This window comes from Schistocerca piceifrons, chromosome 7, assembly GCF_021461385.2.
Source record: "Schistocerca piceifrons isolate TAMUIC-IGC-003096 chromosome 7, iqSchPice1.1, whole genome shotgun sequence".
NCBI lineage: Eukaryota > Metazoa > Arthropoda > Insecta > Orthoptera > Acrididae > Schistocerca > Schistocerca piceifrons.
Window position 1 is genome coordinate 77,488,081 of NC_060144.1, and position 144,179 is coordinate 77,632,259.

Sequence of the window (144,179 nt, forward strand, 5' to 3'; positions counted from 1 at the left end):
TTTATTTTCCACGGCTCAGGTGACTTAACAAGTCCCCAGCCAATAAGAGTTCACTAGCTGGAAATGGCCAAAATTTTCTCAATTATAACCGAGCATGTTCTTCAAGACTAGGTGTTTGAATTTAAAAGGTTGACGATACTGTTGCTGAATACACTACATTGGAAATACATGCAAAAAAAATGAGACTGAACTGTAAGTGGCACAAGAAAAGGTGGTGGCTGGGCCCCCTTCATCACATACTGGCTCGGTTTGGAACTCTTTGTGTCGACTGTCTTGTTTTTCCATTATTACTGCAACCTAACAGTAGATGTATCATAATTGCTTGGTGAAGCTAAATGTTGCAAGTTGTGTTGGCAACACTGATCATGGATTACATCAGCATTTCCTCTCTTACACCTCCATTCTCCAGAACGGCCTAAAATATTCCCTTAATTCTGCCACCACGTGTGGTGTGAACCATCTGTCTTGTGAGCTACTTATAAGTTGTTCAGTCACATTAAGTGTCAATGTCGAGTAAGAACTTAGAATCAAGGTAAACCTTACTGGGAAGAAATGTAAAATTGGGGAATTTTTAGCATTAATCTTATGGGTTTTTCACAGGGAATTGGTGTGGAATTGCAAAAAAACATAAAATTGGAGAATGTAAAATTGAGGTTCCACTGTATACACTCCATTTAACAGTAAACAAGAGCTCACTCATGACTTGAGTCCAAAAACAGAGTGAGAACAAACAACTTTGAAGAACATAGCCTCTTGGGAAGCAATAAGAAGTTTAATGTATGCTCAACTAAAAACCAGGGTGGACCTAGCTTACTCATTAGGAAATGTCAGCCAGCTCTCTAATAAACCAAGCATACCCTACTGGCAGTCAATTGAAAGGTTCTTTAGGTATCTAAGAAGTACTTGGGATATGAAGCTACTGTTCATACCCCCCCCCCCCCCCCCCCCAAAGTGGAGGATCAATTTAAAGTTTTGTTTTAAGCTTGGCAAAACACCAAAAGAAATGATGCAATGCTGTTATGTGTTTATGGGGATCAAGCACTGTCTGTGAAGTGTGTGTACGAGTGGTTCACCCATTTTCAAGGAGGCCGGGAAATTGTTTCTGACAATCCTCATAGCAGATGACAGGCTACCACCATCAGTGGCAAAAACATTGAGAAAGTGAGGACATTAATCACGAGCGACCATCGATTAACTGTGCACATGATAGCATATGAACTGCAGATCAACCATGAATCTGTGTTACGGAGCCTTATCCAAGAGTTAGGGAAGGGGAAAATGTCATCTTGTGTCACATCACTTGTCTGACAATCAGAAGCAGGCACGTTTAGAGGCATCATAGGGTTTTGTCGAAATGGTGGATGCGACACCCAATTCCTTGAACTGTATTGTCACTGAGGATGAAACCTGGTGTCTCCAGTACAACCCTGGAATGAAACAGCAAAGCATGGAATGGCATTCTCTGATATCACCTCATCAGAAAAAGGTCCGAGCCAAACAAATCATGCATCAAATCGATGCTCATCACCTTTTTTGATAGGAATTTCTACCAGAGGAAACGATGTTGAACGCTGCACGGTACATTGAAATTTTGACCTGTTTCATGCAATGTCTATGCAGGATACGACCCCAGTACACACAAGATTCCTGGTTTTTTGTTCTCAACAGTGCTCACCCACACAAAGCCAATATCGTCAAAGAGTTCCTAGCAAAAAAGGGGGTGGTGCAACTTGAACATCCACCATACTCGCCAGATCTCAGTCCTCCAGACTTCTTCCTATTCCCTCGACTCAATCTTGCATTGAAAGGAAAGAGATTTGACAATATTCCTGACATCCAACAAAACGTGACATGGTTTTTGAACACCGTCCCCAAAGGAAGACTTCGTGCAAAGTTTCCGGGACATGTATCACAGAATTCAGTGGTGCATAGTTATGGGAAGTGACTATTTTAAAGTACAGTAAGGTAACTGTAGTTCATAGTTCATCTATGTAAATGTTATAGGACTATTGACTGATCTTTATTGTCAGAGGTTGTATGTATTTTTCTACTTGTTTTAGTTGTTCTTTGTACTCTGGTAATCATTGTTGCCACAACCATATCATGGTCACTGATACCAGTTTCTATGTGGACATCCACAAAGAGGTCAGGTCTGTTTGTTGCTGTTAATCCAAAATTCCTCCATCAAGGGTGGGGTTCCTAACAATCTGTTATAGGTAGTTTTCAGAGAAGGCATATAGTACTGTTTTACAGGATGTCTTATCATTCCCACAACTAACATAACTGTAATTTTCCCAATGAATTGTTGAATGGTTAAAGTCTCCACCAATGATTACAGCATGATTGGGGAAGTTATGTAAAAGTGAACTGTATTTATCTATTTACTTATTTTTTTAATTTTTGGTTACATCAGGAGATGAGACTGGTGACTGACAGAAGGATCTAATTATAACCATTTTATGCCAACTCCTGCTACTGAGTCTTGGTCAAACAATCTCGCATGCAGCTACAATTACCATACTGGTCTATCTGAGTTTCTTGTCTCTTGCGACAAATACACAACCTCCATTTTCCATTTGCCTATCCTTTCAATATACACTTAAATTTTCCCCAAAAATCTCACTGCTATCAACTTTAGATTACAACCAGCTTTCTGTGCCTAGTATTACGTGAGCTTCACTGCTTTTTGTGAGTGCTTCAAATTCTGGCTCTTTGTTGTGAATGCTTCTGCAGTTAACAATCAGGATTTTAATACTTTCACCTGTGAGCGGCATTTCTTTTGGTCTAACACTGTTACTCATGGGTTTCCTACAGTTATTGTATCTGAATTGTACAGAGAGCTGCCTAATCTAAAAAAAACCTTGTGTGCATCCCACACAGCCAGCTACCCGAGCAGCTGCCTCTAACTTGTAGTGCACACCTGACTTATTTATGAGGGCCCTACAGTTCTCAACACTATTGTGTGTGGCACCATAGTGAGACAAAATAACAGAAAAACCTAAGGCCCACCCACAAACAGGGAAAAAACCTAATGAATAACAAGAAAAAATAACCTTACTCAAACTCAATAAGAAAAATAATAATGCAAATAATGAAAGAACATTAAACTCCATTAGTAACAGAACCATCAATCAGTATCTATATTTTGAAGAAAAACTTAACCAATTGCAAAACAATTAGTAACAGAGTAAAATTAGAAAAATAAAAACCAATCACAAAACCCATATTTTAGTAAAAGCAACCTCTGAATTGCTTGAAATAATAAATGCAGAATCAGATATTATAGACATAACAGTTATTAGATGAAATACAATAGATATTTCTTTAATTTTATTAAAATGTACAAATAATACTTTTCATTGCTTTAGAAACCTTCCTGATTGGATTAATAATGGGAACAATACTACAAGAAATTGTATCAACAATTCTGAGTGGTACATTAGTTTTGATACTTCAAGTTTTCTCAGCATGCTTAATTAATGATGTGTTTTTGGGTGTTCTGCAAAGTTATTGTTTCCATTAGACGCACAATATTTTGATGAGTGACCCAGCCATATTCTTCTGGAGCTGTAAGTATTTGTGTTGCGTGTTCTCACTGCAAGGACTGCAATGAGACTGAACTATTGTTGGTCTCATGCCGCTATTTGTAGCCAGTTATTGACACTCCCTATACCCACTGGCACTCTTATTTCTCAGAGCTCATATTGGAAACTCAAGGTAGGAATATCAAAAATGTAGGAAAATATAGATTTTTACTTACTGTAAAGAAGACACATCAAGAGGCAGACAAGCACAATTAAAAGACACTCACATATACCTTCGGCCACAGCCTTCTTCAGTACAGCAGTAAACACACACACACACACACACACACACACACACACACACACACGTGTGTGTGTGTGTGTGTGTGTGTGTGTGTGTGTGTGTGTGTGTGTGTGTGTCCATGGAGCTCAAACACTTTCAGGCAAGGGTAGCCTCTTCTAAGGAAATGCAACACACACAAATAGTGCCTTGAAGAAACTGGTACACAGATAGTCAAACTGAATGGGCAATGCAGTCAATATGGAGAATGCTTGAGAAACAGGCTGAAACTGAGACGGAGGAAGAGAGGTCCAAAATCGCTTATCTGCCTTGTACTGGCCCAATATCGAAAATGATTGGTAGACTCCTATGGAAACATGGCATCCAGTATATTTCCTCCATTCAGCTTTGTAATGTTAAAGATGCCATAGGCCTCTGGAAGTCAGATCTGTGCCACATTCTGTGCAAATGTGGCATTTCTTAGGTATGGCAGTTTATTAGAACAGTCAATGAGAGATACAAATAACATCAGCAACAGACCCAACTACAACAACCAAACAGATCAGTTCTTACTAGCACTCCCTGAATATAGTTGAAAAATAAAATTAATTAGAGCAGTGTTATAGTTTAAATACCAGATCCTTGTACAGCATAATTATGGGGTCTATGGAAATAAAAATGTCTGAAAAACTAATAAACAGGAGCAGAGGTGTCAACTCTTATAATACTCAGTGTTCTTCACTCAATTTATTAAAATCTCACTGGCCATCACATTCACAATAGCAGGAAAATGTTGAGAGAATTTGCGCGTTTCATGGAATATCAGTGTGAGCTCTCAAGGCAAAAAGGATCACAGGATGTAGGGAGCATCAGGAATAGAACTCTATTAAAATAGTTCACATTCTGATTGAATTTAGGTGGTGAGCACACCTAATAACAAAGCTTATACACTTGAGAAGGTGGTTGTGTGAGTCATCAAAGTATCTATGACGCATATGGCCCTTGTGAGGCATTTCTTAATGCCGTACGCCAGCATTAAAGGACGCATGTTGGCTCACCGCTTTACAGCTTATGTTAATCTGAAGATGCTCCACAAATGCGAATTGCGTCACTGTCATTAAATAGATAAAAACAATTTGCAAGCAAGACTGTCTTATTTTAAGAAATTCATAAACGGTTGCTTTACCAGGCGCCCAACATGGAGTGGAACTAATTTTACGTGAATACTTGTCTTGGGAACTTTTTGTTTTTCACACTGTTCACGAGAAATTATGCTAAGTTCTTGTTGCAGTGGTAGTTTCGGCGCTATTCTGCAGTCAAGATGGATGCGAACCTTTACAGAACAATGCTGAAGTAGTGTCACCAATCTTATCTGTAAGTATTTCTCGCACAGCTCTTTTTTGAGCAGCAGAACGAGCCAATACAATATACTGGACTGTTGATTCGAGGAGTACATAAATGCGGTAGCAGTATACGTACCTATCATCCATCCCCAGTTACATCAAAAAATCCCCCGGGTCAAGGGAAGTGTCCGATTTCTGCAGACTTTTTTTTTGGTGTAGCGGAATGTTGTAATGTTTTTGTTTCTTTTTTAATTCGTCTTTTTGTGCGTTTTGGGATTGTGTGTGTGTGTGTGTGTGTGTGTGTGTGTTGTTTTACTGTTATATTTAGACAAAATTTTTGAAATACGCTGCCCTCAGTCGCGAACACAATTAGTTTGTGACCTAGGTTTCGGTGTCACAAGGGGCACCTTCTTCGGACAAAATTAAAACGAAGTGTTACAGGATAACGTACCAAAAAATACGAGAGCTGCAGTCATGCCTCACAGCGTCAGATAGTCAGAATTAAAATAAATGCAACAGAGGTGCAAGCCACTAGGGGCTTTCCCTCCCATTTGTGTTGATTGTAGCAGAGGACACATGGCAGCCCCTAGTGGCTTGCACCTCTGTTGCATTTATTTTAATTCTATCTGACGCTGTTAGATATGACCCCAGCTCTCGTATTTTTTGGTACGTTATGCTGTAGCATTTAGTTTTACTTTTGTCCGAAGAAGGTGTCCCTTGTAACACCGAAAGGTAGGTCACAAATTAATTGTGTTCGCGACTGAGGACTGTTTTCTTTCAAAAATTTTGTATTATACAACATTCGCTGATTGACAGCCATGTTAAAAACCTTGTTATATTTAGCTTGTTCCTGCCCTAAAAACCCCCAATTTCCCACAGTTGTCCCGTTACTTTGATTGTATTTTTGGAGGGAGATGTTAATGTCTTGTTGTTGTTGTGGTCTTCAGTCCTGAGACCGGTTTGATGCAGCTCTCCATGCTACACTATCCTGCGCAAGCTTCTTCATCTCCCAGTACCTACTGCAACCTACATCCTTCTGAATCTGCTTAGTGTATTCATCTCTTGGTCTCCCTCTACGATTTTTACCCTCCACGCTGCCCTCCAATACTAAATTGGTGATCCCTTGATGGCTCAGAACATGTCCTACAAACCGATCCCTTCTTCTAGTCAAGTTGTGCCACAAACTTCTCTTCTCCCCAATCCTATCCAACACCTCTTCATTAGTTATGTGATCTACCCATCTAATCTTCAGCATTCTTCTGTAGCACCACATATCGAAAGCTTGTATTCTCTTCTTGTCTAAACTACTTATCGTCCATGTTTCACTTCCATACATGGCTACACTCCATACAAATACTTTCAGAAACGACTTCCTGGCACTTAAATCTATACTCGATGTTAACAAATTTCTCTTCTTCAGAAATGCTTTCCCTCCCATTGCCAGTCTACATTTTATACCTTCTCTACTTCGACCATCATCAGTTATATTGCTCCCCAAATAGCAAAACTCCTTTACTACTTTAAGTGCCTCATTTCCTAATCTAATACCCTCAACATCACCCGACTTAATTCGACTACATTCCATTATCCTCGTTTTGCTTTTGTTGATGTTCATCTTAAATCCTCCCTTCAAGACACTATCCATACCGTTGTCATTGTCTTATTTATATGTATTTTCATGTTAGTTGCCGTGTGTGTGTGTGTGTGTGTGTGTGTGTGTGTGTGTGTAGTGACGTCATAGATGCCATATTAAAGACGCTTTGAATAGCCATTTCCACCATATTGATGACGTTACGGGTCGAAACAGAAGAGGGTGGAATCGGACACTTGCTGCACAATTGAGTTTCAATTGTAGTTTACCGTTTGTGGACAAAGAAGACCCTTGTTTGCTTGCAAATTGAACTCTGAAGAATACAGCCGTCTGTAGTTTGTCTAAGAGTCCAAACACTTCAGTCGAAACAGGAAATACTATTTTAAGCGCTACAGAAGGGGAAAGAAAGGAAACTTTCAAGGTTTAGAAGATGTCGTTCTCTCCAGGATTAGAAAACTCAACTCTGTACGATCCAACACAACGCCAGATGCAGTCACAAAAGCTACGAATTATGCAGTCCATTTGGGCTCATTTCACAACAGTTTGACAACCTATAGACGCGAGAAGTGGCTTGAATGTGAATCAGTCCAAGGCCGTCAGATATCGATTCTACCGGCCACTTTCGACGTGCCCTTGAAAGATTTCTCACGTTCATAGAGTCGGATACGTGCCTCGCTTACATCTCACGTTCCGTAGACAGAAAGGTAGGTTTGAAAACACACTTTGCATAATTTTAGTTACGCGAGACAATATAGAACGAATTAAATAGCACGAAAGTGGTGCAATGAATCCATTGTCGTGTTCAGATGTGTTTTGTAAGCAACGAAAGTATTTTAGATCAAATCTATTAAGACTTTTTCAAAGTTCACAGCCTCTCCTCCACATCGAGAAGTATTAATGTCAATTATTTTTGTTGGTATTCAACTGGATTTTCTTATTCGTACTGACTTTTACCTGCATCAGATTCTTAATTTTCTCGTCCTATCACGTTTTGGAGCAATATATTTTTTGTGTTAAGATCCAAGATTTATTTCATAACTCGTTGGGTATGCTGGATTTAATCACATGAGAATGAAATTTTTGACTGTTGAATCAAAAAGGTAGCATCCACATTCCTATTAATAAAGTAAAAGATGTATTTTGCATATACGTTTGAATAAGCTTACTGCTAAAATATCAAAATAATTTAAAGTAAAAATATTAATTTGATAACTATCAATCACTTGAGGTACTATAAGTTCTGTGTACTTCTTGTCAAATACTTTCCCTTGGGCACCGAATCAGTTACATAAATATGGCAATTTCTAAACGTTTCCTTCCCTTGGAAACATTTCTGCGGACACTCATGCTTAATATTTGTTCCTTTTATTGAACGTAATTATTTTGTTTTGCTTTAGTATGTGTGCATTTTTACTGATTGATTGAGCAGCTCTATGGCATCTTTTACACTAGAAAGTCTTCTCTGTAATTACCGTTGTTATTGTATTTATTTCTAACGGTTACATTCCCACTTTAATTAATCGCACTCGATAGAGGCCAACCTGTCCGTTTATCTCTCTCGTCGACCGGCCCTCTCTGCACTGTAGGTTCTTGCGACAGGCGGTCGCGCAGCTGTCAGCGCGCGATCAGCTGATCGCTTAGTATGCGTCAGTTGAGTTCGCGCGCTGTCCGCTAGGAGCGCTGACATGTGATTACCCCTTGCTGCGGCGCACTGACGTTCCGTGGTTCTCGAATCTTATATTCTAAATTATTCACTACTTAACTGAGACGCTTGCTCTCAGCATGTTTAAATGAATTCTTCCTTCCAGATATGTTAATTCTGTTTCACTGTTTCTTGTGGTTCCTATACTTTGGAAGCACTCTAACTACGGAAATAAAGTGCGTTGAAGTTCAAAGTGGTTCAAATGGCTCTGAGCACTATGGGACTTAACAGCTGAGGTCATCAGTCCCCTAGAACTTAGAACTACCTAAACCTAACTAACCCAAGGACATCACACACATCCATGCCCGAGGCAGGATTCGAACCTGCGACCGTAGCGGTCTCGCAGTTCCAGACTGAAGCGCCTAGAACCGCTCGGTCACAACGGCCGGCTAAGATGCGTTGAGGTGCATGAATGATACACCTGAACGTAATTCTTCCACAATAAGGAGATAATACACGCATCAAAAAAGTTTGGCATTACCCCGGTTCCCGGAACTCCTGAAGATAGACGTTGACTTTGGATATTGTATCACAGACATAGTCCCTTTGACTGTTCTGAGATGTCACTAAATCCGCCCAAAGATGTAAACAACCATGCATGAGCAGCGTCTATTAGATGGAGGGGTCCGACAGCTGATCATTTCCAGTCATTCCACCAGGAAGGAGGTACACGGCTCGTGTTGTCTGTAGTTCAACTATGCCTAGACGGTCAATACTGCGGTTCGATCGCATCCGCTTTGTTACTTTGTGCCAGGAAGCGCTCTCAACAAGAGAAGTGTGCAGGCGTCTCGGAGTGAACCAAACTGATGATGTTCGGACATGGAAGAGATACAGAGAGACAGGAATTGTCGATGACATGCCTCGCTCAGGCCGCCCAAGGGCTAATACTGCAGTGGATGACCGCTGCCTACGGATTATTGCTCGGAGAAATCCTGACAGCAACGCCATCATGTTGAATAATGCTTTTCGTGCAGCCACAGGACGTCGTGTTACGACTCAAACTGTGCGCAATAGGCTGCATGATGCGCAACTTCACTCCCGACGTCCATGGCGAGTTCCATCTTTGCAGCCACGACACCATGCAGCACGGTACAGATGGGCCCAACAACATGCCGAATGGACTGCTCACAATTGCCATCACGCTCTCTTCATCGAAGAGTATTGCACATGCGTTCAACCAGGCAATCGTTGGAGACGTGTTTGGAGGAAACTCGGTCAAGCTGAACGCCTTAGACACACTGTCCAGCGAGTGAAGCAAGGTCGAGGTTCCCTGCTGTTTTGGGGTGGCATTATGTGGGGCTGACGTGCGCCGCAGGTGATCATGGAAGGCGCCATAATGGCTGTACGGTACGTGAATGCCATACTCCGACCGATAGTGCAGCATATTAGCGAGGCATTCGTCTTCATAGACGACAATTCGCGTCCCCAACCGTGCACTTCTTGTTAATGACTTCCCTCGGAATAACGACATCGCTCGACTAGAGTGGCCAGTATGTTCTCCAGACATGAACCCTATCGAACATGTCTGGGATAGATTGAAAAGGGGTGTTTACGGACGACATGACCCATCAACCACTCTGAGGGATCTACGCCGAATCGCCGTTGAGGAGTGGGGCAATCTGGACCAACAGTGCCTCGATGAACTTTTGGATAGTATGCCACGACCAATACAGGCATGGATCAGTGCAAGAGGACGTGGTATTAGAGATACCAGTGTGTACAGCATTCTGGAGGACCACCTCTGAAGATCTCGCTGTATGATGGTACAACATGCAATGTGTGGTTTTCATGAGCAATAAAAAGGGCGGAAATGATGTTTATGTTGATCTCTGTTCCAATTTTCTGTACAGGTTCCGGAACTCTCGGAACCGAGGTGATGTAAAACTTTTTTTGAAGTGTTTATTAAGCAGGAGGTCTCGTGCATAGCAAGACTTGCGATAGTTTACACCACCAAGGTGAAACTCAGACTACCGACAACACGATCTTGAAGGTGGAGGGAGGGGGGAGAAAGGAAAGGAAAACAACGGATCTACTGACGTCAGTTGCATCGGGACTTTATGCGTAACCAGCGGCGACGAGTGAAAATGTGTGCCGGACCAGGATCACCTGCTTACTAGGCTGTAGGGTTAAGCGCTGCATCACCTGGACATTGTGTTTATTGCAATTGCGCGGACTCTCTCTGGTCGCTTCTCTGTCGACCCATAATCCCACCCAGCCCCACCTATCCGCGGTACCTGTCCATGTCCTTTCCACACTTTCACCTCTAGCCAGCCCATGTTCTTCCGAACATGTCCGGAATAACAGACACCACGCATTCACATAACTGATTCGCCTCGATGGGCAATGAACCTACCACCATCAGTGCGGATCGAATTTCGGTCTAACTCCTGCGAGAATCTCAAAGCAGCGAGCGTGGAGGACATGTTCGGGGAGTGTGGATAGGTAGCGCTGGGTGGCAAGGTGGGTCGGCCGAGATAGTCCGCGCAATTGCAATAAACACTGTGTCCTGGTGGCGCAGCGGTTAACCCAACTTCCAAGTACTGTCCGTGCAGGATACGGTGGCCCATGTGCAGACCAGTTTTCGGAAGGGGAGGCCCATAAGTGTTTGCCCCGTTTCGGTTGGTCGGCGACTGAAGACTCGAGGTGCATGCACTGCAGTCTATCTCAAACGATTTCACAGAAACTATTCGGTAAACAAATTTCATTTTTGCGTTGATTATAGCTTTATATATCAGCTTCGTATTGACGAGTTTATCATCTCGTTAATGGTCATAGATACTGCGATATTTGCTTGGAAGTAAGACACTGCATGAGATTAGAAAAAGTTTGCAATGAAAAATAGGGTTCGCTATGACTTTTCGTCTGATGCATATTACAAATGTTGATCTGTATGATTTCGCTAACATACTGATTTTTTTTTACATTTGGGCGGAGGCCCCTGTCACTAATATCGCGAAAATTGATCTGATGTAACACACTCATTTTCGATCGCGCGCCTAGCAGTAAAGTCAGAATGAAATATCCACAACATTCTTCATATTTCAAAAACGGTTTCAGATACTGAAATGATAGCACACAAAGAGGAGAATATTTTAACATATGGTTATAGTGTAAAACTTTATTATCTGCCGTGTTATTCCACTAACTACATACGTTGTCGATGAAAAAATATAGTTTTTAAGGGCCATCGATAGCTGGTGAAATGAGAAATTACTCGTTTATTTTTGTACTGAGTATATGCTTTTTCTTAAGCTATTGACCTTACCTTTCCTCAGTTGCTCACTTAACAAACCAGTTTCAGGATTCTCTCGCAGTTGCGTCTGCACGACATATTAGTGAGGTGATATTGTGTAAATTCTGCTGTGTTTTGGCAAAAGAAGCAAATTTTAACATGGCAACAAGAGAAATGTAGGTTTTACCCAAAATTCGCCACTCACTTTACTTCTCTGAAAGCTACAAATGGAAAAAAACCTAGGCGAAAATAAGTCTCTGCTTTTGTCACATTTTCAGCAGAATCCTTTCTAGATGCTAACCAAAGCATAGGTGACAGTAGATCTTTTTGATTGGTCACCACCATCCAAGTGTTGGCGCAGGGGGTCCGCTTAATATTTACAAAAAATGAGAGTGTAGGCTTCAGGTTAGAACGGAATTTCTCTTAGAGCCCCTGGCCAAAACCCCCACTACTACCACTTCTCACGCGTGCCCTGTCGTCTGCGCATCTACCAGACACGTTATTCTGCGTGCACTCTAAGCAGATGATCACAGGTTCGAATCGCGGTCTGGCTCACGTTTTCACTCGTCGCCGCTGATTCCGCATAAAGTTCTGATGCAGCTGACATCAACAGATCCGTTCCTTCCCTTTCCTTTCTCTCTCTCCCCCTCCCCTCTCAATCTTCGCTGTACGTAATATGTATCAAAATGCGGATTCCACGTGATGTCTGTTATTTCAGACATGCCTAAAAGAACAGACACCACGCAATCCTGATTAAGACTTCCTGTGTGTATTACACTCTGAATGGCATTGTAAATATAATACTTGTATTCTTCTTGATTTCTGCCCTTAACTGTAATATTTGAAGTAAATGATACGATATTTGTTTCTGTTCCATGTAACATAGACATTGGTTTAATGGCATTTATTTTTGTTACTGATTGCAATGCACGTGTGAAATGTTCCATTTAGCTGTATTGTAAGTATTTTGCTTTTATTCCACTTCAATTTTGTTTGCATCCGTTTTCTGTACTTCTCGCGTTAAATGGAGTATCGGTACTCTGTTAGCAACTTCTGACAGAATTGTTATTCAACTTTATTACGTCTTGTCATGGAATGCGTATGAGATTCTGCTTTGAGCGTTGTTGCCTCTTGCCACTGCCGTGCATTTCACAGTGATTTGCAGAGTACAGATGTGGATATAGACGAGTATGGTTTGCAGTCTTAGTGACTGGAGCATTTTAGCCCGCAAATGCTAAAAATACTACTGTTTTCACGCAAATATGTTCACATGTTATTAACAGGAACCACACACAATACATTTAGCAGATATCAGTGTACTAGAATCATCTTCTCCCTACAGTGTAAATGTAAGAGCCCTCCATCAAATGCGAGGAAGTACGGAAAACGGATGTGAACAAAAATAACGTACAATATGATCAATATACAGTACTTACAATGCATTTAAAACGAAGAGTTCACACATGATTTCGTAAACACTAACAAATGGACACGAGTCCACAAAATATCATGCAACGAAACCGGTTTCCGTTTTCTATGAAACAAAAATGTCGAATCATTTACCCTACCAAGTGCTGTATTATAGTTGTAAGCAAAAATTAACCAAAATACGAGAAACATATTTACAATGCAATTCAAAGAGTGCAGATCATAGTCAGGAACGTAATACGATGAAACCAGTTTCTGTGTCATGTCAGATGACTTTTAGATTTTGATAATTGCTAAAGTGAAATTATTTTCACTTGATATGTTCACATGGTCGATTTTGCGATATTAGGTTTAACAAATAAATAATTTTACAGTCAAAAGGTGACCACAGTGACATTTACGAAATGTTACATGACTGAACACCAGCTACGAGACATTATTATTATCATTATTATTATTATAAATTGAGATTTCTGGGATACCTTTCTTTGCAAAGTCACAAAAACGTTTCAAGTACACACTTTACCACCAGACTACGAGGCACACCAATAAAGTGTAACTGAAAAATATTATCTAATATAGTACCTATTGAGCAACTGTTATATAACTAGATTTCTTAAAGTGTATTATTGGCACAACTCTGTAGGGATCTGTTATGAAGCCAGCTGTCAGTGTGAATTGCATATTGTTTATACGAGTATGCTGCAATAGCTGTCATCCTAATTTTGGTTTTGTTTAACTGTAGGTAATATGGTGTTTTGAGGGAAACCAGCCGCGACGACAGCAATGTGTATGAACACAAATAAGAATGCCATGATAAATGTGTAGTGGTTTCTTATTACTATTGACAAGAATCAGGTGTGAGGCGCATATCTCTCTTCTTTTTTAAAAAAATATGGAGTTCATTGTAGCAACTGTAATGTTCCAACAACCCTGTGGGGAGTAAAACAATTCGCTGTGAGACCTAAAGAAATTGTTTGCACAAATCGGTAAGTTTAATCGCTGGGTTTCAACCACACAGTAGATCTGAAAACCGATTTCGTCCGTCTTTCGACTGATAACGAACAAGACCTGTATTGTTTGAACAAAGCTCGAATGCGATGAATTAAAATACACGCAAATTGAGACTAAATATTTATAGGCTATTCTGTAATTTAGTTTATATACGAATCTGGTACCGAATGCGTTAACTAAAACTTGATGAGTGAAGCATTAAAAATCAACTTGCAAATTAAATCATTTAGAATACAGACGCTGTGCCTATTTATAATTGCAGAACTACCGTGATTACGATGAAAGTGTTCCGTTTCCTTTAAAGAAAGCAGAACGGGTATTGGAACACAAGAAGTTAAGGTTCACGGTGACTGACGTAAAGTCTGTTGCGGCCTGTAATTGCGCGGCAGCAAGGACAATAGAGTATAAATATTATTGTATACTCCATGGAGCAATCAAGCTGCACGCCGCTGTGTCGGCTCTTTTGTCGCGTGGCTGCAGACGCAGGGTTGTATCAGCAGCCCTTTGGGGTTGCTGGTTGTACTTAGTCACATTTATTGGGGAGCGCGTGCGGAGGGGTCAGGCGGAGCTGATCTGGCAACAGCGCTCTGTGACGTCAAACCAAGGTCGAAGCAGCTGCAGGCTTCGTGGCGCAGACCGCAGAAGCTCCGTAGCAGCGAGACCGCGAATACCGCTATTAGTTCGAAGGTAAGGTGGCTGATGTGTGACCTATTCTCGAGATTCTGGCAGCTAAGACTGTCTTACGTTGTCGTGTTTGTGATTTGTTGTTAGCTTCTATCACAGGAACGTTGAAGTGCTGTTACTAGATTACAAATTAAGAGTAGGATCGTTACGAAAAGCATATAAGATTGCTTGTCAAGCGTTTAATAATTCATTAGTTAGTCATCACGCTGATATTATGTATTTAACGCTGAAAATGTAAGGAAGGTAAATAAATATGGAAAGAACGGAAAATGGCGCTGTGTTTAGTTGCGAAACATTCAAAACAGTAGGCGTTTCGTTCTTTCTCAAAATCGCAAATACAGGTTTTCTTAATATGTTCAATGGACCACTGCGTTGAAACGTATTTTCGTAGGGCACAACTTTACGAAAATGACTATTTCATAAACTTATTTCGTTAAAAATAAATTTCGAAATTAACACATAAGTTATTATAATAATTCAAATTAACATGAATAGGACTTTACGTAAGAATGAGAAAGGCAACCATTAACATGTAGCGGACTTTATGGTGTGGAGCATAGAAACACGTAACGGGAAACAGTATTCACACAAGCTTCAGAGCTTTTCCTCGTTCTCTATATAGTAAAAGTATGTGCATGAACCCAAATACATACTGACTGGCCGCAGGGGTGTAAGTGTGTGTGTGTGTGTGTGTGTGTGTGTGTGTGTGTGTGTGTTTTTACTTTTACTAGAAAAAAGATCAGTGTTAACCCACTTCGATATTTAATTTGTTCATGTAGAAAGTAATGACTGAACGGTACGTTCAAATTTTTGTGGTGCTGAGTAGTGTATACATACCTCCATTCCAGCCTCCTCCGCCTTCTAAAATAACTTGTAATGTGAGTAAGCAATAAAGCTCATTTGAATGCATGCAAATTGTCCCGTATGCTCTCTTCCTTGAAAGCAAGAATTTTTTCGTGTCCAATAAATATTTGATTGCTTTAAAGGTTTAACATTAGTAAAAATATTGCTTAAATAGGTAATAGCCAATGTCTGTCACCGTTGTTTTCAGTTCGAAATTATTCTAAGAAGAAAGCACGCGCCTCTTCCCTCACATCGGTGATACACTAATTTTCATGAGATAATCCCGTAACATAGTGAGTTAAAAATGTGTGTGCACTTAGTCATGTCCTCGCATGTCTCTTTGACTCTTGAATAAACTATTTAGTGGGCGAAGTTTTATGTATGTGATTGTGATGTCATTAAGAGCATTTTTATAACTTGGCAATAATTTTTTGCAGCAAATGCCATCAGTCAGTGGCTACTAGAACACTTCCTTTAAATATTTTTGTGTACAGCCCAATTATGTCACTCATGACCTTATATTGGTACAGGTGTCAATGCAGGTGTCACATTGAATTTTATCTTCTAGAAAACAATTTAGGGGACAAAATATTTCAAAGCAGACACTTTACAAAAAAAAAAGCATAAAAGATCCTCCACCGTTTTTCTTCTACCGAACTATTGCACTTACAAGGGAACCTCTCCATCGCACCCCCCTCAGATTTAGTTATAAGTTGGCACAGTGGATAGGCCTTGAAAAACTGAACACAGATCAATTGAGAAAACAGGAAGAAGTTGTGTGGAACTATGAAAAAATAAGCAAAATATACAAACTGGGTAGTTCATGGGATGACAGGCAACATCTAGGACACTGGGAACGCAGGAGCGCCGTGGTCTCGTGGTAAAGTGAGCAGCTGCGGAACGAAAGGTCCTTGGTTCGAATCTTCCATCGAGTGAAAAGTTTAATTTTTTATTTTCAGTTTATGTGACAAACTCTTATGTTTTCATCACTTTTTGGGGAGTGATTATCACATCCACAAGAAAACCTAAATCGGGCAAGGTAGAAGAATCTTTTTACCCATTCGCCAAGTGTACAAGTTAGGTGGGTCGACAACATATTCCTGTCACGTGACGCACATGCCGTCACCAGTGTCGTACAGAATAGATCAGATGTGTTTTCCTGTGGAGGAATCGGTTGACCTATGACATTGCGATCAAATGTTTTCGGTTTCTATTGGAGAGGCACGTCCTTTCGTCTACTAATCGCACGGTTTTGCGATGCGGTCGCAAAACACACACTAAGCTTATTACAGTGAACAGAGACGTCAATGAACGAACGGACAGATAACTATGGAAAAATAAAGGAAGTAAAATTTTCACTCGGGGAAGACTTGAACCAAGGGAGGTCCTTGGTTCAACAGCTACTCAAGCTACCACGGGACCACAGCACTCCTGAGCTCACGTTCTCCTTGATGTTGCCTATGTAGCCCATGGACTACTCAGTTTGTATATTTTGCTTATTTTTTCGCAGTTCCACACAACTTCTTCCTGTTTTCTCAATTGATCTGTGTTCAGTTTATGAAGGCCTATCCACTGTGCCTAGTTATAACTAAATCTGAGGGGGGTGCGATGGGGAGGTTCCCTTGTTAGAGTCCAGCTTCATTGTTATATTCATCCATTCGTAATGAAAATTTGCATGATTTGAAACTAAAAGATTATTCTTTATATTCCTTAAACAAGAGGTATGTTGATTCGAAAGTGGGATCTTACGTATTTCTTTTGCTGTCTGGTCTGCGATAAATGCAGCTGTACTCATTATGTGCCTCAATCGTACAAACGATCAGATTATCGAAAGTCAGGGTCAGCTGTTCAGTTTTTCGATAGAAGCGTCAGTTTTAACGTTTCTAAATTTCGAAAAAAGGCATGTAAGTTTGAAGAAACCCGTGCATGATCTCAGCGGAGCACAGGCAGTTTAAGAAACATTGTTTTATCCTTGCACCACATTTTCCATGATGTGTAATACCAAGGGAGTTCCATATATCCCACAAAAAATTAAGAAAAAGAAATTTAAATTGTCGTTGACTTTTATTCACAACATCCATAAAAAAAAGATATTGCGTGTGTGTGTGTTTACGCGCGCGCGGTGCTGTCACTGACATGATCGAAGATAGTGCATTGACGATATTGATAACCCCACATATCACAAACAACTGGTGCGATATCAACCATACTTGTACTCGTACCCTGTTCTGTCGTGCAACAATCGCCGAGGTGGTAAGAACCACCTACCTAACATCCATCGGGAGCTAAGTCATAAACATTGAGATGCGTGAATATTTTCCGCATCTGACATGAAGTTTTAACACACACGCACACACTTTTTCTACTGAGGCACAAAACAGTCGAATCAGCTTACGGAAATTCTTTACTGCTAGAAGCGGTTTTGACAGCTTTCAGCTGCGAAGCACAAACGGCTGTAAATAAAAAAAACAGCCGTCTATATGCTATGATGAGACATTACCATAGACTTTAACAAAATAGGGTTTTAGACAGGCGAAGCAGCTGCGAATACTTACATTCATCGCTGACTTAACATTTTTGGGCTAATTTTTACTGTAAAAATTGAGTTACGGGATCTATTGTAAGAAATCATTAAAAACAAGTGTGTTCGAATTTTTAAAGTGCACACCGACAGAAAAATCAAGAGACCGAAAATAATGTAATGAAATTTCGGGAATATATTTGTTTATGCAACATATTTAAGTGATTAACATTGCAAAATCAGAAGTTAATGAAAGAACGAGATAAGCCATTGCAAATGTGAAATTCTGGTACATTAGTAACCGGTGTAACCGCAAGAATGTTGAATACAAGCATGCAAAAGTGCAGGCACTGTGTTGTAGAGGTGCCGGATGTCAGTTTGTGGGCTGGAGTTCCATGCCTATTGCACTTGGTCCATCAATAAACGTACGGTCAGTGCTGTGTGGATGACGCTGGAGTTGTCATCTGATGATGTTCCATTGGAGACAGATCTGGTGATAGAGCAGGCCAAGGCCACATGCCGACGCGCTCTAGAGCAAGTTGAGTTACGACAATCGTATGAGGACGGGCGTTATCCTGTTGGAAAACACCCACTACAGTGCTGTTCACGAATAATAGCAAAACAGGTCGAACCACCACATTGATGTATAAATTTGTATGCTGGGTGCATAGGCTAACAGAGTGTGTGTGCTCTTGCTGTCACACGAAATCGCACCCCAGGCCATAACTCCAACGGTAGGTCCAGTTTGTCTAGCACACAGACAGGTTGGTTGCAGACCCTCAACTGGCCTACTTGTAACCAAGGCACGGCCATCACTGGCACCGAGGCAGAACCAGCTTTCGTCAGAAAACGTCAGATCCCCACAGTACCCTCTAATGGGCTCTCGCACCATCAAAGTCTCAGATGGCGGTGGTTTGGGGTCAGTGGAATGCTAGCAACAGGGCGTCTTGCTCGGAGCTCTGTTTCAAGGAACAGATTATTAACATTTCGTTGTCACTGTGGTGCCAACTGCTGCCGTAGATGCAGTACGATGCGTCAGAGCCATGCGCCGAAACGGTGGTCTTCCGTGTCGGTAATTCTAACTGGCCGTCGGGAGTCCAGTCGTCTTGCGATCGTACATTCTCGTGACCACAGTTCCGTTGTCGGGTACAATGGCTGCATTCCCGCCGAGTGTTTCTGCGATATTGTAGGAGCATCGAGCTTCTCGTAGCCATATTATATGACCGTGTTCAAAGTAAGATGTTGATAATGGCGTCTCATTATCCTTAAAGGCACTCTTGACTAACATCGGCTCGCCACGTCCAATCTCAAGCCTAACTGTTATTTATTTATTTACACGTCAAGTTCCGTAGGACCAAATTGAGGAGCAAATCTCCCAGGTCATGGAACGTGTCAGGACATGAAATTACAACATGAAAGTAACAACAGATAAAAATAAGTTTATGAACCAGAAAAAAAGTGAAGCCACGAGTTTAAGTAAGCGCAGTCAACAATGCAACAAGAAAAAGCTTAATTTTTCAAGGAACTCCTCGACAGAATAGGAGTGAGCCATTAGGAAATTCTTCAGTTTAGATTTGAAATCGCGTGGATTACTGCTAAGATTTTTGAAATCTTGTGGTAGCTTATTGAGTATGGATGCAGCAGTATACTGCACACGTTTCTGCACTTGTCAAGGAAATCCGAGCGAAATGCAGGTTTAATTTCTGCCGAGTAATAATTGAGTGAAAGCTGCTTATTCTTGGAATAAGCTAATGTTGTTAACAGTTGACAGTAAGGAATATATATGTTGAGAGGCTAATGTCAGAAAACCCAGACTCGCGGACAGTGATCGACAAGAGGTTCGTGAACTTACACCACTCATTGCGCGAACCGCCCGTTTCTGAACAAAAAATATCTATAAATGTACCCTTTTAGAATGGGAAGAGTTACTCAAAGATCTAATACCTTACGACATAAGCGAATGAAAATAAACAAAGTAGACTTAATTTTCGTGTCGATCACTTACATCAGAGGCCGTTCGAATAGTAAAGATGGCAACATTAAGTCTGAACAAGATCCTGAACATGGACTTTCCACGACAGTTTACTAGCTGAACACCTAGAAATTTGAACTGTTCGGTTTCACTAATCATGTGGCGATTCTGTGAAATTAAAATGTCTTTTTTTAAAAATTGTGTGTTAGAAACTGTAAAAACTAAGTCATACTGCGATTTAGCGTTAGTTTATTTTCTAAAAGCCCTGAACTTATGTCATGAACTGCACTATTTGAAACAGAGCCAATGTTGCACAAAACATGGTTTGCTATCAAGCTAGTGTCATCAGAGAACAGAAATATTTTAGTGTTACCTGTAAGACTTGAGGGCATATCATTTATATAAACAAGGAACAGGAGTGACCCCCAACGCTGACCCTCGGGCACCCTTCATTTGACCATACCCCCCTCAGACCTCACATCACAGCCATTCTCAACACTGTGACTAATAACCTTTTGTTGTGAGGTGAACCGATTGTCAGCTACTCCCCGTATTCCGCAATGGTCCAACTTCTGGAGCAATATTTTGTGATTAACACAATCAAACGCCTTAGTTAAATCAAAAAATATGCCTAGCGTTCGACCTTTTGTTTAACCCATCCAGTACCTCACAGAGAGAAATATTTTCAGTTGTTAGAAGACTTCTAAAGCCGAACTGTACATTTGATAGCAAATCGTGTGATATACAGTGGTCATTTACCCTGACCACCTTTTCAGTAACTTTAGCAAACTCTGATGGCATAGATATAACTCTAAAATTGTCTACATTACCCATTTCTCCATTTTTATAAAACGGCTTTACTACTGAGTACTTTAATCGTTCAGGAAACTGACCATTCCTAAAGAAAGAATTAAAACGCCTTGGTGTTATTTTTTGCCGTCAGTGTGTAAAGTACACGACTAGATTACAATAGTTTCAAAAGGTGACCATGAAGTACTCCCCCTTTCCCTTGGTATTGCGATGTTAGGAAAATTGTAACTATATGGCGTTTTTGGATTGTTTTTATCAACCAATCACAACACAGGGCACATGACATGCGAACGATTTTGTGATAGAGAAACTGAACACCGACCTTACTCCATTTTTCAGTTTTCTGTAATTAAGTTTGTAGCAGCAATTTAGTACCTGTTAGACCAAGAGTGATTTCATACGTCTGTCATGGCATTCGTGCAGCATGACATAAATTCTTCAGTGTGTCTTGTGGTGATGTCGTGTGCCCCGTATTGGGATGGGCTGATGAAGAGCTGGTGTGCTGGACGCAAATTACGTGAGCACAACAGCTCCACAAATGGCACAATAAAATCAATTCAAGAAAGTGGCACTTGCGTCCAGATCATTTAGTATTTGGTCGCAATCCTTTTGATAGTCGAGTTTCCCCGAATACGGATAAATTCTACATGACCTACGAAACAAACTGCACCCAATAGTTAGGAATAACCACGAGATTCGTCGCATTTCTATCTTCAGACTGCTTGATCATTACGATCAATCAGCGACAGATCGCTCCGATCTGAGATTTGCGCCATATCACACGACATGGCGACGGATTCCTGTGACCCATCGCACGTGTTGAGACCTCACGAGAAACCTGTCTGACATTCATACATTGTGTGGTGGTGCACTCGTACTACCTATTTTTAAGTAAGTCACAATATCGGCATCTTCAGAAGAGATAGATCGAAACTAAAACAGAAACGCGATTAGCGCGGTCTGTTGAACGCTTTATAGAACCTAGCAGATCACAACTTAATCGCAAAGTTTGACTGTTCGGCGTATGCACCGGGCGAAAATAGAAACATTGTTTCGAGTTTTACAATTATGAGGCTAAATATACCGTTGCCAATGTGCAAGAGGTAGTTAGTAAAATTGATGTTCACAATTTGTGACGTATTAGTAAAATTGATGTTCACAATTTGTGACGTATTAGTAAAATTGACGTTCACAATTTATGACGTATTAGTAAAATTGACGTTCACAATTTGTGACGTAAACAGTAGCAGTTATTTTCGTAAACCACCTGGAATGTGAATTTTTAACAAGTTTGTATCAGGTCGCTATCTTGTCTGTCTGTTCGATACAAATTTTACAATTGGTTTCAAACTCTTTTTCCCGATGAAAGGCGCCACACTTTCAGCATAGCTCAGAACTGGGTTACCGTGCAATGTGAACTTTCTTGTCCGGTGTGTCGCGGAGGGTACTTTGTGTGTCACTACTTGTATCTCTTCCTGTTCCAGTCGCGAATGTTTCGCGGTAAGCCTACGTTCGAGCTCGACTTCCTTCACTAAGAAGCACTTCTCCTAGATCCACAGAGATCTGTGAACGTGTAAGATAGTCGTGAAAATTTGTACTGGTATATATGGTAGTAATGTCTAGGCTAGCTAGATATGTCACTAGTAATAACAACCACATGTAAGTGGCCTATGAGTTCATAGCTTTTTTTTTTACGGTGTAGGTAGCAGGAAATTGGTAATGTTTGCAGAGAAAACGGTTCAATTCGTTAGCTAGCAATAATCCAGGGAGCCAGTGGTGGTAATTACCGCTCGTAGAGAAGAATTTGGTTTATGCACCTTAAGGGGATACGGAATCGGATTTTGGGTTAAAAAATCGAATTTTTTTTTATTGGCGTATTATATTCTGCCATGTTTCCTCTTTAAAATGACGTATCATACATAGCTCTACTACAATTATAAGTATTTTATTTTTATATATTTGTGAGATCGGGTATTGCGCTTTAGTTATACACGTCTCTCGTGGCTGACCATGAACTTTTTGGCAGTACCTTTAAAGTGACATGAATTCAAATATCCCGGTTTCCAACGACTATTTATACACTAGTTGCCCGAAAATGTTTCTCTCTGGTTTCCTCAACTTACTCTTTGACTTTGTGGCGGGACTGTTTTGTAAACAGTGTGCTATAAGAAAGTAGTTGTTGTTGAGTTATTTCGTATTTAGTGCTTCATTTTTCGCAGTGAAAATGCCTAGAGCTAAAGCAAAAGTATTTAAAAAGCGTGTGAACTGGCAAAAGAAAAGAAATAATGATTCATTAGCAAAGCAAAGCAGTTCATCATCATCACTGTTGGAAAATGTGAATCCACTTATTACTGATTTGCCGAACGAACTTACACCAAATGAAAACAGTGCTTCTCATAAAAAACTAAGAGATTTGGAAGAGAAATATAATTTACTTGATAGAGGGAATGAAGTTTTTGAACTCATTGATACGAATATATTGTGTGAAGCTCTTGAAAACAGTTTGTGCTGCAAAAAATGTCATGGAAACGTTTCTCTGAAAGTAGAATCCCATGTTGGCCTGGCTGCCCAGTTTAATTTAATATGCAGTGTTTGTAAATACAGCTGTAAGTTTCCAAGTTCGGTTTCAGTAACTGTAAATAATGGATACAAGAAAACTGAACTTTATAGTGTAAATATTAGGTTAGTTTATGGATTGCGAGCAATTGGTAAGGGCAAAGCAGCTGGTGATATGCTATGTGGTGGTCTAAATCTTCCAAGTGCACCTTCAAAGTTTGAAGCTTACAATTATGTACTAGGATCTGCAGTTGAAGATGTAGCACAGAAGTCAATGCAGGTTGCTGTGGAAGAAGCAGTGGAAGAAAATGACGGCAGTCGTGACCTCACAGTGGCGTTTGATGGCACGTGGCAGAAAAGGGGCCACACCTCCAACAATGGTGTTGTAACAGCAACTAGTGTTGATACTGGCAAGGTTATTGATGTTGCAATAATGTCTAAATACTGTAGGTGCACAGGCAGGCTGAAAAATGAACACAGTGATGACTGTATTGCTAATTATTATGGTAGTAGTGGTGGCATGGAGGTTGCTGGGGTGAAGAAAATTTTTCATCGCTCTTCACAGTGGTATAATGTTCGCTATGTCAAATATCTGGGAGATGGTGACTCTAAAGCATTCAAAGAAGTTTTGGAAAGCAAACCATATGGGAACAGTGTAAATATAAGCAAACTTGAATGTATAGGACATGTGCAGAAGAGAATGGGTGCCAGGCTGAGAAGGTTAAAATCAGTTATGAAAGGGAAAAAACTAGATGATGGGAAAACCTTGGATGGCAGAGGAAGATTGACTGATTCCATAATAGACCACATTCAGAACTGCTATGGCCTTGCAATCAGGCAAAATACAGGCAATCTTGAAGAAATGAGGAGAGCTATATGGGCTTTATATTTCCACACCGCATCCACGGATGAGCATCCACAACATGGTTTGTGCCCCAAAGGTGAAAACAGCTGGTGTAAATACAATAGGGGACTAACAACAGGAGAGAAATACATTCACCACCACAGTCTACCATCAGCCATCATGGCAGAAATAAAGCCCATTTTCAGAGATCTGGCTGACAGAAGTCTTCTGATGAAATGTCTTCACGGAAAAACGCAGAACCCCAACGAGTGCTTGAATAGTGTGATATGGCATCGTCTCCCAAAAACAGTGTTTGTCGGAATTAATACACTACATTTTGGTGTGTATGATGCTGTGGCAACCTTCAATCTTGGAAATATAACTAAATGCCAGGTCCTTCAAAAGTTGGGTATGTGTGTTGGTTCCCGTACGGTACGTGCTATGTTCTTTTTAGATCAGCACAGACTAAGGCATGCTGATAATATAATCAAGACATTAGTGAAAAAAGCAAGACAGGTGCAGAGGGGTGCCAAAAGAAGACTTGAAGATGATTATGAAGACTGTGAAGGGGGTATTAGCTACGGATCAGGAATGTTTTAATCTTCTTTCTCCGTTTCCTGTAAGTTTACTTTTTACTTCATCTAGGAACATTATCTCAGGTACTGGTCAACCTAGAAGTCTGAAATTTTTATGACGTAGTGACATAGGTCCCTATTACATACTGAAACAACGATTTTTTAATTACTTGATTTACAAAAGACTTAGGGGTGATAGTCTAGTAAAAAGCGATGGAAAAAATTTACTTAAAAATAAATGTACAATATCTCTGTAAGAAAATACTTTGACAATAAACTGTTGTTTCAGTATTGTTGTAACATATGAATGCACATACAGTAAAATTTTTACCTCTCTGTCTCCAGTAGTTTGTGAGAAAATGTTCCCTATAGTAGGCATATATTAACATTGCGGGGATAGGTGATTCCGTATCCCCTTAAGGGAACCTCTTAGCGTCCGAATTTTCTGATTCATTGCTGTGAACATTCTCTAAATGGTGAAAACGTTATGTATATTACTGAATGTCAGCTTCAAATTAAAGGGGCACGCTAATACAGTATCCCCACAAAGAAACTCGTGGGCTTTCTGTGTGTAACAGGTCTCTTACTGTCAGGTGTGTCCTTTATCAGCCAGTATGATAAGAGTCTGGTTATCTTTGAGTTTCTTATTGACGTTCCGTACTATCTGTTGGTCTTTTGTGCGAGCGTGTGGACTTTCTCAGTTACCACGAAACTGTGTGTCCTATTTAGAAAATTCCGTTTCTGGCCGTGCTTAAAGGTAACGTAATTTTTGTTGGAAGCATCAAGTTTAGATAGGTCAAGGGCAGTAGTAGTTTAAGCCGGTAGTGTAATTGGAGTTTTATAATCAAAAGTGGAGTGCGTATTGTAAGACACGCCCTAACTCAGCTGGTCTATTTCGTCACAACGGAGATAAATATTGGTATGGTTGTCCATCTTATTATAAAAAGTGGGAATTACTAGTAGGCGCATCAAACGATTGTGGTCTGTCAGTTCTCCGGCCCAGTTTTCTAAACTTCCACTCATATGTAGCATTATATTTCTTCTCCTTTCTCCTCTGTATGTTAGTTTTGTACATCTAAAGATGGGATTTTAATATTTCTAAACCGGTCGTGGTTTGAATAAATATTTAGTAAAACGGAAGTGGATCTCTCTAAATTCATTAACCATGCCTCCCAGTTGCGAATGCCCTACATGCCAGATCTTGGGCAAAACTAAATGCAGCTCCGGATCTTAAACAGTTTGTATACGGGAACATAGAAAGTTCAATAATTTTCATTGCGGTAGGGTCTGCAGCTGGCAGATTTTCTGAATATGTCGTGGTGCCAAGCTGCCATTCTCTTCAGTTCATGCACGCCAAATAAAGAAAATGGCAACTGAAGGCATCACCAAATCAACAAAAAACAGATTAAATTTTTTGTTCGTATAATGCCAAGTTGAAGGTGCGTGCTTTAATTTCCTCCTTGACTGACTATGTATACAACGGATTCCAATCAGAATTAAGACTGTAAAAGTATTTGCACTGACAAGGATAGGTACCGTTTATAGAATATAGTTTTTGTTGGATAATAAGTTTGTTCATTTGATGAAAGAACAGCGAAACTGGAGTTACTGTAATAGGTGAAAAATATATTTCCGTTATTTGATCGCAGAATTCTACATGTGATGTTTACAGTTAAAATCACCCGCTTCTTAAATAAATGGCTCTGAGCATCAGTCCCCTAGGACTTAGAACTACTTAAACCTAACTAACCTAACACACACACACACACACACACACACACACACACACACACACACACACACACACATGTCCGAGGCAGGATTCGAACCTGCGACCGTGGCGGTCGCGCGGTTCCAGACTGTAGCGCCTAGAACCGCACGGTCACAGCGGCCGGCTCACCCGCTGCTGTGTTCCTCCCAGGACACGAGTGACATCAGGCGGTAGAAACTGTTTCTTTGGGCGGCTGGTTCAGAGACCCTGAGAAGTTGGTACCTTGATTGTTGCTTGTATGTTAACTGTCCGCTGCGAGAGAATTTCGCATTGCCACAGCTTTTGCCGGAGCGCGAATTTCCCCGTTGAATTTTAAGGGTTAGCGAATCTTCGCGAGATTCTGTGTGCATATGTTGCCTTCCTGAAGGAAGAGAGGTGACCTGGTGTGACAAGCCAGAATGGATGTGCCTTGTTCGGCGCTGAGAGCTGTTTGTGACCTCTAAGTGATGACTTGGCTGTGCTAGGAGTGTTGAGTGTATTTGCTGGTTTACGACACAGGTTTTGCATGACGTGGCATGGCATCATAGAGCTGAAGTATCTCAGAGGTGAGCACTCAGATGCGCAGAATGGATTCTGTGGTCTGAAACAGACTGAGGTTGCAGAAGTGTTCAGACGGCGGTAGTGTCGTGCACGCAGGGTATAAAAGGACAGTGCATTGGCGAGCTGTCATTTATAATCAGGTGACTGATGTGAAAAGCGAGTTTAGTAATAGTCAACAATTGCCGTATTTATTTTAGGCGACAAGTTTCGAACCTTACAGGGTCGTTTCTCAGGCGTGGCCTACTGCGGCTGCACTGACAGTGCCTGATCTTAATAGTAAACATCGAAGTGACGACACATGCTTTAGACGTAATTGCAGAATGCCACAATTCATACGTGCCTCTTACCAAGTCAAAATCAAACTCAACAGGCAAGGCTTGAAAATGAACCGTAAGGTTCGAAAACTAGTCGCCTAATAAATGCTGAAACTGTTCACAGAATTATGAATAAACGCATTAAGGAATGTGGAAAAGTTGTTCGTTCCATTTCGACAAAATGTTGGGACTGATGTCACACGAAAACGTTTCCGGCGTGATTATGCCCGCATGGCGGCAATTAACACTTTAAACGCGGAGTGAGACGTATTGGACATCACATTTCGAAAATCGTCAGTGAAGTGAATATTACGAAATCCAGTGTGTCGAGATTGTGCCGAGAACACCAAATTACATGCATTATGTCACCACGGACAACGCAGTGGGCGAGAACAGTGGCGTCTGCGTAGAGTTGTCAGTGCTAACAAACAAGCAACTCTGCATGAAATAAAAGCAGAAATCAGTGTGGGACTTAGGACGAATGTATCCGTAAGGACAGTGTGCCGAAATTTGGCTTTGATGGGCCATGGCAATAGACGAACGACGCGAATATGTAATAACACATCGCCTGCAGCGACTCTCCTGGCCATATCGTTTGGACCCTAAGACGAATGGAAAACTGTAGCTTGGTCAGATGAGTCGCAATTTCAGTTGGTAGGAGTTGATGGTAGTGTTGGTGTGGCGTAGACTCTACGAATGGATCCAGGCCGTCAACAGCGTGCTGCGGAAGCAGGTGGTGGCTCCACAATGGTGCGGGCTGTGGTTACATGAATGGACTACTTCCTCTGGTCCAGTTAAACCAATAATTGACTTGAAGTGGTTGTCTTTGGCTTCTTGGAGACCAATTGCATCTATTCATAAACTTCACGTTCCCTAACAACGATGTCATGTCACTGGATCACAATTGTTCGCGATTGGTTTGATAAACAATCTGTAAAATTCGAACAAATGATACGGCCGCTCTAATCGCCGGAAGTAATAGAGAGGTTAGTTCGTTGGCAACATCCTTCACCACAACACTTCCACAACAGTGGGTAGCTATAGAGGCGGCATGGCTCAATACTTCTGCAGGGGACTTCCAGCGACTTGGTGAGTGCATGTCCCGTCGAGTTTCTGCATTACGCCGGGCAAAAGGAAGGACGACACGATATTAGGAGGTATCACATGACTTTTCTCACCTCGCCTCACCTCATCGTTCCATTGCCACCGTATGGTCACGTGATCTCGGGACGCCGTAGATTTCTCTGTAATGCGTCCTGTAAATTTTCAATGTTGTTTCATAGCTAGTACAGGTTCCCTTCGAAGATGCTGCGGATTTAGTATAGGGGTTTTGTAGACACCATAGCGATTCGCATGTGATACCTGGAATAAACTGGGAATAAACTGATTTACATTTTTTGACATGTCACAGCTCAGATATCTCAAATTTTTAGTTTCTGGGACATTCACAGCTATTTTTGTGTATATACGGAACTTTATCGTATTTCGGAGTCTGTTTGAATATATTTTTTGTGGTGACGTTGCAAAACGCCTTAATAGTGAGGCAGTGCTTTTGAAAGTATACCGAAAAACGGCGAATTTACCGCACAGTGGCGATGATATATCGTGCTTAATTACTTTTTCTGTATTTTGGTCTTACTCTCAGGCTAGCGCACGCGCGAAACCCCCTTTTTCTTCTTTATTGTACAAAACATTATTTTAGACGAGAGTGAAACATTTCACAAACATTTTTGCATAAATAACAAAACTGTCTCTTCATGTATATTTCGGTTTCATACTGGCCATACGTTACGCAGATCTGAACTATCGGAAATGTATATAGAGGAGAAAAGTCTACTTCCTACACAGGACATTTTTTCAAGAGATAGATATAAATTGCCTTTCCTGGGTGGGAACACTAAGATGGAATTTGCTATTAACAGCAGATGGCTAAAGACTTTCCTCAACAAATCTGCACATTTTGCACGCACAGGATTTAAAACGTTCATTCAAAATGCAACCGAAACAGCACAGTACCTCATAGTATTCACACAAGTTTTTCTTCTTTCATGTATTTCTCTTTGCTTCTGTACCAACAGTAGTAATTCATCATTGCTGTTACCAATAAAAAAAAATGTTAAAAACGCAACAAATACGTCTAATACTACACTGTCCAGTCACATTGTGACTGTCAAAAGCATGAAATAACGACATTCCGCAGTGCGAACCGCTGCAAGACGTGCAGGAACAGTCAGGTTCTGCAAAGTACCGTGCCATGCCGGACTCAGGTAGCACCGGATTTCCCATATTAACGCAATGACCACATTCGGCACATTTAGCTGAAACTTTCGTTCAAATACAAAGCGTTGGTATTTTGTTTCTTTCTGAGAACTTACTTTGCCTTCTTCTGCCGTCAGTACTACACTGCCGGGGAAAAAAATTAGTACACCAGGAAAGACGTAGATTTTGATTCGATGACGGCATACGCTACGTGGGGAATAGTAGACGTACTGATAATGGTTTCAACGTCGTCCGCCAACAGATAACGTAGTGGCATATAGATACCCGAGCCCCATCTGGTTCTACCCTTAAATAGGGAATGCTCGCGACCAGGCGTCTAATTGTGGTGAAAACTTGTGAAGCCAACAGGTAACCGTGCCACAGAGATGCATTCGTGCTTCCTGCAGGCAACTGACAGATTTGGAAAGGGGTCAAATTGTGGCCTTCAGAGGGGCGGGATGGTCCTCCTTTCGGAGAACTGCCACACAAGTTGGACGTGCTGCGTTAGTTGTACAACGATGCTGGTCTCGGCGAGCATTCTCGCACCCGTAGGAGAGGTTCTGGACGTCCACGCAGCACTGAAACTCGCCAAGATTGTCGTATTATTATGGCAGCAGTGGCACATACCACAGCACAGAGGGTTTGTGAGCCAAGGCGTTTCAACACGAACTGTTGCTAACCGGTTTATTAGCAGTGGGGCTACAGGGACTTACACCTCTAACCCGTCGTCCACTCACGCCACAGCATCAGCGTGCACATCTCGATCAGAGGATCGCCTGGAAGATGGAATGGCGTGCCGTGGTCTTCAGCGATGGAATCTGTTTCTGCCTGCAATCAAGTCACGGTAGTTTACGCGTACGAGGTATGCTTGGTGAGCGCCATTTCGTTGACAGCATTCGTCAAAGACACACTGGCCGCCCCCAGGGCTTATGGTCTGGGGTACGATAACATGCAACTCCTGTTAACGTTTAGTGTTTCTGGAGGGGGCGCTAACCGGCGTTCGTTCGGTACGTGCAGAATGTCGTTAGACCCATTCTTCAACCGTTCTTGCAACAGGTGATGTATTCCAACAGGATAATGCTCGTGTTATGACGACGAACGAGTCGTCGCCAATGTCGACTGATGGCCAATGCTAAATAGAAACACACAAATGACAATAGGTTTGTCAGTAACGTCGATAAGGTGCGGGCTGCATGGTCTGGATCTACAACGACAAAAACAATTAGAAGTCGTTGGTAAAAAAAATAATAACATGTTGTACTTACCTGGTTGTACAGGACTCGTCTTGGCTGCATACACACAAACAGATAGCTATTGAGGTCTCACTTACGTCATGCGTAGTAGTGTCAGTGTCGTCCTAACTGCCGCCTGCTTCACGTCTGCTGTGCAGCGAGCTACGTTAATTTAAGTATTAACTGTATTTTTCTTACTTGTCACTTCTTCTTACGTGTGTTTTTGCTTTTAGGAAGCTTTAATTGTCGAGTGCTAGTAATAGTGTTCCATAGATTTCGTGTTTGTTTTGAATACAGTCAGATGGAGTCCCTTTAGTCATCTACAGTGCCAGTAGTGCTAGTGTTTGTTTTGAATACAGTCCAGAGACAGGTAGTGCTATTTTCATTTTTTTCTACAAGAAGTTGCTAGCAACCACAGTTCACTCAACAATCAGCCGCCTTTAGTGAATTAGCAGTCTAGTTAAAAGTTGATTAACACTCTACAGTAAATTGATTTCTTAGGATGAATAGGATGCGTGACTGCTGTGTACGGACGCAGGAGGAGCCGGCCACTGTTCGCGAACAGCTGAGCGTGTTGATGGCCGCGGTCAGCCGTCTTCAGGCTGCTGCCTCGGAGTGTAGCGGCAGTGGGGTGTGTGGTGCGTCGCATTGTACACCCCAGGTGTTACATGCTTCACCCACGGTCCCTGCTGTCGAGACATCTTCGCGGGTACCGGGCGCGGTTGGGCCACCCTCTCCCCAAGAGGAGCGGCGGGTTCAGCGGCGTTCGCGGCGCACGAGGCGGAGGGTCAATGTGGAGGCCTGTGAGTGGACATGTGGCCGCTCCTTCAGCAAGGTCCGAGCAGGCACACGGGGGGAGGGGGAGGGGTTTACTAGTTATTGGGAGCTCCAACGTTAGGCGGGTGATGGAGCCCCTTAGGAAAATAGCAGAAAGATCGGGGAAGAAGGCCAGTGTTCACTCTGTCTGCTTGCTGGGGGGGTCTCATCCGAGATGTGGAGGAGGCCCTGCAGGTGGTGATAGAGAGCACTGGGTGCTCCCGACTGCAAATTGTTGCTCATGTCGGCACCAATGACTCCTGCCGTCTGGGTTCAGAGGTCATCCTCAGTTCGTACAGGCGGTTGGCGGAATTGGTGAAGACGGAAAGCCTCGCTCGCGGGGTGGAATCAGGGCTAACTATTGGTAGTATCGTTCCCCAGAACCGATAGCGGTCCTCTGGTTTGGAACCGAGTGGAAGGCTTAAACCAGAGGCTCAGACGATTCTGCGGAGATCTGGGGTGAAAATTTCTCGACCTCCGTTATCGGGTGGAGACATGTAGGGTCCCCCTGAATAGGTCAGGCGTGCACTACACGCCGGAAGCGGCTACAAGGGTAGCGGAGTACGTGTGGAGTGCACATGGGGTTTTTTTAGGTTAGAGAATTCCCTTCCTAGGCCCGACAAGATGCCTCCTGAGACGCGGCAATGTAGGAGTAGGCAAAATGCAACAGGGAATAACAATATTAATGTGCTAATAGTAAACTGCAGGAGCGTCTATAGAAAGGTCCCAGAACTGCTCTCATTAATAAACGGTCACAACGCCCATATAGTACTAGGGACAGAAAGTTGGCTGAAACCAGACGTAAACAGTAATGAAATCCTAAACTCAGATTGGAATGTATACCGCAGAGACAGGCTGGACAGTGAAGGGGGAGGCGTGTTTATAGCGATAAGAAGTGCAATAGTATCGAAGGAAATTGACGGAGATCCGAAATGTGAAATAATTTGGGTGAAGGTCACGGTTAAAACAGGCTCAGGCATGGTAGTTGGATGTCTCTATAGGCCCCTGGCTCAGCAGCTGTTGTGGTTGGATTGATGAGTTCCTAGACAACAGAACGCAGCATGTCATTCTCAATGGAGAGAAGTCATCGGAAGTAAGAGTGGTTTCAGGCGTGCCGCAGGGGAGTGTCATAGGACCGTTGCTATTCAGAATATACATAAATGACCTTGTGGATGACATCGGAAGTTCACTGAGGCTTTTTGCAGATGATGCCTGTGGTGTATCGAGAGGTTGTAACAATGGAAAATTGTACTGAAATGCGGGAGGATCTGCAGCGAATTGACGCATGGTGCAGGGATTGGCAATTCAATCTCAATGTAGACAAGTCTAATGTGCTGCGAATACATAGAAAGATAGATCCCTTATCATTTAGCTACAAAATAGCAGGTCAGCAACTGGAAGCAGTTAATTCCATAAATTATCTGGGAGTACGCATTAGGAGTGATTTATAATGGAATGATCATATAAAGTTGATCGTCGGTAAAGCAGATGCCAGACTGAGATTCATTGGAAGAATCCTAAGGAAATGCAATCCGAAAACAAAGGAAGTAGGTTACAGTATGATTGTTCGCCCACTGCTTGAATACTGCTCAGCAGTGTGGGATCCGTACCAGATAGGGTTGATAGAAGAGATAGAGAAGATCCAACGGAGAGCAGCGCGCTTCGTTACAGGATCATTTAGTAATCGCGAAAGCGTTACGGAGATGATAAACTCCAGTGGAAGACTCTGCAGGAGAGACGCTCAGTAGCTCGGTACGGGCTTTTGTTAAGGTTTCGACAACATACCTTCACCGAAGAGTCAAGCAGTATATTGCTCCCTCCTACGTATATCTCGCGAAGAGACAATGAGGATAAAATCAGAGAGATTAGAGCCCACACAAAAGCATACCGACAATCTTTCTTTCCACGAACAATACGAGACTGGAATAGAAGGGAGAACTGATAGAGGTACTCAGGGTACCCTCCGCCACTCACCGTCAGGTGGCTTGCGGAGTATGGATGTAGATGTAAATGTAGATGCGTTACTAAGCGCCTTGTTAGAGGTTGCTTCCTATCAGCTGAAGGCTATTCTATTTTACTACTTGCCATCCCCGAGCAAGAGTAGACGAGAGCTCGCTAGATACTTGATAAAAGCCGCGGAGCGGCGCTGGTCGCGACTCGCTGGTCCAACGATACTAATACGGACCGCGGTCGATAACTGCAACCCCCACCAAGTGTGGTATCGAACGTTGATACCACAACTCGCCCACACACTGCCCGTGAAACTCAACTGCTCTCAAAGACGTGGAGCAACTTCCTTCACCAGTATGATCTCCAGTCGAGAAAGCGTGGGAAATGGAGCGACAAACAGGTCAAGCAGGCGTGGCATAACGTAGGAGAGAATTCAGCATCGGAACGATCGATTGGATGGCAGTCAGCGCCTGCACTGCCGCACGTTGGAAGTTACACCACGTACTGATACGGGTGTTTCAGCGTGGGACGATACCTGGTACATCAAAACCGCCTGTGCTGCTGATCTGTACATGTAATCATTTGACTCATTGTTGCAACAATGAAACTTGAGTGAATTGGGAGCCTTAAGAGTGTACTATTTTTCCGGCAGTTTATGTAACTTAGAAGACGACATACTTCAAATCAGAATTAACTCACAAACTTGTTTCAGACCGTGGAAATATGAAGGCAGTGCTACACAGACTGAAATATTTCGAATCCAGATATTGCGTACATGTTGTTGTTGTTGTGGTCTTCAGTCCTGAGACTGGTTTGATGCAGCTCTCCAAGCTACTCTATCATGTGCAAGCTTTTTCATCTCCCAGTACCTACTGCAACCTACATCCTTCTGAATCTGCTTAGTGTATTCATCTCTTGGTCTCCCTCTACGATTTTTACCCTCCACGCTGCCCTCCAATACTAAATTGGTGATCCCTTGATGCCTCAGAACATGTCCTACCAACCGATCTCTTCTTCTGGTCAAGTTGTGCCACAAACTTCTCCTCTCCCCAATCCTATTCAATACTTCCTCATTAGTTATGTGATCTACCCATCTAATCTTCAGCATTCTTCTGTAGCACCACATTTCGAAAGCTTCTATTCTCTTCTTGTCCAAACTATTTATCGTCCATGTTTCACTTCCATACATGGCTACACTCCATACGAATACTTTCAGAAATGACTTCCTGACACTTAAATCAATACTGGATGTTAACAAATTTCTCTTCTTCAGAAACGCCTTCCTTGCCATTGCCAGCCTACATTTTATATCCTCTCTACTTCGACCATCATCAGTTATTTTGCTCCCCAAATAGCAAAACTCCTTTACTACTTGAAGTGCCTCATTTCCTAATCTAATTCCCTCAGCATCACCCGACTTAGACTACATTCCATTATCCTTGTTTTGCTTTTGTTGATGTTCATCTTATATCCTCGCTTCAAGACACTGTCCATTCCATTCAACTGCTCTTCCAAGTCCTTTGCTGTCTCTGACAGAATTACAATGTCATCGGCGAACCTCAAAGTTTTTATTTCTTCTCCATGAATTTTAATACCTACTCCGAATTTTTCTTTTGTTTCCTTTACTGCTTGCTCAATATACAGATTGAACAACATCGGGGAGAGGCTACAACCCTGTCTTACTCCCTTCCCAACCACTGCTTCCCTTTCATGTCCCTCGACTCTTATAACTGCCATCTGGTTTCTGTACAAATTGTAAATAGCCTTTCGCTCCCTGTATTTTACCCCTGCCACCTTTAGAATTTGAAAGAGAGTATTCCAGTCAACATTGTCAAAAGCTTTCTCTAAGTCTACAAATGCTAGAAACGTAGGTTTTCCTTTCCTTAATCTTTCTTCTAAGATAAGTCGTAAGGTCAGTATTGCCTCACGTGTTCCAGTGTTTCTACGGAATCCAAACTGATCTTCCCCGAGGTTGGCTTCTACTAGTTTTTCCATTCGTCTGTAAAGAATTCGTGTTAGTATTTTGCAGCTGTGACTTATTAAGCTGATAGTTCGGTAATTTTCACATCTGTCAACACCTGCTTTCTTTGGGATTGGAATTATTATATTCTTCTTGAAGTCTGAGGGTATTTCGCCTGTTTCATACATCTTGCTCACCAGATGGTAGAGTTTTGTCAGGACTGGCTCTCCCACGGCCGTCAGTAGTTCCAATGGAATATTGTCTACTCCGGGGGCCTTGTTTCGACTCAGGTCTTTCAGTGCTCTGTCAAACTCTTCACGCAGTATCGTATCTCCCATTTCATCTTCATCTACATCCTCTTCCATTTCCAATATTGTCCTCAAGTACATCGCCCTTGTATAGACCCTCTATATACTCCTTCCACCTTTCTGCTTTCCCTTCTTTGCTTAGAACTGGGTTTCCATCTGAGCTCTTGATATTCATACAAGTCGTTCTCTTATCTCCAAAGGTCTCTTTAATTTTCCTGTAGGCGGTATCTATCTTACCGCTAGTGAGATAGGCCTCTACATCCTTACATTTGTCCTCTAGCCATCCCTGCTTAGCCATTTTGCACTTCCTGTCGATCTCATTTTTGAGACGTTTGTATTCCTTTTTGCCTGTTTCACTTACTGCATTTGTATATTTTCTCCTTTCATCAATTAAATTCAATATTTCTTCTGTTACCCAAGGATTTCTACTAGCCCTCGTCTTTTTACCTACTTGATCCTCTGCTGCCTTCACTACTTCATCCCTCAAAGCTACCCATTCTTCTTCTATTGTATTTATTTCCCCCATTCCTGTCAATTGCTCCCTTATGCTCTCCCTGAATCTCTGTACAACCTCTGGTTCTTTTAGTTTATCCAGGTCCCATCTCCTTAAATTCCCACCTTTTTGCAGTTTCTTCAGTTTTAATCTACAGGTCATAACCAATAGATTGTGGTCAGAGTCCACATCTGCCCCTGGAAATGTCTTACAATTTAAAACCTGGTTCCTAAATCTCTGTCTTACCATTATATAATCTATCTGATACCTTTTAGTATCTCCAGGGTTCTTCCATGTATACAACCTTCTTTCATGATTCTTAAACCAAGTGTTAGTTATGATTATGTTGTGCTCTGTGCAAAATTCGACCAGGCGGCTTCCTCTTTCATTTCTGTCCCCCAATCCATATTCACCTACTATGTTTCCTTCTCTCCCTTTTCCTACACTCGAATTCGTCACCCATGACTATTAAATTTTCGTCTCCCTTCACAATCTGAATAATTTTTTATTTCATCATACATTTCTTCAATTTCTTCGTCATCTGCAGAGCTAGTTGGCTTATAAACTTGTACTACTGTAGTAGGCGTGGGCTTCGTATCTATCTTGGCCACAATAATGCGTTCACTATGCTGTTTGTAGTAGCTTACCTGCATTCCTATTTTCCTATTCGTTATTAAACCTACTCCTGCATTACCCCTATTTGATTTTGTGTTTATAACCCTGTAGTCACCTGATCAGAAGTCTTGTTCCTCCTGCCACCGAACTTCACTAATTCCCACTATATCTAACTTCAACCAATCCATTTCCCTTTTTAAATTTTCTAACCTAACTGCCCGATTAAGGGATCTGACATTCCACGCTCCGATCCGTAGAACGCCAGTTTTCTTTCTCCTGATAACGACATCCTCTTGAGTAGTCCCCGCCCGGAGATCCGAATGGGGGACTATTTTACCTCCGGAATATTTTACCCAAGAGGACGCCATCATCATGTAATCATACAGTAAAGCTGCATGCCCTCGGGAAAAATTACGGCTGTAGTTTGCCCTTGCTTTCAACCGTTCGCAGTACCAGCACAGCAAGGCCGTTTTGGTTATTGTTACAAGGCCAGATCAGTCAATCATCCAGACTGTTGCCCTTGCAACTACTGAAAAGGCTGCTGCCCCTCTTCAGGAACCACACGTTTGTCTGGCCTCTCAACAGATACCCCTCCGTTGTGGTTGCACCTACGGTACGGCTATCTGTATCGCTGAGGCACGCAAGCCTCCCCACCAACGGCAAGGTCCATGGTTCATGGGGGGAGTACACACACTATGAAAATACCTCGAACCGACATGTCGTGTACGTCTGCTACAAATGCAACGTTTCTCAGACAATTACGCCATTGTTAGTAGTTCTTGTGAAAAAATATACACAACTCTGTGCAGCTTACACTTCCATCAAGTTATGCTACACTGAAATTCGTCAACTTGTGTTGGCAAAAAAACAGTACATTTTCTAAAAAACAAATTCCGGCCGGACATTATAAAAAGCATCGAAAAGCCGGACGGTTAGTAACAATAGTTATAGTCAAATCGAAAGACTGGGACGCATCTGGGTTCCTGATGTTAGGTGTTTTTGAGTGCACGTTACACAATGCAATATTGCGGTAAATGATAAAATTTTTGACAGCTGTGACAAATGTAAGGATTATGTTACTTACATGTATCTGTCCGCTCTGTAGCGTTACCGCCTACCACGCAAGGGGGCCCGGGTTCGATTCCCGGCAGGGGACTGGGTGTTATGTGTCCTTCACCATTTTCATCATCATTGACACGCAAGTCGCTGAAGTGTGTCAACTAAAAAGACTTGCAATACAGCGGCCGAACCCCGAAGGAGACATCTCGGCCAATAAATGCCATACGATAATTTCCTTTCATTTGTATGTATCTGCAGTTACAGTCGAAATGTGATAAACTATTGCCGGCAGTATGTGTGCAACTTTTGCGCTGCGTGTTAATACGTATCACTAAATAAGCGACCCGCCACGACTTCGCGGGTATTACAGAGTTTTCACGGCCGGATGACTTACCTGGTACGGTAGTGGTAATAAATTATATATACAGACGTTCCTCGTTAGACTGTCAGCGAAAACCATATTATAATTCCGACAGTAATTCTTCAGATCAGCCTTTTAATTTCTTATATGTATAGATGCAAAGGATATGATCGTTTGTCATATCGCGAGCGCATTTGTACTAGAGAACATATGTCCTAGATTTTTTAAGCATATCCTCTGTGGTTGTGATTGGTAGGACACGTACGATTAATTTCGGTGGTTTATTAGTATAACTAAATTCGTATGGAATTCGGCATGGTTCTCTTCCAAGCAACCAAAAAATTTTCTGTAATCGTTAAGGGTCTCTGTCGGAATGCTTACCGCATCACGTTGTGATCTAACCAAATACGGATGAGAAAGTATGCCATCGGTTTCCCAAACCGGGAAGTGAACAGGTGCCCCGCGAAAAACTATTAATAACATGGCTGCTTTTCGGCATATTTCTTTTTAAAAAATTATGATTTGTGTTAGCTGCGATTTAAAATTGAAGGAATCACTCCATAAAAATTTTTGATTTTTTAAATTCTATTGTTTGATAACTTTCAAAATAAAGGCAGGCTATCAAAATACCAGGATTCTCAAAGCGTTATGTCAGGCGAAAAGTTTGGGAATCCCTGCTCTAGAGGAGGGCTCGGCAAGTAGGAGAAAGGGCGGGCGTGTGTGCTCTCGAAGAGGCTGGCAGTGCCAGCCCACGACTCCGCCTCCCCCCCCCCCCCCCCCCACACACACACCTACCTACCTACCTTCACCCCTCCTCTGACAGCTGCAGATGCCCCCTCCGGCACCCGTACCCTCCCCTCCAACCACCACCCTTCCAAAACACACACACACGCGCAGCAGTGCGGCCCGTTGACTTCGAGACGCTGAAATTGTCTACTGTTAAGATATCGTTTGTAGTGATAAGACATACGTAGTGAAAATAAAATAAAAGAGCGACGACCCTTAAAACGAAAATCTACTAAACCCTACGGCCACATGTGCTGTTTTTGCAGCGATTACGAGCTGGAAAAATGCGCCACGAACAGCAGCCGAACCCAACATTTCTGAGTGTAATAGATGTTGGGTAGCAAGCCCTCTCAATCCCCCCTCCCCCTGTCCCTCAACAGTATCCCAGCGTCCATCATCACAGTCATAAAAGAAAAACCATGTTCTTTGAACACATTTGTAAAATGCCCGAAAGATGAATATTTAGTTTCTGTAGTGCCTCACGAAACCACGAACTAAAGAGTCAATGAGACAACTGGTATTATTTCTAAAAACTCTTTTCTTACGGAATTATGCCGTAATTCTCAGTGCATCTCGAGTACCACCTAAAACTCCTGGGGAAAAAAAGCTATCCACACTGAGGGCAGACACTTGCAACAAAACATCACTTCTCTCCATAGCGACATGTTTCGTCCGCATCCTGCACCGCATTTAAAACCAACCAAATTAAAATGTGGTGCGCAATAGTTAGGCCTACTGCCCGTAAATCACTTGACTGCACTCCTTACTTCTGAAATGGCAGAAACTGGAAAATCTCTGGCCGTCAGTGTATTGTTTGACCACTGGTAATAATAATGATACGGAAACAGTGATAATAGTACAGATCTATTATAAATCTACAGATCTATTATAAATAACTATGATAAATAACATATAGGTTAACCTTTCTATTTCTACCTCTGAAGCAACCACTGGATTACAGTGGGGGAATGACTGCCGGGCGTTGGCAATCAGACGAGTTTGTGACACTTGTACGGAGAAAGAATGTGTTGACATTTGTACGGAGCCCGGAACATTGTTGGTAGTGGACAGGGTGTTCCAGAAGTAGGATGCACCGGCATGTCCGCCGCTGCTTGCAACGTATTTTGGGCAAGGCCAAAGCTAATTTCCTGGGCAAAGTTCCCTGTCCCAGCACCAGTCCGTAGTGTGCGTGGCTTTATCTCAGAGTTTAGGACTGCAGTTGACCTGTGACTGGCAAGTAGAGTACTATGCCTTAGTGTCGAGTTAATGTTCACAAAGACCACCAAAGGGAAGCCTTTAGTGATTTACAACGGACACCAGTATATGGTGGAGTATGCAACCAAACAAGAAGTGACTTCCAGAATGAGATTTTCACTCTGAAGCGGAGTGTGCGCTGATATGAAACTTCCTGGAAGATTAAAACTGTGTGCCCGACGGAGACTCGAACTCGGGACCTTTGCCTTTCGCGGGCAAGCGCTCTACCAACTGAGCTACCGAAGCACGACCCACGCCCAGTACTCACAGCTTTACTTCTGCCAGTACCTCGTCTCCTACCTTTCAAACTTTACAGAAGCTCTCCTGCGAAGGTTCGCAGAATAGTGAACTCACTTTGATGTCTTGGCGACCAAATTCGCCTGATGTAAATACTGTGGAACCCATCTGGGTCGCTGTCGGGTGCCATTACCACGTACGCAAATCAGCGGCCCGTTATTTACGCGAATTAGGTGACCTGTGCGTAGAAATCTAATGCCACATACCTCCACGGACCCTACCAGCAAACTGTCGGACCTGTAATACGCAGAATCTGAAGTATTTCGTTCCAAAGACAGACAATTTGTTAAGCAGGTGGTCGGGATGTTTCGGTCCATCAGCGTACGGTGCAGTGCTTCAGCGGAGACACCAACCAAAAATTCAATTTTTCTTCTACTTTGCCAGTAGCAACCAAGTTTTAAAATCGCGTCTATTATGTAAAGCTGCTGCAGTACCCAGGTTTTGAAGTCCGTAATTTTATTGATTTTGGAGTTTTTAATATTACTTAAAATGGTATTCGTGAAAGCCAAAATTTTCACACGCCAGTCTTTGTAGGTACGGTACATTCACAAGACATAGTTCAACGGTTCTGTGCATTCATTTTATGAGGCATTTAATAATTTATCAGTGTTTATTTCAATTTTTAGCCTTAAATTTTCTTTAATTATCGATACAAAATGTGATGATAAAATAGACCAATTACATTTTCGCTAACGTTAGCGCATAGAAGTATGCAAACATATCACTTCCTATAAAAAATTCATTAGGACTGGTTAATATTTTTCATATAATTGGCACACAGCTAAGAAAAACTTACGGTAAAAAGGATTTTAACGTTCTATCAAAAAATGAATGTTACTACAAGACATATACTGGTTAAAATTCACCAGCACCATAACGTTTTCCCTTCCTGCTTCTATGAGGCTGCTGCTTGTTATTTCGAGATCAGGGTAACCTTTTCTTCAATTTTCTGAAAAAAAATCTGCTGTCTTCTTGAGGAGGTGCAGGATTAGGATTACGCTGTCGGTATTTGAAACATTTCTTAGACGTACTTTTAATTCGAATACAGCCATATCGTTTTGGAATCTAAGAGTAAATACTCCAAAGATGTAAAATAGCCATTAATTTCTTTTTGAAAAATTCAAGTTTTAGGGTGGCGTCTGTCCTTAAAATGGAGGTTAGCTGTTTTTAAAGGTGTGAAAAGTAGCACGGTGCTCGAGTTAGGAACTTCAGGCAGTCAGATACATAGGTTTACTGTAGGCAACGGTGTCTTCGTACGTTTAGTGTTTTATTAACGTGCTCCAAAACTTTGAACACAAAGAAAAAATTCAGTTTACAGCAACATTACAATCGTCTCCATGCAAAGCATATTGGACACCTGGAAGGCGAACAATGAGAAGCTGATGTTTTTTTTTGGGGGGGGGGGGAGGGTGGAAAGCAACGCCTTTAAGCTATATGACTGAAGAAAGTATTCATCATATGGGATAGAGAAATAAATATCTCAATAATTCTCTAGCACACCTTCGCATTCGGTTAATTTCCAAGAATGTTTGCCTATCGAAGCCGCGGGTTGCAAACGATAGGTATCGAACGTGCGATTGTAAATCGATCACGCGACTATGGCGGCGGGCGTTACGAGCATGTTTAAAGTGGTCACTACAGCAACGACAAAACAAGAGCTTTACTGAAGTACTTGTAATTACAAAGGAAACGTCTTACACTACTCGTCGTCACGAGAAAGTCCATTTGATGTGTACGATACGGGAAGCATTCCCTTCTTGCTGTAACCTGGGGTAAACTCTGCCAATGGCACCCAAAAATACGGGTAGAGTCTCACATGCATCAACTTTCCCTTGCAAACGCAAGTTACGGAAATTGAGGGTACTGAAACAAGTAGAGTTCGCTTCTTTCTCCTGGACCCCTTCTCTTTTAATGGAAGACTTCACAGATTTCCACAGCCGCTCGACGTTCTGCGTGTGCACACTGGTGTCATCCGAAGACACGAATTCTACTGAGTGGTTGACGAACTCGTGGTCGAATCCTTCTGCTTTCAGTGTCGTGTAGGACTTAAAGCCGTCTGTAATGACTACTACTGGGCAGTATAAAGTGCTTTATCAAACCGACTAAAGTTACCTTGTCTCTGGACAACACTCTCACAACAAAACACTTCCTGGACTCTCGTTCTATACCACCGAATATGTTGAATTTCATTCTTGAAGGTCTCCTTCTCTCTGGTGTTGCGTCTTGCTATGTAAGAGTCGTCCATTTCAACAACTTTACTTGGTCCACCAGTCGGTAAACTCTCATTCGCGACTATTAAATAACACACCTCTCTGCAAAACCCCAAATAGTATTAGTAGATAAGTCAGTTTCCGATGCTGTCGCTTGCAGGGTGCAGTCCCTAACCCAGCAAGATAGAAGAATTTTTGATGGTCAAACCATGTATTCTTCTGATAGTCGTTCGTTTTCCACACTTTCCGCAATGACATTGTAACGGTATTTCAGTATCAGAACTCTTCTTACGGGCGTTTCACCCCACCGCAGTCCAGCCTTTCCTCATCCGGTATTAGTCCATATTTGCAACAGAAAGTCAAACAATTTTCTACATTGCGTAAGCATGGAATTAGATTCTTCCACGTGAGGCAATCGGCCGAAGAAACGTCAACACCACTCACTACGGACATAAATTGTGTGGGTTTACACGATTTATCATAACGCCCGCCACCACAGTCGCATGATCGATTTACAGTCGAACGTTCGGTACCTATCGATTGGGGCCCGCGGCTTCGATAGGCAACATTCTTGGAAATTACCCGCACTCGGGAGGACGACGGTTGAAACCTGCGTCTGACCATCCTGGTTTAAGTTTTCCCGTGATTTCCGTAAATCGCTTCAGGCAAATGCCGGGATGGTTCCTTTGAAAGGGCGCAGCCGACTTTCTTCCCCATCCTTCCTTAATCCCATGGGACCGATAAACTCGCTGTTTGGTCCCCCCGTCCCAGGTCAGCCAACCAACCAACGTCAATAATTCTCAGAAAATAAATTGTTGTTCGGGAGAACCCATTCAACGAATGCATATACAGTTAAATCAAGTTACCATACTGCTCGAACAGTCCTTGTATGTACTGCCGGTCTATGGTGTCCAACGGGCCCGTTGGACACTATGGACCGACAGTACACCCGTGGACAGTTCGAGCAAGAAATACGCCGGGAGAAACTAAAGCATCACAATTTTGGTAAACAGTGATCAATAGAGTATTATATTTTAACTGAAGTCAGTCTTGATCACAACACTTATGTCTCAATAACATAGGTGGCCGGTTTCGGTTATATTTACATAACCATCTTCAGACACATGGCTTCCTTGGAGGATGGTAGGCGGAAGCTCTCCTCAGCTGCTTTTCAGCTTGCAGAGGTTTTGTGCAGTTTCACCGATTTTCGGGTTATGGTGACATTGTGGAAATTCGGCTACAAGAACTTTTACACCTACAGTTTGACGTTTGTGTGATTAGTTTCATAGTAAAATTGGTCTTGTTAACTTCTGTTTTCTTCGATGTAAATTTCCACGACTTTACAAGTCTGCAGCTACGGTTATGTCGATGTTTGTACGTACATGGACATGCTGCTTTTTTACGCAATGAAGAGAACGAAATCCAACCACAAAACTCACTGGAAGACTTCAACTTTGAGTTATAATTACTCGAAAAGTGGTTAAAGGCATTGCTCCTTTAGTAAAAATCAACTGTGTTTTTACTTTAACGTTTAAAGAACATGGTGACTGTATGTAATTTTGTCAATGTAAATATCGTCTTAAAACGGAAGTCATAGGGCTGTGCAACAGTTGTAAGAAATATCTGTTTCTAACTTAGTTGCTCTCGTTCTTAGCATCTTCCAAATATTAAAAGAGATGTTGACTTTGGTCGTCAGTTCTCATTAATGCAGTCTTAAAAATTTGCCACAAAACGGTTTAATGAGGCACCCTGAATCGATACATGGTTGGTGAATGCTGTGGTGTGAGCGCGAACCAGCTCACACGAGCAGCTGTGCTGCGCTGCTAGCCTTCTTAATGCACCTGAACCTGTGAAAAGCCGGATAGCCCGACAAGAGCCCCAGGCTTCGTGCAAGTGTTGCAGTCGTACGGCGAGGTACACGCGCGCCGGAGACAACAGCAATAACAAATGCTTTGTTTGATAGTTCACTTTTCACAATAAGTTTTATTACTCGTTCGATGTTGTACATTTAAAAAATCGTGAAACGTATTTCGCTTTAAAGTGCTCTCGAATGTTCGAAAATACGTGTAAATCTATTTTCAGCAATGTGATATAGTTACACTCACCTCTTTATTAAGCACACATTGGAAAAAAATTCATAAAAGTAGGAGAAACTCAAGAACTTCCTACAATATTCTAGATTATTCGAAAATGTCTGCATCTCGGGACAATCTAAGGACATTCGTTAACATTCAAGAACATTCGTAAAAGCTACATAATGTCGAATTTTGCGCCATGAAACAGATACTGATGCGGAAGATGCTATTATGATCATAATACAATTCTGGAACAGTCTAAAACAAGTTTGAAACTTCTGGAGGATTGATTTAAAACTGATTCTTCTTCACGTTGTAAAAGCCCTGCTCCAAATTTCGGTCTAAGATCATAGCAGGGCCGGCGCAAGGCACGTGCGGCCGCACGCGGCGGCAAAACCAAACCTCGGAGGAAGCGGCTTCGGGAACTGTAGCATGGCGTAGAGGTGGCAAAAAATAACGTAACTGATAGAAATAACCGGTTACTGAGAAGTAACGGTTACTGCGATAACCGTTCCTCTGATTCTGGCAGTTATTTCAATAACTGTTTAGTGTCAACAGTGCCTCGCGCCATCTGTTGACCGAAGATCGTACTGCGCATTTGGAAGGCGTTCTATAGACCATGGGAATAACTGTGAGACTGCGCGCCATCTGTTGATAAGAACTGTGTACTATTTCGTGGGCCTTCATTACTTTTAGCATAAACAATTAAATAAAGTTAATGTCCAAGCCGTGGCTGATAGGAGCTGCAGTACAGGCATTAACAAGTACGGTCGTTCCCTTAAGCCACCGCCTTACGTGTTAATTTAGCTTGGACGGGTAGTACAAGGAAAGTTACTTAGGAATTCGAGCGACTATGGAAATAACTGTCAGAGACCGGTATTCTCCTCTGGCAGTTATCGTTATTGGCTCGTAGTTCTAGTTCTCTGGTAGTTATCGGGCTACCACCACAGATAACCTGGAAGCTGGTAATGGAATAACTGTGTGTGTAGACGTTCCTGACTCGGTGACTCCAGTTAAAGGTCGTAGTTCCAGGTGATATTTCCAGAGAGGATAGTAACTGGAGCGAACAAATATTTTCGTTACTGCTACGGAAATAGCCGCTGGCCATCGCGAATGACAAATAACATATCAGAAAGTAAACATAATACAGTGGAATATAATAATTATTATCCTCATCATTTGTCAGGAGATTGTCAAAATATGTGAATATATCACAGTAACTGCTAATATTTACAGAATTGGTACACTGACAGAATAAAACACAGTTACGTACTTTTAATAAATTTATCGTACACAGAATACCCGATCTTGACTGTTGCAACCAAGTGCTGTCAAAACTGAAATATAGCAGAATTTTTACCTAAGCTGGTCTATCAGTCTCTGTTACGATATTCATCTACAGAGTAGAAGGAGGGGGTCAGTGGAAGCGTCTGATTCCACCCGTCTGCTTCGACGTAAAGGTGTTGTGGTGTGTGAATGTCATTACGGCACGGTGTTTATGAGTTGGTTTTTGTGTGTGTGTGTGTGTGGTGTGTGTGTGTGTGTGTGGGGGGGGGGGGGGGGGGGGCGGGGGGGGGGGCTGTCGATCTAGGTTGCAGTGCCGGAATTTGCTGGTGGTAATTAATATATTTTTTTTTCTAGCTGTGATGTTTTGTATATTTATGAAGTATTGAATGTGATTTAATTTATGTAGGGATGATTGATTTGTGGACTTTTGGATTGTGGTTTTATTTTTCGCAGTTGTAGGTGTTGGTATTTGGCATCAGTAGCTGTGGTGGAGCTATATAGGTCACCGGAAATGACCGATTCCCATTTTCACAGTTGTGTGTGTTGATGTTTTAGTATCGTCATCTGAGGTTGACCTATGTGGGTCAAGGGAAATGTCTGATTCCAATTTTCGTACTTTTAGTTGTGGATATTGGTGTTTTGGTATGGTCACCTATAGTTGACCTATATTGTTCAAGGAAGTGTCCGATTCCTGCAGATTTTTGTTGGTGTAGCAAAATGCTGTATTTTTTCTTTTTGTTCTTCATTTTGTGTTTTGGGATCATGGTGTGTTTTTTTTTAACTAGCTTGTCCTCACCCTAAAAACCCCCAACTTCCCGCAGTTGTCCCATTGGTTTGATTGTATTTTTGGTGGGAAATGTTATTGTATTATTTATATGTAACTTCGTGTTTGTTGTCATGTGTATGTAGTGACGTCATAGACACTTAAAATAGCCATTTCCGGCATATTGATGACGGGTGGAATCAGACACTTCTGTATCAAATAGTCTTTCAAACACACTGTAAACCGTACCTTATCTGAAACCAAGTTTTTAATGGTTGCTGACTTGCTGACAGTTTATTGAAAATGCATGTTCCTGAATATTGGACCCCTTTTGGACCAAGGTAACTAATTTTAGGTCTTTATGTAGATTGCTGTTTCCATTTCTAGTACTGATGTATTAAGCTATTGGTTGGAAATACTTGAAACAAATTTCATAAAGGAATAAATATACTAGGAAGCAGTGGTTAGAATACAAAGTTCCTTGAACAGGTTCCTACATGATGTTCTTGAACTGATACCACAAACGATTTTTATTACACGCTTTTACATGCGAAAAACTTTTGCTACGTTTGATAAGGTTACCACAGAATATGCTCCCTTATGAAATAATAGAATGAAAAGATGTGTTATGCCCTTCCCAACTGAATTTATTATCGAGTTGTAGTCCCAGAAATGTAACACTGTCAACCTTTTCGATCTGCATGTCTTCATATGTTATAAACATGCTGTCGCTGGAGAAATCGAGCAGTTTGCAAATCTCACATAAAACTTGGATTAGCGTACTCACCACTTTCCCCAATAGGACTAGCTTTTACAGCACAGGAGTAAACGAATCTGTCACATTACGTATATTTTTTGTTGTATTATAAGGCTGTACACTTTATTCTATTATGCGAGCAGCACAAGAAATTAAGCTTCGAATTTAACCTACAGTACTCAGTTTACATATTACTTCATACTTAAAAACGCACGTTGTTAACATTTTACTTAAAACAGTGCTTTGGCGAAGTTCCGCGTACTTTCTGTCGCAGCTGCGAAGATAATATTTCTAATAGCGACCGATAACCTACAAACATATAATATGAAACACTAATAATCGTTCTAACATCAACTAAAATGTACCCGGAGTTAATAAACTGAGGTTATGACACGATTCATACGACATCCCTGCTATTTTCACACTACTCGCAGTTCTGCTGATAACTAAACTGATGGATTCCAACTATGTCGTTATTTAACTGTCGGAGTTATCGGTATTCGCTAGCGAAAAATAACTTGGCAGTTATTAATAACCGTTAACGATAACGGTTATCAAAGAATAACTGGAACTGTGATAACGGTTACTCCAGAATAACCGTTTGGCCCACCTCTAGCATGGCGCCTGGGCTACCTGCCGGCCGCCCATGTTGAACAAGGGGAGGGAGGACTAATTTCTGCCTCGCCACTGTGGCAGCACCGTCGTGTTTACGCTGGAGGCACAGAGAGGGGGAAGCAGTCTGGCGTGGAGCGCTGCCAGCCTGTCACGCGCAGTGTGCGTTTACTCACAACTAATTTTGCAGAAGACGAAATCTAATTTGTAAAATCGAATACAATGTTCGATACTGCGGTTACATGTTAAGCCTGAGGCAATTTTGCTAAGCCCTTCAATGGCAGTTTCCGAGTGTTTTATTCTCCCCGCATTATGGAAAAAAAAAATGGTTGAACATTACTACAGTCAAACATGTCCAACACTTACAATGGCTAGAAGTATTCCGAATGGATAAATACGCTGCGAGTAATTACAAGGGATAAAGACATTGCTAATAAACCTGGCATAAGTTGGGTTTCCACGTATGTTTGAAAATTTTTGCTATCCGCTTCTGAGTGATAGTCGCACGTTTTTGTTTTTGAGCCATGAAACACCTGTCTTCGTCTGCATGAACAACAATTAAATTCTGACTGGCACTTTCTGTTTGACAATACTACTCGCACTCTAGATGTAAGCGCATATTAAAAGTGTGGCGTGCGTACTGTAAGACCTTCGGTACACACACCATCAGATTATTTGACTTGTCGCTCTAACGAAGTAGGCGAGTGTCAGCAATATGTCTCGTGGTCTTATCGTGGCGTGTTTATCTTCTGCCGTTAGGTCAGACGATAGAAGTGCCACTTGCACGCTTAGAGTAGCAGATTGACGGTGACCAACTTTAAACAGAACTTGATTAATTTTCACACGCATTTATTAAAATAATAACAAGCATAAAAAATAAATTAACTTGGTTCTAGATGCTATTTACAATTGACAATCTGAAGTTCCTTTAGTCTTGGTACGTTAATCTTATTCTCACATATGTCTGATACTTGACAAAGTGTCTATACATTTCTCTTCATGGCTATGTACAGGAATATGATAATCTTATTAGGCGCAGACTGAAACGTGACTATATACTGGTACAGACTAATGCAGACTGACTAATCGGAGGTCTGTACACTCTATGTACACAACAAAAAGCTTTGAGACTGGCCACTCAGTGGCCTAAACCTAGGTAGATCTGAAAAGTAAAAACAAAAATTGCGACTGATTGCTGACATTTCCTACAGATTTGCTTAAATAAAATTCCACAAACGTCTTGAAGAAATAATAATAATGATGATGATGATGATGATGATAAAAAAACGGGGGGGGGGGGGCGGCGGCGGCGGCGATTTAGGCAGCTCGCACGGGGCGGCACTTAGACTTGCGCCGGCCTGGATTATAGAATTATATTAGATGTTTAGCAGGGTGTTCTTTTCTTATTGACCTATGCACGTGTCTTTTGTAACCTGAAGTTAAAAAAATGTTAACGTTTCCAAAGTGGTAGACGAAAACTGGAGACCGGAATAGGTACGTCACCAAGTTTCTTCTCAGAATGTGAAAATATTGTGTCGGCGCCCACATACATAAGGAGAAATGATCATAATAATAAATCAGAGCTCGCACGGAAAGATTTAACGTTTTTTTTTTCTGGCGCTGTCAGAGTGAAACGGTAGAAAAGTAGCTTAAAGGTGGTTCGACGAACACTGCCCTGCACTTAATTGTGAGCTGCAGCGTAATCATGTAGATGTTAAGTAGTATGATTGGTGGTACAGTTGAGAGACAAGTCGTGTCTTAGGAAACTGACGACGGACACTGCATGTGGGCGAAGGTTTCAGACTTCCTGTTACAGCAGAGGCTGAACGCGCTGGTGTTCACAGGACGCTGTTCGGGTGTTAAAGTAACGCTGATGTGCCGTTGTTGGTTCTTGGCTTGACGTTGTTAACGAAACACGTGTAGGCCTTGACGTTAAAATTGTGGACCGCGGTCGTGTACAGGAATAAGTCGGCAGTGTATACTGCATCATTTTGTCACAATTTCCATCGAGTATTGTTACATATGCGCGATGGCGTGGTTGTTGAAATGAAATGTCCTGGCTCCGTGTTACAAACGTGGGACTAGTCAGCATTAATTCTTACATTAGTAACATAGATACAGCAAGTAACTTCGTGAACACACTCCCGTGCATGCTCTCGTCACGGACGATATACAACGTACGGCTGCTAGATTGGGACTATGAAGATTGTCCGCTTGTTAAAGGAATCCCATGATATAATGGGCATTCAAGTGAAAAAGAGACGGATAGAAAATAAGTAAACCGTTTAGTACTTCAAAAATAATCGCCATAACTGTTAGTACAGGGGTGTTTCAAAATAGTGTTATTTTGTAGGGAAACACAATTTTTTTACCTTAAACTAAAGATGATGTATGTGGCGTCCGTTTGTTATCCTGCACACATCCTACTGGAAGTCAATTTCTCCTTGGACGACCTGTTGATTTCCCATGTCTTACCGAGCACTCTGTTTCTGCAAAATATTTATGCTACTCATAAATTGGAGGCCAACTAGCAGGATCTTTAGCGTACTTGGTACGGAAATTACGCTAAACTCTTGCCGCAGACTTCGACTCTTCAAACCAAAACACACAGCTAGCACGCTCAGGTTCAGTAAATACTTGATGCAGCCATCTTTAATACAACTGCCACTACCGCTCCTTACGGACGACGCTGTTTGCACTGACAGTCGACTCAAAATGACGTACACGTGTTACATCGATATCGGTAGGAGCCGTGTATCGACTTCTGTGGTCGTTAGCCACACTTTGTCGAGATGTGATTATGTAAACCGTAAACTTATAGCGACTTGCGAGCCAATGCAGCCATCATTTCAGACGACGAGACGAGGGGAAGTAGTTGCTGATGTTATATGGTGTTTATAAACGTAAATTATTAGTTGTAGGCATGCTTTCGCCGTGCATAGAATGAAGGATAACTACACCGGTGACTTCCAGCCGGGTTTATAAGATGACAGGAATATTATATACGTTATTCGCGGCAGAGTTGTATGTCGGAATGAAAAAGAAGAAGAAAGTGAGACAGCGCCCCAATTATTTTTAAGAATACGAAGATTCCGAATTTATATCTAGATTTCATGCCGTACTTTGTTTTAAATACCTCTTAAATGAGAAACTGCAGCATATGACTGACAGATGACACTGTTTTTATGTTTCCTAATTTACCGAATACTGTTTATTTTTAATAATATGCATTTCGTGAATAATATACTGTCATCTTATTTATATAAACTTGCTACATAAAAAAAGGAAGACCTACCAAATTGTCTTTATCTGCCGCGTGCTGAAATTGCAGCCGTATTCGAAAGTAGTACGGTACTTCGTATCATTTAGCAGACAGTGTCAAAATAGATCTAATCAGATTGAAAACTGACACCAGTCGTGGGTGCCATTTGTGTTAACAACTTATTCAGTAGAAAACACCACTACATTTCATGTAGCAAAATTTTTGTAGAGCACTAGTTTTCCAATTTCATGCTATATTATATCCATAGCAAAGAAAATATTGTTCATTCTCTCCCCTATTGGGAATGATCCTTCTAGCATTGCCAGAATAACTTACGGTGAAAATACTTGGGCCATAGGCCCTTCGAAGCTTTACAGCAATAAATTTCTCTCTCGCCTAGCATTATTCTCATAAACATGTTAACTTTTTGTGCTCACTCAAGTTTAACACACAAACATTATTTGGAAAGTCGGTCCTTTTTCTCATCTTTTTTTAAAAGGAACACAATGATGCTTCATCTGCTACAAAATTGTCCTTAATTATTAGTATTATCCACATACACATATTTGTAGTTACCATAAAGTAATAGTTCACCAGTGTGTTAGAAGAGCATAGGTACTTGCTGTTCAGCTATCAGGAAATTTTAGTTTTTGAATCCACTTATGTGGAGTGACTCACTGGAAAGCCTTGTTTCTAAAATTTCTCTTCAATTGTCACGCAAATGTCTCCCGAAATTCTTTCCTTCAGAAATGAATGTTCCACCAAGAAATCAGCTATTATGACACCCCAAATACTTTGTTGTGATTTCCTTCTGTCCATGCCAGACTTTCAGTACTGACAAGGGGTCAGTCAGCAGGATTATTGTGTGGTTCACAGGAACTCAAATGCAGGGCTACTAAGAGTGGGATTATTAATAAGGATGTGTATGACAGTGGGCAACATGCACAAGAGTTTTGTTAATTATTTCAGTCCTATGTTGAAGGTAAATGAAAATAAATGGATGTATATGGATTAATACATTTTCATTCTGAAATCATTTTAAATGCTGTTTCCTATTCGTAATTTTATATTATGTTATTTTTCGAACTGATACAGTTAACTCTCCCTCCTTGTGTTCTAGTTTTGCTACTTATGAAGTGACACATTTTGCAATCCTATTTTCATTTTTACACACCTTTATTCCAAAAACAAAATTGACAAGTTGAGATGACTGTATAAAATGGGGAAGAATGCGGTGAAGTGTTAACACTCTAGATACTCACTCCCCTCCCCCCCCCCCCCCCCCCCATGTAAATGTTGCCAACTTATTCTTGATATGTGCCTCCGATGCAACTGTTAATAATGAACAGGGTTTTTATATATCCGAAAACTGCGAAGGTAGATGCACACTCTTCGGTTAAACACATATTGCTGATATGATGAATTATTTATTCCAAGGCATAAATAAAACAGCAAGCCAGCTAGTAACACATCTCGGGATTGCAGTTAAATCTCTACCACATATTGCCTGTGTTGTAATTTTATTGGTAACTATTTTACAAAGCACGGAGCATTTTAAAGTTGCAACTTTATTAGTCGCGTAACTCATTTAATCTACTATACAGCTACATTCGATGGAATATATCTTGATTAGAAATGTTGCATCTGAATCAAATTGACTGGTGTTCTTTTAACAACTGTATCATATCGTGAATTTAAATATCTAACTTGGAATGTATGTTACATGCATGGACCACCACCATTCTGTAGCCTCTGCATTATGGAGGTAGTCTCAATATTCATCACTATCGTACAATCTTAGGGCATGACTAATGACTACATAATTAAGCACAACATGTTAGTCTTCCCTGTCACATGATACGTAACACAGGCCTACAGCTCTGACACAGGACACTGCGTGCTATAGATATTTTTCCAAGCTCTGTATAATCTACATCACATTTTACTTAACTGTCAACAGGTACATAATTCAATCCAATATTCATTGTCATTTTTAGTCACTTCAGGAAAGTGCTATGTTAATTTTCAAATATGTGGAAACTGTCAGATGAGAAATGTCAACAAAACACATTTAACTGATTAAAAAACCATTTGCAAGTATTGCTGATACTCACTTGAAACTGGTATTTGAGAAACAAGTTACAAGGTCAACTATTATTAGCAAATATGCCATACTAATCTTGAAAACAAACTAAATGAGGAATTGACTGCATTATAATGTGACTCATGTAGGCTAAGTCGTGGTTTATTGATGGAATACTGGAGAAATGCATTCAGTAAACAGGGGAGATTGGTTACAAGTCACTTATGCCACCCATCCTAGAATATTGCTCAAGTTTGTGGGACATGTACTAAATGGGGTACTGAATGCAAGAATGGTCACAACTGATCTGTGGGGGAGTCCTGGAGAGATGAAGTACGTCAAGTCCGGGAACACTTTCAATTATTTATTGCGCAGGAATTAAACATTGTACAGATGTCATACATGTTGCATTTTGAAGAGAAACTTTGAAAGTTTTTACGAACATTCGATATGCGAACCATGAGTGACCCGACAGGTACATAAACCATATCTTTGTGTCCCCACAGAAAAAAGTAACACGGAGTGAGATCTGGTGATGGGGGAGGCCATTTCACGAAACAGCTGTCTGCTTCTGTAGCACAGCTGATCCATCTACGCAGCAGCTCCCGTGTTCAGGTACCCATCACCTTCACGATGAAAATGGGGTGGAGTCCTGCTCTGCTGAAAGATGAAGGGAGAGTCTGACTGCATTTGAGGCATCAGCCATTGCTGCAACATGTCCAAGTAGTAATATTCAGTGACAGTGCTCTCGCCGAAGATGAATGGCCCCTACAGCTTGACATGACAGGGCACAAAAAACATTTACCTTTAGGGAATTGTGCTCAAATTCAATGCATTCGTGTGGATGCTTTGTACCCCAGATTCGACAATTATGCCTGTTCATTTTCCAATTAGTATGAAAAGTGGCTTCACTGCTAAAAATTAAGCAATCAACACTGCCATCCCCATCCTCATTCAATTATTGCAACTGCGAAAAAAACTCAAAACTTGTCTTTGTCATCGTCACTGAGATTCTGCCCTAGCTCCAATTTGAATGGTTTCATAGACAGCTTCTGTCACAGGACCTTCATCACTGTCATTGGAGCCATTTAGAGTTCACGGGATGCACGATGTGCCGATTTCTTTGGACTAATTATGAATGTGTCTCTTACGTACTCCACATTCATTTCACTTGTACTGGGACGTCTGATTCTCTTTGCTGTGCACAACGAATTTGCTGTGCCAGTGGTAAATGGCCCTTCCTTGTTGGTGGCTTCTAAACATCTGTTGAACAGCTGTAGCACACTTCTTGTTTTTGTTGAACCCCAACACGCAGAAAGCTCACTCTGCACCTCAACTCTGTGTTTTCGACTAGTGCTGACTATCGGCAAATTACCAAACAACGCTATTGCAGTATACGTGGAAAAAAAACCACTTTCAATGTTTCTCTTCAAAATGACATACATATGATATCTGTACAATGTTTGGTGCTTGTGTAATAAATGAGTGTTCCCAGACTTTATGTACACCCTGTACATACACTCTTGAAGATATAAACTATCTATCATGAGAGAGCCTACTTTCCAAGTTTCAAGAACCAATTTTAAATCGTTTATGTAGTAACATACTTGGAAGGAATTGTAAGGACTAGATTACATACTGCACTGAGGCATTTAAACACTCTTCATGTGTTTCAAATATGAATGGAGTGGAGAGGGGTGACCCTAGTAAATGGTACGGTGGGATGTACCCTGTCCCATGTCCTACACAGTAGTTTGCCAAGTACAGATGTAGACGTATGCTGGTGATCCCTCTGATGTCTAAACAAAAAAGTCAAACCTACACTTGCTAAGTTTTCCCTTTCCTTCGGTTTTACTTTCTTATGTAGTCTTTTCCTTCATTTCCTGCTTTCTTTGAGTGTTTTTCAGTTTTATTAGGTCTGTCCACATTCGTTCCTTTTAATGCGTGTCTGGGCGCTGATGACCTCGATGTTGAGTGCCCAAAAGCCCCAACACACACACTCAAACCTACACCTGTCTCTCATCCTGGTGAGATGAAAAATTTCAATATGTCTTATCAAATTCAATAATCCTTATTAAGAAAACTTCACACACTGATGCAGTTTTTCAATATGTGTAATTTCTTCACAGTACGAAGAATATATGTTAAATGATGAATTGGCATTATACATATCTTTAATTTTAACAAGTGAACCATCCGATGATTCCCTACTTGTTTAAAAGTAGATACCAGTCTTACATTTTGCCACCACAAATGTTAACTCGGAGGATTACAGTGCATGTACATTCAAGCACTTTCGGCCAATTGTTACATTACTTATGTACTGAGGAATGAAAGAAAACACATTAATGGTGTATTTTTTACTCTGAAGAATGATGAATCGCTTAATACATTCACTACCACAAGGTCACCAACTACTACACCAGAGCCTCACTCGTGATGCCGTGTGCCTGCTGGCTGCCACAGCAGAGCCTTACTCTTGACTGTGACCTTGACTGGCTGTCAAACATCCATCATTGTGTGTGCAGCAGCAAACATGCTATTCTGTACGTGAACTTCACACCACACTACACAATTCAGAATACACAGACAACACTCCCATTTACTATAAATCCCAAGTGATGATATCATTACCATGTATTATAGATTTGCATCATTCAGAGACACACACATGATCATAAAATACACCAGAGCACGTTAATAATAATATAATTACAAGTATTTCAACACTGTTCTTTAGCAAGTCAGAAGACACCACCTATCAGTTACCTGCCAGACATTCTTAACAGCTAGCCAAATTGCTTAAATCTGTGCAATATGCAAAACAAATGTGTGCTATGTAAGAAGATATGCATTTCATGGTAAAAGATCCATTTTCACAACAAAGAAGTTTTATGAAATAATTACATGGCTGTAAGAATGGTTCATGGTGGATCTTGTAATTTTAGAACAAGCAGCAGAAATTAAGCAGTTTACATTGATTATCGAAACACATTTGGCTTATTTCTCCACACTTGGCTTACCCATCTGTTATTTCTGTGATATAAACCATAATCAGCACACACATGTTCTATTAGAAAAATGTCTACATGTTTGGTACTCAAATGGTCTTGTAAAGCTTGTGCCTCTGTGAAAATGATTTGATTCGGCTCGAGACATCTGTATATCTTCACTTTCCCTGCTGTTGACATCTTCGGAGACCAAGCCAAGATTACATAATCACAGGGAGGCTCTCATCAGTCCTATATTAAGACTGATTTTATAAACCATCGGGCTTCGCAATAATCTGAATATTGATCAGAATTTGTCTTTCAGCATATACTATTCTACAAAACTGTGTTTGTCCATACAAAGTGAATTCCTGACAGCTACACATCTGGCTGCATCCTCTAACTTCACCAGGAAAATCAGACTAGATCATTATGAAAACTATGTTTCATCCCTCAGACATAACCATTTTTAATCATGTACTTGAATCAGTTTGTAAGAGAAGAAAGACTCCAAATTGATTACGATTCTCTGCAGAATAAAGTCAGCGAGAGAAAACATAAATCCACAAGTAGCATCTATTTCAGACATTTTTTGAAGAAATAAAGCCACTTCTTTTGCTATGGCACATATTAAACCATTATTTTTAAAACCATGATTTATTTTGGTTCAGGTGGCAAACATGAGCTTAACTTCTGAAACATTAAAGGTTTTAAAGGACTGGAACAGACATCAAGCCTACATACTGGGTTTCTCAGAGTCCGAAATAGAAGCAATTTAAATGTTGCCCTGTATGTTTATCTTTGTCCATTTCACACTGAAGGGGCCAGAGATGATTAAAATGTGGCAATTTAACAATAGCAGCTGATAAAGACAATACTGGATCTGTGAGGACATACTGCTCCATCAGCATCATCTGAACTGTTCTTAGATACAAATACGAGTCATCAGTACTGGACAAGTTTGATGAAGGTTAAAAATGGCATTGTATAACACATAGCCATACAACTTCCTTTCTATCAGAATCGGCCATCTTTGGGTCCCAAACTAGTAATGAGATGAAGATGCTAAGATTGATGACAAAAACCAATCTTCTTTAATAGAAAGCTGTGCAAATAAAATAATTTGGGGACAAAGGTGATTTGCCAGCATAAATATAACAAAGGCACCTTCACTTTCTCAGAGTCAACATTTGACAGGTGGTGTTACGATTGTAGTTAATAAGTATCTCTAGCCCCAGCCAGCAATTTTGTAATTTAAATTCCCCAGTTAAACCCTATAACTACGAAATCCCTGTATCCTTGCAGCACAGGAAGAATTTATGAAGCAAATCAGTAGAAATTTAATGTAGTACAGAATGTAAATCATGGTAGATGTGGGGTTATTTTGTGTAAAATGTGCTGTAATTGAAGAATTGTCATAAACTTTGCAGTTCTGATTTGGAAATCTGGACATTTACAAAGTATCCTTACAAGCACTTCTGTGCTATCTCCCAGTTGTTCTTTTAATGTGGATTTGACAAACTGAATTTAAGCTATAGGACTCGCCCATTAATTTGCTTGTCTGAAAAACTTGGGTGTGTGACAAGCAGTGAACAAATTAAACAACACGTAACTTGCAGGGCAATTGTTAAACAGTGAACACCATATTATTCCTGAAACATCAAGCTCTAATTCAGCACTGTATCGACAGGCATGAGCTGTATGAAAATTTAATAAATCTGACTTCCTGTAGTAGTGAAGTTAAGCAAATTTTTGATAACCTTCCAATCTTGCAATGTGATGAATTGACGAAACCTACACTGACTTCCATTAAAAGTTGTCTGCTACCAAAATACAGAAACATACATTTCAACAGTGATAACACTTCTCCAGCATGTATTATGGAATTAATGATATTCTGCAAAAGGATTTAGTATGAGAGGGGGGGGGGGAGGGGAGTGTGATCTGGTCTGTTTTCCAAGGACTTACATTGCTGCAGTTCATTTCTTACAATAAAGACAACATTTTATCTATACTTCCAGTTGCTTCAGAACCAATTCATCCACAAAGCAATCTCAGAGTATTGAAATGTCTTTGGATTCTTCATTTACTCCAAATTTTGCTTCAGGCTAAAAATACCTGTGATACAATACAAAGGTTCTAATTAAGCTAGTTTGAAACAGTTAAACAACATGGAAATGCGATGGCTAATGTTCTCCAGGAATGACTGAGACCAGATACTCACTATGTTTAATTTTCTTAACCCCCTGAAAACAGCCAGCATTCACAACACTGTCCACTCTGAGCACCCTTGGTTGACCAGCCTAAAAATACATACAAAAACACTTAAAACTTTCCAATTTAACAGACTAAGTTTTCTGGAAATTAAATAAATTTTAAACAAAATTTGCTGTTATATACCAGATTATGTGCAAAAGTAATTGCCTTCTCCTCTGATTGGGCGTGAGATTCAATTACCAGTGTGTGCTCCACAAAACCATTACTCTAATACAGATGGCTGTATTTTGTATTAGAAATGCCAGAAGATAATTACCTGAAAAAAGTTTCCATAAGACAGACTGACATAGGTAGATAAAACATGTTTAGTAAGATATTAAAAATATGTCCTTTATGGATTCACATGCTCAGCCTTAAACTAAAACACACAACACTTATGTAAAATAATTTGCCGATTAATTACAGTGGCGATCAAATATTTCTTTCTCCTCACAATGTGGGCAAAATCTTTACCCCAAGACAAAAATGATAAATCTCCCTTACGAAACTATCTCAGCATTTGAAAATGACTGGTCAGGGACATACCACACACAAACTTCGCTAATCTTTAGGGTGTATAGAAGGGAATCACCTCAACAACAAATGTATTGCTCAAATTTAGTTAACTGTCTCTGGCATACAAACTATGCACAAACCTATACTCTAGCCTTTCGTAAAATTTTGGCATTACAGAAGATGGTGACACCAACCACCATAGACTTAAAAACTCCTGATATTTTGCTTGTATTTAAGATAGCGACCATGGTGCCATAACAGACAGACGACAAATAGCATGAAATGATCAATGTCAAGAACTACTAATAGGACAACCATGTAAAGTAGGGGTTTTTAGGCAAAGACATTCTAAACAAACAACAAACATGATCCACACCTAAAAAAACCAACACTGACTGAATAACAAATATTTTCAACTATAAATTAACCAAAGAAACTTTCAGCAGCATCCATGAATCTGCAACATCAGGCTGAAAACACAACCTAAACAAACACACAACACATAGGCTTAATTCAAAGTTTGTTTCCTTTGTGGAGGATCTCAGCAGGCTTAAAAGTAGTGTTTGCTGGAAGAATGTATGTTAAGCATATATGGTACTTCATACAGAAAATCAATGAACAAATACTACCCAAGTCTATACATGAACCAGATTTAACCATCAGTTAGACCTTAACAGGAAAAACAAAGCTACAGTGTGAATTAGTGTATTACCTAAAGAAATCATTTTGTCTAACTTCGAAATGAGATCAAAGAAAACAAATAGGCCTAAGTGTTTATCTGCCACAGAAGAGTAGTTATACTAAAGAGTATTACATGAAGTGGTATGCTGTTAATGAACCTGGCACGATTAAGACCATATTCAGTGATGCATAGCTTAATATATAGTAGTATAATGAGCAATGAAAAATTATTCTGCTTACATAGCATGTAATTAACTGTTACTGTCATGACTGCATACACAAATCAATTTTAAGAATCAATGCAAACATGTAACTTTCGTAACCAAATAACACGATATAATAAATGATATGAATACTTTCCTTGGTTTCTACTATAATCTACCAATTAATATTGTACACAATTTGATGTTACAAAACAACGTGATCTGCAATAACATCCATAGTTCCCTCTCGGTACTTTGGGCCTTGTACGCACACTCGGTGGCTTATACCTTCCACTGAGAATAGAGATCCACAAAATCAGATTTCCACACTCCCTTTCATGAGACTAAAGAAGAATATTTGAGAACCTGCAACAGTAGAAACAAAATGTTTCTAAGGAAGAGGTCAGGAAATGAGACAAAACAATTATTTACTTTATTATTGGTGAAAACAAATAGATTAGCCACGTAAAATTCTGTTTGCTCTTCTGGGTATAGCAAGTAGCCTTTCGTTCCGTATTGAAAACACGCACTTTCAAGGCCACAAGGTACGAGAACCGGCGTACACTGTAAAGTTTTGCGAAAACAGTTGTTACACTACTGGTTTGCTGAGGAAATAAAATTAAACACAAAAAAGCCACTTATTCCCTTACTTTTATCTGCATCTGAACGTCTGCTGCTCCTCAGAGTAGGAAAATCCAATCTTCAGACGAGCCAGAAGTGCCTCAGTCTCTTCCTTGGTGTCGCAATGACCACGATATTGGCCGCGATCATTTATGCTGAAATCTTTCAGCGTTTCTTTTAACAGACTCAAAAGTTGAGCTCATCCTTAAGTATGAACGTATCGTATGCAAGCTAACGAACGACAGTTTGACGCTAACTCGCAAAGTGTATGTAACGACGACTGAAGTCGATACACGGCCTCTGCGATTTCGATGCAGCATGTACAAGTCATTTTGACGTCACGCCTGACTGTCGAAGTGCTAACAGCGTCTCCCGCACCGTTCGGTGCGATTGATTCGGAGGATGCTAAGTTCACCCAACCTGGATATGATGTGACGTCATTGTGCGATTCGGCACTACGCGAGACAAAACTTGATGTATTTCCCTACGAATTGACACTACAATAACACCTGTAGGCACTACAAATTAATTTATATGAATTTTCAAAGTTGTAAAGTCCTTTTTGGAACACCCTGTAAGTTTATGCCACTGCGGGATAAGACGGTCAGTGCTTTGACGGAAAAATGTTTGCCGTAGCCTGCAGAACCACGATTGCACCCAGCCGTGCACCTCTTATTACAAAACAAATCGATGGCCGCGAATGTCTTCCTTCAGGGCTCCAAAATTATGGAAATAGTATGGGGACGGACGGGGAATGTATAGAGCATGTTTAACAGCTTCCCAGCGAAACTTCTGCAGCGTAGTCGAAACAACCGTAGCAACATGTGGACCTATACTTTTTGGAACCCTGAAGACACATTCGTGGTCGATTTCTGTCGGACGAGGTGTTGCACGTCTCGATACAATGCTGGTTCCATAGGCAACCGCAAACATTTTCGCCATGAAGGCACTGTCCGTCCCCCCACAGTGGGATAAATGTATAAAGATATGGTGATTACGTACTTGAAATAATAAACAATTCACTTACTTTCTTCCTCTGTCTCATTTTCGAGTGTCCTTTACACAAGTGTGCTTTTCAAGCGTGAGATAGCCTTTTTATTTGGATTTGTGGCTAATAGTACGCTGCTTTCATATATAGGGGTGTGCGAAAATCGCTTTCAGTCCTGTCCGTCGGTTCCTCCAGCCAATTCATAAAACTCGTCTTTACTTTCGAGGAAGAAAGCTATTATCCGTAGATTAGGCAGTCATGTGTCAAACAAGTGGAGACGCATTACGTTTCGTATACACACGCGCACACGCACGCACACACACACGCACACACACACACACACACACACACACACACACACACACACACACACACACACACACAACTGAGTCTTGTAGTTTCAGTACATTAAATATGTTTTAGCCGTGGACAGACTGCTATAGTCGTCCAGGAATTGCGATACTGTTCCTGTTTCACACCAACTTGCGTTGGTTGCAAAGGCTGGTGCAGATGAACGTAACTATTAGGTCTTACAATGTTGTTTAACTCTTTATATGGCGAGAAATGTACTTTTCACTGGTACACTGCCTCGAACATCTTCAGATAACGGTAATCGATGTTTTTCTCTTCAGGAGAGACTACTCATCCTTTCCTATCAAACCTGAGTTATCTGCAGTTCTGGTGATGAGCGTCGATGACAAAGACTGTTTGATTAGTTTCGATGGGCGCTTACAACAAAACAGAAGACGGTAAGGTGATTCCTTCCGTACAGAAGCATATCAGGTTTCGTTTCCTCCCGCGGGAATACAGGCCGCGTTGCGAGCGAAGGCTACATGGACTAGAACGCTGAATTGAATGGGCATGTGACGTTGGGAATTTGGGTCTGGCGTGAAGCTTGATGGACGAGGCAGTTAAGGCATCCGTTCTAGAGAAACGATGCATCCAGTCTAGTGTACCAGTTCGTCACAAATTTTCAACTCCCATCATCGATGAATTTCAGTGCCCCTAATGCGGCCGCCGTCGGGAATATTCCATAAATACAACTGAATAAAACATTTTTTCTTGCCCTACGCGTTTCGCCTTTATTATTTGCAAGACAAAATGGTTCAAATGGCTCTGAGCACTATGGGTCTTAAGATCTGAGGTCACCAGTCCACTAGAACTTAGAACTACTTAAACCTAACGAACCTAAGGACGACACACACATCCATGCCCGAGGCAGGATTCGAACCTGCGACTGTAGCGGTCGCGCGTTTCCAGACTGAAGCGCCTAGAACCGCTCGGCCACTCAAGCCGGATGGAGCATTGTGCTTTACTTATCAGTCATATGTTTAATATTCAGCCTGCTCTGTGTGCAAAAAATTCTAATAACAGTCGTCTAGTTAGAGAGTTGTGAGACATGAAACAAGTAAACGCAATAATCCAAACTGTGAACAGGAACAGTGACGATGATCTTTCAAATAATTGCCCAACAAATTGTGATTTCTACCTAGGAATATCTCAGTACACTCTCCACACCCACCCACTCCCTACACACACACACACACACACACACACACACACACACACACACACACAAAAAATCAGAAACAGACGCGTCACTTACTTTGACGATCATTGCACACAGTACAATACAACCAGAAATTAGCTCCGATAAATCAGCTGTTACAGATCATAAAAGTAGCTGAATCCTGAAAAAAATGTCGTGGGCAGATTTAGCAACACCCCATTGCAATTAACTTTGTAATCAGCTGAGTCAGTGAGTATTTCCTGAAAGATTGAAATAAGCAGTAGTAATATCCATTTATAAAAATGAGATAAGCAAGTTACCTGCATCTAAATGGATACTCTCGCAAATCACAGTTCAGTGCCTTGCAGAAGTTTCATCGAACGACTTTCAAAATAATTCTCTATTATTCCACTCTGGAACAATGCGCAGAAGCAACGAACTCCATTATCTTTCCGTGTGACCTCTGATTTCCCTGATTTTATTCTAATGGTCGTTTCTCCCTAATGTAGGACTGGTCAATAAAATATTTTCACGTTCGGAAGAGAAAGTTTGTGATTGGAATTTCGTGAAAAGATAGCGCCACAACGTGAAACGTCTTTTAATGATATCCTCACCAAATCCTGTATTATGTCCGTGACACTCTCTTCCCCAATTTCTTGCTAGTACAAAACGTGCTGCCCCCCTTCGAACTTTGTCGATGTATTCCGTAAATACTATCTGGTAAAGATACCACACTGTGCAACAGTACTCCTAAAAGAGGACGGACAAGCGCAGTGTAGGCAGTCTCTTTAGCAGATCTGTTACATCTTCTAAGTGTTCTGACAATAAAATCCAGTCTCTGGTTTGCCTTCTCCACAACATTTCCTATATGTTCTTTCCGATAATTTACGGCCTTTGTATATCACTGATTCATCGTGTAACCGAAGTCTAAAGGATTCCTTTTAGCATTCATATGGATGACCTCCCACTTCTCGTTATTTAGGATCAACTGTCAATTTTTACACCCTGCAGATATCTAATTTAAATAGTTTTGCAATTGGTTTTGATTTTTTGCTTTACTAGACGATAAATTACAGCATCTGCAAACACCATAAGACAGCTGGTCAGATAGTCTCATAAATCGTTTACACTGTACGGAACTACAGGGGGCGTATAACAGTATCTTGGGGAATGCTAGAAATCACTTCCCTCACGTCTAATCACGAAACTATTTACCTTCGTCCCTTAGTCTCAATTTTTTTAGCCTCAACTCATTTCTAGTACAAATAATTAAGAAAAATGATTTAGTTGGAATTTTAACTAATCTTCCTACTGCCTAATATTGCATAATTCATAAAATTACACTGAACAAATCATATCAGGAGGTTGTCATTTTTTATAGAAAGTGATATCTTCGCAACAGAAGTGTCAGACAAGATACATCATCGGAATAAGACAACGTTAGGACTGGACAAAAAAGTATGGAATTAGAATTAATTGAATGCCTTCAGCTGCTGACGGGCGTTTATATATATCAACGAGGACATATGAAAATGTGTGCCCCGACCGGGACTCGAACCCGGGATCTCCTGCTTACATGGCAGACGCTCTATCCATCTTTTTTTTAATTCTCTGCATTTTGTTCGGTATTGTTCGTTGCGCTTGGTCTGGGCGGACGTCACATAACATCCTTTCATATTGATCGTTGATTCCTTTGCTCTGTTTTTTGATTACAGAGGGCAACCAGTCCTCTGACCGAACACGCTGAGCTACCGTGCCGGCAAATCCATCTGAGCCACCGAGGGCACAGAGGATAGTGCGACTGCAGGGACCCACATCGGGGTGGGACACTACGAATGTAGTGTGTGGACGTACAAGGTGAGAGTGTGGGTCTCGCGGGAGGCGTGCGCGAGATAGTCCCTGCAGTCTCACTAGCCTCTGTGTCCCAGATGGATAGAGCGTCTGCCGTGTAAGCAGGAGATCACGGGTTCGAGTCCCGGTCGGGGCAGACATTGTCACCTGTCCCAGTTGATATATATCAACGCGCGTCAGCAGCTGAAGGTATTTAATTAATTCCAATTTCATTCTAGACTGCTGCAGGTCTTCAATGGTTTTTATGGTGTCTGTTCTTTCGGACATGTCCGAAAGAACAGACACCGTATCCATGTAAGTATATAAAAAGTATGGCGTCCTATGCTCGGTTGTTGGGCCAGTCCCGTTCTTTACGAGGTGTGATTGGAAAGTTTTAAGAGTGGGCTTGTCATTGTACGATGGTGGTACTTACATGCTACTGTGATGCATCTCCTTCAAAATAGTCCCCTTATGTCTGAACACACCGACTACAACGGTATTTCCACTTTAGGAAACATACCTGGAAATTTTTTCCTGAAGTGTGTTAAGGGCGCTCTCTGTATTTGCCCGGATGTCTTCAATCTAGTCAAATCGCTTCCGGCCGGCCGAAGTGGCCGTGCGGTTCTGGGCGCTGCAGTCCGGAACCGCGAGACCTCTACGGTCGCAGGTTCGAATCCTGCCTCGGGCATGGATGTGTGTGATGTCCTTAGGTTAGTTAGGTTCAACTAGTTCTAAGTTCTAGGGGACTAATGACCTAAGCAGTTGAGTCCCATAGTGCTCAGAGCCAACCAAATCGCTTCCCTTTCAGTGAAAACTTCAGTTTAGGAAACAGGTAGAAGTCCGCAGTGGTCAAATCAGGGGGAATGTGGCGGTCGTGGAAGCGCAGGAATTTTGAATTTGGTCAAAAATTCAACGATGGAGAAGGCACGATGAGCCGGAGCATTATTATGGTGTAGCATCCAACTCCTGTCTAGCCACAATGCACGCCTTTTCTTCCGCACCTTTTCGCACAAACGCTCAAAGACACATTTGTAGTATTCATGGTGAATTGTCTGTCCTCCAGGGGTGAATTCATGATGCACAATACCGGTAGAACTGAAAAAAATCACCAACATTGTCTTCACCTTCGACCGACTTCGCCGTGTTTTTTTTTTTTTTTTTTTTTTTCGGTCGTGGTGAACCTGGAGTCTTCCACTGCGAAGACGGCACTTTGCTTCCTGGATCACATCGATATACCCACGACTCGTCGCCTGTAATCACCCTATTTAACAAATCTGGGTCATTTTACTCCGATTAATCAGTTCTTGGCACATTTCAAGTCGGTATTGTCTCTGGTCACTTGACAACACTTTTGGAATGAATTTTGCGGACACTCGACGCATGTTCAGATCTTCAGTTAAAATTGACTGAACTGCATAGAAATGTTAATTAAGTTCATCGGCCATCTCCCTAATTGTAAGACGACGATCATGGCGTACTAAGTCGCGAACTTTCATAACGGTTTCATCCGTTTTTGAGGTGGAAGGACGGCCGAGTCGTGTTTCATCTTCAAATCATTCGTGGTCATTTTTAAATCTGTTGAACGAGACAACAACATTTGACTGGTTCATACAATTATCTCCAAAAGCTGTTTTTGTTTCGAAGTCCCATTAGTGGATTTCCCGGTTTGAAATCAAAATTTCACACAAACTCGTTGCTCCGTTTTTACGTAAGTTTCCACGTAGACAGAATCCGGCAATAAGCCCTAACAGACCCGCACTCAACCAGCTGCCACAACAAACCGAATAAAGTAAAGTTTCCTGTCAGAGGGCGTTAAAGGACGAGGCAGTGACTCACTCTCCACTCTCCGTGTACCTGCCCGCCGAACCAGTAAGCAGTAGCGGACTCATTCTTAAAGCTTTCCAATCACACTTCGTATATAAAGGTATATAAATAATTTGCCCAAGGCATTGGAGGACTCAACGAAATTGTTCGCTGATTACACAATTTTGTCGATAAAAGGCCGAAACACATCCGTATAAGACATAGCCAGAAAAATAACAGGTTCGCAACTGAATCACAGCAAACAGCTTAACCATCTGGGTTGGATTATCACTTTGCAACTGTCTGGGCACTGTTTTCGAACTCCATGGCAGATTAAAACAATGTGCTAGGTCAGGAATCAGACCCGCAGATTCCCACGAAAAGAAAAGATTCTGGGTTAGAGTCCTGATCCAGCATACAACTGTAATCTGCGAGGATGATTAAGCTTAACTCTTAGTCCTTTCAAAAAGATACTGTTGCTGCTCCCACCCCTAATCTTGCTCCAATCGCGAAAATTCCAGTTTTGTAAAATTTCTGATAAATAAAACGGTAAGCGCGCGCAACATGCCTCAAAGTTGGAGAATAGTATGTTAATGTATTGTGTTCAAAAGGTTTATGATACCCACGGTTAAAATTTAATGTGTTTTTGTTAATAATGCACACAACTTCAAGAGAAAGTGATTTCCGTTTAAAATGTTAAACCAAAACATAACGTGATCTAACACACACTGAAAATTTTTCATAAGAAAGGATTTGGCAGGCATGCAACCTACTCAGTTATCTTTTAACACATTGTTATGCCGCAGAATAGGAGAGGAGAGGAAATTAATATTTATCTTTTGTTCACGCTAGTACAGCCACACGGGACAGCAGGCAGAGGTAGTGACACACCTATGCAGCAGAAAGAAACCATCTACATAGTGACATTTACATAAACGAGCACAGGTTGCAATATCAACACCAACCACGCAGGACACACGCTACACATTCAGAGAACCTGAGCGAGGTGGCGCAGTGGTTACACTGGACTCTCATTCGGACGGACGACAGTTCAATCCCGCGTCCGGCCATCCTGATTTAGGTTTTCCATGATTTCCCTAAATCGCTCCAGGCAAATGCCGGGATGGTTCCTTTGAAAGGGCACGGCCGACTTCCTTCCCTATCCTTCCCTAATCCGATGAGACCGATGACCTCGCTGTCTGGTCTCCTTCCCCAAACAACCCAACCCATTCAGAGAAATGTGCGATGCGAGAGTGACAGAGATATAGTCATTAGCTCTACCTAACACGCAATACTACCTACCAGAGACCTCACTCTACAGTTAAGGTCTTGTAATAAATTTTTAAGCAAACACAGTGGAACACTGGTGCCCTCTATCACAATATAGTGAAGCAGTTCGTATTCATTCGAGCCAGTTCTCGGTCCGCTGTAAGATAGTGGTATTTAAACTACTACGTACTTCCCCTTCTCGTCACACACACGCCCACTTCAACAGAACGGCTAACAACCAAATTACCTCTGGGCGAGCAGCGACCATTAATCGTACAACACGGACAGGATATCGGTTCCACCTATTCCTAAAACCTCAGCACCTACAACCTACTTCTCTCTCTCTCTCTCTCTCTCTCTCTAACCAGACTCACGCTGGATTTACCACAACAAACTTTACGACCGAAACTGTCCACAAAACGACATTCAATTGATAGCTCGTGCACCTAAATTCGCCAAAACCAGTGTGTCACCAGCGACTATTCAGAAAATCCCACAGAATCTCTGTATATTTCGTTATTCAGCGTTGGGAGGAAACAACCATCACAGCCATGTATATGAGCAGGGGCCTAACAGACTAAATAGCCACGCTGCCTCCGTGAACTGTACCCAAATTAAAGTACTGGTACTACCAATCCAGACTTTTTTCCCCTCTCCCAAGCCTTAACCGCCAGCTGCGGTGCCCCACTACACCACGCAGTAGGTCGCCCTACTATCGGACGTAGACGCACACTGATATGTCCACTTAGTCGGTGAGAGGTCTACATGGGAAACTCTGTCACACCATAGGAACCATTTAGAACGACAAACGCTCAGCGCCACGCCAACTTTTGACAGTTGATTAATTATTCGTTGCTGCTGTCGGTTCCCTACGACAGCGGCCGGCCACTGCGCGTCGCTCAGGCAGCATCTCTGGACCCAGCGAAGGCAAGTTGTTGCATCGCTGAGTCGCGCGCGCTCACCTACAACATTTCTTTTTCTTAATACATCGTACACGTATATTTACAGTGACCACCAGGTGTTGTTATTAAGTTATCATGTAGGATGCTCAGCACTGGTAAGGGCGAACGTAATCCGTGCGTTTTGACACAGCACAAGGTGTCTAGTTTTGAAGAACCTCCTGATGTCTCAGGAGCTGTGCATCTTCAATACAGAGAGTCCCACTCATTTCTCAGCTGCTGCTGTATCGTTCTCAGCCATTGACCTCTTTCTGCTCTCCCACCATTGCAAACCTAACTATCTGAAGCAGCTGATGACCTTCACTCCAGTGACCACTTTCCACTGTGGGTCGACCCACTGAATGAGGGATTCCTTGAACAGAAGCCACCGAAATTGATCAACAGGGCTAAATGGACACTGATCAGCCATCTTGGATATGCTTGGACACCACAATAGCATCGAGGAATGGGTGAAACAAATCCTGCAAGTGATCTGTCATGCCACTGACTTGCCCATCCTGAAGTCTTCATATCACTTTAGGAGACAACAAGTTCCTTGATTGACTGGTGAATGTCACCCAGCAGTCCAGGGCGTGCTGCTCTTTGCTGCCCAACAGGCTCTATGCGTAATTAAGGAGAGCAAGAAGAGTCCACGGCAAGCGTTCCTAGAGTCTGACAGCCACTCTACTTGTTCTACGAAAGTACAGGAAGCCATCTGGAGGATTTCCGGTAAATGTAGTCGTTTACCAATAACAGCTGAATCGGTGGTGTCTCCCAACAAAACGCGCAGACATGGCTCAGATTACTGCAGCGACTACTGCCAGTGCCAGCCAGGATCCACCATTTCGCCACTACTGTGTGACTGCAGAGGGGGGCAAGTTGGACTTCGCAACCAATAATTCTGTGTCTTACTACTGTCCTTTCTTCCTGTGCGAACTGGAACTGGCACTGGCACTGTCTGAGACTCATGGTACTGCACCTGGTCACAAACAAATGCTAAGACATTTGCCATTAGCATCAAAGAAAATCCTCCTTGAATGTATGCTTGGTATGACAAACAGGAAACTATCCCAGCTCTTGGAGAGAGGCAGTATTGATACCTCTCCTCAAATCATGAAAGGGCCTCACATGTGTCACTGGAGCATCACCTTAATGAGCCGTGTAGGAGAGACCCTGAAGTGAACGGTTAACTGTCGCCTGGTCCGGTTCTTAGAGACAGCACATCTCCTTAGTTGCACTCGGAGTGGATTCCGTGGATTTTGGTCTACTGTCAACAACCTGACCCAGGCGACGTGGCTATTCAGCAGGCTTTCCTGCATAAATATCACTGTCTCGGGATATTCTTCATCAGTAAGGTGTCCGATACTATGTGGAGACACAATATTTTCGTGCAACTCCATCAATAGGGCTTTCGTGGCTACCTCCCCATTTTCATAAGGTCCTTCTGGACTAAGCAGTTTTTTTTACGTCTCAAGTTTGTGGCACACTGTCAGATTGATTTGAGCAGGAGAATGGTATCCTTCAGGGCAATGTTTTAAATGTTACTCTCTTTGCCATATCCATAAGCAGTATCACGTTTATGGTAAGGAGTGCTTTACAGTGTTCCTTATTTGTGGATGATTTTGCTGTATCCTGTTCTTCCTACAGTGTTGCAACAGTGATCCCAGTTGCAACTTAGTGCAGAGATTAGAGGAGTGGGCTGCAAAGACAAGTTTTCAGTATTTTGTGTGTGTGTGTGTGTGTGTGTCCTCATCATATTTTTGATTTAGCCGAGTTGCATATAAGGGACACCATTATACATTTTAAAGACTCAGGTTTGTAGGCCTCATTTTTGACTTCAAACTATCATGGTTACACTGAATACCGTAAAGTGCCTTAGCCACAGGTCTTGGTGGGCAGAGCAGGTGCATCTGCCACAAATTTTATGTGGCTTTTTGGTGTGATCATGACTAGACCGTGGATGCGCGGTGTACAGATCAGTGAGGCCTTCTTACCTTAAGGTTATTGACACTACACACCATGAGGGAACTAAGCTGGCCACAGGTGCTCACAGGACCAGCCCCAGACCCAGTCTCCTTGCTGATGCTGGGGAGCCGCCAGTCACCATCCGGCGGCAGCTCCTTGGTGCGTCAGGCATGAAAGTTCCTCACAGCTCTGACTTCACCCGCATACAATACTATTGCCCAACCACCGCTGGAATGACTTTTGTCCAATCCTCCACAAACAGCAATGACACGTTGGATCCCGCATGCAGCATGTGCTGGAGTCGCTGGGAGTGGAGCAGGTACAACCCCAAATCCAGGGTTTTAACTGTCTGCCGTCATAGTACCTGCAGATCCACAGAGTCATTTTAGATTTAGTGCAGCAGCGGAGGGGTTGCACTTCCGCACATGTTTCAATACGTTATTTAAGGACATTTTTAACTGTGCACCACACCTTTACAGCTGTCTTTAGTGATAGATGGAGACTCTGGTTGCTCTGTTTCCCCTGATCATGTCCTCAAGGTTAGACTGCCTCAAGACTTAACTGTCTTCAATGCAGAATTATATTCAATCTTGCAGGCTCTGGAGCAGATGAGATGGGATTAGAGTACTAAGTTCCTCGTCTGTTCAGATTCTCTGAGTGCCCTTCACTCTCCACATCTCTTGTACCCAGCAGATAAAGTATTCCAGAATATCCAGGATGCCCTCGTCCAGCTACAATGGCTTGGAAACGTAGTGTCTTTCTGCTGGATACCAAGCACATGGGCATTGCAGGGAATGAAAGGGCAGATGCAGCAGCCAAGGAGATGTATCGCAATTCTCAGGTAGCTCAATGTGCAATCCCCTCGCATATTATCGGCTCACTTGTGAGATAGTCCTGTGTCACGGGAAGAATGATTGACTGGAAGTGACATCCTAGCACAGCCCACAACGTGGCCATGGCATATTTCCTTCCAGCCACGTCGATGAAACGAGGTCCTCCTCAGTTGTTTCCGCTTAGGCCACAGGCCTATGGCGCATGGCTTCTTGCTCTGGCGAGAGGACTTTGTAATCTTCCCCCTCTTCCCTTCTTCCACCTATTGTCTACATTAAACAATGCCCAATCCAAGTAATTGGTAAGCGAAGTCTTTTATGAAGATTTGAGAGGAGCGAAGATAAAAATAAACTTTTAAAGTTCACTTAGCTTGTCATGTTGAGAAGGCTCCACTTCTTGTCCAGGGGTCTGATTCTTGAAGCTGTATATGTAACATCAGGTCCTCACTGTTGTTTTGAACTAAATAATTGGAAGATGGTTGTTGCAGAATTTTTTTTACGTAAATATATTTTCCACATATTTTTCTCACATTTTAGTAAATCAGTGTGTCTTGCTTTTTCACATCAGCAAAACCGAAATTACGTGGTTTGCACCTATTATAAAAAATCCGTCTGACCACATCAGAGGCAGGCTTAAGACTCCCACACTTTGCGGAAATAACAATATTCCAAACGATTTACAGTTTTTCGTAACAAATTAATTTCTTCTAGTTTTCCTTACATTATTAATTTCGATTATTCTTTCATAAATGAATCCAGAAATAAACATAGTAAACAGTACAGATTACATAATTAATAATAGAAATTTTAAATGTGCAGATAATTCGGAATTTCACATGTTTCTAAAAATAATTTTAACTGTACATTCACAACTATTACTTACCGATTGTAACATCGAAACTAAAATATTTTATAAAGTAATTACTTTCATAAATTTTAGCTTGACATATAGCATACTGTCCATAAAACTATATGGAGATTTTGAGAAAAGCAACTGAGATAATATTAACCGGTCCAAAAATCGGAAAATAATACTTGTATCGACAACTACTGTTGAGGAAAAGCAATGTGTAGTGTTTCTGGCGTACATATCACTGTGCACCACATTTTATTAGATTGTTTTATTTTCTGATCAGAGGGCGGCAGCAGATTTGATAAGATCTGCCCTCTGTTTTAAGTAAAGTTCAAACAAATGCGAGTTTTAAGGATCTGTGATTCGTCCAACATGTTTCAGAAAATTTTAGGGAGATGTTTTTAACGTGTTAACGGGGTGAGTGGTTCAGGTGGGCAGTCAGTGTTCCCATCGCCTCTTTTTTTAGCTCCGCTATTTTATTTTTTTAAATCCCAGGTATAGCACCGTTTACCCTTTCTCTATTGTCTTAAGACGTGGCAGATAGTGATTATATGGTTACTACAAGCGAGGTGGGAGTGCAAGAGTGTCATTTTATAGGTTTCCCCTTACTGTGTGATAATTCGTAATTTTATCCACATTCGTTTCTTTTAATGTGTTTAAGGGCGCTGATACTATCGTCACTGAGTACCCATAAGCTCTAAAAATCGCGAACACGCACCTATTTAGTGCTTTTCAGATTAAGATTGCGCTATGATACATTTGGATAGTAGTGTATTTTTTCTAATCTGCCTCCACCGTAGCAACAAATCATATTGTTTTACCGATAGCACTCATGACAAAGAGGGACAAAGATTTTCATTACTCTAAATTCTTTTGTCTGCCTTTGGAGATGCAGATGACAGAAGTAAATTTTAGGACGATGCATTTTGTAATTAGTTCTGCCACTGAGATTCGCGATTATGTGCAGTCCATCAATTATCTGATATAGTAAACGTAATTACGTCAAAGGAAATGTAATGTATGTGGTTAAAAGTGAATGCTTGGAACATTACTATGTTCAAAGGCTAGTAAATGATGTCATAACAGAATTTGGCAGTTTTGTGTCTTCTGTATATTATTATTAGAAAGTTATGTATGTTCCTAGAATCATATCCAATGTGAACTTAAAAATTATCATCTTAAAATCACAAAAGTTTAAGTAATGTTGGTGGAACAGAGTAATAGAGTAGTGGATAGAGGCGGATTGTGAAAGGGGCTTATATATTACTTCGTGAAATATTGTTTGTTTTTATTCGTATTTTCCTTAGGTTTTCTTATTTATTTCATGTAGGTATACGTTCAGTGTACAAATAAGACGACCCTATGTTGAGGGCGAGGTGTTAGTTTTTGTGAAGTAGTCGAGGAATATGGACCAGTGACTTGCAAAATTGCTGTTATGTACATTGGCAGATTGACTAGCACTCCAGGGCATTGTGTACTACAGAAAGAATAACATGGGTAGTCATTTTTCATAAGTGAATTGTTCACTGGCCACCAGATGTAGCAGACAATTGGCTCTGGAGAGAGATGCACTCACATATAACCGTACGGAGCAAGTGCAGTGTGATTTACCAAATTGTATTTAACGTGAAACATCTACATTGGATTCCATTTTTGGATGATTCACATCCTGTGTGTGGATGGAATAAGGATACAGACCTGCTCAATAACGCTGTGTTTCAGGTTCATCCAACATGTCACCAGCAAAGACGATTAGTATGAGTGAGTGTAAGGACCTGGGCTCTCTGCTAGACGCTGATTTCGGCATGGTGACTCTAGTGTCCGGTAACACGCGACTGGTGGTGCACAAGGCCGTGCTGGAAGCTAGGAGCCCTGTGTTTGCTGCCATGCTGCAGGACATGCTAGAGGACGGCAGTGATCAGCTCTCCATCCCTGACGTAGAGGGCCCGGTCCTGCAGAGACTGGTGGGCTACATGTACACTCTTAGGCTCTCCCAGCTGCAGGGCCTGGGCCCTCAGCTGCTGGCCGTTGCCGACCGGTATGGCGTGGTGGGCCTCAGGGCTTTGTGCGAACAGCTGCTAGATGTGGAAAACGAGGATGACTGACATATGTGAAATAATGTGAAATGACTGACATATGTGAAATAAATCTTAACTGCTTGACTGCATGTGTGTTCGCTAAATACTTGTAAATAAAGAATTAAATGAAGAAAGACCCCACAACTGTTAATTTGTACCCACCAGTGTACAGTACATTCAATTAATAGTTAAATCACAGTGAATGAGTGGGGAGAGAGAGAGAGAGAGAGAGAGAGAGAGAGAGAGAGAGAGAGAGAGAGAGAGAGAGAGAGAGAATCATGGGATGTGACTTGTCCTCCTGACCTCTTCAAGCGTAACCATGATACCCTCTACATGACGATTCAGTGAAACTGCAGTGGGTTTCCCTTTCTCCTGAAAGAAAAACTTACTTCCTTTTGTTCCACAAGAGACAGCTTTTCGTCAACAATCTGTGTGAAGTATGCAGCACTAGAGTGTATCTGGGGAATCTGTATATTATTTTGCACAAGTGTCAATAGTGAGTGTATGCAATAGCAGTGAGAGTGCGAATGACCCTGGTGATCATTTGTAACAGTTGTTTACCACCAGGCAGGATACATGTATTCTGCGAGATCATGTTTCTGATTCGTCAGTTACTTTCTGATTCGTCAGTTACTTTCTGATTCGTCAGTTACTTTCTGATTCGTCAGTTACTTTCTGATTCGTCAGTTACTTTCTGATTCGTCAGTTACTTTCTGATTCGTCAGTTACTTTCTGATTCGTCAGTTACTTTCTGATTCGTCAGTTACTTTCTGATTCGTCAGTTACTTTCTGATTCGTCAGTTACTTTCTGATTCGTCAGTTACTTTCTGATTCGTCAGTTACTTTCTGATTCGTCAGTTACTTTCTGATTCGTCAGTTACTTTCTGATTCGTCAGTTACTTTCTGATTCGTCAGTTACTTTCTGATTCGTCAGTTACTTTCTGATTCGTCAGTTACTTTCTGATTCGTCAGTTACTTTCTGATTCGTCAGTTACTTTCTGATTCGTCAGTTACTTTCTGATTCGTCAGTTACTTTCTGATTCGTCAGTTACTTTCTGATTCGTCAGTTACTTTCTGATTCGTCAGTTACTTTCTGATTCGTCAGTTACTTTCTGATTCGTCAGTTACTTTCTGATTCGTCAGTTACTTTCTGATTCGTCAGTTACTTTCTGATTCGTCAGTTACTTTCTGATTCGTCAGTTACTTTCTGATTCGTCAGTTACTTTCTGATTCGTCAGTTACTTTCTGATTCGTCAGTTACTTTCTGATTCGTCAGTTACTTTCTGATTTTTGAGCTGCATGTCCCATTGGCAGTACCTGTATCCTCTATAGTTACGCCCATGGCACCTTCTTGGCCACTGACCGGACAGCCATTCAGCATTGAGGAGTCGTACAAAGTTTCATGCATCCTTCAGACAAACCTCATCACTTTTAAGTGGCTCATTGCTGAGGCTTACTATCTGCTTTCGTGCAGTATGAAGGAATGCTGGGAGCGCTATGTCCCCTTGCGAACATGGGCCTTGTCCCTCATTCTAGGTGTGAGGGCAACTTGCATAGTCTGCTTGGCTACCAAAGACAAAAACCTGTCCTATGTCACGTCCTTCACGGCGGTATCTCTCTGGATATGTCTGTTCCTACCAGTGATATTGCAACCTGTGTTGTGACTGTGTGAATGTATGCATCTTACCCTGCCACTTTGCGAGAAGAAGAGATGAAGACAGGCAATTTTACCATTGTTGGAAAACTCAAAATAATGCTATAACTTTAGAATCGATCATTACGATCAAAAATTGCCAATCTGGGAGTACTGGCCCAGGCTGCATGATTGTCCGATTTCCCAGCTCACTGGTGCTGCATAAATGTGTTCAGAATCCTGTCCAGAATGTGAAATAGTGTCACACTGAACATTTAGTGTGTGCTTGTGTTTGCATTTCCGGGGGCTCCTCCACTGTCCTGTGACACTATACACTGCTGTCACCCTTGACATTCATATGTCGCTGAAAAGAGCTGTGTGTCAACAGACGACAACAGACGCAGTGGCCACTCCTGTCACCAGCCACCTTGTTGCACTGGGTATGTGGCAGACAACTCACCACAACCGCAGTCACTGCATGCTATGGGCACCACTTGGGAACCTAGTGTGGAATAGCTGTAAGGGCATGTCTGCAGATGGCACATCACATGATGTTCAGATCGCATTTACCAGTGTGATGCAAATGGAACTAAAGATGCTTGACCACGTCATGTGGTTTGGAATGTTAATAAATGCTTGTCACCTAATGTCCCCTAATGGCACTTCGCCACCACGACAGTTGGCATGCTCTCTGGGTACACAGCTTTACACTTAAACTGAGCCCTAGGCTCAGTGGACTTCCAGTTACTGAATTATTTCCTGCTTTCATGTATACTAATAGGTGGATACAGCTCCACATACAGTGGTCACAAACTTTCAGGAGATGAAACTACATTGCAGTAAGTGCATAGGAACTGCAACGAATCGCGATTTTTTTAATATACGACAATATTGCTCTTTAACTAGTATCTATTTTTTGTTGTATTTAGGCGTTGGATACAGGCAAATCTGTCGCACCAAACCAGAATTCTGTTTGGGTAGTGTGGCTCATGGAAGTGAAGACGTTCTTAATAATGTGTTGCTGTAACTTTTACACAATACAGCAGGGGTTCCGCGTGTACAAGCCCTTGGTATGTTCCCAGGCATATAGCACCAAAAATTAAGAAACTTCCGTTGAACCCTGGTCCAGCAATTGCGGTTTCTCATTGTTCAGACATAATTTACAGTAACTTCCAAAAGTTGGAGAATGGTTGTCAGTGAAATGCTTTTCTCGGAGCACACAGCAGAATGGGAGAAAATTAGTAGGTGGTGGTAGACAGATGGCAGTAGTATCAAAAGAATAATGATGTCCTAGTGAGGTGTGAAAGGCCCACAGGACAGATCATACCCTTGACAATAACTCACTGATTTGTTTTACGCAAACTCTGATGACCCAGTGACAGCAGAAGAAGACTACTGCTCTAGGAGGGGTGGAGCAACACTGAATGACAAGAGCTGCATGGCATTCCGAGCAGAATGCTGTGGTGCTGCAAGTGGAGCAGTATGGAAGGAGATGGTGTAGACCAGTGCTGAAGAAATGAAGTTTGTTTCTTAGAGTGAAGATAGAACTTTTGACTGACTCTGGCTGCTTTCGATCAATGCCAGAGCATTTGGCTGTTTCTGCAGGTAGCGGTATACATTTTCTTAATTTTTTCTGCAATCGCCTTAGAACGAAATGCAATAATAAAGTTAAAAGTACCGTATGGCAAACACATGAAAATCATATTTTATCAAGCGAGACAAAGTTCACAAAAGCGTTGTTATTTGGACAAGTTAATTTGAAACGTTGTTAATGCTTCGTCCTGTTTCATAAGTGCCTTGTATAGCTTGCTAGATTTCTAATGTATGTTGCCCATAGACACTTCGGATCATTCTAGGTTAATGTGTGTTGTGCAGAACAGACATTTTGGTATTGTCAGCAAAAGTGTGGTGACGTTTGTTGGCATCAGCGCACAGTAATCCAGGAGCCCATTAAATTATTTTTTGTGCTGTCGAATGAAGTTCTTTGAAATATTCTTTCTCTGAATCTGAAACATGGCGACTGTAAGGTCTGATACAATGCCACAACAATAAATACACCTCTTCTCCATTGAATACAAAAGGCACAACTATTACCCTTGGCAGTGGATGGTTGAGCAGTATCTTATGTCCGATTCTTGCACCAAACAAAATACATTAAAGGAATGAGTATTCACTCTCAGGGACTAGGCATTCATTTGCTGAGTAAGGCCTTGGTCGCCTTGGATCCTGAGTTGGGGCTGGTAAGCACTGCCAGTCCTGTCACAGAGTGCAACAGCAGAATATTGTGTGCACAGGTGATGGGATCTTGGCTTGACTGTCCAGATTGTGATGATGGGACAAACATATGTAAAAAGCCCCAACAGTCTCAAGGTGTGTCCTGCACTGATGAGATGGAACCATCGTTAACAGGTAACCTATGGAGAAATGGCCGCACCTCAGTTGTATAAAGCTTCCACAAGCAAGTGAGGCTCTGTCTGAGTGGACCTTTAATTCCCTAGCTGCTCATGGGACCAAGATGGAACTGTCAATCTTTTTCTCCTCGTCCCAGCTTGATGGGTGTACTACCTGGGAGTACTCACACCCTCTCATCCAGATGAATGAAGCATGTTAGTCCCCCTGATAATAAACTTGTCTTCAGTAACAAGGCTCAAAGAGTCATAAACCGGAGTGTTTTTGTAGTGACCAAGAGAAAGGAGGGGATATTTGGAAAAAAATGCCCACCTTCTATATACATAAAGGCTTAGAAGGGCTTGCTGGTACCTTAAGGTATGTCAAGCAGTTGCAAAACTTTTCTGTACCGGTTGAGACTAAAAGGGAAAGTGGGTGGAACTACTTAGGAAATCACAAAAGTTGCTGATTGTGACATAATTGTTGATTTGCACAACTTTATCTCCATCAAGAGTGTGATCATGTGCCCATTAACATTTTGGGCATGGATGTGATGGAGCTGAAACAAAAATGTGTAACACAGGAGAGTGGATGAGGAGCAAAGGATGCATAGGAATAATGGAGAAATTAAGAAAACCACCACCTAAGTGTGACCTTCACACCATGGCAGGATTCCTTAGACTTAATGTTAGCATTATATGTCTAACCCTATGCAGTGCTACAAATGCCATCATTTTGGCCATACAATGCTGAGTTTCAGAAGCAAAGTGACTTTGGGAAAGTGTGGAAAGGCCCCATGAATCTGACTGGCTACCCATCTCCAACAATCAGCATTAACTGTTCTTAGAGGCACCCAATAAAGAGATGGGACTGCCCTGTTTTTGCTGAGGAATGCAAAATTCAGGAAGTGAAAGTGACCAAATGGATCTCCTATGCAGAAGCCAAAAAGGAATGTAAGATGCCACTTCTTATTTTCCATGGTGCAGAAGCCTGTTCCCAAGGTCGTAACTTCGATGGAAATGACGTCCAGCATACAGTTATCAACTACCAGGACCTGTACATGCCAAAGGAAGGTCAGTAGTGACATAGTGATCCAGGCAGGTACACCAGAAGAGAGCAGCACTGTTTCTGCAGTGAGCATCATGATTGCTCCACAGAAGCAAGAGTGCCTCTCGGCGCCCACTTCCGTAAAAGCAGGGTGCCTCTCGGCGCCCACTTCCGTAAAAGCAGGGTGCCTCTCGGCGCCCACTTCCGTAAAAGCAGGGTGCCTCTCGGCGCCCACTTCCGTAAAAGCAGGGTGCCTCTCGGCGCCCACTTCCGTAAAAGCAGGGTGCCTCTCGGCGCCCACTTCCGTAAAAGCAGGGTGCCTCTCGGCGCCCACTTCCGTAAAAGCAGGGTGCCTCTCGGCGCCCACTTCCGTAAAAGCAGGGTGCCTCTCGGCGCCCACTTCCGTAAAAGCAGGGTGCCTCTCGGCGCCCACTTCCGTAAAAGCAGGGTGCCTCTCGGCGCCCACTTCCGTAAAAGCAGGGTGCCTCTCGGCGCCCACTTCCGTAAAAGCAGGGTGCCTCTCGGCGCCCACTTCCGTAAAAGCAGGGTGCCTCTCGGCGCCCACTTCCGTAAAAGCAGGGTGCCTCTCGGCGCCCACTTCCGTAAAAGCAGGGTGCCTCTCGGCGCCCACTTCCGTAAAAGCAGGGTGCCTCTCGGCGCCCACTTCCGTAAAAGCAGGGTGCCTCTCGGCGCCCACTTCCGTAAAAGCAGGGTGCCTCTCGGCGCCCACTTCCGTAAAAGCAGGGTGCCTCTCGGCGCCCACTTCCGTAAAAGCAGGGTGCCTCTCGGCGCCCACTTCCGTAAAAGCAGGGTGCCTCTCGGCGCCCACTTCCGTAAAAGCAGGGTGCCTCTCGGCGCCCACTTCCGTAAAAGCAGGGTGCCTCTCGGCGCCCACTTCCGTAAAAGCAGGGTGCCTCTCGGCGCCCACTTCCGTAAAAGCAGGGTGCCTCTCGGCGCCCACTTCCGTAAAGGCAGGGTGCCTCTCGGCGCCCACTTCCGTAAAGGCAGGGTGCCTCTCGGCGCCCACTTCCGTAAAAGCAGGGTGCCTCTCGGCGCCCACTTCCGTAAAAGCAGGGTGCCTCTCGGCGCCCACTTCCGTAAAAGCAGGGTGCCTCTCGGCGCCCACTTCCGTAAAAGCAGGGTGCCTCTCGGCGCCCACTTCCATAAAAGCAGGGTGCCTCTCGGCGCCCACTTACCCCTCATCCTTGAAAGGAAAGGGAGTAGGGAAGGGTCTCAGTCAAGAGCTGTGCTGGGTACCATCAGATGTTATTCTGGCATGTCTGTCAGATGATACCATGGGTTTGATGCCCAGACAGCCCCTGCACTCCCCAACACTCTAACACTGTCTCACCCCCCTGGTGGAAGTATAGAGACAAATCAAAACCATGTTAATGAAATGGCTTCCATACTCGTGGAGTATGAATGGATACAGGACTTGTCTGGAGGAACTGACTCCTCGTACAGGACGTACCTTTTGGCCTCTCTTCAAGAGACTCAATTTAAGCATGGACGCACATGGACTTGGAAGCTATTACCTCCCAGAAAAGATTACATTACTGGTGACAGACTGAAAGGCCAGGTAGAAATGTTCATTAAGGACACTTTCCACTCCTCACCTCTGTCCATAAACCACAACCCTACCAGCAGTTGCCATTCAGATTGTGTCCTATGTTGCTGTCACAGTGTGTTCTGTGTACCAACAGGTCTATGAGGCCATTAACAGCAAGGCCATTATGTATCATCTTGAACTAACCCATCTCTTTTTCGTTTTAGGTGGTCTTCCAGGGGCATCACTTCTCTTTCGCGAGTTTGTGAATGGCGCCCACTGGGCCCCAAGCTACTGCAGCCCATCCTTCCTACCCGGGCTGCATTTCCTTCCCTGTGCCCCTCCCTCTCCATCCTCACTCCTTCCCTGTTACCTCTTCCTCTGCGTTTGTACTTATGTTGATCTGTCTATCCACCTGGTTTCCTTTATTCTTGCGGTTTTGTTTCCCTTGCCTTTTCTCTTTCATTGCTTTTGGGTCTTCAGGGTTTGACGTCCGCTTAAAAATTTTGTTTATAGCGTCATTTGGGTAAGCACTCCCTCCCTTGTGTCTACGGCGTGGATTCATCTCCTCCCTTCCTTGTCTGCTGTAGCCCCCTCATCCCTGCTTGGTTGCCAGCACATGTAATCAGCCAGTGTGGTGAGGCTGTTATGTATGCAGTTGGCTGAGCCCCAACAAAACAGGAATCCTGATACCTGAGCTTCTGCCTCCCAAAGTACGCACAGGAGTGGTTGGTTGTCATTCCAGAGCATCGGGATTCCCATCAACAGTCACCATGCCAGAAGGCCCTTGCTGTGGCCGGGTGGCACCCATGGAGAGGACACCTGATCAGAGTGGGTGGTATCAGGGCAGATGCTTTTTGCATGAAACATATCAAGCTCCAAAACTTCGGCTATTCTCCTACAGCCATCTCTTAAGAGTGGTAACATATCATTGAATACTGCTTCTTGTGACCCTGCGGCCTTCCCTGCTCTGGCTACACCCCGGAAGGAGGGTCAGGCACACCATCTTGGAGTGAAACATTTTCTCCGCTGTCAGGTCTGTACTAGGGTGGATGGGGACGCCATCACCGCCGCAATGCCGCTATTTTCAGTAGAAAATGTCGAAAATAAGTTTGGCGATGTGGAGTTCTTCAGTAAGACATGACCAGGTTTCCTGATGACAGAAGCTTTTTCTGTCACCAAATCTGCAGCTCTTTGTGCTTGTGATCATCTCGGTGACGATTGGGTGTCTGTTACACCTCACCAGTTTCAGAATATGATCCAGGGAATAATTTTTCATCGGGATCTCATCATCCAACCTGACGAACTCCAGGCTAATATGGAATGATGGGGTGCTCATTTCATTCAACATGTGCAGAAAATTCGTTAGGACAAGTGCACCGATACTGGCGCCTTTATTCTGGCTTTTGAGGCAGATATCCTCCCAGAGAAGGTCAATGTTGTGAGTTGTCTATGTGACATGATGCCGTACATCCCACCACCCATTAGGTGCTTGTGTTGTGGGCACATAACTTCCCAATGTACAGAGGATGCTCTATGTGGTGACTATGGCACCCAGTCCATGAGGGGAGCCTATGTGTTCCGCCACCTGTGTGTGTGTAAAAATTGTCATAACCGTCACTCTGCATGCTCAACAGATGACCCGGCTCATAAGAAAGAAAAAGAAGATACAGCATGACTGACTCCACCCTGTATTGACGTCTTCTACTATTGCATCTGTTATGCTCTTTCCCCCTCCTCCCTCTTCCTTACCCCAGTTCCACCCCCTCTCCTCTTGCCCTCCACTGGAGTGTCCCACTTCTTTGGCGCCCACCAGTGATGGGGTCCATATGTGGACTGCTTCCCCTGGAGTGTCCAGAACAGAGCTCAGCTACCACAACTCGGCCATGGGACAAAGTCTGCGTGCCCCATGGTCACTGCTCTCTTTCAGTTTCAGATCTTGCGGAAGCTTGCGCTCTCTCTCTCTCTCTCTCTCTCTCTCTCTCTCTCTCTCTCTCTCTCTCTCTCTCTCTCTCTCTGTGCCCTGCCCTCTTGAAAGAGGGAATGTAGGAGGAGGAGGAACGTAAGCCCCAGGTCAAGGCCCCTCTGATATTCCCAGAGGTCTGATCTTCCCCTAGCAACCTGAGTCTGACATCTTATTTATAGATGTCACCTTGTCGTTGTTGATCAGTTGACTCCAGTCTATTCATCTCCCACGTAGTCACCCACTCTTGATTATTCGATGGTATTGTAATGGATACTACCATCCTCTGTGGTTATTCAATGATATTGTAATGGGTACTACCGTCATTTGCCAGAGCTGCAATCCCTTATTGTCTTTTACATGGCAGCCTGTGTTGTTGCTCTTGAATAATCTCATTTTACTGATGCTCACTTATCAACCCTTCATAGTTTCCATGCTTCATCGTAACCAGGTCAGGCATTTGATGGCTTACTGTGACATCTGCACATTGGTCTGTACAGATATTGTTAGTACATGGATTCATACAACATTGGAAGTGGTTGCCTTTTGGGTCCACTTGGACTCTGCTGTCAATGGAATTCCCTCCTGAAAGGCCACCTACATCTGCTGCCCTAACTGATCTCCTTCAGCAATTCACCCTTCCCTCCCTTCCTCCTCCTTTGGGATTTTAATGCTCATCAGCCTTTGTGGGGTAGTGCGTTTTCATCTAGTCGGGGCTCCTCATTGACCATTTTCTTGTGGACCACGACCTGTGCCTGCCTAATGTTTCACCTACTCATTTTAGTGCTGCATATGATACTCTCTCTGCCATTGATCTTTTGCTCTCTTCCCCTCCCCTTCTTCCTTCTTTACACTACTCGCCACATTACCTCTATAATAATGATGACTTACTGTTGTTTCTCTCATTCTCTTCCTGCCTCCTGATAAGGTTTCCCAGATGGGCTTTCCATCATGCTATTTGACCTCTATATACCTTCTTTGTAGGGTTTCATTGATGAAGTCGTGTGTTATGTCTGATAAGATAATCCACACTGCTGACATTGCCATTCCTCAATTGATGGGGCCCATTCACCAACTGCCTGATCCATTGTGGAACAGCCATTGCCACTGCTTGAAGGCATTTTCCCTACTAAATAGGGAGACAGTATTGTGGTACCTGTCCTTAAGCATGACAAGGATCCATCGTCCCTTGATAGTTACAGGCTGATCAGCCTGACAAATGTCCACTGCAAGTTAATACACTCAGTTGAGTCCTTGACTCTTGGGACCTTTCATATCCTTACCAGTGTGGCTTCCAGGAGCTATGATCTATCAGAAACTGCAGTTTCTCAGCACCTCCGCCTTGTCGCGGTTTTCTTCGACCTTTGTAAGGTCTACAACTCAGCTTGGTACCATGACATCTTAATTGCACTCTATGAATGGGGTCTTCGGGGGTGCCCTCCCAGTCTTTATTCAACAGTTCCTGTCTGATCAGACATTCAGAGTCCACAATGGCACTGTTCTGAGCTATCTTGGATCTAGAAGAATGGCGTTCCATAGGGCTCCATACAAAGTGTCCTTTCTGTCATTGCTACTAATGGATTTGGGGTCTCTGCCGGATTGGTGGTCATCCCTGCTCTGTATGTGGATATTATCTGTATTTGGGCTAGCTCTGACTCGATGGCCTGTGCAGAACAGCAGCTCCAGGGTGCCATCTGGCATGCTTCCATGTGGACACTCACGCACTGTTCTGTATTCTCTCCCCTTAAGTCAAGGATGGTGCATTTCTGTCGCCATATTATAGTCAACTCTGACCCAACACCTGACCATGGCTCCCCCCGCCCCCCCCCCCACTTTCCGTTTCTTGGGTCTTCTGTTTGACAACAAGCTTCCACAGCCATCATCTGAAGGTTGACTGTTTTTGTAAATTCAGTGTTCTTCACTTCCTTCACATGCCTCTTGGGGTGCAGATTGTTCGACCCTTCTCCACCTTCACTGGGCATTTGTTGTGTTCTATAGGGTCTATGGTTGTCAAGTTCATGGATCGGCTGCCCCTTCCATACTGCTCCTCTTGTACTCAGTTCACCATCTTATTATCTGTTTAGCCTCTGGTGTCTTTCACACAAGCCATGTTTACAGTCTTCTGGTTGATGCTGTGATCCCTCCCCTTTAGATTCACCAGTCCCAGTTCTTGGTTTCCTATGCTGTCACTATCTACTCTTTCCCTGCTCACTCCTCCTGTTCTGTTCTTTTTGGGGTTTTGGAATGTCACCCACATGTTTTCCATCCTTGGGTGGGTTTACTGGTTGGGCTCCATGTCATGTCTCTCTGCTGCAACTTCCAGCTCCCCTCCTTGTCCCCCACATTTTCTTCCAGCCACCACTCCATGGTTAGTTCCTTGGCCACAGATTTGGATGGATCTCTTCCAGGGACCAAAAGCCTCCATCACTCCAATGGTGTTCTGTTGGCCCTTATGGGAGTTTCATGTTGCCATTGTCTTTTTACACTCATGGCTCCAAATCCACCGATCATGTGGGATATGCCTACTCGTCTTCTATTGGCACAGAACACCATCTCTTGCCTGATGTGTGGGGTGTTTACTGTGAAACTGATAGCCATCCCTTGGGCCTTCTGTTTAATAGTCCTCTGTGACCCAATTTTTTACATACAGACTCAACAGTGGTCTTGAGGCTATCACTCAGTGTTTTTCCTGCCACCCCTTGGTCGTAGCTATCCATGACCTCCTTGCTAATCTTGGTGACACTGCTTGTTTGGTTGATTTCCTTTGGGTTCCTGGCCATGTAGTTATCCCAGGAAATAAACTTGCTGATCATCTGGCTGTAGGGGCGACCACTTGCTGCTGTTTTCCTTGACCCATCCAGGGGTGGATTTGCGGCCTTACATGAAGTTCTTTTTTGCTCAATCGTGAGATGACTCTCAGGAAGCTACCCCTCTATGTATTAAACTTCGCACCATCAAGGAGACTCCCATCATGTGGCATTCTTCCCTATGCCTTTCCCAGAGGGAATTACCATCCTCTGCTATCGTTGCATTAGCCATACTAAGTTGACCTATGATTCTTTTACTCAGCAATGATAGCTCCCACCCCCCCCTTCCCCTCTGTAGTTGTGGGGCTCCACTCACAGTGATCCGTATTTTGCTGGATTACCCCAACCTTCCTTGTCACAGGTGTCAGTGGATGACCATTGTGTGGTTATGTCTGTCCTCAGTTTTCTTCGCGAAAGTCGTTTGTACTCTCGAGTAGAAGTCCTTGAATTTTCATCTGGAATATCAGTCCCTCAGTGTAGATGTTGGTTATGGAGGCCTTGTCCTTACCTCCACACTGACTATGTTCTTTCACCATTTCCCTATATTTTATCTAATCTCTTATGTGGTTGTCTTCTTTGCCTGGTTTTGTCCCCATTACGTTGTGTTGATGGCATGGTATGGTATGGATGTCATGATGGGTCAGTGGCAGTGCTGGTGCCTCACCACATGTAGCATGTCTGGGGCACACCTGCTATCCCCATTTCCACCCACCCCCTTTTGTTCTTTCCTCTTCCTGCTACCCTGATGTCCCTATTCCCTCTTTGTTTGGATGTTACCCTTTCCCCTTGACTGGGCTGTGCTGTTCGTGTTGTTCCTCTCTTGATTCCTGACACCCTGGGTCATGGAATTGATGAGCTTGCTGTTTTGTCCCCTTCTCCATATCAAACAACCAATCATTACAGAGGACTCTAATGCACACAGTGCACCATGGGGCTCTTAACATCATTTGTCCCAAGTTTGGATACTTAAGGATTGGACATGCACTACAGATATCATACTGATGAACACGGGCCAAGCTACACATTTTAGTGCTGCAATGGGTTCATCTACCGCCATGGATCTTTCTGTGCCTGCCCTTGCAAACAGTACTCAATGGAGAATCAACGACAATCTTCATGGTACCGACCACTACCCTTTCAGAATCCTTCTAACTGATGGAGCAGGTCCTGCAAGAAGCTGCTGAGAGGGCTGTTCAGAATGGCTAATTGGATGATTGCAGAGAGTTTGCTGTTTTTTGAGCATCGGGACAGTGTCCACGACTGGGTGGATCAAATTGTTCACGATTCACCATGCCAGTGATGAATCCGAGTGTCAGTGGAAGTAGGAGGGCAGCTATGCACAGTTTGTTGGTGCCCTGCAGGTGCAAATCTTGCAACCTTTCGAATGGTGTGGGCAAAGGTGAGGACAATAATTCAGAGGAAGCAGAGGTGTCTATAAAAGTTCCTAAACTCCACTAGATCTATGTCCACAAGTGAAGTATGGGAAACTACCAGGAGGATCTCAAGGTGCAACTCGTAACCACCAATAGCAGCTCTAAGAAGAGTGCACTGGTCTCTACTAACATCACTGAGAGACAGCTCATACAAAGGCTGAATCATATAAGTCCCTTGTGACCAATTCTAGCGAGAATGACTTCCCCTCGATATTGGGCGACACCAGAGAAGGCTGATTTGATTTCAGTTCCATCAACATAGAGGAATACAAGCAGCCTGTATTCTGCAAAAGGCCTAAAATAATACCTAGAGGCATATTATTTTGTTGCATCTCTTACAGTGGGGGTTCTGTTGACATGTGTTTTAGATATGAGTTTTGGAATGTCCTATCTGTTTTAAGCTGGATAATGGTAGCCCTCAAGGGAGTGTTTTAAGTATCATGGCATATGCCATTGAAATAATCAGTATTACATCCACAGTTCCATGTCCCATAATGTGTTCAGCGCTTGTGGACGACTTCTCCATCTTCTATGTATCCTCCAACCTAGCAACAGCTGCTCAGCACTTGCAATTGACCATCAGGCGATTGGGGGAATGGTCTTACACCGCAGGTTTTAAATTGTCCTTGGAGAAAACTGTTTGTGTTGGTTTTAACTGCTCCTGCTCTCTTTTGAATGTATCTGGTTTTAAACTGGAGGATACTATTCTTTGATGTCTCAAGCTTTTAAACATCCTTAAATGCAGGAGTCATAGGTCTTGAGGAGGCGACAGGACACGTCTGCTCCAACTTTATAAGGTCTTTGCGCGACCCTGGCTTGACTATGGACGCTAGGTTTATGGATCAACAAGGCCATCATATCTGAAAATGCTGGATGCGGTTCATTACAAAGGTTTTAGGCTGTCAACAGGGACCTATTGCACGAGCCCTGTCACTAGCTTGTGTGCCAAGGCTGGAGAGCCTCCATTGTCTGCTAGACATCTTTTCATGGCACACCAAGCACATAAGGCTTTGTTCATTCCTATATCACCAGCATCCAGTTCTGTTGCGTAGCCGCCACTGTAATGGCTGTTCAGTCACTGGCCACAAGCAACGAGACCATTTGGGATCTGTGCAAGGGAGAACTTTGAGCAATTACAGGTTGGGGCGTTAAGGTTTAAAACGAGACGTGGAGTAGAGTATCCATTGGATACTATTGAGGCCCAGATTACTTTTTAACTGATTTCTTACAGGAACCGTTGTATCCCAGACTCAATTTTTACAATTAAATTGAACAAGATTTTACATCACCACCCAGATTTTTACTGTTACACAGATGGGCCTTAGCAGGTAGATTTTATCCATTGTTCTGTTGTGTTCCCCATCATCATCATCCTAAGGACAGGGCATTCAGAGTTGTTTTCAGTTTATTATATGGAATTGTTTGCTAACCTGAGGGCAATGGAGCAGATGAGATGAAGCCAAGACAAGAAAGTCTTCATCTGCACAGATTCTCAAAGTGCCCTTCTCGCTCCTGGTCAGATATACCCAGCAGATCGTATGGTGCAAGTAGTACAGGTCCCTCTCGTTTACAAAGCCAAGACAAGGTAATAATTTTCAGCTGGTTTCCAGGGTACATCAGGATTTGCTTAGAGTAGGATGTTGCCCGTCGATACATGGCTTTCTCTTAAGTCCCAAAGAGCCCCCAGTATGACACAGATGCTGGCCACAGGTATCAGTATGAGAAATTGTTGTGTGTTTCATTATGATGACCTGATGGTTGATCTTTATCTCCTACAGGACTTACCTTATGTTTAAATGGTAATGAGACGAGAGTGGTTAATGTTTTACGATTTTATGTGATGTCCAGAATTCTTCCCAAAATATTGTGTGTGTGATTTTAATGTGTCACAGTGCGTCTCGATCGCTCATTATTTAAAAGTGGCCATCCAGCCAGTCATCTGTCCCCATTTTAACAGTGTCGTTACCAGTAGAGTATCCTTGATTTTTATTTGTAGTTAATTCAATGTGTTTTATCGGGATTTTGTTACAGACCCTTCTGATACCCACCTTATTGCGGCTGCTGTTCAACTCTTGTGGGAAAATACAACTTGGGTTTCCATTTTATTCTTATTTTTAAACAGATTTTCACCATGCTCAATATCATTAATGCATTCGTGCTGATGACCCACAAATCATTCTTAATCATCATCACAACCACCACGAAATATACCATCATCACTTTGCTTCCCATTTGCTTAAAGATCGATTACTATGAATTTCTAAAGAGTTCCTGCAACTGCTTGTGCTATGATTGACTGAAAATAATTATAATACAATATAGTATCTGAGTTTTCTGAGCAATATAGGGGAATGTTTTTTCTCTCACAGTACCAGATGCATTTCAAAATATTTGTATTTTATACAAATCATTTTCAGTCTTCAGAAAATCATCTTCAGAAAGCGTTGTCATGTCATTTGGCTGGAGGCAATCCCTAAACACTTCAGTAGTCAACTCCACAATTCTTAATAGTGGTTGTGAATTCTATTCTGAATGTCAGCACCATGCCTCTAAAAATTATTTAAGTTGATAGGAACCTCTGATAATATAGAATTAGTTAAAAGTAATAAGTAATGTAATTAGTTAAATTTTATATTATTATTATTATTATTATTATTATTATTATTATCCAGGAAAAAGATGTATGAATAAATGGAAACACCTAAGAGACAAATTACGCAGAGAAATTAAAAAATAGAACCTCAAGCCTACTTCTAGTAATGGACAGTGATAAGTGTGTCAGACAGTAACAAATTGGGGAGGGGCGCAGTTGGGGGTATGTATGTGAAACAGCTGTGGCTGCTTGAGAGCATTAAATTATTGACATCAGTTTACAAAACACAAAATAGTCTGTTTACCATCAGATATCGCCTATCTTGATACAATGAATCCAAATGAAGACATGTTTTAGTATCAATGACAATTTAGTGACAATGATGCTGTTCAACGTTATCCGTATGGACGCTACATAGGTCGACAGTGACTTGGTAACAACTGGGGAACAAAACCCTGTAAGTGAAATGAACTTGCATATGAAATGAACTACAGGAAGCAGAGCATCTGAACCTAGGTAGGTATGCACACAATGTACTCAGCACATGTCTGGCCTGGACACCTAACGACTGACACGATGGCTCTTCGCAAAAGCTCAAGACTAGGTCCATGGCAGTCAGTCTCTGGGAAGAACAGAGGCATGCTACACTTAATGCCACTCACAAATAAACACTTCGATCAATGGGCCTGCCCATACGACATGATGCATGTGTCCTTGATGACATGTTTCTCAACTGGTCGACTGTTCTACCCATGCCAGCTCGTCTGCCTCCATCGGGATGCCTGCCAGTGGTCATAGTAAACATCAACAAAATGTTAGCCTGTTCAGTTTTACTATCACCTCATTTGTATTAGGTTAGTAACACTTTCCTTGATGGCAGAAGCCATAACGGACATACATCATAAGAGACAGTTAATGACAGTGTTCAGAATAAATAGACTGATACTGAGAAAAACTTAAACTACTGGCTGAAGACAAGGAGACGTGAGAGTTTCAGGGCTTTTTAGTCTCTAATGTGTATCAATGTTGTTTACTGTACATTATGTTGACACTAAAGTTCCTATCTACCAAAAATTAGCCAAATATTTTTAAGTTTAAATTTACGTAGAAAGAGAATTCCTGTAAATGGTAAGAATTTGAAAATCAAAAATAAATTATATTTTAATAATCAAGTATAAAGTTTACTTACATTAGCAGAACTGCTAAATGTTCTTCAGAACTGACGAGATTACATATGACACTATTCAAAGGAGGGTGTAATTTGTCTCGAATGTTTTGCGAATTGACATTTGGAATTTTACATGTCGTAAGTGTAATCGTGAGTACAAACGATAAAAAGTTCCAGTTTTATGGCTCTTCAGGTTGATTAGTTAGAGGGATCACATACTTGCCGCCTGCATCAATGTCTATCAACGAGAAGATTATACGGGGTGGTCCATTGATAGTGACCGGGCCAAATATCTAACGAAATAAGCGTCAAACGAAAAAACTACAAAGACGAAACTCATCTAGCTTGAAGGGGGAAACCAGATGGGGCTATGGTTGGCCCGCTAGATGGCGCTGACATGGGTCAAACGGATATCGACAAACGTATAAGTACGTGGTATCACGTAACATTCCGCCAGTGCGGGCGGTATTTGCTTCGTGATACATATCCCGTGTTAAAATGGACCGTTTACCAACTGCGGAAAAAGTCGATATCGTGTTGATGTATGGCTATTGTGATCAAAATGCCCAACGGACGTGAGCTATGTATGTTGCTCGTTATCCTGGACATCATCATCAAAGTGTCCGGACCGTTCGCCGGATAGTTAAGTTATTTAAGGAAACAGGAAGCGTTCAGCCACATGTGAAACGTCAACCCGACCTGCAACAAATTATGATGCCCAAGCAGGTGTTTTAGCTGCTGTCGCGTCTAATCCGTACATCAGTAGCAGACAAACTGCGCGAGAATCGGGAATCTCAAAAACGTCGGTGTTGAGAATGTTACATCAACATCGATTGCATCCGTACCATATTTCTATGCACCAGGAATTGCATGGCGACGACTTTGAACGCCGTGTACAGTTCTGCCACTGGGCACAAGAGAAATTGCGGGACGAAGACAGATTTTTTTGCACGCGTTCTATTTAGCGATGAAGCGTCATTCACCAACAGCGGTAACGTAAACCGGCATAATATGCACTATTGGGCAACGGAAAATCCACGATGGCTGCGACAGGTGGAACATCAGCGACCTTGGCGGGTTAATGTATGATGCGGCATTTTGGGAGGAAGGATAATTGGCGCAGTGTATGCTGATTTCATACGTAATGTTCTACCGATGTTACTACAAGATGTTTCACTGCATGACAGAATGGCGATGTACTTACAACATGATGGATGTCCGGCACATAGCTCGCGTGCGGTTGAAGCGGTATTGAATAGCATATTTCATAACAGGTGGATTGGTCGTCGAAGCACCATACCATGGCCCGCACTTTCACCGGATCTGACGTCCCCGGATTTCATTGTTTGGGGAAAGTTGAAGGATATTTGCTATCGTGATCCACCGACAACGCCTGACAACATGCGTCAGTGGATTGTCAATGCATGTGCGAACATTACAGAAGGCGAACTACTCGCTGTAGAGAGGAATATTGTTACACATATTGCCAAATGCATTGAGGTTGACGGACATCATTTAGAGCATTTATTGCATTAATATGGTATTTACAGGTAATGACGCTGTAACAGCATGCGTTCTCATAAATGATAAGTTAACATAGGTACATGTATCACATTGGAACAACCGAAATAAAATGTTCAAACATACCTACGTTCTGTATTTTAATCTAAAAAACCTACCTGTTACCAACTGTTCTTCTAAAATTGTGACCTATATGTTTATTACAGCGCCAACTATCACAAAGCGAAAAAGTGGTCCAACTAAAATATTCATATTTCTTTACCTATGACACGAATAAGTAATAAAAAATGGGGGTTCCTATTTTTAAAAAACCCAGTTGATATTCATTTGACCGATGGCAGCGCCATCTAGCGGGCAAACCATGGCGCTATCTGGTTCCCCCCTTCAAGCTAGACAAGTTTCGTTCTTTGCCTGCAGTTTCTTTGTTTGACGCTTATTTCGTGAGAGATTTGGCCCGGTCACGATCAATGGACCACCCTGTATAACAGTAATGGTTTCAAAGTACATAAATTTGTGAGCCTTTAATCATATTTCATTGCTAGATATAGCAAACTGAGTATATTTCACTTAAGGATCATGAAGACGAGAGAAATCGGAGCTTGTATGGAAGCACAGTGTTCTTGCAGTGCTCTGTTTGAGAGTGGAATGGGAATAACGAGTAGTAGTAGGGCCCTCGACTATACACCATATGATGGCTTGTGGAGTGCATATGTAGGTGCAATTTGAAATGAGATGAAGTCAAAACTTGTAGTGACACTGAGACAGACATACCGAAGACCACTGATCGGAACACTTCGAGAAAATGACAGAGTTGTTCCAATATTGGGAACAAATTGAAGTCATTTATACAGAAACACGAAAATATACGACCAGTCAACCGTGCTGATAAGTCAGAAATCGTGCCGTTCATGTCACTGTAATCACTAGCAAAGCAAGTGTTGTGAAATCACCTCTGGGAAACGTGGAAGAATTAAATATCCAAGGGAAGAGCTGGGATCAATATGATAATTCCACATGTTCACTGGCACTTCATCTCAACTACACTGTTCGCATTTCAAGCCTTTCTATCATTTTAACCACCGCATCCAATGAGCTGAGATCTACCCAATGTGATGAAACAGAGTCCCTTCCTGGAAATACATGTGCAGGGTAACATCATTTGAGGTCTGAAATTAGCAGTATGTTTGTAGTAACCTAGAGAATAGGAATGGAGTAGAACATTAGCTCATCTTGATCCCTCTTCTTCAATTACTGTCAAGCAAATCCTAGAGAAATGTGCATAACACCGAGAAATCGTCCCATTTCGGTCACCGACTTGAACCCCCCTGCGGGTCCGGGGATTAGAATAGGCCCGAGGTATTCCTGCCTGTCGTAAGAGGCGACTCAAAGGAGTCCCACCCCCACAAGAGGGTCGTTAGCGCCTGCGTCCGGAGACGGACGGTTCCACCACCTCTATTTGCGGTCATTTTGCTTTTTCACTTCTCGTTTCTTCCTTCCTTTGGTTGGTTCCTTTCTTTGCTCTTTTCCACCTCACTATCTTCCTTACTCTTTCCCTTGTCTTCTTCTCCTTGCCTTCTCCTTGCCTTCTTCTCATTGCCTTCTCATTACCTTCTTCTCATTGCCTTCTCATTACCTTCTTCTCCTTGCCTTCTCATTACCTTCTTCTCCTTGCCTTCTCTGATCTCCGCCTCGGCGTTTGAGACAGTCTGTCCTCTCTCTCCCTCTCTCTCTTCTTTTTCCTCTTCTTCCTTCCTCCCTGTGCGTGCCTGAAGGCCGACCCACGCGTTCGCACGCGTAGCCGGTGACGGGGTAACGCGTAATTCCCCGCCCTGGGTAGACATGTAAGGCACGCGCGTACCCCCTGGTAAAGGCCAGGCCCGGGGAGGGGTGACTGCCTGAGCTGATACCTTCTGACCATGCCGATTGGTCCCTCCGTCTGTTTCTCGGGAGGTGTGACCTGAGATGTAAACATTCACCTAAGGCGGGAGTGCCCTCTGAGAGGGTCCCCACAAGGAAGAAGCGCGCCATCGGAGACGCTGGCAATCGTGGGGGATTCCTCCGCAATGGATTTCACTCCATCTGTCTCGACTTCTGCCCAAAAACGGAAACGTGACCAGCCACCAGTGACACAAGTACTATCGCCTGCCCTACAGTTCCTCGTCGTTTCTCGATCTGAGGACGGAAAGGATTTTTCCTCTGTCAACCCTTTCGTTATCCAGAAGGGTGTAGATGCCATAGCCGGATCTGTCAAATCTTGTACCAGGTTGCGTAACGGTACCTTATTACTAGAAACTGAGAGCGCCTTTCAGGCGCAAAAACTGCTTCGGGCCACACTCCTGTACACGTTCCCTGTGCGGGTGGAGGCTCACCGAACTTTGAATTCGTCTCGTGGTGTGGTCTATACTAGCTCCCTTGACGGATTGACTGACGAGGAGATTCAATCTTTCCTCGCTGAGCAGGGCGTGACGGCTGTCCGTAGGGTCATGAAAAAGGTCAACAATGACCTTGTACCAACCCGGACACTTTCCTTGACCTTCAATAGTGTTAAGCTGCCATCGCGCATCAAGGCGGGCTATGAGGTTATTTCTGTTCGCCCCTATGTCCCGACCCCTACGCGCTGCTACCAGTGTCAGCGTTTCAATCACACTCGACAGTCTTGTTCCAATGCGGCTAAATGTGTCACTTGTGGCAGGGATGCCCATGAGGGTGACTGTCCACCTCCGTCTCCTCGTTGTGTGAACTGTCAGGGTGACCATGCCGCATCCTCCCGCGACTGTCCTGTCTATAAGGAAGAACGCTGTATCCAAGAAATTCGGGTCAAAGAGAAAGTGTCCACCTCGGCTGCTCGCAAGCTATTGGCTAGTAGGAAGCCCAGGCTGCTCCCAGCGGGGAAATACAGTACTGTCCTCGCCTCTCCTCGGACTACCAGGGAGGTGGCAACCCAGACATGCGATCTGACCTTCAGCACCATGGTCGTCCGTTCGGCCAGTGCTGAGATCGCCCGGTCGACGTCTCCTCTTCCTCCCGTCGCCCCTCAGACACAAGCACCTTTATCAGCTTTTGCCAAGACGAAGACCCAGAAGTCAGATGCACGGGCCTTCAAGAAGGAACCGTCCCGTGCAGACTTCCTACGTACCTCGACCTCCCAGCCTTCGACCGGTACTTCCACCAAACGTCCTTCCAAAAAGGCTCATAGGAAGCACAGTTCTCCTTCTCCGCCGCGGCGCATTTCTTCTCCTGCGCCACCCAGCGGTTGCCGCCCCAGGCCATCATCCATTTCGCCTGGCCGCACCGCTGGTAGCCGAACATCTGGCCGTTCACCGGCGGAGGAAGCTCCCCCTCCCGGCCATCTTCCCAAGATGGCCGATGAACCTATAGACCCAATGGACGATGACTGTCCGCCTACTGATAGCGGCGGCAGTGCTCGCTCGACGCCAGGCCCTCAGCGGCCTTCGAGGTGACCCCTTCCTTCATCTTCCTTTTCTTCTTACGATGGCACTTACTCACTGGAATATTCGCAGCATTCGCTCCAACCGAGAGGGCTTGAAGTTGCTGCTCCGCTTGCACCGTCCGCTCGTCGTAGCCCTCCAGGAAACGAAGCTACGCCCATGCGATCAAATTGCCTTGGCACACTACACCTCTGTGCGTTTTGACCTACCCCCTGTGGTAGGTATCCCGGCTCATGGAGGGGTTATGTTGCTGGTCCGGGATGATATTTACTACGATCCCATCACGTTGCACACCGGCCTGCAGGCAGTTGCCATCCGCATTACTCTCCCCACTTTTACATTTTCCATTTGTACCGTTTACACTCCATCGTCAACTGCCGTTACCAGGGCAGACATGGTGCAACTTATTGCTCAGCTACCTGCACCATTTTTGTTAACTGGAGACTTCAATGCCCACCATCCCCTTTGGGGCTCTCCAGCATCCTGCCCGAGGGGCTCCCTGTTAGCAGACCTTTTCAACCAGCTCAATCTTGTCTGCCTCAATACTGGCGCCCCTACTTTTCTTTCGGACACATCTCACACCTATTCCCATTTAGACCTCTCTATATGTACTCCCCAACGTGCACGCCGGTTTGAGTGGTATGTACTTTCTGATACATATTCGAGCGACCACTTCCCGTGTGTTATCCATCTCCTGCAGCATACCCCCTCTCCGTGCTCCTCTAGTTGGACCATCTCCAAGGCAGACTGGGGGCTCTTTTCTTCCAGGGCGACCTTTCAGGATCAAACATTCACCAGCTGCGATCGTCAGGTCGCACACCTCACGGAAGTCATTCTCGCTGCTGCTGAATATTCCATCCCTCACCCTACTTCTTCTCCACGTCGCGTACCGGTCCCCTGGTGGACTGCAGCATGTAGAGACGCTTTACGTGCTCGTCGACGTGCTTTACGCACCTTTAAACGCCATCCTACAGTGGCGAATTGTATCAATTATAAACGATTACGTGCTCAGTGTCGTCGTATTATTAAAGAAAGCAAGAAAGCCAGCTGGGCTGCTTTCACAAGCACCTTAAACAGTTTTACTCCTTCTTCTGTTGTCTGGGGTAGCCTGCGCCGGCTATCTGGCACTAAGGTCCGCTCACCAGTTTCTGGCTTGACGGTCGCGAATGACGTCCTTGTGGCCCCTGAGGATGTCTCCAATGCCTTCGGCCGCTTTTTCGCCGTGGTTTCGACCTCCGCTCATTACCACCCTGCCTTCCTCCCCCGCAAACAGGCAGAGGAGGCTAGGCCACCTAACTTCCGCTCCTCGAATCGAGAAAGTTATAATGCCCCATTCACCATGCGGGAACTCGAAAACGCACTTGGCCGATCACGGTCCTCCGCTCCAGGGCCTGATTCTATTCATATTCAGATGGTGAAGAACCTTTCTCCTGCGGGTAAAGGTTTTCTTCTTCGTACTTACAATCGCATCTGGATCGAGGGACATGTTCCCGCATGCTGGCGCGAGTCTATTGTTGTCCCGATTCCTAAACCGGGGAAGGACAAGCACTTGCCTTCCAGTTATCGACCCATCTCGCTTACCAGCTGTGTCTGTAAAGTGATGGAGCGAATGGTTAACTCTCGATTGGTTTGGCTGCTCGAGTCTCGACGCCTACTTACCAATGTACAATGTGGATTTCGTAGGCGCCACTCTGCTGTTGACCATCTGGTTACCTTGTCGACCTTCATTATGAATAACTTCTTGCGGAAGCGCCCGACCGCGGCTGTGTTCTTTGATTTGGAGAAGGCTTACGACACCTGTTGAGGGCGGGCATTCTCCGCACCATGCATACATGGGGCCTTCGCGGTCGCCTCCCTCTTTTTATTCGTTCTTTTTTAATGGATCGACAGTTCAGGGTACGTGTGGGTTCTGTCCTGTCAGACACCTTTCGCCAGGAGAATGGGGTGCCACAGGGCTCAGTTTTGAGCGTCGCTCTCTTCGCCATCACGATCAATAATGGATCGCCTCCCAGCTGATGTATCAGGCTCCCTTTTCGTGGACGATTTTACCATCTATTGCAGCGCGCAGTGTACACGTGTCCTGGAGCGCTGTCTTCAGCGTTCTCTTGACCGTCTTTACTCCTGGAGTGTCGCCAATGGCTTCCGTTTTTCTGCCGAGAAGACGGTCTGTATTAACTTCTGGCGCTACAAAGAGTTTCTCCCACCGTCCTTACGACTCGGTCCCGTTGCTCTCCCAATCGTGGAGACAACAAAATTTTTAGGTCTTACATTTGACAGGAAACTTAGCTGGTCTCCACATGTGTCATATTTGGCTGCCCGTTGTACCCGTTCTTTAAATGTCCTCCGCGTTCTCAGTGGTATGTCGTGGGGAGCGGATCGAACCGTCCTGCTTCGTCTATATCGGTCGATCGTCCGCTCCAAGCTGGATTATGGGAGCTTCGTATACTCCTCTGCACGGCCATCCATCTTACGCCGCCTCAACTCCATACAACATCGAGGTTTACGACTTGCGATTGGAGCGTTTTATACTAGTCCCGTAGAGTGTCTTCATGCTGACGCTGGCGAATTGCCACTCACCTACCGGCGCGATATACTGCTTTGTCGGTATGCGTGTCGGCTACTGTCAATGCCCGACCACCCGTCTTATCGTTCCTTTTTTGACGACTCTCTCGACCGTCAATACGGGTTGTATGCCTCTGCCCTGCTACCCCCTGGAGTTCGCTTTCGTCGCCTCCTTCAACACCTTAATTTTTCACTCCCTGCAACCTTTCGAGTGGGCGAGAACCACACGCCACCTTGGCTCCAGGCTCAGGTCCGCGTTCACCTTGACCTCAGCTCGCTCCCAAAAGAGGTTACCCCCGGTTCGGTCTACCACTCCCGTTTTGTTGAACTTCGTTCAAAGTTCATCAATATGACCTTCATTTATACAGATGGCTCAAAGACCAATGACGGGGTCGGGTGTTCTTTTATTGTCGGGGCACAAAGTTTCAAATACCGGCTCCATGGCCATTGTTCGGTCTTCACAGCTGAGCTCTTTGCCCTCTACCAGGCTGTTCTTTACATCTGCCGCCACCGACATTCTGCTTATGTCATCTGCTCCGATTCCCTGAGCGCCATCCAGAGCCTCAGTGATCCGTATCCGGTTCACCCTTTCGTGCACCGGATCCAACGCTCTCTTCAGCAGCTGGTGGACGTCGGTTCTCCGGTTAGCTTTATGTGGGTCCCTGGCCATGTCGGTATCCCTGGGAACGAAGCTGCAGATGCCGCAGCCAAGGCTGCGGTCCTCCAGCCTCGGACAGCTTCTTGTTGTGTCCCTTCATCAGACTGTAGCAGGGTCATTTGTCGGCGCATTTTATCGCTGTGGCATGCCGATTGGGCTGCACTTACAGACAACAAGCTTCGGGCCTTGAAACCTCTTCTCGGCGGGAGGAGGTCGTTTTGGCCCGGTTACGCATTGGACACTGCCGGTTCAGCCATCACCATCTGCTGATGGCTGCGCCGGCGCCGTTCTGCCCATGTGGGCAATTGCTGACGGTCCGCCACATTTTAATGTCCTGTCTGGATTTTAACACACTGCATCTAGATCTTAACCTGCCACGTACTTTAGATGCCATTTTAGCGGATGACCCACGAGCGGCTGCTCGTGTTCTTCGTTTTATCAATTTGACAAACCTCTCTAAGGACATTTGATGATGCTGTTTTTTAATCCTATGCCTCTCAGTCTGTCTTTTATCGTGTTTTCCCTTTTAGTTGTTGTTTTAAACTTGTGCCTTGCGGTGCATTCTTAACGTAGTCAGGGCGCTAATGACCATTGAAGTTGTGCGCCCTAAAACCACAAAAAAAAAAACCGACTTGAAATTATTGTAGCTATGAACCTGAACTACTTGATTTTCAAGGTGCTGACAAGTATACCAGTTTGGACAGTAGTGGCATAGTTCACAACCCACATTTGTTTATCTGTTCATCAGTCTGTAACATCAATGGGAAGTGCAACTTTATTTTTCAGTTTTGTGTTATTCCAGTGAATTATGCACACCATCAAACAATGACAATTCAGTCCATGTACCACAAACAGTCATCATGCTGGAAAACAGAATACAGTTCGTTACACAGGAATCTGAATGCCAAAAATTTTAATATGCACAAACGGTTTACCTTAGATCAGCAGTACTATAAGACTGTTCGTAGATGCTTCTGCATGGAGGAAAGTATAACTGGCCAATCGTGATGGATTGTAGAAAACAAAGGACAAATCTTATTATAATGGCTATAGTGTAGAGAAAAAATCTATACATGGAAATTCAGTACATAAAACACCATTCTACAGCAAAACTGTAACATATTGGTTGCGTTACAGCCAAATTGTATTCCATTATAACACGACTGGGAAGATGGTCGCTTCAGTCTGGAACCGCGCGACCGCTACGGTCGCAGGTTCGAATCCTGCCTTCAGCATGGATGTGTGTGATGTCCTTAGGTTAGTTAGGTTTAAGTAATTCAAAGTTCTTGGGGACTGATGACCTCAGATGTTAAGTCCCCCTGAGGCATTTGAACCATTTGGTAAGGTGGTTACATTGTGATGTTACTGCTCCCGTCTCCCCCCATTTCATGAATTTAAAGGACTTCTACATATTAACGGACGTGTACATTACTGATAGTTTAAAGAAACACTGATTGTATCGATTAAGAATGTTTATTATTAGAACACCGACAGTAAGGTTTATTACTTAAAAATGACACATTCCAGACAATTTTGAAAACGATTATACACTGTTTACTAATATTTTGTGTGCCACCACATTGCAATGATTGGTTCACACTGAAACTCTTGGCAAACAATGGTACAGTCTATAGTGATATCGAATAAGAACTAGCAATTTTATATAAAGTCGGCTGTCAAGCACATCGTCTGAGATCCACTAAAGTTGTGGGTTTCAAGTTCTGTTCTCCACTAGATTCCCACGTTAAGTTCTCTCACCCAACAACAATCGCACATTTTTCAAGGCATTGTCGGCAGGTAGCGATTACCTGGGAATTCTATATTGGCAAGCCCATAGATAGATACAGTACATGCTCAGCAATAAAGCAGACACACAAATTTACAATCGAATGTTACAGATAATTAAAAATATCTTAACGTGTTACATACAGATTACTCATATATCCCCACATCCAGAGAAATAAATTTCGCCCAGAATTTAGGTGACAAAGTTTCAGAGCAAATTTGATCACTTAAGAACAGCCCTTCATGGCTATGTACAGGAATATGATAATCTTGTTAGGCGCAGACTGAAACTTGACTACAGACAAATGCAGATTGACTAATCGGAGGTCTGTACACTCGTTATAAAACCTCGAGCATTCAGGTATCACTGTGTCAGTGTGATCCGTGAGGAGAAAAGGTTCTATGTTAGCAGGAATCTCATTGGCTGCGTGACATATTAATACGCTGATCGGCGGAAGCAGAATTTGGTTCGTCTCTAAGACAGCGCCATATCATAGTGCGGAGACGGACATGCGCTGTGCCTGCGCTGTTGTGCTTAGCGGGGCGCGCTCTAGTGGGAAAGTTGTGTACGCGCTGACTACACGCAACTATGTTCACAACAAGCCCAAATAGACAAAGACAGAAAAGAAAAGTAATTCATAGTGTTAAACTGACAAGCATTTGGATTACTTATAATCAGTAACTGCCATCACATGAAAATAAATCTTTTAAAGTTCAAGTGCATTACGTATAATATGGGCACACAAATATCGGAAGAGAAAAATAGAAGCAAAACATTTGTCAGTAGGTGTCTGTGACAAACAGTTGTAATTAACATGTATGTTACGATTACTTAACGCGCAGATTTCAGTGCACAGCTGCTGCTTCTGTCCATAAAAATGTACACTTTGTTGTGGCAGCAATGTAATTAAATCAATGAAATGTGCTGTATACTAATGAAGCATCAACTAGTTGCTATTAAATATCTTTCAGAACATACTGTGTTTAGTCCATTAAAAATGAAAATCCGTTAAAATTACTCACTTACCGGTTTTCTCGTTCATGTTGTTATATTAAGCCTATACTAAATGCTTGTGTTGTGGCTGAATAAGTAATGACATAATCAAGAAAATGTACACGCAAAATGGATAAATTCCCTACATTAAATACGGGAAAGTAAAAAAAAAAAAAAAAAAAAAAAACAAACTACTCCTTTCCTTGGGACGTTGATTCCTGTACTTTTCGCAGTCGAAAAGGACTCTTCGTAGTAGCCAGAACAAAATTAATATATTACGAGTATTGTGACCTGATAGCGTGGAATTTCACTTTGCAGAGCATTTTCAAGTGTCAAAGGTAGGTAGAATCGGATACATCCGATTTTTGCTTTAAGGACAGGAATGTGACGAGTGAGGTCCAAAACTCCTGTATGCTACAGGCGAACTCGGGAGACGCCATTTAAATTTACTTTGTTTGCAGTTGAATCACATGTTTGGTGCTTTTTGTATAAGTCAAACTACGAAAATATGCTGTTTATAGTACTGGTACATCAACGATCTCTCTGTTCTTGGTATGATTTGTAGTAACACACTGCAATGATATTGATGGTTAAAAGCTTTATAAATTGCATGCTGTGAAACAGTACGGCATTTCAAGGCACCAGTCTATAGAAAATTGATCAAAAGCGCATTGTATTTCGTGAAATTTGTTCAAGGTAAAGACACATAATTGGTAAATCCTTTAGGACCTCTTAAGATCAGAAACATTTAAATAGCATCAATGTATTGTAGAGTAGGGTAGCGGGAGTAGGCTGGCTCCGAAATGAAATATCGTCAGTTTCTGTTCTACTTTCTGCGAATATTCTGTTTATTTATCTATGTTTCCTGGGGTTTCCTTATTAATTTCATAGAACTTTGTGGAATATTTAATGCTATGCACAAACTTTGTTAGATATTGTTAATGTTTTTTATAGTACTGGTACATCAACGATCTCCTGCAACTGCAAACAAAGTAAATTTAAATGGCGTCTCCCGAGTTCGCCTGTAGCATACAGGAATTTTGGACCTCACTCGTCACAGTCCTGTCCTTAACTGGACCAATGAACTGAGAGATTTTTTTTTTACACACAGGCTGATACCCCAGCATTGCAGTACGCTGTGTGATACATAGATAAACATGAGTCATTTTCAGCTTGCACGCCAACAGCTGCCACTGGAGAGTGCTGTGCTAGCAAATAAGTGAGAAGTGAGATCCGTGTGATGCACCAGCTCGTTTCTGAGTGGCTACCGTCCATGTAGGAAACTACGTTTGGGTGCTCGACATGAAGGAAGATATCCCACGGGAACCTAGCATCGGCATGCTGCGACACATGAAAACAGTTACCCAATCTACTACTCTGCTGATTTGACAAAAGTGTTTATAGGCGAATCCATAGGAATTTCCTGTTCTTCTTCTTCTTCTACTACTACTACTACTACCACTACTACTACACCACCAATGTGATAATACAGGTCGTCAGCTTTGCTCTGAGCTGCACTTATCACTAATCCAAAGTCAACAAGTGAAACTTCCGTAGTTACCTAACTACTCTTGTGTATATTCTGAGATACAGACACTGGGCTTGAATATGTACACTGCCAAAAATTCATACACCACATTTGTCTCGTAGCAACTTTCGCCATTTATTTGCCCAAGGGAATATCCTGTTCCTGTGGAAAATGGAGTTTATTTTATTTAGGTGCACTTTATTCAACGAAAACAATCAAGAGGTATCTAGTGAATCCACAATCTGGTAAGATATCTCTGACTATTGTACACCTGCATACTCACTAAGAAGTAATAGATAGCTAGAAATTGGGAAAAGGTCTAAACAACATTCCACTCACTGGAACACACTTCACATTCTTTCTGCACTTCCATAATTGAAAAGTAATCTTATTAATGATCATGATGAGGAGCAAGTTCTGTGTGGTGTACCACGTCGTTTCTGCTTTATGTTGAGAGAGACGCCCTGTGTGAGACTTTTCTTTGAGTCTTGTGGTCTGTTGTGAGCATTCATGGAAGTCATCTAGAGAACACTTCTGAATGTCAAACAGTCTGTCATTCCACACAGTCTTCAAATGTTTACCAATAACTGTAGAACCAATTAAATTTTGATACACTGGTCACCACGAAAATAGCACTTGCGTTATTCACTATGTTTGGAACAGGGACTGGTGACATGGTGTTCCAAACGTGGTGGATTGTACACCTCAGTTATGCAATTCCTGATACTTCAACTCTCTCTCTCTCTTTACCCATAGCGCAGAAGTGCTCCTTTCAACTGCATCTTCATCATAAGGATACAGAAGTAGTGAAGAACACTGTGTTTCAGGTTCTTCTGGCATGTCACCCCCAGAGACGGAACAGAGGGGGGCAACTGTGTACCTGGGCGCCCTGCTGGACGCAGACCAGGGCATGGTGGAGCTGGTGTCTGGTAACACGCGGCTGGTGGCACACAAGGCTGTCGTGGCGGCCAGGAGCCCCGTCTTAGCCTCAATGCTGGACAACGACAGTGACCAGCTCACCATCCCGGATGTGGAGGGCCCCGTGCTGGCAATGCTGGTGTCCTACATGTACGCCTTCAGGCTCTCTGGACTGGGCGGAATGGGTCCCCAGTTACTGGCCGCCGCTGACCAGTACAAAGTGGTTGGCCTGAGGGCTGCATGTGAACAGCTCATGGCCGCAGAGAACACAGCTAACTGATGTAGTACCATGTGTGAAATAAATCTAACAACTTGGCTTCAAATGTGTTTAATAAATATTTGTACACAAAGAATTCAGACGAAATAAGATGCCATTACCACTCACTTATACCACCAATATGTAGGACATTTAACTAATTGATTTAGGTCCCAACAGAACAGAAGTAACAGCACACTAATGTAACCTAAGTTAGCTGACAGTCATCTGAAATACCGAGATCTTTCAATAATTGACGGTCCACAATTTTCTTGTCGGAAGATGTTTATTCTCAAAAGTTAAGGATCGGTGACAATATCAATCAACATTTCCTTTCTATTAATTTTTCTACATATTCTATGACATTGTGTATTCGCTGTTGGTGTGAGCTCTGGTCCTGGTTCAGAAAATCGGAAAAGAAAAGCTGAAAAAAAAAAGTTCTTGAAGAAACTAAAAAGCACATGAATATTTATAAGTAGCTTAAAGGAAATTCTAAGGCAAATACTTCAGATATTGAATCAAAAGTTCATGTATAAGCAAATATTTCTTCAGACTGTGAACAATTATACACAAAAAATATACAATCACCTATTGAAGGTGATCAAATTGACCAGCACAGTACATCTTTGCATGAATCCTCTGATATTTCTCCAAGTCAAAATCAACACATGACATCTGTGGTCGATGAAAGTATCAACGTTCTTGCAATAAAAGAATACAATGTTTCTGATGTAGGTACGTGGCCAAAAGTACTTAATGCTAGAGATATAGATCGCATTATAATATGTGGACCCTCACAAGTATGTCTAAATAACTTTCCAAAAGATGAAAATGGGCGTCATTTCTCTTCAACTCATTACACAAGAAAACTATCAAACGAAGAAACTATCAGACGACGGTGGCTAGTTTATTCTGTATCAAACGACAGTGTCTTTTGCTTTTGTTGTCGACTGTTTGATTTAAAGTCAACTACTAATTTGACTACCACTGTGGGTTTCAGAAATTGGAAACATTTAAGTGAAGCTCTGAAACTGCATGAAAATAGTCCTAACCACAAAAAAGCATTTACTCAATGGACTGAAGCTGAAATCAGGTTTAAAGCTGGATTAACTATTGACAGGGAAGAACTAATACAATGCTGTTCTAAATTACAAGAAAAGTTAACTGTCAACATGAAGTCAGATATTGATGGAAATTTGCTGTGCGACGAAATTTTAGGCCTGCAACACTATCTCGAAGACAGCCAGGCAACGCCTATTGAAGCCTTAAACTTCATAAAAAAGCATAATCTTCAAGAGTTATATCCCAACATCTGGATAACGTTAAGTATTTTGCTAACAATACCAGTGACTGTCGCAAGCGGCGAACTGAAGTTGATAAAAACGTACTTGCGGTCTACAATGTCTCAAACAAGACTAACCAGTTTGGCCTCACTGTCCATTGAAAATGAAGTTGCAGAAAACCTGGACTTTGCTAATCTGATCAGAGACTTTGCCGACAGAAAAGCGAGAAAAGTAAAATTTTAGTCGTTTATAATTGCTTTTCATTAGGCGTAATATGTTTTGTGTTCAGATGACTGACAGAAAATATAGGTTTATGGCTTACAGTTATATTAAATTCAATAAAAATATGGTACCCAATTCAAAATTAGTGTTTTTTCGTTATACATATTACCTCCTATATATAAAAATCAATTGTTGTGTGTTAGTCTCACCAAAACAAAGAAATGGCTTGACCGATTTGAATAATTTTTGTTTTGTTTTGTTCGCTTTAGTACAGGGGTGCTTCAGAAAAGAAAAGAAATATTTGGGATATACGAGCCTGTTTCAACCACATTTTACGCATCTTTTCTTTGTTTGGAACACGCAAAAACAATTTTCTGGAGTTGTTGTAGATGTACAGTGCAGTATTACGCAATATTTTTAGACAATTTCCCAAAACGTGAATGCCCAAACAATATATCACTGCTATACTGTTACGGCAGCGACAGCAGCATGCTGGACTGACGTCACAGGCTACACAAGACTCACATGGAGCGTCTTAGCGGGCTTTCAGATTATTTGGATTTCATTTCCATTTAAAAAAATAAAATACTCTAATTTACGATGGAAAAAACCATGTTATGATCATAAGATGACGCCATTAACCACTTAAGACGATTTCTAGAAAACAGTCAAATACCGTGTTGCAAAGCACTGCCAGGTTCGCTATTTATACAATGAAGGGCGCCAACTGGACGACTCGCCCGGGGCACCTGGATGGCTAAGGCCGGCCCTGGTCCTGTGCTTATAGCCACGTTTTCACTGCACGAATTACACATTCATCTTCTTCAAAGATCGTCCCCACATACAGAATTCTTAAATGACCCAGATGGGTAACAGTCTGAGGGCGCCTTGTCTGGGTTGCAGGGAGGATGAAGCAGTGATGTCCACCCTAATATGTGATGTGTTCTTGAGTTGGTAATTGTATGTGAGCGTGTGTTTTCGTGTTTCAGCAAGATTTCTATAGGATTCTTGTCAAATCCAACATGTCAGAAATGGCTCCAGAGTTCGTTCAGTCGGTACCTTAACTATGAATTAATTGTTTACCCTTTTCACAATACATTTTCGAGATTTTGCCAGCAGAGGAGCTTCCTAGAACTTCTTATGCTTAGGTTATTGTGAGCGTTATCACTCAAGTGCCTTTTTGTATCCTGCTCAAAGTGGCGCACCCAGGTTGTATTACCTGTGATGATCTAGGATAGAAAGGCCCCTTCATCGGTATCAAACTGCCCCAGCAGTTCAGATAAAATGACTTTTTTTAAAAAATTTGTTGTCTGTTGTGAGGATTCATGGACGTCACCTCTGAATATTCAATAGTTTGTCATTCCACTTCAAATGCTTACCGACAGCTGTAGAACCAACTAAAGAATTGTGATTCACTTGTCTCAATGAATAATGGCATGTGCGGGTTTCACAATGTTGGGAGCATGGTTGTTGATACTACATTTCAAACGTGGCAGATTATGGAACTCAGTTTCTGCAATTCTTGATGCTTCAACTCTTCTTATCCATAGCTCAAATGTACTCCTATCAACTGCATCATTACCATACACACCACAGAAAGATTTATCGATGTTTACCATGGTTTATTTTTCTGCAACCAAGAAATCGATTACAACACCTTGGTTTTAATGGCTCGCTATGCCTCTTCCATTAGCTGGAATTGTTCGAATCTCTGCACACATCGAGGAAAAACGTAGAATTTAAAAGATCTGAAAGGAAGTTTTCCTATATTTATTACTGGCTGTAAAAATATTGGATATTTGTTTACTGAACAACTCTCATATATTTCCAACACAATTTTTTCAAAAGTCTGTGGGGGCGAACATATACTCTTGTTACCAAGGAATACAGCTCCTCTACAATATTTCGTTACCACTAGGAAAAAGTATTTCTCACCAGTTTACACGTTCTGGATAGACCTACTGTATTTCACATGTCAGCTATATTACTTCCCTCTTAGTTCTGCGGTTAGAGTCTTACCATTTTGTCTGGACTCATACCGAATTTATCTCCATATCTGCAGCAAAGCTACAATTTGCACTAGACTGTTGTGACAGTGGAAATATTTACATCAAGTTTTGTACTTGTTACTTGCAATGTTCACATGTAAAGTAAGTGGAAGAGGGTGTGTTTCCAACCAGTGATCTTGCAAATACCCTTTTTCTTTGTAACTTAGATGCCACAAGCATAGGTGTCACAGAACGTAACTATCCCAGATTTACTACTGTACAATTGTAATTCCGTAGTTGTACAGCTTGCCACCTTCCGTCAAGACTGATGCAACAGATTGTTAGTGATCGTTAAGCTCTTCCAGCTCCTTGTACACATACACCAGTAACTCGGAGCAGGCCGTGTTGTTGTCGACACACCAGCACACCATGGTGAGCAGTTTAAAACCACATTTCCACATGCAACTAAAACTTGCACATGCATCCCTTCCCCTTTGCCCATCATCACTCCCAGAGGTAAGTTGGCTGTTCCAAAACACGCAATCTGATTTGTGTAGGCACTGAATTCAAAATGGCGTTAACTCAAATAAATCCCAAAATGCGTTTTATTGACCTAGGAGCTCACAGAAACTTTAACAAAATAACACTGTGCTACAAATATTGGGTACAAAAATAGTTTTCATGTGGAAATCAATACGGTGCATCAAACACACTGAGTGCTGTAAGATGATGAAGTGTCGTTACAGAAGTAAATGACTGAATAAAACTACGCAGAATTTGTCTGGAGCTCTATTTACTGAACCATAGAGAACTTAATCATGAGATACCTGGCAAGGGTTGAGTTTTAATAAGACCGCTTCCTAAAAGCAGAATTTCTAAATTTTTGTGTGAAGTTCTGGTTGGCTGAAGGTACATAGAAGAGTGAAAATGGCATACCTTTAATTTTAGAGTTAGTCAAGATTCGGATTCGTCATAGTAGCTGTAAATACATTTCCTGTACGTAATTTTGCAACAAAACTGTATTAATGTGCAGAACAGTCATCATCCATGATTTGCATGTGATTTTTAATTAGATCAAGAACTTGGCAATGCTTCGCAATTGCTAAATATATATGGGATTTTGATATAAGTCCTCCTCTCCTTTTCCCTCTCTCTTTGTCCAACTCCTCGTCCTCCCCATCTCTCGGCAGAAGGCTCAAGATTATTTCATTAATTCGTGTGTGGCACACAGTGGGAGCCCGCGCTATTGCAGCACATTCTTCGTTCCTGGGCTGCATTTTCTTCTCTGTACCCCTCCCTGCCTGTTCTCACTCCTTCCGATCTGCCCCCACCTTCCTCTCTCCCGGTGTTAATATTTATGTGGACCTGGCTATCCACCTGGTTTCTTGTATTCCTTTGGCTTTGTTCCCCTTGCCTTTTCCTTTTCCTCTGTGCATTTTTGCGTTTTGGTTACCCTTTGGAGTTTGACCTCCACTTACACATTTTTCTCTTTAGTGTGAACTATTTGGTTAGGAACTCCATTCCTAGTATCTATGGCGTATATTCCTCTCCTTCTCCTCCTCTTCCTCCTTCCCCTTTTCCTTTCCCATCATAGACCGCAATCACACCCTGTTAAGTAACCGACACATGTAGCCAGTCCATATGGTGAGGCTGTTATGTATCGATCTGGGTTATCCCTCTGACAATACAGGGATCACACTTCCGATACATAAGTTGTTAATTCCCCATGTATGACTAGGGGCTGTAACTTGACTTTCTGGAGCATCAGAACTCCCGAGAATGGCCGCGATGTCAGACAGCCCTTGCTGTGGCTGGATGGCGCCCATGGGAAAAGCCCTTGATCTGATGGAGCTTTGAATATGAAACGTATTAAGCTACAAAATCTGGGTTTTCTTCCACGGCTGTCTCTTTGGTTGGCAGTGGATCATTTAATGCTGCTTCTTATAACCCTGCATCCTACCCTTCTCTTGCTACACCTGGGGAGGAGGTTTAGGGTCGCTAGCAGTGTCCATTCTCCTCACCAGTCTTTGAATTTGGTTCAAGGAGTCATATTTCATAGGGACCTCATCCGTAAAACTGTTGAGGAACTCTGGGACAATCTGGGATGATGGGTCATTCATTTTGTTCAGCATGTTCAGAAAGGTTATGAGAACAATTGCATCTATACTGGTGCTTTTATTCTGGCATTTGAGGGAGATACTCTCCCAGAGAAGGTCAAGGTTATGTGTCATTGGAGTGACATGAGGCTGTACATCCTGCCACCTATGCAGTGCATTCGGTACCTCTGTTTTGGCTGTCTGGTGTACAGCAGGCCCTCTGTGGCGAATGTGGACAACTAATCCATGAGGGGAGCCTTTGTGTTCTGGTGCCTGTGTGTGTGTGTGTGTGTGTGTGTGTGTGTGTGTGTGTGTGTGTGTGTGTGTGCATGTGTGTGTGTTACGTCCTTCCCCCCTCCTTACACCAATCCCCGTCTCCTCTCCCCCTACCTCGTGTTTCCCTCCCTCACCCCTCTATGTTCTTCCCTCTTTCCTGGCAGATAAGGGTCGCCCTTCCTTGGCATCCGCTGGTGACAGAGATTCCTTCTCGGACCTCTCCCCTCGGTGTCTCCCAGGCTAGAGGCCTTCTGGCAGACAATTTGTCTGTGAGGCCCACAGTCTGTGTGCTCCAATGTTGCCCACTTTTTCTCAGTTCTGGATCCTGTAGAGGCCTGCTTTTTCTCCATGCCTTGCCTTCCCTGTCCTATGAAAGAGGAGGAGAAGAACAAGAAGAAGAAACGTAAATGCCAAAACGAAGCCACTCCTGGTGGCCCTGGCGGTGCCATCTCCCTCTTTGCAACCTGAGTGTGACCTCTTATTTATGGCTGTCACCCTGTCTTTGTTCATGATGCATGGTGACCAGTCAGCATATTGGCTTTAGCCCATGCACCTCTTAGTTGGATCTCCATTCTGAGCTTATTCAATGGAATTGTAATTTATGCTACAGCCACCTTCTGGAGTTGCTATCCCATATTATCGTTAACTCAGCAGATTGTGTAGTTCTCTAGGAGTCTCGTTTTTACTGATGCTCACTCACCAACCATTTTTGAGTGGGTCAACCCTTTGAGGACATAGTTAGTGCATTGATCCCAATTCATACCACACTGGAAGCAGCTGTCTTCTGAGTTCACTTGTACTCTGCAGTCACAGTCTGCAGTCTGTATCTCACTCCTAACAGGTCACCTACACCTGCTGCCCTAACTGCCCTCCTTCAGCAACTCCCCTCTCCGTTCCTCCTACATGGAGATTTTAATGTGTACCTCCCATTATGTGGGAGTGTTTCTTCATCCAGTCAGTGGCTCCTTGTTGATCACTTTCGTGTGGACCATTACTGATGCATTCTTAATGATGGTTCCCCTGCTCATTTTGGTACCACAAATGGCACTTTCTCTGGCACTGATCTTTTGGTCACATCCCCTCCCCTTCTTCTTCCTCACACTGGTAATCATGCGATGGCTCTGCAATAGTGACCACTTCCCATTGATTCTCACATTCCTGGCCTGCCTCCTGACGACTTTGTTGCCCTGCAGGGCTTTCCATCATGCTGATTGGCCTCTATATACCTCCCAGGTCGTGTTTGCAACTTCTTTGTCAGGTTGTATTGATGAAGTCGTTCCTGATCTCTGTCTGATAGGGTAATCCACGCTGCTGGCACTACTGTTGCCCACTAGACTGGACCAATTCCCTGCTGGCCACCACAATCTGTGATCATCATCATACCTTGCAACATCTTGAGTGGCGCCCATCCTCTTTTGGTCTAATTCTCTTCAAACAACTTCAAGCCAAAGTCCATTACTTAATGAAACAGAGCAAGCAGGAGTGTTCAGACAGTCATGGATAGATGATCTGCTTCGATTAGAAACCACAGTTTGGCAGGCGTTTCCTTAGCATCACTATCTTTTTGTAGTTTTTCTTCAATTCTTGTAAGGCTTACAACACAGCTTGGCACCACCACATCCTACTTACGTTCCATGAGTGGGGTCTTTAGCGCCCCTCCAGATTTATATTAGCTAGTTAGTGTCCCAACGGTCATTCAGAGTTTGGGTTGGCAGCATTCTCAGCTCTCCACAGACCCAGGAGAATGGCATTCCACAGGACTCGATATTAAGTGTCCCTTTTCTCATCATTGTTGATGGACTTGGGCCATCGTTGGTCACCTCTGCTCTGCATGTGTATTATTTCTTTATCTGGGATTGCCCCCACTCAGTGGCGTCTGCAAAACCACAGCTCCAGGGTTCCATCCAGCGCACTTTGCATTGACTCTCACATGGTTTTCAGTTCTCTCCCATTAAATCGAGTGTGGTGCATTTCTGTCACCATACTATGGTCTGTACTGATCCAGAGCTCTAATTCCAAGCTCAACGCCTGACCTAACCCCCAGTTCCATTTCTTGGGTCTTCTTTCTGACAACAAGCTTACTTGACTGCTCCGTATCCAACTTCTAAAGGTTGACTCATTGTCATTCGCTTCCTTGCCCACGCCTCTTTGGGCACATATCGTTCAACCCTTATCAGGCATTAGTTCTGTTTCATCTGGACTATGGCTGTCAAGTTTATGGATCAGCTGCCCCTACCAAATTGCTCCTTTTGGCCCTTGTTCACCATCGTGGTATCCTTTTACCTACTGGTTCCCTTCAAATTATCCCTCTCAACAGTGGACCAGTTGACACTGGGATCTCTCCTCTTTTGGTTTGGTGATCCCAGTTCATGTTTTTTTTATGTCATCCCTATGTGGTCTTTCCCTGCTCACCCTCTTACTCTACTCTTTCCACAGCTTGACATACCCTCCATTGCCTGCCCTCAGGCAGGTTTACCGGTTGGTCTCTGCCTTAATTCCCTCCGCCATGATTTCTTTCTCCCCTCGTTGTCCTCTTTTCCATGTCGTCTCCTCATCACCTTCCTCTTCTCTCTTGCCCCTCTCCTCCCACCGCGCCACCCTTGGTTAGATCCTTGGTCCTGGATTTGGATGGGTCTCTTCTGGGGGCTGGAAGCCACCACTGATGCAATGACTTTTGTTGTTTGTACCGCCTCCTCTAACAGAAGGTATAGGATGCCACTGTTTTTGTACACTGATGGCTCGAAATCTTCAGATCTTATGGGGTATGCTTTCTGTTGATACAGTACACCATTGCTTGCCTGGCACATGTGGAGTGTTTACTGCAGAATTAATGGCCATCTATAGAGCCCATTGCTTATCTAAAGTGTGCTCCCTCACCCAAGTTCTGTTAATTAGAGACTCAATGAGTCGACTACAGGCTCTCGCTCTGTGTTTTTCTTGCCAAACCTTTGTTTCTCTCATCTATGACCTTCTCACCAATCTCGGCGATGCTGCTCGTTCAGTTGATTTCCTTTGTGTTCCCAGCCACATGGGAATTTTGGGTAATTAACTTGTGTTGTCTGGTTGGGTTGGAGGGGGGAGGGAGTTAGCCACGTAACCCCCTCCAGAGGCTGATTTGCTGCTTTATGTTAAATCCTTTTTTGCTCAATTGTGAGCTGACTCTTGGGGGCTACCCTCCTGTCTAACAAACTTTGTGCAGTCTAGGAGACTCCCAACATGTGATGTTCTTCGATGTGCCTCTCCCAGTGGGAATCTACCATCCTCTGCCATCTTTGTATCAGCTGTACTAGATTGACCCATGGTTTTGTACTCTGCAATGGGCCCCCCTCCTCCCCCCTTTGTAGTTGTGGGACCCACCTCATAGTGATCCATATTTGCTGGACTGCCCTGTTGTGGCCTTGTAAGCCAAATATGCTCTCCCATCTTCCTTCCTTGTCTGAGGTGTTTGTAGACGACCCTCACACAGTTACAACTGTCCTTGGGTTTCTTCTGAAAGTGATTCCTGCTTCCAGGTTTAAGTACCTGAATTTTCCTCTGGAACTGGTGTCCCCCAGTTAGCATTGGAGGCTTTGGCCTTGCCTACTCACCCCTTTTCCCTTACGTTCTGTCTGGCCTTTTGTGCCGTTTTGTTTCCTCATTTCTTTCTTCTTCCCTGGTCTTGTCACAACTGTGTTGTTATGATGGTGTGGTTAGGAGCTCGGGAAATGTTTGTTGCTGTGCTGGTGACCCATTGTGTGTTGTGTTTCTAGGTCACTCTAGCCCCCACCGTTTCCCTCTCATCCTCCTGTTCCTTACTTTTCACAATGCCCCAACCTTCCATTGCCTGTTTCCCCTTCCACTTGACTGGAGTGTGCTGTTTGTTTTGTTCCTCACTTGGCTTCTGTCACCTTAGATCATGGGACTGACTTTGCTGTTTGGTCCCCGCGCCCAATTAACCAACCAGTCCATCTCCACATCCGTTGGCGTCGTCGTCGTCGTCCTCTTTTTCTTTCTATCTTGACCTCCCTGCTCTCTCTCTGTCCATTACCTCACCCTCTCTCTGTCTACCTCTTCTTCCCCTTCTCTCTGACCTTGAACCTTGTTTATTGTTACTGCCAATGAAAACTTTGATCTGGAACTAAAGTAACTGAAAGTACGTGGCTAAATTCGTTGGAGTCATTCGTATACAGGGTATGAGAGACCTCTTCTGCGGCTAGGTCTGTGAGGGTAGTAGCTTCAATGACAGTATTTTGCATGGTTTTAACCTACCAGTTGGTACGATTATAAAGTTTTAGTCGGTTCAGATTTTGTAGTAATAGTAGTAGTACTAGTAGTAGTCTAATCATAAACTGTTAAGCCATAGATACAACTTTCCTGTTTTCTATTAAAATTGACTGCCAGGAGGACAAAAAAACAACATTGTACACAATGAGAGCGAATATGTGTAGGAAAAACAATTTGTCGAACAGACACACACACACACACACACACACACACACACACACACACACACACACACACACACACACCCACACCCACACACACACACGGATAGGCTATGTCCCTCCAAGTGTGTCTAGCGTATCATCTAAATATCATAAGTAAATCGCTCAAGGACTTTCTGAGATTTTTTTGTAACAACTACAACAACTATTCTTTTTTATAGTTCTACAGATAAGTTGTGTTAAGGAGCTACTGATTATTACAATTTGAGTCCTCTCATGAGGCTTAAGAACACTTTGCCTCTATACAAAATTTGTATTCACGTAATTAAGGACAAAACATATTTATTTGTCACACATACTAACTATTAATGTACACAAGAAAATGACTGAAGGCGTGTGCTGTCAAACGAATGAAAGCAGACTGAGGTCAGGTCCACCTAGCAGTATTTCTTGAAGCTCTTGGATAGTAGGGAGGGGGAGGGTAAAAACGGTCCATAAGTTACATGGTTTTAATCATTTCAGGCGGTCCGTTCAGTTGGAATGACACTGATCTACCAGCGTATTTCCAAGTCCTGTTGACCGGTGGTGGTGGTTGTTTGGGGAGAAAGATTTCACTGCCTGTGGAGGTGGGACAAAAAGCTACAGTGCCTTCACTGTACTAGCCACAGCTAGTTTTACACAATCGTAAGTTTTCAAAGTGGGAGCGGTGAGTGCTCTCAAATAGACTGCCAAATTTCCAGAATGCATATCTGGTTGCAAGTTAAAAACAAATGCGTTTTACTTTGTAAAAACTGCAGTTGTATGATTGTAATGTGCACACAAGAGTAAGTCTATAATATTGTCACGTAGAAGGTGTAATTAGATGAATGACGAGCACTAGCTTCACTTAACGAAGGTTTATTCAGCACTTGCACATACAAGAGTGCGGAGCGAACTGCCTCCGGCCAGAACACATACAGTGTATATACAGGTACAGAACATTCCAGTACAATAACTCTTGACATGCGTGGATACTTCTAGAATGTACTCGAACTGAATATAGAAATTAAAATTGTACAGTCCAAGTAAGTTTTGAACTCACAACCCTTCATACAACAGTTTAGTATCATAATCACTTTTTTTTTTTTTTTGTTAGATATTGGTCGGTGCATTTGTTCGGTGTGGCTGTCCCATGACACCCATTCAAGTAAGTGTTGAGCCATTGACTCAGTTTTTTTATTGCAGAGGGCAGTTAACCCTCTGACCGAACACGGTGAACTACCGTGCCGGCGCCACTAAACCGCGGTGCTAATCGACTTTTCTGCGACAGTATTCTGTAGATTTAAACAGCGACAAATTTAATTTTGGTTGAAATTCAGCTAGTGGCTATTTAAATCGAACATTACAATACACAAAAATAGAAGAGATTCTACTGGGTGGTTATAACTGAAGTGTGGCTACTCACAGAGGTCCAACATGGTCTGTTACTACCGCAGAACAGCGAAACTTGGTAGATACGACAACGCATAAACGCAGAACCAATTTATTCTTCAGGTTTGGCCATCAGGTGCAAATCTGGCACTGTGACTACAGGTAAGGCATGTAGAAATGTTTCCATATGTAATATGTAGATATGTAATATGTAAATAATGATATATATCCCCATTAGGGATGGGACGGAGGCGAAAAGGATAAAACAAGTCATAAAGCGAGGCCTACGAGAAAGACAGGCCGCGGCGCGTACGTCACGAACGTAGTCCTGCGCCCTCTCGCTCGCTCAGATCAGCAGACAAACTACGTTTCTACACCTGTTAACTCGCAACTAGGCGTGTCCGTACAAACGAAAACTGAATCTTCTACTGGAATCCCCTATCACGGGTTCTTACTGTTACTAGTCCTATAATGATGGGGAGTCCATGGTCCCACTTATAATTTGTTACGGCTGTACTGGCGTACAATAAAATAAAATCATGCTAAAATTATTACCAGTTGCATAAGGCACCACTTCCAGCATGTAATGAGTACTGTTAAGCAGAAGAGACTAAATGCTATAACCAAGCCCTTATGCCATTTATATCGGGTACTCATCTTAGATCAAATTTTGCTGTAGTACTGTTAATCAGTAAGACTTCATAACAGCAGATTCCAGTAGAAGATACAATTCTCATTAGTACTTACACGCCCAGCTGCGAGTTAACAGGTTTAGAAACGCATTTCGTCTGCTGAGCTGAGCGAGCGAGTGAGTTCAGGACTACCTTCGTGACGTACGCGCCGCGGCCTCTCTTTCTCGTGGGCCTCGTCATAAAGCCACACTGTTCCACTTACACTATTAGTTCAGTAAGAGCTCTGGAGACAGGGTCGAGATGCTGCATCCATAAAACGACGTGATCAATAGCGCCAAATTTATATCTGGTGGCCAAATAGGAACTATTTTTTCGGTGGTAATTCAGTTTCGTATTAACGCATTAGCATATCTATCGAGTTTCTCTGTCACCCTAATTACAGACCTAGCGAGGCAGCGCAATGGTTTGCATACTGGACTCACATTTGGAAGGACGACGGTTCAAAACTGCGTCCGGCCTTCCTGCTTTTGGTTTTGCGTGATTTCCCTAAATTGCTTGAAGCAATTCCTTCAAAAGGACATGGCCGACTTCCTTCGCCATCCAACCCTAATCCGATGGGATCGATGACCTCGTTGGTTGGTCCCCTCCGCCGACCAACTAACCAACCAATCAACCAATGACTATGGCCCACCATACAGCGTTTTAATTATTGCCACCCAAAGAAAGTCAGGTGTATGGTAAGACGTGATGTTAGAATTCGCACCCGCACACACACACACACACACACACTCACCACCGCAATTCCTCACCGTGACAACGTATCACTGTTACTCTTACCATTTCAATGGAGAAGGGTGGAATTTTAGAAATAAAATAATATTATACACAAAAAAGTGCAGCTGTAAGGCATAGGACAACAAGAGCAAAATGCATTTAAGTGACACACTGAAAAATGTTTTCATTTCAGCTTGCTATGAAGTGTTAGATTAATAGGAATCAATTAATTTTTTAATGATTCAGAACAATTTAAATGTACTTTCCACAGTGTATACTGAAGGAGACAGTAGCTTGGCTCTTTTGAAGAAAAACAGTGGGCATGCGTTTGATAGATTTTCTAAGCTTTATAAATCCATTTACAATTACTCAAAAGAATCCAGAATATTAGGAACTGCATGCAAAATACCATATTTTCTTAATTCGCAGAATCGACTGGCAAAAACCAGTCATATATGAAAGAGCAAAGCATAGACAATATCACACCACTGTACAGTTAATTTTTTTTTCCTTGAAATGCTTTTCTCATCTGCATACTTCTGTTTGCTATTTTCTTGACACGATGTTATTGTCTCTTTCTTTTATATAATTATTCAACAGAATATTTGAATGTGTATTGGATACATCTTCATACATGTCAATTGGAGCACCATGGCACAAACAAGTTTCATGAAGCAAGAAGTGTAGACTGGTGTCTGAAGAAACGACCCTTTTCAAAATTAACATGAAACTTTATGTGTACAACAATTAAAAAAAATCTGTTACTAGCAATCTGATATTGGTACACAGACAGTACTCCGAGCTAGATGACCACGCTTCATAAAAGTTGAGGTTGGAACAGTTAAGTCATTTAGAATGTCGAAATACTTAAAAGTGTAAAAAACATAGCTCAGATGCTGTGTTCGTGTGTGTTTGTGTGTGTGTGTGTGTGTGTGAGTTAGGGAGTGAGTGAGACAGAGTTCCACCAACAGTACGTTCAATGTAGTGGCAGCACAACTGGGCTAGTTATTTACAACTGGGTTACATCTGCAAGCAAATGTAGAAAACGTGATCTGTCCTGTGCTGACTGCTCGAAAACGTATGGCAACCCCCACTGTAATGGGTCGAGAAAAAAAGTACAGCGACAGCTTTCCCGAGGACTGACAGACATTTGAAAAGTATGAGGAAAATCTGTTACACACGTCAGTTTCCAATGCTCTGCTTGAAGATGTGGGATTTCTTAATTTCATAGTGAAACTTGTAAAAAAAAATCAATTTATTACAATTTTTCAGTCATCACAACACACACTCCCACATTTGAGCTCACACACTCCCACTCTCACCCCCTCTCTCACACTTGCACTCCCACCCCCTCTCTCCCATTCCCACCCCCTCTCTCCCACTCTCACACCCTCTCTCACACTTGCACTCCCACCCTCTCTCTCACACTCCAACTGCCACTCCCACCCCCTCTCTCACACTCCCACATCCACTCCCACACCCTCTCTCACACTTGCACTCCCACCCCCTCTCTCCCACTCCCACCCCCTCTCTCCCACTCCCACCCCCTCTATCCCACTCACACTCCCACTCCCTCTCTCACACTCCCACTCCCACTACCACTGCCACACCCTCTCTCACACTTTCACTCCCACTCCCATCCCCATCCCATCTCTCAAACTCCCACTCCCACTCCCTCTCTCACACTCCCACACCCACTACCACTGCCACACCCTCTCTCACACTTTCACTCCCACTCCCATCCCCATCCCCTGTCTCACTCCCACTCCCACACTCTCTCTCTCTCTCTCTCTCTCTCTCTCTCACACACACACACACTCCCACTCCAATCTCCTCTCTCTCACACTCAGACTGGCACACACACACTATGTATGGAAGTAAGTATACTCGTATAAACAATCAATATTTTTATTTCATCTGTGTGTGAGATTAACACGGAAGGGTAACTGGTAATGTTAGCATGATGCAACCACTGCCATGTGCAGTACAAAGGCTTATGTGTTATTTGTTTGGATGTAGGATGTTTGCAGGTAGTGGAGTTGTCTACAAGAAGGCAGTGGCGAATTGAAGGAAGACCTGTGTGGGACTCAGTAATTGGTGGTATATTTGACCTAAACACCAAGAAATCAGCGAGGGGTTGCTGAAAAGTTTTTTAGTGTGAAAACTCTTAAAGCTTTTCAAATAAAACAGTCGTTATTGACACTATACCTAGTGATTCTTCGTGTCCAGATATTTGCAGCCTTCTTCCGCTACAAATTGTAGCATGTAACATGGTGATATCTAAAATAAGTATGTCAGTGCATATGAAACAAAAGCCTGTAGTATAGTTTCGAATTAAAACCATTCGTTCTCAGCTCCTTCGTATATGGCAATACATTCCTCCCACTCAGAACGCCGCACAGTTGTCGTGTACTGAAGATGTGCAGCCATAACTGTGGTAACTCTGGATTGGCTGTAGTTTTTCTCAACACAAATGCGAATGCGACCAATGGGCTTGCCCACTAACTAGCTTGTATTAGAGCAATCACACCACTGTCTTGTAATTCTTTTAATTCACTGGCTACTTTGTCTCATAAAGCAATGGGAACGGGCCATGCCTGGGAAAATTTAGGCTGTACATTATCCTTCAGAATAATGTGTGCTACAAAGTTATTGGCTTTTCCAAGTCCATCACAAAAGAGTTCAGGAAATTGCTTAAGCAAACTAACGACACTGTCCTTTGAATTAAAAGAGGTCACTGAAAGTACATTGTCTTGGATGTTAATGCCAAATAAGTCATACGAATCGAAGCAAAGCATTTTCACTGTCTCTTGATTGCAACACGGTAAATTTCAGTGTCCTAGTGTAAGGCAAACTACACTGTCCAAGTGCTGGGATTTCCTATCCATTGTATGCAGTGAGGTGTGTGTTAGATTATGACAGGTGTGGTGAGCCTAACTGTTCGTACCTGTGTCCAATTTAAAGTCAACACGACAGCCAGCAATTTGTAGTGTTACAAATAGTTTGTAGGAATGGCGTCACACTGCACAGGGTCGAGATGAAGCACAACCTTACCTGAATTACTGCTAGAACAACTTTCATTTTAACACTTACACATGGGTTACGTTATAGGCACATCACTGAGATACAGCGTCCAGCACTCAGTCACAGAACGGGGTTTTCGTAGTTTCGTATCGGGTTTTTCACATTTGTTGTATCTGCAATATACAGCTACGTCTAACTTCCATTCTTAATATCCGCATCCTACCTTAACACATATATTTATCACAGTCTTTAACTATTTTTCTCAAATTCAAAGGCATAATTTTGTGAGGAAGCTTTCAAATTTTTTTTTACTGTACTATAAAATTAACTTCTCATTTTCACACAACCTTTTTCCCCAGACAAATCCATATTCATTGCAGTCCCACATCTTGTATACAGTAGTCTCATATAGTATTAATTTCAGTAAAAATGAATTAACCACTACTCAAAATTACTACCAGTACCCAACTTGGCGCTACTACTTCACTCTTTTTCAACAAATCATTTCATGCAATTTGTAGCGAGAGTACTTAAGCAAGTTCCTGCTGAAAGCACTAATTATTGCAAAAAAAATAACAAACATTTCCTCTATTAACTTTTTCATTCAGCAAAAATTTCATGACTTTTCCTTAATAAACTATTATACGAAGAAAATGCAAAATCATTGAAAATAATGAAAATCACTTACACCAACTTCTATGGCTCTCAAATACACATTATACACAAAATTTATTTACTTATTTAATAGGCACATTTCTTCCGCCCTTATCACAAACATCTTACAAGAACATCTATTGGTTCCACAAAAATTGCTTACTTATCCCCTGCTACATAGTCACATTACTTTTCTCCTTACAGTATTCCTTTCATTACTCATCCACACATGTTATTTTTTTTTTAGCTATATACTTTCAAAGCTGTCTTTCTTTTGCCTCTTCACCCCTAACTAGTCTACACTTTTATCTACAAATTCTACTGTAACAGAGAAGAAGGAAAGATGATAGCAAAAGTTCTGGATGATGAAGAATTAGGTTGACAATACGAAATGAAAAGGAAATAATATTGCCAACAACTCGGGATGCCTGGTGTCCATCAAACACATGATGATCCAAAGAACGTGCGCGCATCCCTTGAGGCTACCTAATTGCTGTTGTCTCCTGAAGGATCTACTTCCCTCCTTTCTCCATATTCATTATAGTACTCCGTCTTCAGGCTACAAGTAGCCTACCGGGACCATCCGACCGCCGTGTCATCCTCAGGGGAGGATGTGGATAGGAGGGGCATGGGGTTAGCATACCGCTCTCCTGGTCGTTATGATGGTATTCTTGACTGAAGCCGCAACTATTCGGTCGAGTAGCTCCTCAATTGGCATCACGAGGCTGAGTGCACCCCGAGAAACGGCAACAGCACCTGGCAGCTGGATGGTCACCCATCCAAGTGCCAGCTACGCCCAACAGCGCTTAACTTCGGTGATCTCACGGGAACCGGTGTATCCACTGCAGCAAGGCCATTGCCCATATTCATTATACCCCTCAATATATTCTTTAGTTCTGCAATACTGTATACAAAAGTCATTTTGGTCGTTGGCTACATATGGTCTTTTTCCAGTGAAAGGGATAGCTATTGTTCCTCCATGTACTATTATGACCTCATTATTTCCAAAATCCACCCATCCTTGGTACCTTTGTAAGAAATCCACATCTACCAGCATTTCTACACTAAGCCCATTTATTATTAAGAAGTTCTAACTGCACCCCATCTATAGTAATGGGGCAGTATTACTTCTTGTTTGACTACTTTCTTACATTTTCCTGTGGCCACAATGATATTCAATCCACTCACTGGCATTGTAACCACCTCTTTACTACCAGGGAGAACATTTACAAAATTCTGCGACACTGCACATACATCCGAACCACTATCTAATAAACAAGGAACCTTTTCATTAAATAACGTTACTTCCGTTGTAAGTTGTCCTATATTTCTTTCTCTGAAATCAGACTAAGGCTCATCTAATAAATCCTGCACTACATCAGGTCTATTGAAACCTACCTCTCCTATGGAAATCACACACATGTTTACTGGCTTCTCTTCCTCTTCTTTACTTGTGGCAGCTTTCACTAGCCCGCCCACTATCGACAAGTTGAAACATTTCTCTAAATCCTCACCTTCTTTAATAACATCTGATTCAGCAACCCTTCCCAAGGTGTTGTCAGAATTTACACAATTATCCTCTACTCCTCCTCTTCTGATTCTTCTTCCCCACTCCCTGAAATTACTCCACTTAATTTATTCAAAAGCTCCTCAGCCCTATTATAAAGTTCCTCTGGTACCTCCGATACTGTCCGCCTATTACTGTACTAATTCCAGAACCTATGGTAAGCCCCTCATGTGCTTGGCAGTGCTTATTCACCACACCTCCTGTTCTGAATCATCACTTTCTGCTGATTGTCCCCCATTAACCTGGTTCCTGTACTCTCTGTTCTGATTTTTCTCTCGCACAATGCAGTTACAGTTTTCTCATAAAGCCCATTTTCTACAGTGTTTATCCCCTTTGCCTTCTTTGTTTCTATAATATTACCCCGAAGTTGTTCAGTTGGTGCCTTTTCCACAAACGGTTTTGCTAGCGGTTTTAACTTGTGCTGCTTCAGTATGCAAACGCTAGCGCCATTACAGACTGCTATTAGTTTTCCTCCTCCTCTATGCAGTCATTGCTCCTAACAATCCTTTTGGCTGGCGGTCTGCGCCACTCCGTCCTGTCAGCTGACTGATACTGCCAGTATTCATTGTTTCGGTCTCTGTCATTGTACCTGTTACCAACAGAACTCCCTCATCCTTGGTACCTGCCTCTGTAATTATTAGATCTTTGAAATCCTATTCTGTTCACTTGTACCTCGGCTCTGTTTTCAGTTTGTCTAATGGGAAGCATATAATCCCTTCTTGCACTTTCCTCCTCTTTCAAAATGTTTTCTACTGTCCAGATAATGAATAAACTTATCAATCATCCCTAGGAGCTGATATTAAGTTATTCCGCCAATACAAGGGCAATTTATTCTCTATTCCCATAATAATTTGTTCAGTTTCCACTTTCGAGTTTAAATAGGATAAAGTTGTAACCCACTTTTGTACAAATCTTTTAATACTCTCCTTCTTGGGATCAAATTTTTCCCAAACCAGAATTTATTCAAAATTTCCATTTGTTTCCTTTTTCCCCAATATTCCCCGAAAAAGGCTTGCTTAAATTCCGATAACTTGTCATATTTATCTGAGACAACTTTTCCCCTAATTCTAGCCTCTCCCATTAGATTTGATGTAATAAAATCAATTTTCTATTTGTCGTTCCAAGATTTGGGCAAAACGTCTTCAAAATCACTCCAAAATTCCTTAGGATGTACATTTTTATGCAGATCGAATCGCAAAAATTGTCGATGAGTCACACAAACAATTTCTGATGAATCTATTACACCATTAGACACAATACAACCACTACTGTTCTTATCACTTACCTCTACTGTGGTTAGTCTACCTTCATGGTTACACAACCGCTCATCTTCATATGCATTGAACTGATTGATTGCTATACGACTATCATCATATTGTTTTTACTGGCTCTGAGCACTATGGGACTTAACTGCTGTGCTCATCAGTCCCCTAGAACTTAGAACTACTTAAACCTAACTAACCTAAGGACATCACACACATCCATGCCCAAGGCAGGATTCGAACCTGCGACCGTAGCAGTCCCGCGGTTCCGGACTGCACGCCTAGAACCACTAGACCACCGCGGCCTTGTTTTTACTCATTATTAACCTATGCTACAGAAGAATGCTGAAGGTTAGATGGGTAGATCACATAACTAATGAGGAGGTATTGAACAGAACTGGGGAGAAGAGGAGTTTGTGGCACAACTTGACAAGAAGAAGGGACCGGTTGGTAGGACATGTTCTGAGGCATCAAGGGATCACATATTTATCATTGGAGGGCAGCGTGGAGGGTAGAAATCGTAGAGGGAGACCAAGATGAATACACTAAGCAGATTCAGAAGGATGTAGGTTGCAGCAAGTACTGGGAGATGAAGAAGCTTGCACAGGATAGAGTTGCATGGATAGCTGCATCAAACCATTCTCAGGACTGAAGACCACAACAACAACAACATGTATTTTATCTAATTCTGAATTTACTTGTTCCTTTAACTGTATGTTGTCATCACAAACTTACTTAATTTGAGAAGTTCATTCAGTTTTCACTGTTACAACAGCAGTATTACACTATTGTTTTACTTGACTATTTCACTTTTAATACTGTTACTAAAAAAGTCAAATCTTTTTCCATGAATGCTTTAATTTAGAAATTTCATTTTCCATTTTTGATTCCAATTCTACTATTTCAGAACGTAATGAAATTTTAATATCAGAACCCTCATTTTAGCTTCAATATCAGAACCCATTCCATTAACTTCAGTATGCAACCCATTAATTTTGTGTTCATATCAGGATCCATTTCCTTCATATGTGTTAAAATATTCATTAACATTTCAGAAATACTATCTTTTTGCTCACAAGCAAGTGACACAGGTTCCTGCTTTATTTTTGTACCAGTGACAGGTATATATTTAACATCGGCTTCCACCGTGCTCTATTCATTTTCTATCCCGTAATCAGAAGTCACTGAATCAGGTAAACCACTATCATTTGCTTGTGATACATCAAAACTGAATTCACCAATCATTGAATATTGTGCATATTTTATATTACCTAAATTCACCTTCACTTTCTCGTCTACTATGGTACAGCGGGTCCATTCATCGAGCTCTTCCCCCGCAGGTGTAGTTTCTGGGTCCCCACTCTGGCCACTGCTGCCAACTGCTGCGGACTCCCGGCTGCTGCTGTTCGACGCCTCCCGATGCTCAGCTGTCGGCGACGTCATCAGCCGCCTCTTACACCAGTTGCTCTTGCCGCTACATTTTTCCACTTCGCTACTATTGTTTTATTAAAGTTCTTTTATGCGCGTGTGGGTCTTTCACTTATCGGGTTTATTACACTGCTGCTTTTAAAGTTCGTATACGCTCGAACTTTCCTATATTTCCCGGACGCTAATGTACCACTTGCGGTGAGGCAGGGTTTGTCGTCGTCGTTACTCGTTCGTACCGTCTCTCTCATTAATTGTCCACCTACCTCAGTAAGGCTTCATTATTATGTTCCTTCACTCTGCAGTAGTGCGTACTCGCTGGGCCATGTAAAGCATGTAAGTAGGCTGTTTAGGTTTTTATGTTGGTAACGCCACGTAGCGCTCTGTATGAAAATCACTGTCTGTGCTGTATGCAGTCTGTGACCGGTTTGCATTGTTGGAATTTGCTATTGTAGTGTTGGGTAGTTGGCTGTTAACAGCCCATAGCGTTGCGCAGTTGCAGGTGAGCCGCCAGCAGTGGTGGCTGTGGGAGAGAGATGGCGGAGTTTTGATAGCGGATGATCTGGACGTGTGTCCATCACAGGCAGTAAACTTGTAAGGCTTGATGTCATGAACTTATATATATATATATATATATATATATATATATATATATATATATATATATAATGACTTTTGAACACTATTAAGGTAAATACATTGTTTGTTCTCTATCAAAATCTTTCATTTGCTAACTATGCCTATCAGTAGTTAGTGCCTTCAGTAGTTAGAATCTTTTATTCAGCTGGCGGTATTGGCGCACGCTGTATTGCAGTAGTTTGAGTAACGAAGATTTTTGTGAGGTAAGTGATTCATGAAAGGTGTAGGTTATTGTTAGTCAGGGCCATTCTTTTGTAAGGATTTTTGAAAGTCAGATTGCGTTGCGCTAAAAATATTGTGTGTCAGTTTAAGCACAGTCATTTATAATTTTTCTAAGGGGACGTTTCAAGCAGCGTTGATGAATCCACGACCTAATACCTACCTCATTGGTTTTTATTCTTAAGGAAGCACATAAATTTGCTATCAAGTCCGAATTTACTATTTTAACTGCGTTACTATTCCCATCTCACAGTCTGTACAAAATGTTCTTACACTAAAAAAAAAAGCAGCCAGAACATCTGTCAGTCTGACCTGATTAATGTTAAATCCGACAGTTACTGACCCACTACTATAGCGAGTTACAACTTCGGTCGTATCATTGGTCTTCAAAGTTCGAAGTGGTCGCCCAAGTATTCCATAAAGTATATGGAATATGCCACGCGGAATTTTATTAAGACCGCAATATCAGACACTCATAACACATCAATGAATTAATCAAATTGTCCTCACAACATTCGTAACTTAAACTGCTCTGAGCACTATGTGACTTAACATCTGAGGTCATCAGTCCCCTAGAACTTAGAACTACTTAAACCTAACTAACCTAAGGACATAGCACACATCCGTGCCCGAGGCAGGATTCGAACCTGCGACCGTAGCGGTCGCCTGGTTCCAGACTGAAGCGCCTAGAACCGCTTGGCCACACCGGCCAAACTGCCTAAGTCATGACACTTCCTATCAGCAATGAACCCAACAGTTCTTCATTTTACAAGTTATTTTCACGGCGACATTTAGCATGATTTTACACATACGAAGGAAGGTTGGCGAGCGACTCTCTCGGTGACACCCCACTTTATGTCTATCTAACTTTCTGCGCACGGGAACAGCTTAATTCTGATTTGCTAATGGTCAGAATGACCAATCAGAATGATCCTTCTAGATCATTCTCGCGACAAAACTTGCCTGAGCCAGTCACTGATCAGAAAGTCGTTTACACCATTCCAATGCCAATTTCTAATATAATATTTAATAAAATAGACCAAATACAAAATACTCTTAAAATTAGTTTAGAAACTTATTCCACTTCCGACCTCTATTCTGGCTGCTCTCTTACAAAAGCAACGACACTTCAACGTATGTCATGAGCATCTTGGTTACAACATTATATTCCCACCATTCAATTTCGTAAGATTTTACATAAAATAGTATTAAGTTTGTTCGTATGTCCCACAGACACTCCCTCATTCACTCGCATGTATTTACACAACAAAATAATAAGCGGATATTAACTTTGGATGATTTTTTTAGACTACGAAATGCAGAGTAGTTGAAGTTTTCAAAAGAAAAATTCCAATTAAGTAATTTTATGTATCGAAGACCCTGGTTATGATTTTAGATGATACTAAAACTGATATTGTTCCTTACTGAGTTTTGAAACCTAAGTGTCGGTTTTTGGACATTTAAGTAATTTTCTCACTCTCGGGAGCGATACGAGAAAAAAATCTGAAATTTTGACAAGATACTTTTCTTAATAACAAAAGATGGTATATCATGTTTGAACAAAATCTGCTGATAATTACTATGGTTTATTTAGATTCGTAGGGGGTATGAATTTACTTTCTTACTAGATGTTACTTGACACCGTTCTCATGGGTAGTGGCGTCAGATACGCTGTGAGTCATAACGAAGACACAATCCTGCAGCCACCGGGCTATAAGGCTGGGTGCTATACTGCAATAAATCTGTTTCGGTAATAACTTGCTACGATACAAACAAAAACCTCAACTGCTCTCCTCAAGTAGCGATAACAGCTTGCCAAACTAAGACAGCATCCTCCCTTTCATCAGAGTATACACGGACCTACGAGAAGATGATAGCAATCAGACAGTGAATGCTCCACGCCGTAAAGTGTGGCAATGCTGTACTACGACTTCCGTATCCCTCAGTAACTCGAAGGCTGATTACATGAACAAACTGCTGGTGTATACAGTGCAAATTAGAAATGTATGATTTCTATGAATGGTGCATTGACCTAACAATCACATATATCAGTTTCTACTACACGATCGGGTGATACAAGATGTCCGCCCCTCCTGTTGTGACGAATCATGAAAGCTTAGTGCAGTTATCGCTTACGTTTAGGAGTTGGGCAGCTGAATTTCCTTACATATTTTTTTATTTTGCTCCTTCCCTATCACTGTTGGCTTTGTTGACACTGCTATTTTACTGAAGATTAAAGACGATCCATCCAAAGGTTTGGTTTAAATGGCGCTGAGCACTATGCGACAACATCTGAGGTCATCAGTCCCCTAAAACTTTGAACTACTTAAACCTAACTAACCTAAGAACATCACACACATCCATGCCCGAGGCAGGATTCGAATCTGCGACTGAAGCGCTTAGAACCGCTCGGTCACACCAGCGGGCTCCAAAGGTTTCACCACGTAAGTACGTTATCGCTGATGTCATTCTAAAACGACCTGAATAAGTAAAGTTTCCACCTTTCCCTTTTTATTGCAGTGTACCAACATTACAGCAGCATTCCGGTTTATCTCGATGGTGGCTCTTACATTGCCTCTTTTTCGCCACTAAACCTACAGTTTGCTTGGTAATTCCTGTAGTTGACTGCATACGTATATATGCTGGAGTCGTAGAGATCCAACATGCTTTGAGCCGACAACTTACTGACGCCACAACTCATATCCATACGCTCGGTATAGCATGCAAAGTCTCTGTACAGTAGCGTCCTAAGAGCGTAGTTGGAAGTCACAACTTAGTTACGCCAGAATATGAGGTTAAACGACATGTGCATTTCCAAGACACCTAAATTGGTTCCGGTGACTGTTAGTGTCAAAGTGGCCGATTTCTTCAAATTTGCGCAGTTTGATTGCGTATTCCCGGTAAGAAGATGGATTTTCAGGCAGTCTATCCTCTACCCGTTCCACAGTCGTCCTCCTCAGTAGCTGCTGCTACGCTAGTGTCAACTACAGGCCGTTAGACTTTGACTTTCTATACGCAGTCTTCAAATGAGGAAATACAGTGCTGTTGTATGCCGCATTTACTCTACATCTGGTGAATCTACCCATTTGTGCTTTCAGTTACACATTTGCTATAGCTAAATCTGCGACAGTGAGGAAGCAGGTTCTCCAGTGGAACCTGAAATACGCTGTAGCAGTTAAATCGAGACAGCTGACCACCGGCAGTGCATCGGAAAACGCAGCGACTCAGTGTGTCGCAGTTGTGGAAGGCACCGAGCCAACTGCAGCACCCACGTTCGCTGCTCACGCGGCCTCATGCAGCCCAGCTTGTCTTCGCTGCGATACTGCTGTACTGCAGCCTGGAAATGATTACGCCAGCAGAACCTTCTATAACTCCCGATAAACATGAAAGTGACACCCACCTTTCTGTAAGCTCTTCAAGATACGCGCTGAATCACTTTCTTCTCTTCCTTGGCTCCTGCACGATTCTTGTTACATATTGCAGACCTTTACATAACCGATAATGTAAGAGATAATGATTTATGTTTATGGCAGAAAACTATGCACTGATGCTGGTTCATTTAGACATATTGCATACACACTTTAAGACCCTTATATCGGTTAGCACATTCCTCCACTGAATTTCAGGAAACCCAACGCACATCAGGTGAGTTTTCTTGTAATGCAAACACACGTCTGACGTTACGGGCAGAATAAAGGTAAGAGGTGTCAACTCTTCCAATTGTCTGGGTCGGGAGGATTACTTAGAAGACTGCGCCGTGTTATTCACACTGGAACCTGGCTGCTCAGGGGCTGATAAAGACTAGGATACTTGAAATACATTAGCGTATCTTATTTTTCTCATGTTGATACGTCGCGTATGTTACCTGCTTGACATACACTTCTTAGTCGCAAGGCAACCATTCCACACTGGCCCAACCATGGTATGTGTACTACCGAAGAATGGAATGGTTTAATGGAGAGATGATTGGCTCCTATTGGATGTTAATTTGTCAGCTGATCAGAGGATACATATACATGCCCCTCAGTGCTTCAGTGATTACTTTCTCATCCTGCATCACATCGCTGTACCAAACAAGCGCGACTAAACGAATTTATAAGCTGAGCTATAGGGATGCAGGCAAATATTGTCTTTACTGCCAACACTCGCATGTCCTTCTGACACGCTGGCATAAGTCAGATAGTCAGCTAAGCAGTAGTCGTTTTGTTGAAGGAATTTCTGTTCAAATGCCCTCTAACGCATATCTGATGTGAAGATATAGGTTCTATTGTTTGTGGTATTTGCCGTATTGCACTTTATGTATATTTTATACATTGCATATTTTGTCTAATAGTTCCTAGTTTGCTATTTTCATATACTGTTGCGCATGTGACCCATCCACGGATTCTGTATGTGCCACTATGCTAGGGCTGTGCCGTAATAAGGTTTAACTACACACTACGTCATCGTAGTATCACTTCGCTGTAAGGCCCCACCCTGCTCGTGGCCTGTTAGCAGGTGTCTCTTTGCTTCGACTGGCCCCTATCTAATCTAGGTGCAGATAGATTCGCACAGCGTAAGATGTGATATGAAATGCAACTGCGCAACGGATACATTAGATCCTGAATAATGAGTACCCAGAACAACCACCTCTGGCCGTAATAACGGCTTTGATACGCCTGGGCATTGAGTCAAACAGAGCTTGGATGGCGTGTACAGGTACAGCTGCCCATGCAGCTTCAGCACGATACCACAGTTCATCAAGAGTAATGACTGGCGTATTGTGACGAGCCAGTTGCTCGGCCACCATTGACCACACGTTTTCAGTCGGTGAGAGATCTGGAGAATGTGCTGACCAGGGCAGCAGTCAAACATTTTCTGTATCTAGAAAGGCCCGTACAGGACCTGCAACATGCGGTCGTGCATTATCCTGCTGAAATGTAGGGTTTCACAGGGATCAAATGAAGGGTAGAGCCACGGGTCGTAACACATGTGAAATGCAACGTCCACTGTTCAAAGTACCGTCAATGCGAACAAGACATGACCGAGACGTGTAACCGATGGCACCCATACCATCACGCCGGCTGATACGCCAGTATGGCGATGACGAATACACGCTTCCAATGCGCGTTCACCGCGATGTCGCCAGACACGAATGCGACCATCATGATGCTGTAAACAGAACCTGGATTCATCCGAAAAAATGACGTTCTGCCATTCGTGCACCCAGATTCGTCGTTGAGTACACCATCGCAGGCGCTCCTGTCTGTGATGCAGCGTCAAGGGCAACCGCAGCCATGATATCCGAGCTGACAGTCCATGCTGTTGCAAACGTCGTGGAACTGTTCCTGCAGATGGTTGTTGTCTTGCAAACGTTCCCTTCTGTTGACTCAGGAATCGAGACGTGGCTGAACGATCCGTTACAGCCATGCGGATAAGATGCCTCTCATCTAGACTGCTAGTGATACGAGGCCGTTGGGATCCAGCACGGCGTTCCGTATTACCCTCCTGAACCCACCGATTCCATATTCTGCTAACAGTAATTGGATTTCGACCAACGCGAGCAGCAATGTCGCGATACGATAAACCGCGATCGTGATAGGCTACAATCCGACCTTTATCAAAGTCGGAAACGTGATTGTACGCATTTCTCCTCATTACACGTGGCATCACAACAAAGTTTCACCAGACAACGTCGGTCAACTGCTGTTTGTGTATGAGAAATCGGTTGGAAATTCTCCTCATGTCAGCAGCTTGTAGCTGTCGTCACCGGCGCCAACCTTGTGTTAATCCTTTCAAAAGATAATCATTTGCATATCACAACATCTTCTTCCTGTCGGTTAAATTTCGCGTCTGTAGCACGTCATCTTCGTGGTGTAGCAATTTTAATGGCCAGTGGTGTACTTGCAGTTACACACTTGCCCTAGCCAAATCTGCGACTTTCAGGAAGTAGGTGCTCCAATGGAACCAGAAATACGCTGTAGCAGTTAAATCGAGACAGCTGACCACCGGCAGTGCATCGGAAAACGCAGCGACTCAGTGTGTCGCATTTGTGGAAGGCACCGAGCCAACTGCAGCACCCACGTTCAGCTGCTCACGCGGCCTCACGCAGCCCAGCTTCTCTTCGCTGCGATACTGCTGTACTGCAGCCTGGAAATGATTACGCCAGTAGAACCTTCTGTAACTCCCCATAAACATGAAAAGGACACCCACCCTTCTGGCAGCTCCTCAACAAACGCTTTGAATCCCAGTCTCCTCCCTTCCTTGGTTCCTGCTCGATTCTTGTTACTAACTGAAGACCTTTACATAACCGATAATCTAAGAGGTAATGATTTCTTTTTATCGCAGAAAACTAAGCACTGATGCTTGTTCATTTAGGTACATAGCACACATAATTTAAGACCCGTATATCGGTTAGCACATCCCTTTGTTGAATTTCAGGAGACACGAAGCTCATCAGGTGAGTTTTCTTAAGGTGCAAACACACGCCGGACATTACGGGCAGAATAAACATAAGAGCTGTCAACTCTTCCAGATGTCTGGGTCAGGAGAATTATTTAGAAATCTGCAACATATTATTCACACGGGAACTTGCTGCGTAGCGTCTGATAAAGACTGGGCTATTTGAGACATATTAGCGTATCTTATCTTTTTCATGTTGACAGGCTCCTTCCACAGGCACATTACTACTTACGACTTTATCTTCAACGTACGTCGTATATGTTACCTTCTTGACATGCGCTACTTACTGGTAAGGCAAGCATTCCACGCTGGACCAACCATGGTATGTGTGCTACTGAAGGAAGGATTGGTTTAGGAGAGAGGTGATTGGTACCTATTAGATATTAACTTGTCTGTGCCACCCTCATTACTCTGAAATCAAATGCTTCACTGGTTGCTTTTTCATCTTGCATCAGATCACTGTACCCAACACACGCGAGTAAATGTATCTACAAGGGGAGTTGCAGGCATGCAGAGACTGCCAACTGGCAAAAATTCGGTATTTACTGCGAACGTTCGCATGTCCTTCAGACACGCTGGCATAGGTCAGCTAATCAGCTAAGCAATATTCGATTTGTTGCAGGAATTTATATTCAAATCGCGTCTAACGCATATGTGATGTGATTTGATGATAAAGGTTATATAGTTTGTGATATTTGCCGTATTACACTTAATGAGAGATCTTTTTTTATTCTTTACTATGTTTCAAAGGTGGTTTGCTCTGTCGAATATTTCCGAATTTACTGTTTTGATATATTGTTGTGCATGTGACCCACGCACAGATCCCTTATGTGGTTCAAATGGCTCTGAGCGCTATGCGACTTAACTTCTGAGGTCATCAGTCGCCTAGAACTTAGAACTAATTAAACCTAACTGACCTAAGGACAACACACACATCCATGCCCGAGGCAGGATTCGAACCTGGGACCGTAGCGGTCGCTCGGCTCCAGACTGTAGCGCGATCCCTTATGTGCCACTGTGCTAGGGCTACATCGTAATAGTAACTACACACTACGTCATTGTAATATCCTTTCACTGTAAGGTCCTACCGCGCTCGTGGGCTATTGGCAGCTGCCTCTCCGCTTCGACTGGACGCTTCCAAGGTGCAGATAGATTCGCACAGACTAGTATGTGAAAAGGAAAGCAATTGCGCAACGGATATATTAGAAGATTAAGACTGTAGCTCTAATAAATAAGTCGATGCTTACAAAAAATATTAGTGACAAGGTGGTTTTGGGGGGGGGGGGGGGGAGAGGGCGAAGTCATTTAGATAAGGAAACCTGAGTGGTCCGAAGTAACCCAAATTTATTATCATAATTTCAGTCAAGAGTAGAAACATGGTTTGACAGCATTAGTACTGGATGACTGGAAATAAAACAAAACTGAAACGTAAAATCTCTGAGAACGTTCAGATGCTGTTGTTGTTGTTGTTGTTGTGGTCTTCAGTCCTGAGACTGCTTTGTTGCAGCTCTCCACGCTACTCTATCCTGTGCAAGTTTCTTCATTTCCCAGTACCTACCGCAACCTACATCCTTCTGTATCTGCTTAGTGTATTCATCTCTTGGTCTCCTTTTACGATTTTTGCTCTCCACGCTGCCTTCCAATACTAAATCGGTGATCCCTTGATGCCTCAGAACATGTCCTACCAACCGATCACTTCGTCTAGTCAAGTTGTGCCACAAACTCCTCTTCTCCCCAATTCTATTCAGTACCTCCTCATTAGTTATGTGATCTATCCGTCTTATCTTCAGCATTCACGCTCAGATGCGGCTGTAGTAATACGGCGTGTTCAAAAACTCTCTCCGTAGTGCCGTATGATTGTTAGCCGCGGGTGCCGTATGTCGCAGTGAATATACCGAAATGAAACTCAGTGAAATACAAGTTATTAATTTATTGAACATTCATTTTTACATACAAATTCTCACATAAAGTGTTGAAAGTGTCCCCCCCCCCCCCCACACACACACAATTTAATTCGTGTAATCATGTTTCCAAACACAAGATGTAACATTCCTGTAACAGAATCAGTGAAAATGGATATTGCAGTTTTCAATTCATCGATGGATTTTGGGCGAGTTTTATAGACAGTTGCTTTCGCTGCACCCCATTAGAAGAAGTCAGGTGGTGTTAGGTCAGGCGATCGTGGAGGCCAAAGTCACTGTGAAGTTATACGACCACCAAAAATATCAGCAAGCAGTGAGATTGAAACGCGAGCTGTACGCGCGTAACGACACACACCAACGATACTACTGACGCTGGCTGAGATAAACGAAACAGAGGAATGTTGGGAGAGTCCACTTAAAGGGAAGTAACTCAGGCCGGCGAACAATCATACGGCACGCGCGGCTAAAAATCATACGGCACTGTGGAGAGACTTTTGAACACCCGGTATAAAGGTCACAGGCGTTACGTAAAGGAATGGCTCAGATTTTTTATTCTCTATTCATCGAACAAATAAATAAATACAGGATTATGATGACGTAATGACTTGCTTTGATCCGTCATCTGGTAAAGGATACCATAGTCGCTAAATCATTAGTGAAACACCAGTTACCGGTACTCAGTGTAATTATGAAACAGGATTTCACTAAATTATAGAAACACACCTGAATATTCCTAACTGTTCTCATCTCCCTTTCGCCCTGGTAGAGAGATATTATCATATTTCCTCCGCGCTGCGTTGTGGACTCTATGTGCCACCTAGCCACCAGCGTCTGTTTCAGGTGATGAACGTGAGCCCAGTGTGAAGACTGCAGTCCCTGAATGTGCCTCTCTCCACCACCCTGATCCAGCTTAGTCGAAAAGCTAAGATCTAAGAGAAGCTGCAGTCCGTCAGAGTCGTGTCGCCCAAAAGCCCAAAGCGAAGAGCCTGACAAATCCTCAGTTCTGCCCTCAGACACTGCCGACACTGGCCTTCCAGTCACAGTCTGTTAGCTGTTCTCCCAGTGGGAAACCTTGTGACAAAACTAGCCCTTTCTCCTCCGACAAAGGTGGCCTATCTCTTGTTTCTCCGTCGCTAAAGTGTTAACAATTTCGCAACGAAGTCCCACACTGCAGAAAATTTTCTGCGCTAGTCAGTGCAGCAGCAGCAGCAACAGAAGCAGCTGCGCTGCCGTCCCTCGGAAAACGGCGTCGGATCCCCTCACTCAAGCTCCTCTTTTTACAACAGTCCAGTCATCTTTCTTCCCACTATTTTCTGCGGTGCTCCGGTCAACAAATTCCGTGACCTGGCCGTGGAGCGACGGCACACAGCCTCTGTACAGAGTACTAGACGTTACATTCCCAAACACGAGTCTTGATCTCTCACGAGCTAAATAAGGCAGTGTCTGCCTTTGTGTTCAAATGTTCAAATGTGTGTGAAATCTTATGGGACTTAACTGCTAAGGTCATCAGTCCCTAAGCTTACATACTCCTTAACCTAAATTATCCCAAGGACAAACACACACACACACACCCATGCCCGAGGGAGGACTCGAACCTCCGCCGGGACCAGACGTACAGCCCATGACTGCAGTGCATAGATCGCTCGGCTAATCCTGCGCGGCTCTACCTTTGTGACCACCCTTGCGCGTTCCTTTTACGACCAGTGTCCGGCCTGTTGCCAGAAAGAACCGTGTGATACGAGTTTTTCCTGGGTTGAGAACCACGCAAAGAAAACGTACAGGTTCAGTAGTGTTCCAGCTCTCTTACACCCAAACCCCCAGATGTCAGACACTTGGGTCGGTACCAAACGTTGTATGTCGATAGAATAGAACCGAAACATAGATTTAGTTCGTACTATGTCCTGTCGTCTAGCAGAAACGTTCGTAAACATTAAAAGTAACGACAGACTACGTAGCAGAGGAAAATCTTAACTGTGAGTAACGTATACGTACAGGGTGCGGCAGTCAAATCTGCAGTCATTAATAGTGTGTGGAAGCTTTGGAAGTAGAGGGGGGGGGGGGGGGGGGCGAGTAACCAAGGTCACCACTGCGTTCCCCAACACGAAGCATGTCAGTAGCCATGGAGCAGTGGACCAAGCAACAACGGTCGTTTGCAGTCAAAGCCTTCTACCGGAACGGTTGCTATGTAGCCGCTCGGCGTCGTTTCCGGGTGCATTTTCAAATTAATCGTAATACGCCAGTGCCTTCCGTTAACTCAATAAGAACTTGGGTCGAAAACTTTGAAAACGCCGGCGAAACAATAAGGAAAAAAGGTGGGAGAGCGAAGACAGTGCGTACTTCCGAGAATGTGGAATGTGTAAGAACTGCTGTGGGAAGAAGCCCCCACAGATCAGCGCATAGACAGAGTGTTGCGGTTGGAATTTCTAACTGGACTGTCGGAAGGATTTTTAGGTTACACTTACATCACCACCCATACAAAGTCGAAGAGGTTAACACTTTGAATAATAACGACTTCGTGGTACGACAGCATTTCTGTGAAAGTCTTTTGCAAATGATTGAAGAAAACGAGGAGCTTGTCCACAAGCTGGATGAGTTACGAGGCAAATTTTCATCTCAATGGATATGTGAACAAACAGAACTTTAGATACTGGAATGATCAGAAACCTCACCAGCTCTATGAGAAACCCCTGCACTCGACCAGGGTCCTCATCGGGAATAATAGGCCCCTATTTTGAGAAAGAAAGAGGGAAATCTGTTACTGTGAATGCTGAGGGCTATTCGACAATGTTAAGGACATTCTTCATACCTCAGCTTCGTCCATATGCAGTGAATGACGAAACACTATTTCAACAAGATGCAGCAAGAAGTCACACAACCCCTGTGGGCATTAATGTTCTCAATGAGGTTTTTCCTAACAGGGTGATTTCCAAGAATGGAGCGATTGCATGGTCCCTCCATTCACATAACCTTATAGCTTGTAATTATATCTTATGGGTTTACCTTATGAGGAAAGTGTACGAAGAAACACCTCATAAAGTCGGTGTTCTCAAGCAGAATTTGGCTGGATAACTAGAGACTTCATCGAGGTACGCTCCATCATGTCATGGACAGCTTCTAAAGCGCCTGCGAGAATACCATGATCGAGAGTAACGCCAACTTACTGATGTTATTTTCAAAAATGAAGAAAACGTGATGATGTTTCTTAAATGCTCTTTAAAGTAGAATAAGATTATATGAATAAAATTTTGATATCCGTATCCGTGTTTACTTTACACTCATTTAAAAAATTCAGGTTTGACTGCTGCACCCTGTATAGCTACTTATGGAAGTTGGTAGAGCGTCAGGTTATCGTCCTGAGTTCATATCCCAATGACAATTTTCTCTACTGTATTATGCGTGGAAGTGTTGTATGGAACAATTAATACTTCCGCACGTGTGATGCAGCTGTTTCTTTATTCTGCTGCTCCGATTGTTTGTTTATTCTGTGAAATTAATGATGCGCTAGCTACCGGTTTGCTACCTTCAATTAACGAAGCGGAAGCAGACTGCCAAAAGAACACTGCTACAAACTCCGGAAAGTCCTTTTACATACGAGGAAAATGTTTTCCCCCATAACAGCTTCACGCATTAATAGTTAAAATTAACTGCTATGACTAGGGTTTGAATAGACACTCTTTTCCGGTACTTTGTAGTTCTGGTTTTACTTACAATTACCGTTTACGCATGTTCTACTGGACGACAGCACAAACTAATTCGGTGTTTTGGTTGGTACTCTATGTACGTACAACGTTTGGTACCGATACGAGTTTCTGGCATCTGGTGGTTTGTGTGTTAGGTACACAATGCGATGGGCTATTGGACGATGCCTGTCTGTCTGTCAGCTGCTTCTGCAGTTTCTCCGAAAAGCCAGCGTGCCGCACCACCTCAGCACCAAACACATTGGTCGGATCGTTTCAGAACTGAACCGTAACATTTGGTATACGCTTTTCTCTCTTTTTTTATATGATAGGAAGATTCTGGAGGTTGCTAATTTTCATGGATGCCACCTTTGGATCCTTGAGCAATTGTGTCACGAAATATTATTCAGGATTTTAAAGTGTCACAAATAATGGAAAAAATAATTAATAATGCTTCAATAAAAAAAAAACATGCTTTGAAAATTTTGTGTGTTTACAATTTAACATCACAACTACGTTCGGTTTTAGTACACCAGACGACAGCACTAATGGTGAATCTCTGACATTAGAAACTTTCTCGACAAGGATAAAATAATATCACTTCACTTCACTGTGTGTTGTTAGTGTTACATTTTTTGCCTGTTTTGTTAAGTATGAATCTAAATTTTCCTCCAGTGCGTCACATGTCAAATTGTCAATGTCATCTTAAACATCACTTTCATGACTGTTGATGCAATCCATGCTACTTCTCGTGGTTGTGAAAATATTCATACACATCTCTGACGATGCACATTTACTATGTTGTGCAAGATAAATTATAAAATTTGCTATTGCAGTTACTTCACGCGTAAGTCGGACATTTGCATGATACTAGTTCCATCAATTCAGGAGGGCCTACAGAACTCAGTCCAACTAAGGGTATGCATGAGTTATTTTGCTCGTTCTGAGACATGATGTAGGAGACAATTGCTCTGTTGATTTCCAGCTAATGACTTGCAAATGAACACGTGTTATGTGGTTTTGCAGGACTTCATCTGTTGGTGCAAGTGACTAAGTTCGAAGAAGTTGGTTGTAAACAGTTGGTGTCACTGATTCAATTTGTCTACCATTGTATAAAAATGGAAAAATTTAATAACCAGCTTTCATTATTTGATAATTATCAATGTAAATCTCGCTTAGTAATTCCAATCAAAGATATTCATGTCTCTGGTACGAGATGCATGCAGCAGCCTTGCATGAGTGAGAGAAATTTCATTTAATTTCTACACCTGGTCAGTAAATATCTTCACATTAAAAACTACGGGAAGTGTTTGTTTCAAATAAAAGTATAGAATTAAAACAAACATGTGTGATGTCAACATTAAGGTACGTTTACACTGGGATACATGTATCGCGACATGTATGAGCGACATGTCAATTTGACATGTCACGATACATCACCTCATACAAAAATTCACGGAACTTGTATGCGGACCCTCTAGCTCATACATGTAGCGTATACATTTGTATATCGCTTTTTGGCCATATACGCGACATGTATGAGCGACATTTGAAGAACTCGCGCTTGCGCAGTACTATCATTTCCTGTCGTCTTGTCGCCTGCCGCTTATTTTGACGATTAGCGCATGCGTAGTACCAGGCTCTTTGGTGGCTGTTTGAGTTTTGGAGGTGCCGACTGTCGTTTGATACTTTAAACTTTGCCATGACTTCTTGGTCAAAACAAAATATTCTGCATTTTATAGAGCCAGTGCGCAGGCATCCCTGTATATGGGATGTGAAACTAGGAGACTATAAGAACATCCAGAAAAGGTACGACGAGTGGGAGGAAATTGCTAAGGCATTTAACGTGTCAAGGAAGGAATGTGAGGACAAGCGGCATAATTTAAAAAGCCAATATAGTCGCGAATTAGCGAAAAGGAAGAGCAGCAAAGGAACTGGAAGTGCTACAAGCTATGTGTACCACTCTACATGGTATGCTTTTGAAAGTATGCAGTTCATAAGAGACAATTACAAACCACTATTTCATAGGAGCACACATGAAGTAGTACCAGTAAGTAAATTTGTTATATTATTTTATTAATCAAATATTAGGCAACATTTTTTCGTGCTAATGCTTTAAATAATGTGAATATTTACAATTATTTACAATTTCACTGAAAAACATGATTCTCCATACTGCTATGGTTTGAAGTCCTGAATACTGCAGAAGAATAGAGCATATTCCTTTATGTCATCATTTAACAATGATGTGGAACTTATTTTCCATACTGCCATGGGATGGAGCCCTGAATACTGCAGAAGTATTCTGCATATTCTCTTCTGTTGTCATTCAGCAATGAAGTTCTTCGGCCAGTTCTGGGCAGTGGCTCCAGCACAGTAGGGGAGTCCCTCCAGGACCCAGGTATTACGTTGCCATCATCTCCCTCTCTGTCGTATGTTCCTGCTGGACTATACCTTTGAGATTTTCTGTTTTGAAGAAAATTGTGTAAATAAACACAGGCTAGCGTCACCACTGTAGCCTTTTCCTGACTGAGAAGCATTTGCTTCCTCAACACTCTGTAAACAGCACTTATAATCCTAAACATATTTTCTATTACTCTTCTTGCTCTGCATGCTCTATAGTTAAAAATACGTTGCCAACTATTTTTTCATGCAGACCTGGAAATGGTTTCACAATATTTTCCTCTAGGCCAAAGGCTTCGTCAGCGACGAAAACATATGGAACAGGCTTGCTCCTACTAGGAAGAGGAGTTGATGGTGGTATATTTAGAGTTTTTGTTTCTAACATTTTGTAAAATGTGGTGTCTTTAAGGACACCACCATCTGAAATGCTCCCCTGTGTGCCAACATCAGCGTAAATTATTCTATAATTAGCATCAGCAATTGCTAGCAAAACAATGCTGAAGCGCTCTTTATAATTAAAATAAACTGTTCCACTGTTGAGTGGTGCCACAATATCAATGTGCCTCCCATCTATAGCTCCCAAACACCTGGGGAAATTCCATTTTTCGTCATATTCTTTGTCAATTTTCAGCCATTCCTCTTCAGTAGCAGGAAGCTGGAAAGAAAAATGTTACTTTTTTAATTTAATTTACGCATGGACACTCAAAAAATTCTCAAGTCATTAAGATACTTTGATTACAATGTATGTATAACATATAGCTCACATTGCCTTAGAAATGTGTTATCTATTTTAAAGGTCATGGAAGCCCCAGCCGCAGAAGGAGATGGTGAAGGAGAAGGAGAAGGAAGCATTAGTTTCCCTTTCGATGTAACAGAAATGGAGGAGGTGACATTTTCTACGCCCCCACAAGACATTGTGGAAGTGGAAACCACTCCAATCATCTCTGTGCCTCCACGTGAAAGTGGATCTGCAACCGTGTCACCCTGTACCACTCCAAGTCAGAGTGGAAGTGGTAGATCAAGTGCACTGAAGAGAGCGAGGAGAGACCTGGATGAAGACCGAGAAGGTCTTTTACAGACCTTAAGAAAAGTTGGCGACAATTTAGCAGGCAGAAAAAGGGACCAGTTTACCCACTTGGGTGACTTGGTCGCCAATAAGCTCAGATTTCTTTATGAAAATGGCCATACTAGAATTATGGCAAAACTTGAGAACGGAATATACAGATGAAACTTCCTGGCAGATTAAAACTGTGTGCCGGACCGAGACTCGAACTCGGGACCTTTGCCTTTCGCGGGCAAGTGCTCTACTAACTTTTTTATTTTTTATTTTTTTACCACTTTTTCTTTTTCTTTTTTGTTTTTTGTTCCTTTTTTTCTACCGACTTTTTGTTTTTTTTTATATTCCTTTGAAAACGTAAAACATAAAAGGTAGCTATATTTCCGCAACGACCTTCTTTTGTATTTTTATATTTTTTTGTTAACATAAATGAGTATACAGCCTCACCATCAGCAGCCTTTTTTTTTTTTTTTTTTTTTTTTTTTTTTGGGAGCACAAGAGAAAGAAAACAAATAGGCTGCAGATAGAGAGCTATGTGTGAAAAGGATAAACATGTGTAAGGAGAAAAAAAACTTAGAAGAGGAGGATAAAAGAGAAGTGAAATAAAATAGGAATACTTTCCGCGCTATGCTCCACTTTGGCGCGCCATCAGAACAAAATGCATTCTATCATTGGCCATTGAAGGGGAACGTGGGATCGTCCAGTCTTGGCTGGCACGGTTCGTTGAGATTCCAGCTTTGAGGCGGGTCGGTGAAAATGCTCTGTAAATAGTTCGCGAAAGTGGCCCGATAGTGTCGATGCCGGCGAAGGGTGTGGTGATGTACTTGGAGGCGTGTCCAAAAGTCCGCCGGATCGACGATGCCGTCCCGGAAGAGGTAGTCGACAGCCATGCCACTGATCCATGTGATGGCGTGCCACTTAGCCGATGGAAAGTAGGTCGTGTCGGGATGTATCAACATAGTGGGAGAAACGTGATGTGGTGGTACTCGGAGGTAGAAAGCCACAATCTTCTGTACGAGGGTCCAGACAGCTGCTGCTGGCCCACACTCAAAACGATGTAAATCTGTACCTTCGACATTGCACTTGAGGCACAGGGGTGAGGCCACCAGTGCGATGCGATGCAGTTTCTGTCTTGTAGTATACTTGCCGTTGACTAGAAGGTACCACATAGAGGTTGTGTCAGTGGTGTGTTGTGGTTGGTGGATCGTTTTCCAAACTGTA

General features: G+C 42.7%; 2 protein-coding genes across 2 annotated transcripts; both read left to right on the top strand.

Moving 5' to 3' along the window:
* The first annotated feature begins 14,714 nt into the window (after positions 1 to 14,714).
* Positions 14,715 to 105,630, top strand: LOC124804881 (speckle-type POZ protein B-like). The gene is made up of 2 exons (XM_047265246.1): positions 14,715 to 14,801; positions 105,217 to 105,630. Exon 2 carries the CDS (start codon positions 105,228 to 105,230, stop codon positions 105,585 to 105,587), a length of 360 nt encoding a protein of 119 aa, XP_047121202.1. The 5' UTR covers positions 14,715 to 14,801; positions 105,217 to 105,227; the 3' UTR covers positions 105,588 to 105,630.
* Positions 65,733 to 75,448, top strand: LOC124804880 (protein roadkill-like). The gene is made up of 2 exons (XM_047265245.1): positions 65,733 to 65,788; positions 74,959 to 75,448. Exon 2 carries the CDS (start codon positions 74,970 to 74,972, stop codon positions 75,339 to 75,341), a length of 372 nt encoding a protein of 123 aa, XP_047121201.1. The 5' UTR covers positions 65,733 to 65,788; positions 74,959 to 74,969; the 3' UTR covers positions 75,342 to 75,448.
* Positions 105,631 to 144,179: the final 38,549 nt, after the last annotated feature.

Excerpts from the sequence above, each read along its gene's own strand:
- LOC124804880 (XM_047265245.1), top strand. The coding sequence starts at position 74,970 with ATGTCACCAGCAAAGACGATTAGTATGAGTGAGTGTAAGGACCTGGGC.
- LOC124804881 (XM_047265246.1), top strand. The coding sequence starts at position 105,228 with ATGTCACCCCCAGAGACGGAACAGAGGGGGGCAACTGTGTACCTGGGC.